General features: G+C 33.3%; 2 protein-coding genes across 2 annotated transcripts; both read left to right on the forward strand.

Moving 5' to 3' along the window:
• Nucleotides 1-24,609: 24,609 nt before the first annotated feature.
• On the forward strand, nucleotides 24,610-40,378 carry Gat (GABA transporter). Its single transcript, XM_068768650.1, has 11 exons — nucleotides 24,610-24,680; nucleotides 24,992-25,263; nucleotides 26,724-26,825; nucleotides 28,581-28,752; nucleotides 31,197-31,387; nucleotides 32,239-32,419; nucleotides 34,292-34,416; nucleotides 34,819-35,063; nucleotides 35,870-36,073; nucleotides 39,336-39,503; nucleotides 40,286-40,378. The coding sequence occupies exons 1-11, from the start codon at nucleotides 24,610-24,612 to the stop codon at nucleotides 40,376-40,378; spliced, it is 1,824 nt and encodes a 607-aa protein (XP_068624751.1).
• Nucleotides 40,379-63,911: 23,533 nt separating this feature from the next.
• Nucleotides 63,912-113,399, forward strand: LOC137925130 (fibrillin-3-like). The gene is made up of 28 exons (XM_068768512.1): nucleotides 63,912-64,127; nucleotides 74,694-74,862; nucleotides 80,211-80,289; nucleotides 85,395-85,526; nucleotides 86,201-86,285; nucleotides 87,135-87,268; nucleotides 88,685-88,808; nucleotides 90,728-90,892; nucleotides 91,759-91,941; nucleotides 94,201-94,350; nucleotides 95,172-95,274; nucleotides 96,194-96,258; nucleotides 97,722-97,850; nucleotides 98,312-98,455; nucleotides 99,259-99,421; nucleotides 99,953-100,758; nucleotides 101,589-101,840; nucleotides 102,177-102,287; nucleotides 102,396-102,572; nucleotides 102,951-103,103; nucleotides 103,762-103,916; nucleotides 105,151-105,246; nucleotides 107,220-107,347; nucleotides 108,495-108,634; nucleotides 109,776-109,920; nucleotides 110,777-110,897; nucleotides 112,256-112,377; nucleotides 113,103-113,399. Exons 1-28 carry the CDS (start codon nucleotides 64,073-64,075, stop codon nucleotides 113,263-113,265), a joined length of 4,449 nt encoding a protein of 1,482 aa, XP_068624613.1. The 5' UTR covers nucleotides 63,912-64,072; the 3' UTR covers nucleotides 113,266-113,399.
• Nucleotides 113,400-116,098: the final 2,699 nt, after the last annotated feature.

Below are 116,098 nucleotides of genomic sequence, written 5' to 3' on the forward strand. Positions count from 1 at the left end.
GTTGGTCGGGCTGAAACCTCACTACTGCCCGCTAGAGGTACTTTTGGTTCCTGGGTTCCCCTCTGGTACGGTTTGCTTCTCCTTAGTGACAGGTTCACTAAGGAGGAGCAAGCTCCAGAATCCTCCGGAAATTCCATATTAATTTCAGGCTTAGTGTGGACGTCCAGTCATCATACACCTCACAGCACCAGGACTCCCGATCTCTGGGTAGCCGGATTACAAGAGTCGCCTCTCTATCGAGCAAAAGAACCCTGAGAGAACTGAGACTTGCCATCGTTGGTCGTGGATTCGTTTCCAGGGATACAATCTTATATAATTCACACCTTGTGCATTAATTATACAGGATTGCCATTACAATAAGGAAGTGGGGGGCAGCGTCCCAATCTTCAACCCGCCTACCAAGCGTGGCGATTTTAGTATATCCTCGCATAGATATCCTTGGGGAAGACCTATGTCTTATAGTAAGCGTATATGGGCTGAAAAAACATATAACTTTATCCACATAAGATCATTTACACCTGACTACGTCATGAGAATAATGCCAGAAAGGCCCATTTCGATTGAAATTAGAATCAGATTTAACTTTTCCAATAACAGCAACCTTCATTTCAAAGCTACGAGGATCATTAAGGTGTCCTGACCTGAAAAGATCCACAACAAATCAGGTTCAGATATTTACAATAAAGGATATTCTACTATTGTATAGTAGAGGGATACATTCCCAAGCTTTGTCGCTTAAAAACTTTAACGCTATTATACGAGTAAGAGCTGCAGGCACCATCTGATGTTACGACCTTATAGACACTTGCCTTTAATTGTCCCCATCACCGTCAGTTGTTCCAGGTGATGTCCGTTATTAGGTCCTCGTAAAGCTCTGGATCCTATTGGAAATCTACGAGGTAGAATTGTGTCAAAGGAAGTCCTCTGATTTTGAGGTTATGTAGAATGTATTTTTGTTATTCGGCCTTTTTCAGTGTTCACGTATTGTGTTAGGATTATTGATCAACATTATTTTTAATATATTTCGGTATTTCATTTTATTCATTTATTTATACTTTGTTTACCAAACATCAATAATATTTTGAAAGGAAATGTATAAAAACAAATAGATTATAACTAAAAATAAAAAACTTATGCGAAGGTACGAGTACAAGAGGCGGTCTTATCGCTCGAGGCGATCTCTACCAGACAACCTTTGGATAGAGATGAGATATATGATTAAAAGGGCAATTTAGGGTTAACATTATAAACATACTTCTAATTTTAGAGTATAATACACTTAGTAATATTTAAAGCAGCTGCGACGTTTTGTATATCTCGCTTAAGCGAGAGTAGCCAGGTGAAGCCTGTGTCTCTTCTGACTAGAGAGCACTCATCGTTTTGCAAATATATATAACACTCGATTCACTACACTATACACCTACACGGGTATAGTCCCTTTTCATACGATTACGATCGTCAAGAGTAAATTTTCAGGCCACGTACCGCTGTTCCATCAGCTCAATTTCGATGAAGCCTCACAAAGCCTATGTAAGCTAACAACCTAACATCAATTACATCAAATGCAATGCGAAAAACTTATTGGGCAACAAGTGGAGCTGGGAAACGGTCGGTAAAGATAACGGCAAGTGCCTAAATGCGAGGAAGAAGAGATTTAAGCGGAAAGAAGAAAGAAGGAAGAAGGTACAGGTGAATTCAAATAAGATCCAAATGTTAAATTTCATATTGTTCGTAAGAGGTAGTTTCTAAATATATATAGTTTCGTATCACATGGGATCGGTCAATCTTTTTCTTTGAGAAATATGTAAAAAAATTAGGCAAGACTGCATCGACGTTCTAACATTAAAACAGAATCAGCAGTGCAATAAAAACAAAATATTACGCCCAATTGTAATTCCAACAATTTTTAAATTATTTTATCTTTAGCAGGATGTACGAAAAAGCGGTATATTATATAGACTATATCACACGGATATATCAAGGAAGTAATGTCATACTAATTTAATAACATTATCAGTGGACAAGTGAACTGAACTAAAAGATTTATTGTACGTATCAATTGTTCACGTGTTATGTAGCCCTAAATTCTAACAGGAACTAGAGGAAGCCGTCCTGTGTATCTCTCAATAATTGCTTCCCCATTCGATAGGTGTGAGCCAACTGTGTGCGTCTCTATACATCGTGTTTTACACATGAGATTTTTATCTGAAGATAGATCTAAAGATATGTTTTCATTTTATTAATATAATCTTGTTGTAATATAGTCTTGTTATAACGTTGGACATGCGACTGACATTCAAATTTGTCACAATGGCACACTTCGGGAAACGCTGCTATAGGCAGAGAAACGTCACCAAAACGTGCTACTATGTCACGCGGCCTCCGGAATCCTTTCTGATATTATTCTGAGTGGTGTATAAATGACAACGTAAAGTTTTCAGAAACAGCCATGCGGTTTAGTTCATACAAGTGTTTTTCATTTCAGTAAGAAAAGGACCAATATTTAGCCACTTCCGCACTCACTCTCTCCCACTCTGTGTTTGGCACTAATCGATGTAACATAACTCCTGAACATGCTCCGTGGAGGGGTGAAACACGTGTTCCGCACATGCATGGTTTATCGGTGGCAGTTGTGTGATTCGCATTTTTTGCCGCATACGCATTTATCAGCGGGCTGGCGGGCGGTGCATTTTGTTGCACGACTATTACTGCATGTGCGGAAGTGGCTAAATATTGGTCCTTTTCTTAATTAGGATGGACTTCCGCAATGTAACGCCTGATTCTATTAAATATTTTTCATTTCAATTAGGATAGAGTCAATCTCTACCCCAAAACTTTCAATTGTGCTCTTCAGGAATTCTACTCTTAACATACAAGTACATTGTATTTGTATGTATTGATCCAAAGTAGATTATATTTATAAAGGGTGATTGGTTATAAATGTAGAAATTTTAGAAGGGTGAATGTAAGACATACCTTTTCGGAAGAATAATGGTTTTGGAAATAATAAATGACGTGATGACGATAAAGTAAGAAAAAGAGTTTTGAAAATTACTGCGTATTAAAATTAATTGATTGTTTTACCAGAAATTATTGGCCCGTTGCATTTAAAGAGAAAAAATATATTAATGTAACATATTTGAATCATTTACTCCTTTATAGCTTTCACATATATCATTATAAAAACCGCGTGTAGTTATATTAATAAGTAAAAATGTTACGTAATTGGATATCCCGAGATCTATCTGCGCGTTAATCGGATGGTGTGTAGCAGCCGCCACCGGATCTCGTCACGTCCGCGAGCTCCCCGCGGATGTCGCGCCTCGATCCCGTGGGACTTCGCCCCGCCTCCACGCTGGGACACTACAATACTAGAGTTGCTAAACTTTGCTCCGAGTAACCTCATTTATTATTGCACAACACTTTCGAAGTTAATAAATTTGAATTAATTTTTCGCTTTGCCAATGTGTTTAATATGAAATAGGACTTTATCGGTCATATTAATATCTCGGCTGCGTTCGCAAACTACTAAACATGTTATCTTCCAATATTAGTCAGTGCCTTAAGACGAAGGCTAATTTGCAAGCTCTCAATCACAGAGCCATGGAGAGGGCTATGCTTGAGGTTTCACTAAGAAGTCAAGTCAGGAATGAGATGGAGATAGATGAACGATAATAATCGACATAGTCCAGTAACAAGTCGAAGCGGTAGCGGACAGGCCACTGCGCCAATAACTGGTGGTAGCTAGGTCTTTAAGGTTCTTAAATGGAGATGACAGACCTTGTAAAGGTCGTCGAATAATGCTAGGTGCAAGTCGCTTCCAATCGATCCCATTGAAAAGACAGGTTATCTGGTGGCAGAATTCTGATTTCAAATTCAAATTAATCCGTGACCCCTAAGCAAAAAAAAACGGGAAAAGAGCAGCGCTAACTTTGTTTTTCTTGAAGTTTTTTTAATCACAATATCGCATTGGGCGAAAAAACAATGCGTGGTCGCAATTGAAACGGGAGATAAAGGAATATGGTATTTACAGTAACGGTATATAGGAAAACCTATTGTCTAGCTGTAGCCATCTTATGTCTAAAAGGTGATGAAGATGTTAAAATTTTTCTCTTACAGTACTTGTATGTGTTTATATAATTATCATATATTTGAAATCTTAGAACCGAATGACATTCTAAAACAGGATTATCCAACTATTTACGCGCCATGGCTGATCTAAGTCTTTCTAAAACTCTAACGCCCCCGTATGTAACGTAAATATTATTTTATTTTAAAGCGAAAGGATTTTTATTGAAACCACGACAATCAAACATGAATTCGTTTTTCAAAACACCAAAAATATTACTGAACATAATACATTATTACTTAAATAAAATAAAAAGAATGAAGTTTACTCCCGAGTGGAGTACTCCCAGGGGTCCAAGTTTTCAAGTTCGTCCTATCGATCCCTTGACCCACTTTCTCAATGCATTCGGCCTTGCGTTAGGGGGGAGTTTTATTAATGTTCAAATCCACTAATTATTTAAGTTAGCTAATAAAAGTTGCTTACAAACGTTAATCGTGAAAATAAGAAATGCTTGAGTTAAAATATTTTTGAAATTATCTCTAATTTATATTTGTAAATATATACGTTATTATAATTTAATTATTTTATTTCATAGCAGATACGTATAATAAAACCATTTTCCTTTACAGATATCATGGCATAGCTTTTATTATCTTAAACATAAAACCAAAGTCTGTTAATTGTTTATATCGAGAAAAAATACTTTGTTTTAATTCTCTTCCCTAAACTACTATTTTATATTTACATTCTTGAAGTTTTTCTCGCATTACAAATTGTTTTTTTCGTACTGTATGAAAAATATTTTGTCTAAAATACTTCAAAATTAATTAAAATACATATTCTCTTATAATATCCACACTGTAAGAATTGTCAATAAACTTACAATAGAAAAATATCTAAATACAACTTTATTGTAAAGCAGCAACGTTGAAATTGATTTAATCATTATCCTTACGCCGTTTTTGCGCTTACCACTTCAGCGAATTAGAATATTTGCGAATCTGTGGCGGTGATTTTACGCGGGAGAGATAAGAGGCAGCCATGTTTAATGTGAAGCTGTCATCAAAATGACATGTTTATGTTTAAAATATTTTACAGCAAGATTTGTTGATTTTTAATAGCGTGCGTAAATAAATTGCGTTGTGAATTTCGACATAAATAAAATCAGGTTTTTAGTGAAGTAAAATGTTCATTAAATAAATCCTTATGAGTATATATACGCATCTATCTAATTCTCACCTATATTTATGAAATTTCATTCATCTTATTTTAAAAGATTCATGTTACTTTGTAGAAGATTTTTATACCGAAAAAAACGCAGAAACTGGAAAAAAATCATATAATATATTAACTATTGAATCATTACGCATATCACAGATCTCTTTAAACCTTGCGTGTTTGACAGTTTATACATTACAAATATATATTGTCATTTAAAAACTGCATTGGTCAATATTTATCGATCACAAATTTTATTTATTTATTACTATTAATAAATAAATAAAGTGATTACAGAAATATTTACTATAATATGTATTATACCTTTATATGTTTTATAACATGTTTTTTATAAATATACATGTATGTTTTGTACACGTTTACTACCCATTATTTATACTTCTACCTTTTCCATACTATAGTTGTCTGTAAGAAATTGCCTCGTGTGATAAGACAGCCCATTGTACTCTTTTCTTTATTATTACGGAACTATTTAAATGTGTCCTAGCGTGTACAATAAAGAATATTAAGTAAATAAACATGGTTAATTTATTTATTTTTTCTATTAGAATGCGACTGGTCAATAATTTTCGCCTGTACGTTGGTAAAACTGGCTTATAGAGATGGATTTCGGTTCTACGAAAAAAAAAAAAATTTTTTAGTTTAAATCCATCGTGCTTTGACGAGCTTAATAAGCACGTCTGTCTACATTACGGGTGGGTGTCGTGCTGCGCATTTAAGTCTGTGGTCTCCTCTTCAAAACCTTAAGACGTCAGCGGCCACCTGTTCTACGCATTACCTGGCCTGCTCTCTGCCACTCCCACATGTCACTTCACTTAGCTATGTCGGTTCCTTTCGTTTATCTACGTCTTCATTCACAATTCTGTCCCGCACAGAAATCCCGAACATAGCATCCCGGTTTGTTATTTTTTTATATTCCATATATTGTATGTGAGCTTGTATTTAGCTTTGAGAATGCGCGGAGAGTTCCTCGAGGGATTTCTCGGTGAAATTGTTAGCGTATTTCTCCAACATAATGAAATTTTTCTTTCCAAGTCAACGTATGGCATTTGGTTGTGTATTTTTAATGTATTTGATTTATAATTGAACGTGTATTTTCCGAAAGATACAATTAATAGAATTATGTTCGAATTCATCATCGCCATCACTTCTTCAATATTTTCAAATTCAGTTGTTCTTTTTTAATTAATTCAATTTCTAAATTCAAATTCTCTGTCTTCCAGCCAGCTCTTAACACTGAAAATTTCAGGCAGTTGCACTTTTAACAAAATCTACAAGATACTTATATTAATATAACAGTGATGTATAAGATCATATATTAGTATTAGTTTATTAATCTTTGTAAAAAAAATTGATAATATGTCATGTGTCATAATTTAGACGTGTGAACTGTCAGAAGAAACTCTAAAGAATTGTCAGAAGAAAGAGATACAGATGAAGATAAAAAACGACGAATGACTAAAGTAACGACTGACCTTCCCTGTGAAAGATAAAATAAAGTACTGAGCAGTCGTACGCTTTTTTATTGTCTGACGACTGCACATAAATGTGTTGTAAATATTAAAGGTAATTTAAATAATATCGCTAATATACATAAATGGATTGATTCTCGAGTTAGTCTTATGTATATTTAACACTTTATGTATTCATTATAGAGGATTGTCATTACTCACAAAAAATTCCATAGGATGCTTATTGCCCACAGCGTTTTCTGAGTACCAAGCCAACCCACCTGCCAAGCCTCGCAATTATGGAATATCCACCATAGATATCTTTGAGGCATGTGCCTTGTAGTGGACGATATAACTATTAGAAAGATATGGAAATATATACAGTGACGTTGATTTATGGGAAACTCTTTAAAGTTAAGAAAATAGCTTCGTACATGCCACCGTTAGTGCCTTCGAACTTGATTTTTGTAGGACCTTATTAGAGCCTCTTTGGTATAACTTCTTAAGTTATAGAATAATATATGTATAATTGTTTAATGTCTTATATACTTAGTAGTAAGTATATATATAAGTTATTGGCATAACAAATAGATAAAATAGAAAAAATGTATCAAAGTATAAAGAAGAAATAAATGACTTATAATATATAAAATATAACTATATCTGTATGTATGTATAGTATAATATGCTATTTATATGAATGTAATAAATATCACCGGCACAGGCTCAGGGGGTAAAGAGCGTAGCGGTCATCATTGTTTTTCGAACAACAGACTCCTTTAGGCTGTATGACAGTGACCATCATGAGGTAGCATATCACATCACACGAACTCTTGCGTGTATCACATGGACGAGACTCGAGATGCGATCGCAAGATTCATAGATGTGGTGAATACGGCAACCACCACACAAATACTGGCGCAAAACCTGGGGCTGGCAATGTGGAGTAGGAACAAGGAACTAGTCGCACGAACTGTAATGTAAAAAACTAGACATTGATATGGCAATGCAAAAAAAAAAAAAAACTAAAATATTTAAAAGCAAAAAAAAAATGAAAATTCAGTTTTAAATAGTTTAAGATTTAAGTTAGAAAAAGTTTAAAAATAGACCCGAGTAACTTAATTAAGTAAGCACTGTGATACGCTAGAACAAGAGCATTAACAAAAAAGAGAAATATTAAGTTTTATTTTAGAAACAATGGCACGGATTTTAATGTCTCTGGTATACAGATTCAATAAAATAATAACTCTATTATTCTTATGTATCCGTATAGAATTAGATCATAAATATATATTTAATTAGCTTTATTGAGATGTAATAAATGTACTTATAATGTAATCTCCTCTTACAATACTTATTTATAAGAGTCTGCAAAAAAATTATGTTAGCTCTCTGATCGAAAATCCTTTTCTAAATCCTCCTTTCGCAAGGATTACGGTGACATAAAATTCTTTTCGCGTATACATTGCGAAAACAAGGAAAAACCTGGAGTTGTTTTGTACAAAAAGTTTCTTTATTGAGATAGAAAAAGAAATAGAAAATCTTGTCTTGAATTGTAACTCTAGAGAAAAGTTTCATGAAGAAAATTTTAGGTACTCTACATTATATGTATATATGTTCAGTTTTATCATACCTTTTTTGTGCCATATCTCATCTTAGCCTTTCTAAAATCTTTACGCCGTCCTATGTAGCATACATAATTTTTATATTAAAACGAAAGGATTAAATTTGCGTAATTTTAATTAAGAAAAAATGAAATATAGAAATAAAATAAATAAAGTAGTACCAAAAATAGTGCAATAAACAGTATAATATAATATAATAATTATAAAGAAAATATGTATTAAATATATGAACAATAATTGTAATGTTGCAAAATAAAATAGTAAGGGAACCTAGAATGTAGTGGTTGAGGATGGATGTATGGCTAATGGAATGAAAGAGAAAGACTAGGAAAATTGTAGAACAAAAGAAACAGTACAACAAATAATATGATACATGAAATAGGAGAATCATAATAATAAAAAATTAATTGAATAAATTATTAGAAATAAAAAGTACCTGTCCCACACGAGATAGGGGAACGAGAGGTCCCCAATAGCTGGGACCATTTAAAATAAAAATAAAACTTGCGTAATGTCCACTTTTGAATTGCCTCCCTCATCAATCAAATTGCCTTATATATATAATACTAGAACAACATTGTACGGCATTGCAATAAAATCCCATGTAATGTCTTTGAGTTGTCATGTATATAAGAAGTTCATTAAATTAAATTATGTAAATAAAGTAATTAAACTATAATAATAAATTGCTCTATTACTGTTTTAAGTGTAATAGTGACGTACACGACTAAATAAATGATAATTTTTGCATAATAATTTAAATAAATTGACATGTTCCCACTGTTGGAATACTAGTATCTTCTCAGAGATATGGTACTGGCCGTCAACACAAAGATTTTTAGCGTTTTGTGGACACCGGAAAACCACCTGTGTACGTATTTCTTTCTTTAGACGCGAATAAAAGAAATTATTATTTATCTGTTGTATATGTCAAACAACAGCAGTGACAGCGACTATCTATCTGTCAGCGTTCGAATTTAAATCGGTGTTCGAATTTGAATTTGAACAAGCAATAATAAAAAGTATTGATGACTGTAGTGGCCAGTATGCTTATAATAAGATAGCTCTCACTAAGCTTTCATTTGTGTATATTATGGTTAAAAATAATCGGACATCAGAATATTGTATTTTAGTTTAAAAAAAGTTTAGTATACATGTACCACCAGTAGAATAGATGACGCAATTTTAAAGGCAACAAGGCGTGAAAGTGTCAGTCACAAAGGTATGTTAGCGGTGAAACAAAAGAGGTAGATAAACGTCAAACTGTCCGTTGTCATATATCTCTTGTGCGTCTGTTCAATTGTTGCAAGCGGCGACTAGCACGCCCGCGCACGCTGTAGTGATATATTAATTTATTAACTCATATTTGTGTATTAAAAATAAATCATATTTTATAGTAAAAAAAACGGGCGATTTTATGCACGACATACCAGGGTTACATGAACTATGCATTAACAATAAATAAATATAACCCAAAAGTAATATCTTTTGTTCATTATAAATCGTTTATAAGTATGACAAGCCACTAAAGGTGTTTATGACGTATGTTATCTCAACACGGTCGGGGAAAATGTGTAAGCGCGTTAAATATTCATGAGATGATTTGAAGGAAAACATAATTTAAATATGTCAACCGTCACATGCTTCGTCAAAAAATACGGTTTATAATTATCATAATCTTTTAGCTGTAGCACATCCACCGCTAGATTTAGGCTACTTACGTCTAGGATTGTTTTTAAGCAACCTGCACCCATTGTATTCCGAGGACCTTAACATGGTCGTATATACACATTATGGGTGGACGTTCTGCGCTGTACAAGTCAGTCTCTACCGTAATCTGTACTTTAGAATTTTAAGACCTCAGTGAGACAACTAACCAGTGGGTATATTATTACTAATTCTCTACTTATCTAAAATATAAATTTCAAAGCACAGTGACATTTGGCGCCATTTGTAAGAATTAAGGTAGGTTTTTTTTCTTAAGGCGGACGATGGTTCGATGTGGTCTCGAACCAGCGTAATAGCACCACGAGGGTTTCGGGGGTAGCGTATCCACGTATACCCCGGGACGGGCTATCGAAAAATAGCACGGCGCGAGGGAAGACCGCGTGGCGATCCCTGACCGGGAGATACCGCAGTTTCCCGTTTAGCGCAGAGGGCGACCACCGGGGGGGGGGGGGTGCGGGAGTTAGTGGGTAGGAATCTCACATACCCCTGTCCTCCCCTCAGCGGCAGGGTATCTTGTATACCGGAAGATTTCCCCCCCCAAAACAAAAAAAAAGTTTTTCATTATGACATTATTTTTGTGCCACCTGTTAGTAGTGGTGTTTTTATCTACTTTTGCAAATTTTATTATTATATATTATCGTACAAGTTTATAAGACATTACTTATTGTGGAGTAGCATTCGTTCCTAAGATTTATGTTGTTTTAAATAATAATAAGGATATACTTAAGTACAATAAGGAAATAACAAGATCATACACGTTTCAGTCATAAATATACAATGCTGGGCATTGTCCTCTCTCATAGATTTTCAATAGGAGCTGTCAAAAGTCACTTGCATACAGCCTCTTGTGATGACCATAACAAGTTAGTCTGTATGTCTGTTCGTAGTTTCCGCAGACCCCTTAGGCCGCAGGACTACATGTTCTTTAACTTGCCACTTTGAAATGTCAAACCGCTGTCGCTTACTTTATAGACCTTCTATTTTTGCTTCGTTCTGCAGAAAAATCCCAAGCATTTCTCATTCCATAGCAGTTAAGTGACTGTTAAACCAACAGTATATATAACAAGTATCAATTGATTTTAATTACACTTGCGTTATAAGGTGTTGTATACATATTTATACGACAACTAGCTGATCCCGCAAACGTTGTTTTGCAAAAAAAATTAAAGTTTTTAATTAACAAATGTAAGATAAGGGTTGATCGTAGAGCGATGAAAATTTAGGTTTGTATGTATTTTTGTCTTTGTATGTCGTTTAGGGGTATGAAAAATAGATAGTAGCCGATTCTCAGACATACTGAATACGCATGTAAAATTTGGTAAAAATCGGTCAAGCCGTTTCGGAGGAGTTCAAGTTCGAACACCGTGACACGAGAATTTTATATATTAGAAGTAAATGCAAAATACCAGTGCATTTCTAGAGGTAAATCTGTACTCAATTTGAGGGAGGCAGGTTAAATTTTGTGGGACGCTTTAAGGGTGGCAGGACGAACATTGCGCATGCCTGATATGAAAATCCCTGCCTCCTGAATATGTTCTTTGTCTACAATCCCACAGGAACTGTTGCCGAGAGCACGTTTTAAGCTCAAATGTTAAGGCGTAGTTTGCGGAAGGCGGGAAAAAACGTGAGTCTATTCAACGATTGACAATTTGATTAGATTTATTTTTCTTTTATTATCTGTGCCAAATTATATTTTAGTTAAACGTCAATAAAAATAACATATGAATCAATATAACAGACATCTTGATTTTTAACCTTTTTTAACTAAATATTAGCATTATTTTTTATATGAATAGATGAAACACAAAAATGTTAGTACACGATTTTAATTATTAAGTTGTTATTCTGATGCCTAGAAAGGTTTGACAAACCTTATCTATCATATGACAATCCTACGCAGAAGTGCGTTTGGTGTTTCCACCTGAAGAATTTAAATTCAACTCCATTCAAATCGAAACACAGTGATTATTACATGCTGATATTTATTGACACCAATATATGTCGATAGTGTGTCAAAGATATATATATTACCGTTTTCGTTTTGTAGTAGATTTTTTATAAAAGATATATTGCGGTATGGAGGAAAACTGAACTTATGTGTGATTTGAGACCTTTTAAACCTTTCTGATGGTTGTCGACATCGATCATACATTTGTCCCTTGGTACTGTACCCATGGACGCCTTGGTGAAGGGTCAAAGGTTGCCTTAGAATACATCTTCGTTATGCCATAGCAACGCAAAACCGTCGTTTTGTTGTCCTTATATAAATGACAAAATTTAACATATTTTTATTCAAGAAATTTTCATGCGCTTTTGATTTTAACATTATAAGTAGTAAGTTACCACAGGTTCCAAACGCTGATCTGTTCAGAAGATCCAGCCAGAAACTCAACAGTTGCTCTTTTAAATGAATTTTAACAATTTTTCATATGTATGTTATGATATTAATCCAGTAAATGTGTCAACTAACCAAGTTCCATATATCACGATCAACTAAAAACTCTTGAATTCTATAGTACGATTTTTTCAATATTATTATTTTAATTTTAGATTTAAAACAAGGGCTGAGATATCTTGTGGAACATATTTATGCTTACACATAGATTCTTGAAGGTTTTTTTATATTTTAGAAGGATTAAATCAAGTTTCACAATTTGCAATATAAAAATAATATATTAAACCTTAATTATTATAAGTATATACATATGTATGTATGTCTAAGTATGTATGTCTATGTATGTTTATGTTCGTTTGTTTGTAAATATGTAATTTTTGTACACGTAAACTACCCATTATTAGTACTTTTACCTTTTCCATACTAGGGTTGTCTGTAAGAGATTGCCTTGTGTGATAAGACCGCCCATTGTACTTTTTTGTATATTATTGTAAAACTTATTAAATGTATCTTAACGTGTACAATAAAGAATATTAAATAAATAAATATAAATTTTTGCTTTAACAAGATTTATTTAAAAGCATTTTTTTAGATTTAAAACTAACAAAGGATGTTCTACGATACCTTGTGAAATTTTATTATATGTACATACACACAGACCTATGAAGGATTTGTTAAAATAGTGAAGACAAAATTTAGGCGTTACGAGTTTATTTTTATTTCTGGTATTTATCATCTGTCACTAATTTTCATATACGATTTTAAAATACGGCGCATAAATAATATGTTAAAAAAAACATGTTGCGAAGCAACGGTTAGAATATCATTTTTTTTAAATATCTCTCAAGTAATATCTAATTTTCGTGTTATAAATAGCCCGTATCTTTTCTGTAAAATAAATATATAAATAACATCATCACCACTGTCCTGTAATAAAATATTGTAAGAGGAAACGCTATGAAAAAGTCAAGCCATATTACCTTCCGTTAATTGCTTTACTTTTTTAATTGCAAGACATCATTAAAGTGATTTAAATTTAACTATGTCGAATATTGATCACTGCATAAAGTTTAACTTACACTGAAAATATAAAAACTACGTATTATTGCAAAAATTATTGTTGTATAAATTCTTGATCTGTATTTTGACAGAAACACTTTCTTTATTGTTATGAATTCCAAGGAAGAAGATCCTTTTTTTTGTTTCATCAAGTATTTGTATCTGATAGAATTTCCCTATTTCACATATTCATACATTTTACATATTCCCTAATTTTGAACGGCAGGGGTGCAAAAGGCGTATATCCGAAACCTTATTTATAAGTTAGAGGTTATCTAGGGCTTCCTCGAGAGCCTCGGCTTGGCCCGCTAGATTATGCTGTAATACCAGATTGGTAGGCCGCTAAGTTCTTAGATTGGTGTTAAATGGCCTGGTGGAAGGGTCTCTGGAGGGTGGGTCCCTGGCGGAAGGGTCCCCCAGAAGGGTCTTGGGCTTGGGATGTCAATCGATACCCGTTTATTATTCCACCTCAAGGGCACCTAAGAAGGCCGAACTTTAATGTAGTTGCTACTGCCTGAATAACATTAGTAGCACTTCTGAAATCGTTAGCACTGGGAGAAGAAGTAGCATATGACACTCTTGCAATGCTTCTATCGAATATGATCTGGGGATATGTATGGTTGACGTGGGCCTAGTGATTTATGAGCGAAACTTGACCTCGTGGCCAGTTTATTTCCAAATGGATTCGAATTGGCTTTTATAGAACTTGTCTTAATGTCGTCCGGAGATACGAGCATATTATTTGTTTTCATTACGGCGCGGTGTTTAAAAGTATCGAATTCGGGAAAAATTCGTGAGAACAATAGCGTGAGGTAATCGACTTCTAGCGCCATCTGTCGGTGATTCGTTGACAAAGATCCTGAACTTAGATATGTATGTTAGATATTCAATATTTTTATAAATTATTTAATACAGATTAAAGTAATATCTTGTTAGGTAGGTCTTACTATAGATTATTTGACTAACTATATGTCTAAATTTCTCCACGAGATATAGATTGAAGAAACTTTGGCAAGTATTATCCTAATGCGAAGGTTTTTGCAATAATCATTGGTATGAATGATTTAGATAAAGTTTCATATATGAGTATTTATATGAGTTTGGAATGATTATCATTATCACCATCATTTCAACCGTACAGCAATAACATTATTGCTAAATATAGGCTTCCTCTTAGATTTTCAATAGGACCGGCTGGAAACAGCTCGCATCTAATGTTTTCCGACTATGTAAATATAGGGGGAATTTTATCCACTCCGTTTTAATAAAGATACATGTCTCATATACTTGATAATAAAGACATCACGCAGTGTAATTATTTTTTTTAAATTTAAAAATAAAATAAAAATGGATTTGGTTACTTTATCTATATTCATACTTAGTATTCTTATTGGTCTAGTATTCTTATCTTCATTGCTAAAGTTCGCGCCCTTCTTGGGAAGCCCTGGTCGAGGATTCGACGAGTTACCCGTGCAGGACTCCTTGACCTGTCTTTCAGAGTGCTTCGGTTGCTGTGAGGTCAGTCACCACCCGCATAAGTTTTTTTTTCTCTCGTACTCCTTCTTTCGTGAGACATCTTTCGTGGGACAGAGACTTTACGGGCAATTTATTTTTTCACACAGTTATTTATTTATATATTCTTTCAATCTATTCTTTCATGCCATATTTCTGCTATCTTTCCCTTTTACTCTCTGACCTTTCATTCCTCCCTCATTACATGTTATATTTTATCTTTATTTCTTTTCGTTTACATTTTTATCACATTTTATATCACATTTTGAGTTACATTTTATCACATTTTTTCTTATTGTCTATTTAAAATTTTTCTTATTTTATTTAATTTTTATTTTTTTATATCACTTTTTTAATTATTTCCTTGCAGTATGAGAGGAATTCTTCCCTAGTATCCTTTTCGCCTATCAGGGAGGCTATTGACTCCTGCCGGATTTTAACGCCAGACCAGCACTCGAATTCGAGCCGGAGTCCCCCGAATGCGGGACACTGGGCCGTAAGGTGGATCACGGTCTGGTCCATGCCCGGTCACAGAAGCACGAGGGGTCCTCCTTGAGCTTGAACCTGTGGAGGTACTCAGAGAACCCCCCGTGCCCCGTGAAGAGCTGGGCCGAGACCGCGTCCACCTCGATACTAGCAGCACGCGGTAGGCTGAAATGGCGACCCGCATAAGTTCGCGCATCGAGCTGGTGATCGCCGTCTTGGTCTCTTTCTTTCGATCTTTCCTAAGACAACCACCTTATCTAAATTCTTTGGTTGTCCCAGAGCTACGTAGAAAAAGTATCCAAGAATCACCTTGTAGTAGATAGTAGCGAGCCTGGTCTTATACGCAGTTGATCTAGAACTAATCTGTTGGTGCTCCTGGTTGTCCACGGTATGCGTAGCATCTTTAACACTTAGTATAGTGGGTATTGAAATCTATTTTTAAAATCGTATGTAGTTGTTCAACGGAAGGTCATCAGATTTTCTGACTATGCTGTATGTAATGTATCTTAAAATGTGTTATTCGCGCTGCCAGGTTTTTTATGAAGTTGCTAAATATTTGGTAATGATTAGTACATTTTGTCCCATAGTGTTCGTATTTAAATACGACGTACAACGTGTGCTATATCAGGCGTAACAACGTCGACCGGGCAAATCGGAGTACCGCAATCGATCCCCTGCCACGCCTTCCGGAGGGTCCAAATTGTCTATCAACCTATTCATAAGCTCATAAATTCTTTCTACGGCTGACAGTTGGTCGATTCACATGTATTTCATACTGCACTAGGTGCCATGAACCAGCATTCTCGTTCAAGCATGTGGCGCGAGAGCACGCGAGCTAAACTGTCAAACCGTCCGCCATATTGCACTCGCGTTTGACGTTGAACACGTTCCTTTTCACGCAGTAACGTTCCGCGCGTGTGTCTGTGACGATGGATTTAGTGTGTTTTGTGCTCTTATTATTGTAGTGTGTGTGGCTGTGCTTGATTTTTTAGTAAGTGTATTTTAACTCACCTTTTAATGTTTATTTTTCTATCGGCTAATATATTTAGTGTAACAAAAACGGCTATAGTTATATTAGCTGTCAAGCCTGTAGACATTTACGTGTAAAGGTATTTACATATGCCTTTTTACAGTTTAACCAGAATATATCTAGAGAACACAGCAAGCGCAGTGTAAAATTTCCGTCCACGAGGTGAACAGATGTTAAGGTCATTGGAAAACGCAGTACGCAGGCAACTTCCAACTAATTCTATTGAAAATCTATAGAACAGGCCTGTGGTCGAGCAGTGAACATCTTTTGACTGAAATTATGGTGATGATGTATTTGTCGTTATCTTGATAAGGTGCCAATCATTTAGTGATAACTGGTCATGTATCGTCTAAAAAATATTGAATGAAAAGACTTATAAAAGAAGTGATGTGTGATATTATATGCTGAAATAGGACATTTGAGATACCGAAGAGTAATACGCGTATTTTACTCTGGGCTTTTGGCAAAAGAAGTTTTTTTAAATCTCTATTTGATAAACACAATAGTTATAAATCTTATATCAATGGTTAGTATATGTAACAAAGTATTAAGGGGGACCGGAAAGTAATGTCGCTTTCTTAAGTTAAATTCACACGACTACATTTTTAACAAGTTTTTATTTCTGATCAAAAATATATTCACCTTCGTTATCAACAACCTTTTGCCATCTAGTGTACAATTTCTTCTAAATACGTAATAAGCTACCAAATGATAATCAAATATCGACATGAGCAGAAACGACATAACTTTCCGGTCCACCTAATATTTAATTAAATAAGTAGATATCGGACTTTTACTTATTTTAGCAGTACTTTGTCGTCTCCAAAGACGCTGACTCAGGATTTACTGCTGAGCGTCGAACAAATCACTTCATGTGTTATTCCATCTTACATCTAATGTGAATTGTAAGCATTACAAATATATATACGTAACCATACCAGCAAAATAGATGTTATAGAAAGTTTACTATCTATGTTATAAATTGAAACCTAATTTAACAGCAGTCGACATATGTATTGATTCTTTATTTTCTCAAATAAGAAGTTTGTATCATTTCAAAAGTCCCGCCTGTAGATTAGATAGTATAATTTTTGAAAAGATATAAAATATTATTGAAAAAGTTATTTCTATAAACGTTTCGGGAATCCATTAATCATTCCTCCGATCCTTATAAATATAATAGAACCTTTAAAACGAAAGCTATTCTCTTTGTCTTAAAAAGGATCGGAATATCTTTTGCAATTTGAAGATATTAACAATGCCATATTGTATTTCTAAGTGAATCATTTATTTTAATGGTTTCCTTGATTTAATCTCTCGAATTAGTTATGTTTTAGATTTCAAGATTACGAATGAAAATGCCTAAGGTGGTTTAATAATAATTTTGTTTTAAAGTATTGTCTATCATTATATTTTTATATCGGTTTCTGATACTTAATTTTTTTTAAACTTATTTATACGTAACAGCTGTTGCTATTATAGTTAAACAGAAATATATACTTATTGAAAAGAATATTTTGAATTGCAGTTTATGGTACAAACATTGTTTCATAAAATTATGATTTATGTTTGTAATTTGTTTATTAATTTTATTTATCTAATACTCTTTCTTGATAACGTAACAAAAATAAAAATATATCATTATATAAATTGAAAAAGTACAATGGGCGGTCTTATCTGAGGTAAATTCTTACAATCACAGTATGGAAACAAAAGAAGAGCAGTTGAATCGACTTGTACAATTTATGAGATTGTTTGGAATATAATAAATATATAATGTACATAAAATATATTTATATACATATAAATACGTTACAATTTACATTTAGTTAACATTGTTTACTCTCTTTTATCTGGGCAGTTTGTACTGCTAGAAGTTATTGGCCTGTAGTATTCCAGCTGAAAAAAAAATATTATATATTTCATACTGAACAGCAGTAGCTCAGCGATAAGGACCGAGACATGTGACCGTAAGTCGCGGGTTCAATTCCCGGTAAATAATCTTATACAATTCACACTGTGAATTAAATATATGGGATTGCCAATGCTCACAAAAGTTTAAACAGGATGGGAAGCAGTGTCCTCTGTGTCTCATATAAGCACACTGCGGTAGTCAACCCAGAGATATTTATGATGGAGGCACATGCCCAGCAGTGGGCGACTATGGGCTGAAACGACGATTTCATAGTGGGTATTTTATTTGTTGATATAAATACTAAACGATGCAATCATTAATCAGGTAATGATAAAATTATAGCGCGAAGTTTAATCGCGTTATAAGACTCGCGCGAATTTCATATCGAACTGTCAAATGCGACTTACAACTGTCTGTATTTTTTGATTATCATTGTTTTATTATTAAAACCTTTTTATAAAGTAATATTAGCTTATATCTAACAGGATATCTGACAGAAGTCGTCCAATCTAATATTATAATATAAACAATTCGGACTTATATGAATAGAGAAAAGTAATCTAAAAAAATATAGTGGTTATTGCCATGATTTTTGATACACATTTGGTACAATTTTTTGTTCTATATTCTGGTGTTTATGTGGTCTATTTATCGACATTCAACAGCACTGAATATCATAAGTTTATTTCCATATATATACGTCTCTTTTAGACTCTTTGTAAAGATAAATACAGTATTAATCTTTTTAACATTGGACCCTTTATTAGGACTATTATCGACTGTCAACTTTTTTAAATCAATTTTATTTTTTGACACTATTCTGCTTCGCGAAGTGTAATATTCATGAAGAAGAAGCAAGAAGAAACTCCACAGCAACTCTTTTCTAACAAACATTTAACAATATCGATATATGTATATACACTTTCTGTCAGATATAGCTTAAATAAAAACAAAATAACCACGCGACATCATTGCCAAGGTTTTTAGTCATTTAACTATTCGTTTATTGAATAATATGCCTTTTCCGTAGTGTATTCGATGGTTTTATAGTTTGTGGTAAATAAACTCAAACATTTCGTGGGAGTTCATAAGCTAATTCAAAGTCAAATGTATTGTCACTTATAAGAAAACACACCACAAATTCATAATTGATTTGTCAACTTTTAGCGTATTTTTAACATTACGCTCATCCTGTATGTCTTATTAAACGTATTGATGTATTAAGTTAATTGATGATAACATATAAAATGTGTTTTAAGATTATTCCGTAATTTTTTCGTTCTTAAATAAATTAGGGAAATAAATATTTTAGGTCTCTAATCATAATTTTTTTATGAGCTCTCCTTTCATTAAGTAGGCTTCTGCATATGTAAATTATATACTTTCTTCTTCTTCTTCTGCTGATAGACGTCCACTACAAAGCCTCTCTCAATGATCGCCACGATGACCGCATTCAGCAATTTTCTTAATTTTGTTGTAAAATTATATATAAGTCTGTTCCTAAATGTTCTAGAGGAAATATATTTTAGAAACTTTCAAAAATTATTGCTTGATTGTAAATAATGACTTTCAACTATCTCTGATGCTCTAAATACGCGTGGGTTTATATATCGATCATTCGTTAAAACTGTCATATGCTATCATCTCAGTTATTTAGCTAACTGGATAAATAGCAAAACGTTGAGTCGGACCCAGATTGATTTAGAGCCATTTATCCTCAATTGGCATAGTGTAGTCATTTATTGTAGTCGTCTTCTGAGTACCAGATCTTTCAAATCTATTTTAGTCACGAAATATTATCTTAACGGTACCGAGAATCGTTGTGGCATATTTTTTTGTTATAATATATTTCATAGTTACACTTATTATGATTTCTCTCTTTATGTAAAGTACATTATATATAAGTACACGCAATTAGCAATTTGCGAGCAAAGATAAACAGCCAAGATTTAAAAGAGATGATGTATTTAAATATATACAATTTGCACGACCCTTTTTTTCTCGTGGTGAAATTCTGCATGAGATACTCCTCCACTGCGGGGGCAACGAAAGAGCAATGCCGGACTCCTTCCGACTAAAGCCCCACGGTCTTCTTGAACGCCTTTTGTTAAAACTACGGGAACGCTTTCGCATACTACAACAGTTTCAACGGCGGTGGTCTAGTGCCTGAACTCCTTATTTGCGACGAATCACCCTGAATCCGTCACTAAGGCCTTGTTAAGGGGGATTGGTGAAAGGCGCAGTATACCAGCCTCTAACGTCCAGGTCTATTGCGGATTGGGACCTCAGATGTTCTTTCTCTCTCTCTCCGCAGCCTCCTTCTGCATCATTACTTTTACGCAGAAGGTTATAACATCGCTCCACGACTTGATGAAGCCTGGTAACAATAGTTTCTCATCGCTTCTCGTCCTTTTGGCTAAGATCAAAGTGTACGATTTACACGCCCTTAACATAACCGCAGCGATCACGCTAATGGCGTTCGAATTCAAATCTGCGTTCGAATTTAGAACGCATAAGAATGATTTTAATTAAAAGTAGTAAGACCCTAGTGGCCAGTAATAAGGAGCGTGAAATGTAAAAAAGTATAAAGTGTTATAATACATTCATGTATTCGTTTTAAGTGTTAAGTCTTTATTGAATATTTTCGATCAGAGGGCTCACGTAATTTGATTACGATAATTATTTATATGGTTAATTAGTTATACATAGTTTAACTTCAAGATAAGAATAGAGGTGACAACTTTAAATTAAGTTATGAAGTCTTACTAAATATTAAAATATCTCATTTGTCAGAAAACCCTGTTGAAAATTGTCAAACGTAATATGTTATATGATTTTTTTTTCTAATAGAATTCAAACATACCAATTGCTCGAAAAAAGTGTATACCTTTTACTAATTAGCCTGAAAATACAAAAAATGGGTTTTTGTAGCTTTGATTCTGACCACTGCAAGGCGTAGGCGTTTCCCAAATAGATCTACAGGGCGACCGCACAGTAGTATTATGGTACGCAGAGGGCGTTGCTGCTCTATTGTCTGGAAACTTGTTTATGAGCAGCAGCATTTCTAAATAATTAATGCACATGTGTGAATTATATAGCACTGCATCTTGAGAATCAAACCCGCTACATACGAGTGCAAGTCTCAGTCCTCCATCACTTGGCTACCACTGATCTATTGACATCATAGTAAATTATTTGCTAAGTTTTTCACGAATAATTTAAACAAGTGATTTACGGGAATAAATGAAAATATTGTATATTTAACAAATGAAATTCGTTTAAAATTTATGTGTTATTTTATCTATTGCGTTCAAGCGTATGTTTTTTTTTTAATTTTATACGATATGCATTCTGCAATATCTATTTTAAGTATTTAAATAATGTATTAATTTTTTTGTATAGTTGTTTTCCTAATATCGAACTTTTACGAATATTTTCAATCGTTTTCAACTAATTTATTACTAACATTTATATTAAAGTTATAATTAGTTTCATATAATAAATATAGTTGATAAAGACAATATTCCAAACGCCTTAGACGAGACAATATTTAGGTATAAATATGACGTCAGAAACATTTAGGTGATAAAAATCTACAGTTTATTGTTAAATATTGTACCGATATTTCTACTCGTTTCTCATTATTTTTTTTATAAATGCTATAAGTTTTGACGTCATTATTGTGCATTTAAAAGTAATTTAATTTCATTATCAATCTTCAACTCTGCTATCTCTCGGGCTATATGAAGTCATGTTCGTTATCTGCTATTTTGTGTATTTCAGATCTCTTCTGATCACCGCATTGGACTACTGGTTTTAGTTTCAATCATATATAGGCATAGACTTAACAACCATAGTCTTTTTAGTCCATAAAGGCTTAGTACAAGGCATTTGCCTCCCTCTAAGATATCTATCTAGGGATATGTCCCATAGCAAGAGTGCCGATCATGTTGTACCTCATTAACATAATGTTTTAACCCAGGGAAGAGCAACCTTTTTTGGTCGGAGGGCCGCAGTTTCAAAAACAGTGGGCCATGAAAAAAAAAGTATATATTCAAGGTTCAAACCACGTTCTAAACGTAATTTATGTTCGTAATCAATCGATTTACAACTAATTAGACACTTTTATTATCTTTAAAGCCTTGATTCTGGAATTTATAAAAAAATACAAAAATAAATTAAAATTTAGGGTCGAGGGTCGCATGCGACCCGCGGGTTGCTTATCCCTGTTTTAACTTATATCTGCTAGCTAACTGGACATTTTTTCTCTATTTATATCAACATCGTCGTTACAGTCCCTAATATATCTACGGGGTATATAGGATAATCACCATGCTTAGACGGCGAGTTGGTGATCGTGTTTTGTTATCATGGTACGCAAAGAACGCTGCTGCCAATCATCTGGAAAGTTCTTAGTGAGCAGAGACAATCCTATATAATAAATGCGCAAAGTGTAAATTATATAAGAATGTGTTCCGAGAATCCAATTCGTGACCCGATTTTTCTACCTTTACTTAACATCGTCATGTTATTTTTAAAAGAAGATGGATTATTTTTTTATGTGAATAGACTTTACGATTATAATTACTCAGCGACAGTGTAGATTAAGTTTAGATTAGTCAATAAACTTTTCAGCACTTAATTAGTCAAGAGTAATCGAGCAATAGTATATATGTAATGTATTACCAGTTATTACTTATAAAACTGTAATGTAGTTTCTCACTTTTACGGTCTGTAGTGCTTGGGCAGCGACATCAAATAAAATAATGTATCAAATAATATATGATTGAGTATTTCAAATTATATTGTTAATATGTATAAATTTTAGCTGTATTTACCCAATATACCATAAATACCAAGAAAACATTGTGTAAGAAAAATTGTAAAAAATTATAAAACGCTCTCGTGCCTCGCAGCTGGGAGAAGAAAGATCCGTATCAAATAGCGGCAACCCTCTCCCAACTGTCTGCATTTAGTTTAAGCGAAAAATAAATATTGTGAAATAAAAAATTAGCGATACCAATTAGAATTAATAATAATAAAAAAAGTTTCTCACTTTGAGCTTCATTGGAAAACTTACAGTCGCTCTACGAGATATGGGCTGTGCACGGAATTTTTAGGAGACAAAAGTGACGGATATTGTCCGAAATGTTGGTCAAATGGAGTTACAATAGTGAAGCCACATGTCCACGCACACAGGTTCTGAATTGGAGACCACAGACTGACAAGCGTTACTCCTACAAGGACAACGACTTTGTCAAGATGGTGGGAATAGGCCTGCTATTCGCTTATGTCCACCTGTGGACATCCTACGGCTGAAATTATGATCATATTTGTAATTACTATAAAGTGTAAAAACGAATTTAATTGCAGAACGTTTTTAAATAAATTCGTATTAATTTCTTGCAGCTCACTTATTCTTAGGGATTATAGATATACACAAAAGATTTTTTTAAAGAGCGATTTTACCATTTAATAATAAATATATATGTATATAAGTATCAGTAATATAAATTGTGTTAAGCCTTGTTTTCATTTTTATTTCCACATCAACATATTTTAGCTAGTTAGCCATTTAAGTATAATTAACTTATTAGTCAAATGTTAGTTTAGTAAGTATTTTATTTGATATCACTCTCGTTAGAGTGAAAGCCTCCTCTTTCACTTTCTAGAATTTCCTTTTTATAGCAAGGGTCAATTCAATTGTACCCTGCTTTACGACAGTATCATCAACCTTTTGTTGGTCCATCGACATTTCTATTTCCTAATGGTCCTTTCCAAAGAGTCACTTTTAGGGTCCACTTATTGTCTTTAATCCTCGAGATAAGTCCGTCCCATAGTAACTTTAACTTTAAAGCCTGTGTTAAGAATCAGTTATAACAGTTACCTTATTTTGTCTATGTTAATTCACATTTAAAAAAGATTCTTGTTTCAGATCGACCTAAAAGGGAAAAAGATCTTCAATCGATATTTCATTAAGAATGCTGTTACTTTAAATATTTTCAACTAATACGCCGAGAGGACACACAGAGTAAAGTAAAGAAAAACGGAGAAGTTTTTTTGGAAAGTGAAAGAAACAAAAGAAGAGAAAATAGAAACGATGGACACGAAAACTGACACACGCGGCGACCAAATCGAACTAAGCGTACAGGGTGTCAACACGAAACCTAGGTAAGTGTTTTATGTTAAAAAATATCTCCATTATGACCTAAAAATGCTTCTTGTTTTTAACAATATTACAATAGTACTAAACATATGGATCGCACAAGTATAAGTTCCGAAAAGACTATGTTTCCGCAAAAATCTATGAAGGAGGCTTTTGTCCATCAATAGGTATCCTATGATTGCAACTATGATGACTAAGATAAACACATAGTATGAGGAAATGAAATTTTATAAATATTTTAATGACCTAGATTGAGTAGTAGGAAAGATATTTTTATGTACGCGATCAAAGGGTTTATATTGCTTATTGTTTTCAGCGATATGGCAACTAAATCTGATCTCCCTGAAAGAGGATCATGGGCCAGTAAACTGGACTTCATTCTCTCCGTTATCGGCTTAGCAATTGGCCTGGGCAACGTCTGGCGGTTCCCGTATCTTTGTTACAAGAATGGCGGCGGAGCTTTCCTCATACCGTACTTCCTCACTTTATTCCTCGCTGGAATACCTATGTTCTTCATGGAGCTGGCGATGGGACAGATGCTTACCATCGGCGGGTTGGGGGTGTTTAAGATTGCACCGATTTTCAAAGGTTAGTTACATTTACATTAACATAATATTTCTTTTCTCGAATTGATTGTTTTAATAACTAAGATAATAAAGTGGTAAGCCAACTATCGCTCATCGAAGTATAGAGACGGCTATTGACAGAATTTCATGATGGTATAAAATAAAAAGTGAAGAGATTCATGAAAAACAAAAGTAACCAACGCCACTCAGCGGCTTGGCAAGTTCAAGTAATAAAGAATAGACCACGTGGTATGCAAAACAGATTCGGATCAGACATGGGATTTAGGGTTGTAGAGTAGAGTGGATGCCGGGTCTTGTTGAAAATCTATGGGGTAGGCCTGTGTAAGCTGTAAATATAAATAAAATAAATATGCTTCAAAAATCTTTTATATATGAATAAAGAAATAATTATAGATTCATTAGAAAAAATCATATTTTTTACGTATTCTACCAATGTGAAATCTTTAAAGAAAGTATATAAAATTTTATAACCTTCATAAAAGGCTTTTGCGAAGACGGGAAACCATAATGAACGCTATCTTAACTTTATAGGCTTCTAGATAGCGAGGATCGATGAGCTACGAGCATGTAATGGAATTCTGATAAATATTACTTACTTATTTTCCAGAATTTTCTACAAGTGAATGAAATATTCTGCGAAATAAGTTTTTTGATTTAGTTTCTTGCAAGGATTCATTACTTTATACAGGTTAATTCAGAGTTCCCCAAACTTTTTTGTGTCGTAGACCCCTTGCCATGTTTTTCCGTGTTGGGTAGACCCCCTACTTACCTAAGCTCTGAGACTGCGACTCTCAGGTTTTTTAAGTTCAAAATGTATTGCGACCACAAAGCGAATACCAACATCCAACAATTTACACAATTTTGTAAACATGTATAATATTTTTTTTACTTCATATGTACTTTTATAAATAATGTAAATGTTTTGATATTATAAGATAATATGATGTAAGTAAAGAGGTACTATCAGTGTATGTATTGAGATCCACTATCGTGGACCCCCATTTTCATTTCATGGACCCTCAAAATTTTTTTCGCTGACGTAGACCCCCTGAAGGTTGTCATAGACCCCTAGGGGTCGATATAGACCACTTTAGAAATCACTAGGTTAATTGATTTTCGGTGTAAAACCTTTAAAGTAATGAATGTGTAGTTAAAAATCATTGTTTTCAGAAATTATAAATAACGTTACATTTAATTTCGGATTACTTCATACAAAACTTATCTTGTTTCTTATCTACTTTGTAATGCCAGAAGTCTACCTGTCGCATTTCAATATAAAAATATATATTAATGTAACACATTTCTAAGCAATCACTTTATATATAGTCAACTATCGACCATTATAGCGACCATTATATTGAGTGATCTGTTCAAAATATTATTGAGACTTATCATATGGTTTGTGTAAGTCATATTGACCCTATTTTCTATGTTTTATTAACCACTTGATCCTCTGTCCAGGTATCGGCTACGCTGCAGCTGTCATGTCCTGCTGGATGAATGTGTACTACATCGTAATCCTGGCCTGGGCCATCTTCTACTTCTTCATGTCTATGAGAGCAGGTGAGATTTTAATTGCTTGAAAATCTACTTTGATGTATTCTGTCTTGTAGTTAAGCCTCTGGTGGTAAGAGATCTCTTTTATTATTAATTATATGGTCTCCGTAATTGGAGACCTCTCTACATCTTGTCTTATTTTTGGGAATAACACGATTTTGTCTTTAATAATTTTTATTCACATTTCATTTTCTAACATATAGCACAAAATCTTACTTCAAAAGAGACTAATATATAGTGTTGTTAATAAAGGTAGTTGTGTTTCGCATTGTTTCCCGCACGCGCATTTATCAGCGGGCTGGCGGGCAGTGTATCAGTGGGCATGACTACTGCTGCATAGCGAAAGTAGCTAGATATTAGTCCCTTTCTTAGTAAGGATTGACTTCTGCGAAGTAACGCCTGAATCTATTAGATACTTAATCTTACATTCTCATTTATTCTTAATTTCCTTCTTTGTATCGTCTGTCATTCTCTCTTTAATTATCACAGTACGGTAAAGGGGGCTTGACTTACAATAATAGGTCACGGGTTTGATTCCAGATATTGTTTGAGTTATATAACATCATCAGTGATCTTACTCGGTAGAGGAAAACGTGCGTTGGGAACTTGAAAGGCTATAAATAAAACAAAATTCCTTCCTCTATGAGAAGAACTTTTATTACATAACACTTTTTTTCCAGTGATCCTTTAACTTTGTTATTTGGTTAGCACGTAAAACAAGAATTATATGTTTCTTAATTTTTATTGGAACCTGGATAACTATGTCCTCACAGCCTCACAGCATTGTATATTCTACACTTACTGTAAGAGAATTGAGATATTGTTTTATTATATGCGTGGTATATATAACTAATCTCTTAAATGTGTATTATAATCTAATCACGTAACCCAGCCGTAAATAGTCAAAACTGTATTATAGACAAGAAAATTATAATATGCACTAAGTAGGTCTTGCAATATTGTGGCTGTTTTGGGTTAATTCATATTTAATGGAATTAGGCGTTACCTCGCGGATGTCCAACCTAAGTAAGAAAAGGACCAATATTTAGCCACTTCCGCACATACAATGGTAGTCGTGCATTGTTTTCTTACTTGGGTTAATTCATTTGTTCTATCTACGTTCGTATTGTGCTTTGAGGACTCAATTTAACTGTCTCTAAATGTGATCTTATGCTAGTATACTAAGGTGCTATATCGGTATTTTTTAACCTTTTATGTGCCATGCCTCACCTTAGTCTTTCTAAAATTCGTTCGCTCCCCTATCTAACATAATATTTTTTATATGAAAGGGAAAAGGTTAAACTCGTGTCCAGTCAACATTTGTATTGCCCCATTTAATAATTAAATTGCCCCCCTGTGGAGCGTGGGCTTCACTTTGGGAAGCACTATGTTGGAGACTGGACACCCATTTAAATCATCATACTGTTGACACGGCCCAATATTGGGATTAACAATATATTTATCTTTCTTACACTACTTCATTAACCCTTTTCTTGATAATGTATCTGCAGAGATACATCAGAGTTAAAAAAATAGTGGCATCAATTTTGAACGCAAAGTAATCATTTGTATGTGAATGTTTAGGTAATTTCTTAATTTTCGAAAGCTTGTTCAGTTTTTTCTGTTGGCATCCTTGGGTCTTAAAAGTCAAATTGTATGAATTGTGCATTTCCAAAAGTCTTACTCCATTAAATACTTTGTTCTCCTGAAAGGTCCTTCATTTATTTAGTATACATAATTTCTTTATTTTTGGGTTTTTAGACGTACCATGGCGGACTTGCGACAACTACTGGAATACGGCCACATGCGTGAATCCTTACGACCGTAAAAATCTCACCTGCTGGTCCTCCTTCGATATGACAACACTCTGCACTCTCAACGGGAAGAACATCAGCAAGGCTGTCCTCTCCGATCCTGTTAAGGAATTCTGGGAGTGAGTTTTTATAATTTGCTATTCTTTGGCTAATGATTATTGGAATTTGATCTTGGATTACTACTTAGCTGTTTATATCTTGTAAAAGAAGACATAAAATTTGACCTGTGTCAGGATCCAAATTTTAATTGATATATATTAGGCATCCAGCAAATGACAAGAAACGTGTACTGGTCAAGATTTGTAACTAATTAAAGAAAGGCAAGCGTCCCAGCGGAGCAAAAATCAGAATTTAGATATCCTAACATCATTTACTGTTTTTTTTATTGGTAGCCTACTTATGTATCACTCTTTTGTCCTAATAAACCTACCTCTCCCTCTTTCCCAGAACCAATCAACTACCTTGAGATCGTAGGTTCATCTCCACCACTCCCTCTTCTCTTATAAGGTCTCCATGTAAAGACTTTATTTTCCTATCTACCATCACCTACACAAAAGATGTTGCCTAACTGCTATCACTTCATTTTTCAAGTGCTACAATATTTTAGTTCGCCATCAAATTTTTTTATAACAGATTTGATTCTTTAGCGAAATGCTAAGCATAGCTTTAGCCATGGCCAGTCACGTCAGATTTAGTTTGTAGATAGATAATAAGGTCAGAATCCATGACTCCGTGCCGTAAGTCAAGGAGTTTGAAATGATCAAACAATTTCTTCTTCAGGCGTTGTTATATACATGAGGTTAGGACTTGACGAAGTTGCTTAAACTATACAGGATGATAGATTATAAAGTTTATCAACAAAAACGCTTCAAAATTTTGATTGATAAAATGATCATTCTACAATGACATTTTTCTTTATTTTTCTGTTTTAATGCGACGGGCCAATAACTTTTGACAATAAAAAGTCGACATGGAAATATAGTAAACAATAATCATTTTTAAAATATTTTAATATTAATTTGCTAAATGGTTTTTATGCATTAAGTTATTTATTATTTACGAAATAATTAATTTTTGGAAATAGAGTAGTTGGGACGATAGGCTCACTCTTTAAAAGCTTTTACAACAATATCTCATCACTCTGTATATATATAAAGTAAATATACATAGACGTAGGCCATTAATCTTGCTTTCGTATGAAATTGACAAGCTTCCAAAATGACTTATCCGTGAGATAAACTAATATTAATTAAACTGGGTTTGGCTTTACTTAAGACGGGTCATTAATCACTCGCAGGGTCTTAAAATCAATGATTAATGATATTGGAACTCTCACTTCATTGACATGACTATTTATGGGATATTTAATATATATTAGTTGCTAATCGCCGAATCCAAGTCGGAAGAGCAGCGTTCGGGAAGCTCTGTAATATTTTCTCGTCCAAAATACCAATTAAGAAAAGGATCAATATATAGCTACTTACGCCATGCAGCAGTAGTTGTGAAATAGAGTGCACCGCCCGCCAGCCCGCCGACACAGACTCTATGTTTGGCAGTAATCGGTGTAACATTACTCCTGAGGATGCCCTGTGGAGGGTTGAAACACGTGTTGAGTGATTTAACGGTGGTAGTTGTGTAATTCGCATTGTTTACCGCATGCGCATTTGTCAGCGGGTTGGCGGGCGGTGCATTTTATTGCACGACTACTACTGCATGGCGGAAGTAGCTATGTATTGGTCCTTTTCTTACTTAGGATGGACTTCCGCAAAATAATGTCTGAATTCATTAGATATTCAAAAATCAATGTTGAATTGTCCCTTTTCAAAGGTTAATGTGGAATATTTATCGCAGGTTACTGTATGTTAGTATCTTTTAAACTATTCAAACTGGCTAGATTGTTTTCATGATTCTTTATGGAATTACAAAGGCCGCTTCTATCTTTCTAATTTAGTAGAATATTTTTAAATTTTAATTAGGTTATATCTACTTAATATATTACTATAAAATAACTTACACTACTATGTTGGGATTATTTTGAAATCTTCTTAGTATTTTCTTATTCTATGTATTGTACAAAAAAAATTAACTCTTAGATCATTTTAATATGGTAATGTAACTCAATTCCCTCTAGCTTTATTTCCCAACATCGAGCCCACGCCCCAAAATGGGACAATTTTATCGTTAAGAGGAGCATTCGAAAGTAGGCTCGACACGAGTTTAATCCTTTCACTTAATATAAAAACTATGTATGTAACATAGGGGAGTGTGAGAATTTTAGAAAGGCTAAAAAAGGGCACAAAAAAGGTTTGAAAATACTACTCCAGCTGTAGTTATATCTAGTAGATACTTATGTACTTCTTACTTAATATATGAAGAAGCTAGGAGAAGATGAAAATTACCGCTGCTATGAACTACTGTCCCTGCCAGTACAAGTTGAGCCGCTTCCTTTTATCTCTATTAGTCTGAATAAAAATGTTTTTAGTTATTATAAACGTAATAGGACAATGAACTTGTTATATTATTATTACTAATAAGTTATTATTGAAGATATGTTTGTCAACAGACGTCGTGCACTTCAAATATCGAGCGGTATTGAAAACATCGGGAACATTCGTTGGGAGCTCGCCGGAACTCTTCTTCTAGTCTGGATCTTATGCTACTTCTGCATCTGGAAAGGTGTTCGTTGGACCGGAAAAGTTGTCTACTTCACGGCCCTTTTCCCCTACTTCTTGTTAACCGTACTCTTAATCAGAGGTAAGATGATTATTTTCTCTTCTACTTTTTTTTTTGTGTATGTAATGTATATTAAAAATTATAACTTTTTTTCTCTAATTATAGCTTTACAGTATTGAAAAGTGTAAAGCACACATCTTAAACGACTTTTTTATAATTTTTAAAACTTGGGTCGTATATGCCCCACGTGGCCTGAAAGGAAAATCTTCAAAAATTGCCGTAACACGGGACGTCTTAAGGAATATGTCCATTTATCATAATTTGTCTAAGTTTTTTTTATAGTTCTCATGGCATGACTGTTATAGAAAGGTTTTAGGCACACAAAGAAGCATTATACGTAAAACATATAATGTTACTCCAAGTGCCTAAAATCCCTCCCAAAATAAATCATAACCGATCTCTTTCCTTTGCTATCTGTATGACCTTTAATAACTATAATACTTGTAAGTATCCTATGTAATTTCAATATTCTTTGTATTGATATGAATGACTATTTCTTAGCGTATCAAAGGCCGCCACAAAAGGTCCACTAAAATATATCTAGTCCTGGTTGATAAAGAAACTATTATACATTTCAATAAGAGACTATGTTTTTTCCTGATACGTTCCTACGGTCATGGTATTGTATGTTATGAAGATATTGGATGCAGTGAAGTCCACGGATGGGCAGGGTAGGGTGTCTACTCGTAAGTTGTACAATGATGGATACAGGCTGTTTCAAACCTACGTCTTACGGCTAAATGATAATTATATTGCATGATAGAGTGTATCTAAATCTTTTTATAATAATACGTGATAGGTTTAATAGTATTATAAATATATAAAGGATGTTGTATTTTTGATTAGTTTTCTTAAAAAAATCTTTTTTGCAGGTATAACTCTCCCCGGCGCGATGGAAGGCATCAAGTTCTACATAATGCCGAACATGTCCAAACTCCTGGAGTCCGAAGTATGGATAGATGCAGTCACACAGATCTTCTTCTCCTATGGTCTCGGTTTGGGCACCTTGGTTGCTCTAGGCAGCTACAATAAATTCACCAACAATGTGTATAAGTGAGTAATCGCTTCATTGAAACTACAAATTTATGTTTAAACGAATGTGTTCTCAAACATATATATTAATATCTATATATACATATATATATTTATGAGATCTAGTAAAGAAATATATGAATCGAAATTGTAAAGTAAAAAAGGTAAGGTATGAAATGTAAAGAAATGATTAGGAATGGAAAATAATGTGACGGATAAAAGAAGAATGAGTAGGAGATATTAAAAGGACGTAAGAAAACGCAAAAAGTAAGAAAGAGAAGAAAGAGGACGTAAGCTTGAGCAAAACTGTCTCTTGAACCCCTGACTTGGGTTCACGACGAGGTCTTTGGTTGTACGAGAGCTCCCCAAATAAAAAAAGAATAATGTATCCAAGAACACTTGATATTTAAACAATTATTTACGGTCTTTGTTGATAAAATCTAAATTGAAAAAAAAATCGTATGAAAAATTGTGACAGACACATGATAAATACCGTCTAAATTTCGACTCAAAATTTTAACAAATTCAACATGAGTCTGGATGTACGTATATATAACAAAGTTGTTTAAAATTTGTTACACTTTTTTTAGTTTGAAATCTAAAATTAAAAGTTTATCGTCAAATTATTTTTTTTATTTAGCATTCAAGAGATCGAAACTTAGTTTGTTGACTGCTTGACATGATTGATCTTATAATGGATACATGAAAAATTATTATTAATTTAAAAGAGCAACTATTGTTAACAGATCAGCTTTCCAAGCTGGTGGTAGTTTATTACTTATAATGTTAAAATAAATATATCCTGAAAGTGAAATAAAGATATCCTGAATTTTAAAATTTTATCGAATCTGTATAGGATGTTATAAGTGATTATTTATAAATATGAGAAGAATACCAGAATTGAGCTCCCGTATAATGGCAGTCTTTAACTTAAAATAAAGCTATGGGAGGTTTCAACGCAACTTGATTGACACTCACGTACAAACTCAAAGGTTTCCTATGTGTGAGAGAAATATTTCTAAGCTTTATTATTACCTAATAAACCGTTTTTTTTTTCCGACGTTAATTAAAAATTTTTAAAACTTAGACATGATTGTTGAGACGTATTTCTAGGAATGTATTTTCTCTGATTGTATGTAGAGTATTTATCATAGAAGAGTTTGCACCAAGGAGTTCCTATTTTAATGGAGATTGGATAAATAGATGGGTTTATTCAGATAATTGGTTTTAATCGCATCTAACTAATGTTATTGAGTTTAATAATAAATAATGCTAATGTTTAAATGTCATTGTATACAAAATATAACATATTCAATTATCTTTTATAGTCGTTCAAGTACTTTGGCCGCAAAAATAATAAATGTTAAATATTAGTGCGTTAATATGATGGAAATTGTATGTATTACATAATTTTTGGATGCATTGTACATTAATAATTTACGTAAAACAGTCAAAGAAAGTCCTAAAACTGATTTCATGTTTATTACTACTAATATATTACACTTGTGAATACGGTTGTTATAAGACAATGAAAATTTTTGAAATAATTTAGTATCAGACGTATAGATGGCGCTGTACTTAATTTATTGTTAATTAGTTATAAATACTAACTAATAAAATACTAAAAGAATTACATAGACATTTCTATATAATATATCGACTTAATATTAATAGTCTTTATTTTATAATATTATTATACATTAATAATTTTATAAATGATTCAAAATAAATTAACTGTATATATAAGGAGGGAGGCAAAAGTACCATATTGTTTCTAACAGTACTACAGTAATATTTAGATAAATAAATTAATATATATAAATATTATTGTTTATAAGTTATAATCTCAACAAATATTTTTTCTTCAATTTTTTTCTTAATTTATATTTCCAGGGACGCCCTGATAGTATGCTCTGTCAACTCCAGTACATCGATGTTCGCCGGTTTCGTCATATTCTCCGTGGTTGGTTTCATGGCACATGAACAGCAACGACCAGTTGCCGAAGTAGCAGCATCAGGTAATAAAAGATCTCCTGACCTCCTTCCTGACCGTATAAATCAGACTATTATTCGTCGTAAACTGTACATCTGTTCCCTGTGGAATGCTTATATTTGATTTCGTTAGATATTTATATTTTTAGGCATACGGTTTAAATAACTTCTTATGAAATGCAGATGTATGAAAATCTTCAAAAAACGGAATTTTTCTCTGTAAACACGACTTCATGATAATTGTAATGAATTATCTAATTTACAAATATGCTATAGATATATGTAAAAATGATTTAAATAAAAATTTTCTTGAAATACCTTATTCTAATCAGACCTATTGACATTCATACTTTTCTCACTACTGTGATATTTTTCAATTAAAATTTAAATAAGTATTAAGTCATTACATTTGTGTATTTATCTTCCAGGTCCTGGACTGGCATTCCTTGCTTACCCATCTGCGGTCCTTCAACTCCCCGGCGCGCCCTTATGGTCTTGCTTATTCTTCTTCATGCTTCTGCTTATCGGTTTGGACAGCCAGTTCTGCACCATGGAAGGCTTTATCACCGCTGTTATTGACGAGTGGCCCAAACTCCTGAGGAGGCGAAAGGAAATATTCATCGCTATTACCTGCGTTATCTCTTATTTGGTCGGACTTTCTTGTATCTCTGAAGTGAGTTTTGGTTACAAAAGTTTTACGATTTTTTAGTTATCTATTACTGTTTATATTACGTCTGTGCCTTCAGTAACCAAACGAGATACTGTAGTACAGGTTAAATATTTATGATGAAAATGTTAAAGAAACCGTTTTCATTTCAAAACATTTTAAACTAGTTTTTATTTATACCATTGCATCATAAAACAAAAAACAAACAAACACTATAATAATGTTAACACTATTCGCTATTTGCCTCGCAGAATATTTCTCTGTTTAATGTGAAGAGTTTAATGGTCTTTTTTATCTTTTCTGTCTAATATGTATATTTTTTTTCTCACTTATTAGTCTGATCAAGTACAATCAATCAACTGGATACTACTATTGCCTCGAGGAAAGGAGAGGGTAGAATAGTATGAAAAGAGCTTCTCATCGATGCCGTCAAGGCGTTTCAAGATAGACACGATCTTCAAAAATCAAGAGATGTTTGCGAGTAGTATTGGAATGCAGTATGACGTCTACGTTAGCGATCAGTTAATATGAACCCTTGTGATTCTGCAAAAATTTTGATTGAAGTAATTTGTAATACAATAGTTTTTAGTTGAATAATTTCTTTTATTCTTATGATAGTAATACTATATAATAAAACATGTAAACATAATCCATGGAACGAGCTTGTTTTATTCAAATCGATAAATTTTGTTCTTTGGGAACGTGCGGGGATTTACCACATACTATATGAATACTAAATTAAAGGTGTACTAAAATGTTGATTTGTACTACAATAGTTTTAAGTATTATAAATAAATTACATTTACTTCTAGGGTGGCATGTACGTGTTCCAAATACTGGATTCCTACGCCGTTTCTGGTTTCTGCCTTTTGTTCCTGATCTTCTTCGAATGCGTCTCCATATCCTGGGCGTTCGGTGTGAATCGCTTCTACGACGGCATCAAGGAAATGATCGGTTACTACCCGACGATCTGGTGGAAGTTTTGCTGGGTCGGCTTCACACCTGCTATTTGCATTGTAAGCGAATATAATTTCCATTACTTAATTAATTTGTACTATTTTATCGTAGGTAACTTAATTAAAGATGGTAATTACAATATTGTTGGTGTTAACTTTGCAGTTTTTTCACATTTGGGATGTAGTTTCCTCTTCCAATATATAAAATTCTCGTGTCACGGTGTGCGTGATTGAACTACTCCGAAACGGCTCGACCAATTTTAGTGAATCTTAGCGTGCGTATCGGCCAGGGTGGAGATTCGGACAACATCTATTTTTTATCCCCCTTAATGTTAAGGATGGTCCACACCTATTTTTTTTTAGATAAAATATTTTGTTTTTATATTTTATGCTACAGCATACAAAAATACATGCAACCTTAAATTTTGACCCCTTTACAATCAACCTTTATTTTTATTTGTTATTAAAAAACTTTAATTTTTTTTGCAAAATAACGTTTATGGGATCAGCTAATATCTCTATAAGAGATAGTCTATGTACTGACTCAATAAGATATCTCTGAAATCATGAGACTTAGACACTTGAAGTTTTAGGTTACTATATTGCTTAATAGATGTAGGCTAAGAACGAACTTAACAAAATACCTCCCACAAGGGGGCCGAGGGGGCGTTGATTAAGTACAGGAAACGGTACAAAGACAGCTAGTAGAGTATATACCAATCATATCTAGTGCTCATAGGAGGAAGTCATTCATTTTTGGGATTGGCAACCCGGGTATAATTTGGTCTTCTGAGAATGTTTGCGATTAGAAGTGGAAATATTATCTTAGTTACTTTTTGCCTCTCTCGTCGACCATCGCTAAAGTCAAGTCAATTACGCAAAACTAAAATGAAATTTAAATTTATTGTATTAGGTGTTTCTATTCATTAGATGATCAAAGTAAAATTTTTTATTAATATTTTATCTCAAATAAAAAACAGGGTACCGATAAACTATCGCTTTCGTTTCCGATATCTTTTATTATTGTTTGTTTTAGACAATTCTATATATAGTCCACCGAATATACATTCAATTTATAGCTAATTAAAACAATTAAATTCTGAAATTTCACTTTTGCACAAACTTTCTGTATTCCTTCGTGGAAATATTACGTCCCAAGAGAGAATGTCTAGCTCTCTTTTAAAAGTGATAATCATACACAAATTTAGATTTTAATAGTTACAAATTGTATATAATATAGTAAACATATGATCAATCTCGTCACACTAAGCGACCCACACACCTTCTCTAATACAGTAATTATTGTCATCATATCAGATATAGATTGAAGGTATTTAGAATTCTTTGGTGGATATTATTTATTAAACAAATATAAAAAACAAACAAAAAAAGTGTTATCTCTGTCGCACGAAATACAATGACCGACAAAACGTCACATAGGTAGTGTGGGAGAGAGATAGTCCTCTACGAAGCCGAAATTAGCCGAATATCTCTTTCCAAAGGTCGATGTGCAATATTTATCGCCGGTTATTGTACATTATCTTGTTTAACACTATTGGATAAATAAACAAGCTTAACAAAGATATGTTAATAGCATATCCAAATGTATAAGCGACATTTGTTGCGCATAACAATCGTGATGGTTTGTTTGCTTGGATATTATCACATGAGCACTTGACGCAATTCATAACGTATTCATGTAAGCTAATGTAACTTAACATTACGTAAGTTCAAATGGTTATCTACAAAGACTTGTTTCGAATTATGAAAGTAAAACTTATTTGGGTATCTCAGTGTCTCGTGGTAAATCTCAAGATAATAATTGCTGTTTGATTAAATTTTTAAATCAATATTTTAAAAAATAATTTTCAGACATTATATTGGTATTATTATGAATCATATTTTTATTTTATACATGATGAATTTATAGTAAAGCTGTATTCACAAATAATAATAGTACTAACAGCCTTTTGTTTTAGGTTAAAAAAAATATAATTAAAAATTGTAACAGTCGATGACGGATCTATCTATATAATAAAAAAAGTCAAATTAGTATTCATTATCTTCATTGTTTATGCCGTATTTCGTTCACTTATCTACAGAAGAGGCATATGCTGTATATAAGCCTTTTCAATAGATTTTAAGTACCTGCTTGTAGCGCTTGGAAACGGCCTGCAACCAGCGTCTTCCGACGAATTTAACAAGGTTATCTAATGAATGGATGTCCCTACGCTACCATTGTCAATCAATGGTCACTATTGCAGAACCTTAAAGGCTTAGCTGCCATCTATAAGTGCGATTGGTCACTGCCACTTGAACTTGCCACTGATTCACCACTACGATATAATCTTGATTTCGTTTCAAAGCTGTCTGCGTGTAGCATCTTCCGACAATATCATCTTATGGTTGGAGGTCCCTACGTTGCCTTTACCAATCAGTGGATTCCATTTCAGAACCTTAAAGATTTAACTGCCATCTCTTTTGCCCGCTTGGCCACTGCTATTTCAACTTGCCACTAATTCACGTCCACTATAAATTCCCTATACTGTTTCGAAGCGGTCTGCATCTAGTGTCTTCCGACAATTTCACTTATATTTGGAGGTCCCTACGTTGCCTTTACAAATCAGTGGTCTCCATTTCAAAACCTTAAAGATGTAACTGCCATCTCTTTTGCCCGCTTGGCTACCGCTACTTCAATTTGCCACTAATTCACGTCCACTATAGATTCCCAATACTGCTCCGAAGCGGTCTGCATTTAGCGTCTTCCGATAATATCATCTTATGGTTAGAGGTCCTTACGTTGCCTTTATAAATCAGTGGTCGCCATTTGAGAACCTTAAAGATTTAACTGCCATCTCTTTTGCCTGCTTGAACACTGCTACTTCAACTTGTAAGTAATTCACGTCCACTATAGATTCCCAATACTGGTTTGAAGCGATCTGCATCTAGCGTCTTCCGACAATCTCATCTTATGGTTGGAGGTCCCTACGTTGCCTTTACCAATCAGTGGACTCCATTTTAGAACCTTAATAGCTTAACTGTCATCTATTTGCGTGGATGACCACTGCTGCTTAAACTTGCAACTAATGTACGTCTACTATAGATTCCCAATACTAGTTAGAAACAGTCTGCGACTCTCTTTCGGTGATTTTAACAAGGTCTGTCTACCTTATAGATGAACGTCCTGTAATTGTCAATCTGTGGTTTCCATTTTATAATCTTAAAAACTTAACTGATATATATTTGCGGACTGTATATGGCTTCTCGTAGAGAAATCATAGCATTATCTATATTAATATTCACATTAACGTTGAATTTTCAGAGCGTGTTCATCTTCAACTTGGTGCAATGGACTCCGATCAAGTATATGAATTACGAATATCCGTGGTGGTCGCATGCCTTCGGTTGGTTCACCGCATTGTCTTCTATGCTCTGCATCCCTGGGTACATGATCTACTTGTGGCGTGTCACTCCTGGAACTAGAATGGAGGTTAGTTATACTTTACTCACTCACACATATTAAATAGGCTGTAATATAGTCTCTTACGATGATAGATCACCATTTTTATTATTTATTCAGTCACACAAGAGCATTGAAAATATGTAAAAAGGGGTGAATGTATAGCTCATTTCCAGTAAGAAAAAGCATTTTAGAAATTTTGATTATTACATTATAAAATTAATTATTATTTACTATCTGTGTGTGCAGATTTTGTACTACCAAAAGTTATTGGCCTATCGTATTCAAATAGGAATAATAAAGATCTGTTATTTCATCAGCGATCACTTCATATTTGCTGAAAAAGGTGTTGTATCTTCCCTCCTTTAACCCTTTTAGTGCCGGGAGCCGATTTATCGGCTCCTGCTACACTGGCGAGAAGTGCTAGAGCTGATATATCATTTTCTAATTCATTTGTAAATAAACAGAATCAAATTTTTAAATATCATGCCGCAAAACATTACAAAATTCAAAAAAATATTCTAAATAAAAATGCTTATTATTCAATAAATCAATATAATAATAATAATACTTAGCAGAGATGACGCTTGATTATTTTGATTTAGATTAGGCTATATCTATAGATAAAGTGTATGTGTATTAAACATTATTAAAAGATGTGTTTTTGCGGAGTTTTTTCCAGCTTCTTTCCACAACTATAACACCTTGCGAAGCATAGAAGAGTAGAAAATAAAGTATATTAATAAGTTGACCAATAATACTTCTGTTAAAAGTTCCATTTTTGAATAAACAAAAGTTATCTTATGTTACAGAAATTCCATACCATCGTACGCATACCTGAAGACGTACCAGCACTACGCACGAAGATGCAAGCTGAAGAACAAGCAAAACACGCCAAGGCTTAAGATCCCAGTCTTTAAGACCTCAGAAGTTTCATGTAAAAGCGCTCCTTGATATCTGAGGTCCATAAAGAGATGGAAGGACGTCTTATAAAACGCACAATTATTCCTATTCTCTGTATCTTTGTGCCAAATATATAATGGTTTAGTTAATTATTTATCGTATTATTAAATAATATTTTCAATGTAATCTTAATTTTTATATTAATTATTAATTAAGTTTATTAATTAAGTTCTTTGCATTTGTAGACTTCGTTCGGTGCGTTGCGACGCGTTCATGTATGTTTAGTATTCGTGCTATATTAATTAATTTAGTTTATAATTTATAATTAATTATTAATTAATATTATATTCTAAAATAATCTAAAGTTAACTATCCGTTATTATTGTCTTCCATGTAGCGAATGCTTTATAAAGTTTAATTTTAGACATAGTCGTATATAGTTTTAGATAGAAAGTATTTATAAAATCTGGCCGTATTTAATTTTCTGGGTACATTTTGCTTCACTACAGTGTTAATTACAATAAACAATATTTTCGGGTAACACAATCAAATGAAAATTTATTTTAATTAAATATTCATGAAGACTTATAATTTAAAATTCTTATTCCACCGGTGTCAAATTAATAATTAAGATATAAGTATGTTTCCTAAAGAATGTTAGTAGCTAGTTTTAAGATATTAAGAATATATCACATACTATATATTGACTGTCATAAAATTTTTTTAACAGACACATATTCAACTAGAAAAGTAATTGTTAAAAAAGTTTTGTAGACCAAATTTACTAGAAATATCTTTTTAAAATATATTAACACGCATCGGGACGCGTAATACTTTTCATATATCTATATGTAGTAATTAATTAATATAACATTAATTGAATGTTTAAAGAACTTATTTACTCATGGTAATAATTATTGATAAAAGAATATTACGTAAAATTAATTATAATTAATTTAGAATATGTTTACCGTTGTAGTCTTAAATATTGGCTGGTTTGAAATATATCCGAGTACAATGTGTGAAATTTTATGAATATATCAAAATAGAGACCATAAAATTTAACTTCAGTGTTCTGTACGAGACCAAAATAACTTAATCATGTTTCGAAGAATTTTTCTAAATCTGTCTAAGATTTTTACATATTTACTGTAGCATTTATAACAGCGAAAAAAAATATAGATAATCTCGGAGCAAATGTAACAAAAAAATCATATTTAAAAAATATTACTCCTATTTATAATCAACGTATAATGTATTTCGAAAGTATTAAAAAATAAATTATTTAAAAAAATATATAACTATCAATTTTTTAATAAAACGTTTAAAAAAATGAGTGAACATTCGTAGTAAGTATCTTTGTAATTTATATAAATCTAGCTATTAAGATATATAACATTTGAATGTACTTCAAGGGAGATTAGAACTATAATAAATTTTTAAGATAATTAATTTAATACATTTTATTCAATGTTTATAATTAAGTGAATATTTATATAATCAAATATATGTACTTCAATATAAATCACTGTAAAAGCGTATATACATAAAATTATTTGTTATAATTTGAAATTGATTAAAATTTATAATTATATTTAAAAAATCAACGAAAAATTATTATAATGTTTATTTAGCATATTCATATTAATTTATATAATATTTGTAGCACAAAATTTTGCTTTACTGCCTAATATTATAAAAGAATCAAATTAAATAAATATATAAACGTAAATTCAAATGTTGGTATTTTTTTATTAACGTCCCAAGGAGAATAACCTTTTCTGTTAGGTTATATATAAGTCGTTTATACACCTAACTTTTCTTTTTTAAGTTATCACTTAACATAAGGCAGCGAATGCGAGAAGAAATCGTTTAAAAGAAAGTAATAAAACAAAATGATCTCTTTTTTAATGGCATGTTTCAATTAAAAACAATTGTGTCAAAGCCAAAAGCAATGTCATAAACAATGCTTAACTTTGAGCCCCATAAAATCAATGCACATTTAACACGTTCACTGCGGCTTGAGGCCGATTCAGCCTCATGGTAGACTTTGCACTGGTGCGGCGCGTAAAACTCGTGTTTTCTCTCTAGTGCGGCGGCTGTTTACACTCAACCGAAACATGAGGCAGAAAGGGTCTCAACCGCACTACTAGGAAGTTCAGCTTGAGGCTGATTCGACCTCAGCCGCACCAGCTGAAAGTTCTTCAAAATTGGGCCCGCAGTGAACGTGTTAATAAAAAATAAATTAAACAATAATCGTTACTTGTAAAGTAATGTATGTATAATTACGTTTTATTACGTTAGGTGTATACTTGATTCGTAAAACTTTGCCGTTGGTAGCTTACTTTGAAAAGAACACAACAGCCGATAACAATATTTTTATTTTCACGTGTACAATTTAAAACGATTCGTATAGTTTATAAATAAAGTATGTACACATTTGTATTTTAGTTTCTGCGTCAATTTTTTTTTATACGATTACTTTTCGTCATTTCATCACCAAGTCGAAAATGATGAAGTCGCAGACTCAGTAGGTAACTATTTTTTATGACCCCGTTCTTATGGGAATCTCGCTTACACTATCGTATTTGAAAACAAGGACTTTATTTAGCAATAATTTTTAAATTGTTACTATTCTATTTTAGTTTTTCTCTCTCATCCTTCATAATTTCTATTGCTATGTTCTTTCCTTCATAACATCAACTTTTGTTCATTTCCTTTCATTAACAATTCTTTTACGTATCACCTCTCTCTTCCTTTGCCACATTCTTCGATATTATTTAGATCACAATTTCAAATGCCTTATTACTGTTCTAATTTTAATTTTTTATTTTACATGTTTTACGTTGTCCATCCGAGTTGGATTGGGCGAGCGATCTCTTTCTCGAATTTGGACTTATAAAGCAAGACGGTTTATCTGCATTAAAGTTACAAGGTACATGAATCAAAATTACCATGTCCTGCTCCATAAATTTATTTCTTAAAGCTACGTGGTGGTCTAATATCAGAAAGGAACTGGAAACCCTTCAACTTGATGCAGAGACAACCCAGGATAGAGTGGCCTGGCGCAAATTGATAAGGAGACCCGACCCCAAATAAAGGGAAAGGGGAAGGAAGAAGAAGAAGAAGAAGATACTTTTATTCATTAACCCTTTATAAAGTATCGGTCATTAACTTTAAATAGTTTCTTAAATTATATTAACATAATACCCTTGTTAAAAATGTTGAACTTGGTAACTTAAAAAGCATTTACTTTGATGTTATGAATATAATGTAATCATAATGCAACAAAAATTTTTTATAGCAACGCATTCTGAATTCAGTAATAGATTCTGTACATCAAAATGTGATCCTGTTGACGTTCAAAATTCCGAGCAGCACTTTGTTTGAGTCCAACGCTTCGACCCATTATCGATATTACAATGTTTCAAGCTCAAACTTATACTTTTCTGTATTTTTTATGTATCCGGTGGACAGATTAATTAAAGTATACGGGTTAAAAAACATAGCAGTTGTAGCTCAGCGGTAGAGTATTGAGACTTGGAATCGTAGATCACGGTTAAACGGGATAAAATATTATATGATAATGGATAAAGCAAATTTAAATAAATGTCGTCGTTTCAGTGTATCGACGCACAATACAAGGCATTGGTCTTCCCCAAAGATATCTATGGTGCGATATATCATAATCTTCACGCTTGGTAGATGGATTGGGGATCGCAGTGTGGTACTATGGTACGCAGAGGACGCTGCTGTCCATCATCTGGAAACTTGTGTCATAAAGTATAATGTAATTAAATATTTTATAAAACATTAAGTTTGCTATCACACAAAATATAAAAAAACGTGAACAAATAAAGAAATAATTTAGATATATATCACCACATATGTACACCCACAGCTGTGGTTCCCACTCATGCCTTGTACGAAATAAAATAGTAAAATAAATGTCAATATAATTCATCGTACATCGTAAATGTTGAATCGCCTTCAAGATGCCCACATGGTAGACAGTCGCCTACCGAAACATAGATTTTATTGCCTAGTAACCTATGCACGGTGTGTGCTTTATTAATTTTGCAATTACCATCAAGGTTGGTTACGTAATACTTACGTAAATGTCTTTGGCCGTTGTTTCGCACGTGAATGCTAAAATATAACGTATATGCGTTGATATGCTAACATTCTAACTCGACGTTTTTTGGTGAAAAAATATAATTAAATAAAGATTTCTCTACGGGATCCAATGATCAACAAAGAGGTACATTAATAAAGGAATGGATTCACATAGCGTAGATTAACGACACCGCAAATATTTAACACAATGTTATGTGTTTAAAAACATTTTAATAAATTTTACTTATAGCACCACAGAGCTGTGGTAGCATAGTGGCAGGGGACAGACCCTTGCGATCGTAGCTCGCAGGTCCATTTTCCGAGATACAACTTTTAATTCATTTTGTGCATTATTTATAAACAATGCGATCGCCAAAATGCCTACCAAGTGTGGCGATTATGGTATATTCCCCCATAGATCTTTAGAGAAAACCAATGCATTGCAGTAGGCGTTTATTGGCTGAAACCACATACCGTCCCATAGATTTGTCCGGAACTGCTTGCACCCACCATCCTAGTACATTGATTATATTGTGGATCCTGCTTGTGAATTTTATATTATAACTAGCTGATCTCGCAAACGTTGTTTTGCAAAAAAAAATTAAAGTTTTTGATTAACAAATAAAAAATAAGGGTTGATCGTAGATGAGTGAAAATTTAGGGTTGTATGTATTTTGGTATGCTGTATCATAATAAAATAAAAACCAAAAAATTTGTTTAAAAAATAAAAATTAAAATTTAGGGGTGGACCACCCTTATCACTTAGGAGCATGGAAAATAGATAGTAGCCGATTCTCATACCTACTGAATACGCATATAAAATTTGGTAAAAATCGGTCAAGCTGTTTCAGAGGAGTTCAAGTTCGAACACCGTGACACGAGAATTTTATATATTAGATGATAAGTATATTTTAAATACAGTCGTCGTTGTTCTATGTTTTAAATACATTGGACCCAAGAATGTCTTTTATTTCACTGTAGTATTATCTATACTACAATGACAAGTAGAGATGTATGCTTCTGTTTATTAATGAACATAGTATTTTATCTATAAAATTTTATGTTATTTTATACACCTATTTTATGTTAAATGTATAACAAATTACCATGTATTATAAGTAATCGGTGATATGTATGATATTATCTATATCTATCACTAGATGATCGGTTGTATTTTTTCTTCACAATCATATCCATTCAATAGTGTTCTGGAAAAAATCGCCATTTGCGATATAGCTGCATTTCGCATATACTTTTTAGTCTATTTATTCTGATTTATTTTTATTTATTATGACAATTAAGAGTGAATATAATCAAAGTAGTTGCATATCTAAAATGGCAGTAAGTTATCCTGGACACATAGCTCGTGTAGTATTGCCGTTGACTTGAAAGGTTCTCTCGTAGCGACCACAAGGCGGTAGACTCTTCGTGGGCAGACCCCTCATAAGGAGGACTGACATGATCAAGGCTGGCTATGGGCAGCGCAAGATGGAGGAGAATTATGCCTAGCAATAGGCGTCTATTAGTTGACATGATTTTCGTTAGTAAGAAAAGGACCAATATTTAGCCACCTCCGCACATGCAGTGGTAGTCGTGCAATAAAATGCACCGCCCGCCAGCCCGCTGATAAATGCTTATGCGGCAAACAATGCGAATCACACAACCGCCACCGCCAAATCACTCAACACGTGTTTCACCCCTCCACGGGGCATCTTCAGGAGTTATGTTACACCGATTAGTGCCAAACACAGAGTAAGGACTCTTTGTGTGTATTTCTTGTGCATGTGCGGAGGTGGCTAAATATTGGTCCTTTTCTTACTTAGTATGGACTTCCGCGAGGTAACGCCTGATTCCATTAAATATTCCATTAAATATGATTTTCGTTGTAAGAAGTAAAATAAATACATAAATCTCTAATAGTACCTAATTTTGCTTTTGATTTATGGAACTCCTAGAGATTACAATCGAACGAAGACACGTATAGTACAAAGGTAATAATAATTTTTATAAGCAATTGGCATGCGAGCCACGAAGGCGACCTTCACCGAAAGATATAAATTCTTACACGTGATTTGACATTAGAAGCCATTAGCATATAGTGCCTAAACTACACGCATGGCAGAAAGCATACTAAACATGGTACAGTATCCCATAAGTAGTAATACTGTATTCAAAACGAAACGCTAGACAATCGAAAATAAAAATAGATGCTAACCATAATGTATGGTATACAGAAATATTCCATCTTGGATTCTCCGATAAAATTTCAAACGACAATTTACTTACAATAGAATATCGTAATTAGTTATATAAAACGTTTCTCTAGCGGATTTGCCTTTAACGAAGGAAAACTTTAAAATAGCGCGAATTTCGGCGTTAGTGAACTCTATGTTTACACGTCTATAACTGTTGAACGCAATATCCAAACTAATCATGCATAGCGTCGTTTTGTAGGTTATGTCAAGACCTTTCAAATTATGTATAGTATTGCCAGATACGAGCTCTGTAGCGCTTTGTACATAGCCGCGAAATTCAAAAGACAAAAAGGCGGAAGGGAGATATTTGACAACCTTTTATCAAAGAGATGATTGCATTTGATAGCCACATTCTAAAATCAAGCCTTACGTAAATTCTAAATACAGCCTTGAAAAAGAAAGCGCAACGAAGTAAACACTATAATTAAGTGCTCTTTTTGTGTCTAAACTCGTAAGTCAAATGTTTCTCTTTTGTGCGATTTTTCTTTTCAATCTTTTTTAATTTGATTGAACCATTATTTATAAGGTAACTTTTAATGTAATTTTAATTTATGTGTACTCCTGGTGTATCTAAATAAATAAATGGTTTATATACAGTAAGAATAAGCGTTTTCAAAATTCTGATCATTATGTATTTAAATCGATTATGGTTTAGAATCTGTCATTGCAGACTTTGTACTGCCAAAACTTAATGACACTATCTTATTCCACTAGAAAATAAATAAAACATATTTCAGAGTGATTATACTTTCTGCTTTCAGATGAGCAATATTTTCACAACTTTAAGGCTTTACGCGTAAAACTAATTAACCGTGATAAGACGTGATGTATTTCAAAAAGGAATTTTCATTCATTTTCATTTCAGCCGTAGGATGATCACTATTGGGCATAAATCGCTTCTATACATTTACAATAGGACCTGTGGGAAGCGGCCTGCGTCCGGATTATTGCGACAACAAGATCATCTGTCCACAATATGGGTGGGTACATATCCCACGCTACGTATAAAATATTTCAACCAACGCGAGTTATTTTCACAGCGTTATGTCAAATGATCGGATTTTCTCTAAATGATATATCTATAGAATAGATCTATAGAAGAATGCAAGTAACCGCTATAGCTTAGCGGAATGGCAGTTTCAAGTGCCAGCGGATAAGTCATATAGTGCGCAAAACAGACGACCGTTGAGAGGTCAAGTATGTAAACAGTCAATGTTCATTTGTGTTGTTTTTCTGATGCGTTATTTACATCTCAAACAATACAAAACAACATACAACTTGGGACGAAAATAAATCCTTTAACAGGTTTATTAAAAAATAAACAAAATTATAGAGGAATTCTGTACGTTGTAATAAAAAATAAACTCAAAATTCCCGGTATTCGGTATCTTTAACTGTCTAGTTTTTTTATGTTTTGTGAGATTCAAATTTAAACCTCTCAGACTTTTATAGTGATGTTGCCAAATTATTTTAATGTGGTACACCCGGTTACATGTAAGTTATTTTCAAAAACAATTTGTTGTTACATTTATTTTCTTTCTAAATCATCATTATTATTTTAGCAGTAGTTGGTTCACTTTTAGACCTTGGCCTCGTAGATTTTTAACGAGATCTGCAAGAAGGCTCTTTCGACCACTTTGACAAGGTTTATCCACCTTGTGGGTAGACAATCTACTCTCCGGTCTGCGGTCTTCACCCAGAAGATTAAGACCACAGTTGCCATCCATACTGCGAGCTATGTGGTATTCGCGCTGCCTACTTGCCAATCCAACTCAAAAACTATAAAGAATTTATTTTTACATCATCATTATCATTATCACTTCAGTAGGACGTTTAGTACTGCTCAATGACCTCTCCCATATATTTACAATAACACCGAACAGCCTGTTTATAGCGGGTTTTATGGACCTTAATATGGTAAACTATTTGTTCCAGAACCTTAAAGTAGCCATCTGTTCTGCGCGCTATATAGCCTGGCCACTGTCACTTGTCATCAGATATTCCACTGAGTCATGTCGTATAGTTTCTTACATCTATGGATCCCCTTAGTGATTCTGTCTCGTAGAGAAATCCCGGGTATAGGCCAAAGTAAAAGACCACGTTTTAATATCATAATTTAATACTATATTATTAAATTACCAGTATTATATTCTTGGACCTAAAGATGTTTCGCATTGATAAAGCCGACCAATAAATACATTTTTTTTTTAAAACACACGGAGAATATTTTTGTAATTCAAAACATATCTTTTATAATATACTAGCTGACCCGGCGAACTTTGTTCCGCCTTAATGGCAATAAATAAGCAGATTGTGTTTTTTTTTTGAAAAAATACAAAAAAAAATTAAATAACTACAATAATCATTCATTATTATTTCTGTATTTTAGTACATAGGTTGCTCTTCACTTAAGTACCTTGTGATACACGTCATTTTTTGTTTTATTATCAGGCGCAAAAACAAACAACGCAGATGGTCTTTCGACCCGTGAACATGCCACGTATAATTGACCATGTGAAAAACATGAATGTTCTAGATTTAAACCACAAACTCTTAAGGATTGGCCTTGTGATTTGTTGATAGTCATGGCAAATGCAAGACGTATCGTAAATTGAAGTCTTTTAAATTCAAACGGCATATCGGTTGGGATCATCGGGATCCTCGGAATGAGAACTTCCTCACCTTTGAATTTTCCTATCATTATCGTAGCGTAAATTACATTGTTCATTAATTTACTAACCACCAAACACGTACCGTTGCACAGTTTTGGTTGGTTTATGTTTCGAAGCATGATTACTACGGAGCCAACCTTTAGGCGTAAATTGTGCGGTGGTAAGCCAGGCACGTCCAAAGAGTTTAAAAATTCAATTGGATAGTTGGTGGCTTCATCTTCATTTGTGACGCAGTCAATAGATTTGAATGAATACATTGTTCCAATGATCTTATTTTGAATTATGTAGTTCAGGTCATCTACATCTTTATTCTTAGCCGCTAAAATTGCTCGCTCACTCAACCATTCATTATTTTTGTAGTTAGAAATAATATTTGGAAATACATTTTTGATAAGTTCGTCTTTTGATGAGACAAAATTACAGAAATTATTTGGAAATGATATTAATCGCTCGATTCATCGACAGGTACTTGACCATTACCGATAGTCAGCAATTGCTCCGAGAAATCTTCAGCAGATGTATCATTAAGCAATGTAACTCTCATGTTTGTTGTTAGCTGCAGTTTCTTCACATAGCGCCATAGATTTGACGATTTGAGGCTAGCGTTTATTTCATCGGCAGCCGTAGATCTTGGAATTACTGGCAGTATTTGGCGGAAATCGCCAGACAGTAAAATCATTGCTCCTCCAAAACATCTCGAGTCATTGCGTAAATCTTTTAATGTTCGGTTAAGTGCTTCTAATGCACGTTTATGCGCCATTGTGCATTCGTCCCAGATGATGATTTTCGATGCCGCTAAAACTTTGGCCATTGCTGAGTGTTTTGTAATATTACACGATGGTTCTTCAATAGTTTTGAAGATTTAACGGTAATTTGAATGCTGAATGAGCCGTACGGCATCCTTCTAACAATGTGGCTGCTATTCCAGAAGAAGCAACTGCAACCGCTATGTTGGATCGCGCCCGAACAGTTGCTAAAACTAATGACATAAGGAATGTCTTGCCAGTTCCACCAGGGGCATCTAGGAAATATAAACCACCATTTTCATCAGCGATTGCCTTCATTAAAGTATCATAAACTTCCTTTTGTTGGTAATTTAACAGGGGTACATTCCTTTGAACTACTAAATCTAATTCCTGGTGATCATATTCACGTTCCCGTTCCAATTCTTGATTAAATGCGTCATTCATTTCACGATTTGGCGCTGGCATTCCTAACCTGATTAATAAATTACCGCACATGAGGTAACACATATCTGCGATCAAGAGTAAAGCACGATTATGTACCTCCTCATTCATCTCAATATCGTGATTTCTGGAACTGACACGACTTTGATGTAAAATATCTTCTGACATACTATCCTTGTATTTGTGCCACAGGTTACATGGGTTTGATGGAAAACATGTCGAAATTATGATAGCGAATAATGTGCGTATCTGACTTGGAGATGCAGAGATAATGGCTTCAGTGATTGTCGTATCCCAATGGGTATCGTTTTCTAATAAGTTCAATTCTTCACATGCAGCACGATATGTTGGGAATATTACACCATTAACAGTTCGTAGTGTCTCAAATGAAGTTGGCCCACGCACATTTACCAGCAACAACCGCAAATAGAAACATTCATCATTCTTTGGATGAACTGTATACATACGACGAAGAGCATCAGTAGAACGCACATCTGGATACCCAGGAACCGCATCACCATGCTTCCGTCTTTGAAAATTCTTGGATGAAGCATTCCAAGTATAATAACGTGGCATCTCCGAGTAAAGTAAAGTTCGTGCAAACTGATCGCTTTGGCAGATTGCAAGAAAACTGGTCAATGTAGTTGCTGGAGGTGTTTCAGCACGTTGCGTAGCATTCGAAGCCGTGAAATATACTCGTTGACCATTCTCCAGATGCACCGCCAAATGTATAACAGTAGGATGACGTTCGTGAATGTGGAAATGCGAATATACGCCAAATCGCTTCGTTACAGTTCACATAACGACCAACTTGATAGCGTGAAATTTCATCGTTGATATTTGAGGATTGCAATCCAAAAACCGCCATATCACTGCCTTTCGTGACATATTTGCAAATATATTTTATGGACTTAACTGAATTGCAGTATTCAACGTTGCAATGTGTCTTGAACGTTTTAGAAATAAGTGGCGAATATGGAACATTCCAACTGTTGTCGACAACGAAATCCATTCTTTTCACTTTCGTTGTGACAGTTCGACCGTTGTCATCTGGTGATCGACGCCGATACAGCGGATACCCATCGTTGCCAGTGACAGTCTCCGCCGTTAATTTCCGTGGATATCGTTTAGAGCACTTTCCATCGACCATGCAAGGTGATTGGGGATTGATGGCACCACACGGTCCATGAATCATATTAGTAGTAACAACATCATGTAGGTCTGGATCGACTTCATGATCAGGAATCTCGGCACATATGATATCATCTATTTGGTCAGGCTGAATTCTTTCCACTAACCAAATAAGAATGTGTGCGTGCGGCAGGCATCGCTTTTTGCCATTCGATTGAATACATCCAGCATCGAGTATCTCCAAAGACGCGTTGTTTAACAATAAAGTTCATCAGGGACCGAATTTTTTGCCTGAATATACGTGCTGTGATGTCGTGTCTATCATTTGATGTTTGTCCGGGAAGCAGCAATTGAGTAATTTCTATCCATTTTGGATTACAGGTAAAAGTAATAAAGAGATCTGGCCGGCCGTAATGACGAATATATATCATTGCATCTTGTGCATATTCATGCATATGACGTGGGCTACCAATGTACGTCGCCGGCAGAATAGTTAATTGACCAATATTAGCTGCATTTCCTTCAGTACTAACTGCATCACGTAAATGGATGTACTCCTCAGAACGGAGTTTGGCTTGGTTCAACCTAATAAATGTTAAACGTTCCGTTTCTATTTTTACATACATGTCAACGCAATACTGCTGAAATAATCGACGAAACCGCAGCAAATAGTTGTCAGCATTTTGACGAACCATCAAACGATATGCATAATAATTCATTGAGCTAACTTTCTTTGTAGTTTCTTCACCTGAAATTCAAAATTTGATAATTAACCATTTCAAAGACAAATAATACAGACATTAACCATTATTAAGATACTAATACTTTACCATTCAATGGATTTATCATTTTAATATTAAAATAATATCCATCTTCTCCTTGCCAAATCATCAGTGGGTATTGCAATGCGTCATATGATCGATGAGTTTCAGATATTTGTTGCAGTTGCCCAGTATCGCGACGTGTAAGCACAATATCGCGTTTTTCCAATTGTTCACCAACAATCAGGATGGCAACTTCGTCTACTGTTGGAGCATTAAATGTGCGTTCGTGTGTTCCAGATGGTCGTTTATCTGCTTTGATGACAACTTTATAGTCATCATTTGGCATTTGCTCTAAAGCACTCTTAAACAACCTGACCAACACATGATGTTCATGAAGCAGACACTGCAAGTCTTGAATAATTGCTCGCTTCATTCCTGCATTGATCCCTAGGCGTCGATCAAGTTGTTCTTCCTTGTTGCCCATGAAATATATTTGTAAAAATTTATTCTGTGTATCTTCGAAAGGTAGTAATGATCCAATTCGATGGTGGATCTGTCCTTGTATCTACAAAATAAAAACCAGACAGTATTAACTGGGTTATAAACACTTTTTCTGTGGGAAAGTAGAGTTCAGTATTAGCAAATATAATACATACCAATAGATAAAGTAAGTTATTCTTTAACTACATTCTATGTAAGTACAAAAATAAATACCTTAAATGTCGGATTAAATCCTCCTTCTTCGATAATGTCTGCCCCAAATGACGTCATTTGGAAACAACTATTGTATTTTCGAGTATTTGCAAGAAAGTGGCGTGATTCTTGTGTTTCGCCACAAAGCAATGAATACAATGGCTCATGTGGCGGAGTCAACACTGGCAATTTCACTTTACCATTAAGGCAGCATAATCCAGGCGTTTCTCCGAAAAAATTTAATGCACCACAATACTCGCAAACAACGTCCATTTGCCCAATGCAAACGCTAGGATGCAAGCTGTAATCATTGCTGCAATCGTATCGAAACGCTGCTCGATTCAAATCAGCTAAATATCTTGTTCTGCGTCGCACATTATCTATTTGTTGCCTTCTGTTGTTCGCTCGACGATTCTGCATTGCCAACCGAGCTGTTTCACGGGCTGCTTCACTTTGCTCTCGTGATTGAGAAGCACGAAGTCGAGCCATACTATCGCGGCGCTGTTCACGTGCAATTTCTTGTTCTTCTTCAGTCCTTTCATTTGCAGTATTTTGTATTCTTCTTGCATTACGGCTTTGTCGGGAAAGAATCGATCGTCTTGGTCGCGGCATTATTAATTAAACTTCACTTCACTTCAATCCACTTGTTAATTATTTATTTAATAGAAATAGTTTTAATATTGATTTCTTACAAATATCAAATTGTCATCCATACGTCAATACATAGCTGTCATTTTACGTCAATTACATAACTGTTATTTGCGTTTTGTTATTCCAAGTCTGATTCTTTTTTGTTTTACCACGTTTTATAGTGACTGACGTTTCATGTCAAGTCACACGGGAACGCTGTCGAACGGGATAAAAAGTATCCTATGTCCATCTCCTGGCTCTAAGCTACCTCCCTACCAATTTTCAGCCGAACCTGTTCTGCCGTTTTTGAGTTATAAGTGGTGTAACTAACACGACTTTCTTTTATATATATAGATAATACAATAATTATTTTATTATCTTAGTGAAATTATTTAACTATTTATCCAACCTTCTATTCAACAAAAATTATTGTAAATACATTATTTTTTTTAAATCAGACCGGATTTTCAAAGTTTCAACATGGAATATACTGTGGTTAAAATCATTTTCGCGTATATCGACGTATATTTTAATGACATTTATTAAAGAAATTAATGTATGTTACATTAATTTCTTTAATAAATTTCAGAGTGATCGCATTATTTTTTGATTAAATGTGAAATAACGAATAAATTTTTTGAAAATAAATACCATCCAACAGAAGTTCATGGCGAAATGCGCAGTTTCAATTGTATCGATATTTTCTAAAAATATTATGATTTCGCAATTTGAGAATCATCTGAAACGCAATTTCATAATTTTCTGAAACCTTACAAAGAGTTATCGGTAAAGTCGTTTTCAAGTTACGGTTTGCCTTATTTATTCTATTTTATGTGAATATATTTTATAACATTTAAATGAGAGAATGATTTTACGTTTGCTAGCTTAAATCGGAACATTTTTTTAAAATGGTATTATATTTAATTCGTCTTTTATTTTAGAGAGTTTGAGAACCTCTAATATAAACGTTGTAAATATTTATTTATATATTCATTTCATCGCTGCACGTCTAGTCTCAACTTCATTTCTGTGACTTGTTTGTTTTATTCCATTAAGCGTTTCTCAGAACCCAAGGCATCCCATATACATCCATCTTAATTGATATTCCTTCTGTCTTTTTATGTTCACTAACGAGTTCCCGCGAAATATCCGTACGAAATTATACCCGTGCGATAACGAGACGAGTCACGCGTTATAGGAATGCTTATTATATTAATATTCACAATAAAAAGTATATACATATGGCGCCTTGTAACTTTAAAACGTGGCCAATGTGAAAAGTCCGAATCATTTCACAAAAATTTTAACGAATTGTAACAAAATATGAATTTATTTTAAGGATATCCAAAAGCAATACTTTTTGGACAGAAGTTATGTATATATATATATGTATATATATATATATATATATCCTCAAGTCATCATGTCACGAAAAATATTATTACGGTGCTGAGAATAAAATAAAGACTTATGTTCAATATTTAAGCTTTTTGGGGACTTTTTGTATTTTATTTCTATCTTATATAAAAGCTTCAAAGCTTTATGCGCGTATGTTAAATCAATTATTTTTTTCTTTTGTGATGCGACAGACAAATTACTTTTGGCAATACAACGTCTGCAAGGACAAAGTAAATGACAACCAAGTTTATTATATAGTACTCTGTATTTTTTCCGATGCCATCGTCTTATATAAAACAAGAGAAAATCTCATAAATATATTATATATATATATATATATATGTATATATATTATTGTACGACATCAAAATTACATATAAATACGTCGTTCTCGAATGTACACAAGGACATTAATCAATTCTGCAAATGTTTCCTTTTGTTTCGCACATCTGCTGTGGTCGAATTTTATCGACGTTCAGTATGTCAAGGTTTTGATGAGGATAAATATAGCTTATAAATAAAGTTCAGATGACTTGTGTATTAAAATGTACAATATAAGGGCCTCGGGCTTATTCTTAACATATCCTTCTATTTACATATTAAGAGATAAGAGAAAAGCGACAAATTAGTTTACGAAAATGTGTACAAATATAGGTGTAATATATATATATATATATATATATATATATATATATATATATATATATATATATATATATATATATATATATATATATATTACATATGTATTTTAAATTAGTAACATAAGTGACTCTTATGTGGGCAACTGTGTACGGTGTTACACACTCCTTTGTATTATTTATAAATTTTCATAAATTTAAGAAGTTCACTGAACAATACATTGTAAATAAATGCTTTTATAGTGCGAAGGATTTTCAAGTGCTAATAAATTATGAAGATAAATTATTTTACTACTATAGTAAAGATATTGTAAAAATGACCTGTGTTCTCAGATCATACCGCGTACGGAACCCTAGAATCTTATATTTGAAGGATTCCGTACGTATCAATTGATATTAGTTCCTATCAAATTGGGCTCTTCTGGTATATTTCTTATAAGGTATACCAGTGATCATTCTAAGTAGTATGATGTCTACATCATACATAATGATGTGAATAAATAAATAAACACTATCCCCAACCCTTTGATTCGTTAAATGCATACGAAGAGTTATTCATTTCTAGTGTATTATTCTGAATTGTTTCGATATTCTTGATTAATTTCTGATTCGCTTCACTAAACCGGAAACAGTTTAGCTGTCCAAATAAATCAGATACGTCAAGTATTCTGGTATATAGAAATTTAAATATAGTGATTGATTTTTTTACAACCAAAATTAGGCAGATTATGAACGTAAAAAATTACAATATTTTATTGATAATTTCCAGACAGAATAATCCCTACTGAACATAGGCCTTCCGCGTAGATTTCGTATAAGACCAGTCTTAAGTAGTCTGTATTTAACGTCATCCAACGACCATAAAATTCAAAAAATAATGTACGTCCATAGTGTATTTACTAATGTTTCGACTGCAAAAAGTCTGTAATTGATTTGTAATAAACAGAATTGATTTTTTTTAAATAAAATTCCAAGAAACACTATCGGATTACCATTTACAAAATTCAAAACGCATATTAAAAGTAAATTGACGTAATAGGCTTATTATTCTATATTCAAAAATTTAAATGACAAGAATCCTTGGAAATCATGTCGTTCGATTATTTTGATATCATTTAGGCTATATCTGATTAAGTGTATATATATAAATCTGTATTGTTGTACTACTAAAAGATGTGTTGCTGTGGAGTTTCTTCTTGCTTCTTCTCCACAACTAACATCTTGCGAAAGGGAATAGTCATAAAAAAGTAAGTTGAAGATCAACAACGATTCTGTTTAAAGTTCCAATGTTGATAAATAGAATTTTATTTTCATCTTATATTATTTTAATAAGGTCTAACCACCTTAGTGGACGTCTAACGCTGTGCTTGTCGGTTTATAGTTTCAACTACAGAAACTTAAGTTCCCAGCAGCAATCCGTTTTGCGCGCCTTCACAATTTTCCAATCTGCATGATGAGGAAGGCTTTTGTCTAGCAGTGCTCGTCTTATAGATGAGAAGAAGGACCCCTCGTGCTACTGCGAACCGGGCGTGGACCAGACCGTGGTCCACCTTGTGGCTCTCGCACATGCAAGAATGCGCAGTGCCCTGAAAACGGAGGTAAAGTAAAAGATAGATTTAGAGAGCATCGCCGTAAGCAAACGATAGGAATAATGGGCGAAGACAACCTTCGCCCATTATTCCTATCGTTTGCTCGTAGGGTGGTGAGTGACACTGTTAATAGAAACAAAACAGTATAGATAAGTAGGTACCTAATAAACTGCACATAAAATAACTAGTCAATTAATAATAGGAAAAAAGAATAAGAAAAGTGTAGTAATGTATTAAGAAAGCACAACCCAAAGAAAATGTGATAAAAAAATAGAATATGTAAATAATAAAATAAAGAATAAAAAAAAATGTACCTAGCCACCTAAGAGTAATAAGATGATGGAAGGAAGGCGATGAAAGCAAGAAGGAATGAAAGAACAAAATGAAAGATATTGTGATGGAAATATGGTAAGAATAAAAGAAATTGAGAAGTATGACAGTGAGTGAAGAATAAAGATGAAAAAATCTGAAAAACTTTGTAAACAAAGACCCTGATACTAGTTAGGGGTCCGAGAGGCCTCCAATAGGGGCCACAAAAAAAATATAGCTGTGATGATGATGAATCTAGTTTAGCTTTCCTAAAACGACGCAAGCAACGAGTCTTATAGACAAATGTTACAGGAGATTTTAGGACAAGGCTTGCGTAAAAAAAAGAAGTGATATCATTAGGCTGATATAGAACTGTAACTTAAGTCGCAGGTTTAATTCCAGTAAGGCTAGATATTTTATATGCTCACTGTGAAAGTAAAACGCCATGTCTTAGAATCGAAACAAATGTCATTGGGCCCGCGTAGTGAATTAAGATCTCTGTATTAGCTTTTTGAAATTAGAATTATATTTGTGATCTGGGAGCATTATGCACAAGAAAAGTGAAGAGAAAATAAAAAATAACACGAGAAAATTTTACTTGCTGTTTTATAAATTTTGATATAACAATTAGTTATGTTAGTGTTAATATATTTTAATTTCTTTAACATATATAGGGTTAGCATTTCACCTCTATGTCGACTGATATAAAGCTATATTATACATTTATTTTGTCAAAAACTTATCAATAAGTCATACTATAATGTAAAGGATTGTTTAGTGATATCTTGGGAATGACTAACTTTAAATGGTATGGTAAGAAGTATATTTGTGACAGTAACAAAAAAAAAACACATTTTAAAGGTATTTTAACGAGTGAATTTTCAGAGTCCAATTTAGTTCTTTTTATGGCTTCCATTTTTGGTGACTTCTATTACTCTCTGCCATGTGTGGGGCCGGGATATAACAACTCGAGTAAACTATTTTTTTAATTTGGTTAATTTAACTTTCTCCTTTAATCTTTTACAATCTCTTATATTACAAATTACCTTCTGTCTCCCCTGTCTATCTATCTTTCTTCACATTCACATTGTTTCCCGTGTATCAACTTTCTTCCTTCGTCTTCTTTCCTAGACAACAGTATACATAGTACATTATCACAGTTTTGACCCGATTTTTTTATTTTATTTACATTTTACTATTATTTGCAATTTCTATTTCTTGTTCTTTTCTATTGTATATTTATTACTTTTTTTAGAGAATTCCAGGATATCGTATAATTTGGTTAAAATTTTCAAATTAAATACATCTTTTCTAGCACAAGAAAAGATTCAAAGTTGAAAAAAATATGAACAAGTAATTTTTTTTTTAAAAATGTCTTAACGCTTAGATATTATTCTTAAAGAGCATTGCATAGAGAAAAAAGGATTACTTTTGCTAAAAAATTACTTTTATTTCCAGTTTTTTTGCATAAAAAACTGGATTTAAAAATTATTGTTTAAAGTCACTACTACATTGAACACACATATAGATTAGTTAAATATTTTAAATAAAAAGTTAGTTAAAAGTTTAAATATTTTCTGTACAATTATTTTGCATGAAGTCTATTTTTTAATAACTATTGCATTCTTAAAATACTATTTTAAAGGCTACAGGATGGTATAAGGTTAATAAAAAGGTCATGCAATTTAAAGAATTTAAATTAAAAAAAGGAAGATTTACGTTATCCTATTGGTCTGTTGCCAAGATGGTATGATATTGATGCCAGAATACAAAACAAATAGCTCCTTTGCAATAAATACTTAGAGGAATAACTTAAGGTTATTCCTTTAAGTATAAACATATACATAACCTTTCTCGATTCAAATATAATTTCAATTTATATGCGTGATCGAAATATTACTGTATTAACACAGAGTTTGTTTGACTCTGTGTTTGGCACTAATCGGTGTAACATAACTCCTGAAGATACCTCGTGGAGGGATGAAACACGTGTTAAGTGATTTAACGGTGGTAGTTGTGTCATTCGCATTGTTTGCCGCATGCGCATTTATCAGCGGGCTGGCGGGCGGTGCACTTTGTTGCACGACTACCACTGCATGTGCGAAAGTGGCTAAATATTGGTCCTTTCTTCCGCAAAATAATGCCTGATTCCATTAAATATAAAGTTATTTATTTATATCAGTCATAGGCTGTCCACTTCTTAACTTTGACCTTTCTCGTATTAAATATGTCTTAGTTAGAAATTTTCTGCATCCAGTATTTTTGTATCTATCTCCTCGTGCTGCGGATTCGTGGTCGTCTACAGAATTTTAAGGCACCAGCGGTCATTAGCTCTGCGCGTTATATGGCCTAATATTGGCACTTAAATTTGTCCAAGGATTTTCTCATGTCTTGTTTGATCTCATAGAGAAATACCATAGCTATCTCTATGTCTCGTAGAGCGCATTCAAGTAAGGTTACTCACTTCATAAGAGACATTTACACGTGTACCATCTTTATAGGTGACCAGAATATCGCTTATGAATAAAGTAAATAACTTACTTTTGCAATAAATAACTTGTAATACTAAGTTATGAAATTTTCAAATTAAGGTTTAAGTGCTCTCTAGCTTTTTGTTAATCGATTTAAAACATCATTTAAATGACTCTATTATTATTATATAAAGCATAGCGTATTTCAATAAGTTTAAAACCGAAATCGTTTGTGGTAATAGATCAACGAAATGATCTAATATGAATAAGATATCTAGACTTCTAGAAGAAGATCGAGGTACGTGGAAGTTCTACCAGCTTACTTCGACTGACCATCGTCTTCACGACGGTCTTAAGGAATACACCTGTGTTCCTTGATATTGTATCAATCATTTTAGTTTTCCGAGATTCTTTGACTTTTTTGTATATTGTTTTTAAAGTTAGTATATTAGATGAACAGCGACCACGAAGCCGCAACTCCATATGCTGATCCGTGTGGGTCCGATACCACAGTAGCCGAAGACCAGCACAGATGGAGTAAGATACCGCTCGATAACATTTTCAAAAAGGACTTTTATCACCACCCAAGCGAAAGTCATTTTAGATATAAATCAAGATCCGTCATAACGTCATTAGTTTTGTTATTGTAAAACATAATTGGATTTCGAATCGGCTAGTACGTTTAATATCCTTAGGCATCCTGTGCATGCCTTGTATTGCGGGCTTTATGGAAGGGAGAAGTCGAGATGAACAACGCAGACGTGGCAAACTGTGGTTTACTTTTTTGCCTAATTTATGCTCGATTGTCTTATTTGATTTAGTACCTTTGTGATATTAGCTATACTTTTTTTTATGACCCCCGCTATTGGGGGCCTCTCATACCCCTATCTTTGGAGGAACAGCGACTTTACGGGGAATTTATTTTTTCACATAGTTATTTATTATTTCCATTCTCTCCTTTCGTTCTTCACATATTCTTTCAATCTATTCTTTCATGCCACATTTCTGCTATCTTTCCCTTTTACTCTGTGACCTTTCATTCCTCCCTCATTACATGTTACTTTTTATCTTTATTTCTTTTCGTTTACATTTTTATCACATTTTATATCACATTTTGAGTTACATTTTATCACATTTTTTCTTATTGTCTATTTAAAATTTTTCTTATTTTCCTTAATTTTTATTTTTTTGTATCACTTTTTTAATTATTGTGCAGTATGAGAGGAATTCTTCCCTAGTATCCTTTCCGCCTATCAGGGAGGCTATTGACTCCTCCCTGATTTTAACGCCAGAATTAGCTATACGTTACCACAGTATAGAACATGTGGGTCATGTATAATTTCTCTATAACTTGCTAAGGAATTGAAGCTTGCCAATAGTGAATATCGGCTCATCTCTGGAACAGGCGTCCAAAGCAATTCTAGTCATTTGAAATTAGAGTTCATCTAGGATTCCTTTTGAACCGGTTCATCAGCTCCCGAGCACCATATCTAGTCTACTTTCCACAAGGCACTTTCACAGTGAATCTGTAGAATTATGACAACAAAATTTTTATCTATAATTATATGATCTGCTCTATAGAGATTTACCTCGTAAATAATTAAATGTTGATTTTTATTGCTCCTTTTTAGAAATAAATAGTTCATACAGTTAACGAGTATTTTATTTCTTTCCCTTTTTTTTATTTATTTATTATTACTTATATAATGCATGTATAGCGGCGAACTTAATATCTAAGTTACTTAATATTACTGCGTTCTAAACTAACTTAAAGTTATAAAATATAAATTGTATAACATATTGGTTTATTTCTCAATACTATTGACTTGAAAGAGGTTTTTGATACAACTTTTTTATCAATAATTTTAAGTAATTTATACGTGGTTTCAACAGGACGTCAAGTGTCGCCTGACTATCGATAATTAATTATTGCAAACAAAATTATCACATCGTATAATTTCACGAAATTCGTCAGCTAATTAGGTCAATCATGTGATATAACACTTCTTAATTATATTTTAGGGAGCTAAATTAAACATAGTGTTTATAAAACTAAATGAATTGATTGCGGCTTTATAATTAAATGTTTAACTGACCAAAAAGATTCGATGTTTTACCTGAATACATTAAAAATTTAATAAAAGAAACAATAACTGTGTAGGTCTCACTAGAACAGTGGCAGCTTAGTGGTAAAGGACTGAGACTTGCGATTGTACTTGGTTCGATCCTACGATACAATCTTATCTAATTCATACAATGCCCATTAAGTATATAGGATTGTTACTGCTCACAAATAATTCCAGAGGATGGGCAGCAGAGTATCACAATGCTATACTGTGATCGCCAATCTGCCTACTAAACGTGGCGATTATAGTACGTATATCCCCCCATAGATATCTTTGCCTATGTCTTGATGTGGGCGTCTATGTACTGGAACGATGATAGATAGTCATAGTGGATATTGGTTTTAAATCATATTTTTATTGGTTTCAAATAAAATGAATAACTAAGTTATTGTACCAAAAAAAACGTTATCCAACATCTCAGGCGAATGTATAAAATATGTCAGACTAGTGTATTGTCCGTCAAGAAGTGGGTGGTACGAGTGGGAGCGGCATTGGGCCAGTGATCGTGAATAGTTCATGAGATAAATAGTAAATCAAGTTTAAATGTTAGAGTTATGTTTATACAAAAATACGAGTGGGCAGTTAAGATAAAGTCTCTTTTAGTGTTTGACCATGATTTCTAAAGTTATTCTATGATATATATATATATATATATATATATATATATATATATATATATACATATTACAGAATTGCCACTACTCACAAACAAGTTGCTAGAGGATAGGCAGCAGTATTCTCTGCGTACCTTAATATTAAGGTCACACAACACAAAGTACACACAATCGCCTGCCAAGCATGGCGATTGTGTGGTATATCCCCCTATGGATATCCTTGGAGGGAGCCTACAACTTGCAATGTGCGTTTATTGGTTGCAAGGACGATCACAATAACTTGTAGTGGGGATTATTTGTTTAAATTTATTTTCAATATTTATATATAGATAAATAAACCAAGCCTTTATGTAAAATATACTTATAGATTTAAAATTAGTCACTAACGTTCCTTTAGACGACTAAAAATCGATTTTAAGAAATTCTAATTTCAAGAGGGTTAAGGGTGCATTCCATTAAAACATATAAATGCATATTTTTAATGAAAAATTTTTAAGAACGAATTTAATAAAATTATATACGGCAAAGGCGGTGCGGGTAGGGTACGGTTTGAACAGTATTTAACAATACATTTATATAGATAATGTGTTGTTGTTTTGTTTTGTGTGCGCAGAATAAATGACAGCTGAGACCTTAAGGTTTGGACGTGAATCGGCAAATGTAACTCAACCGGTTCTATTATGAATCTATAGTGGAAGGCTATGTGTGTGGCTGCAAATCTTTGGTAACAGATGATGAACTTTGAATTCAAAATTAATATTTTTTTTAAATAAATTTTATCATAGTGTCTTATTAGGTTGAAAATGTAAAGAATGTTAAAAGTGGAGACGTTTGAAAGAAAATGTCAAGTCTTTATTACTTAATCTTTGGCGAGACAGAGACGGGTGCATCGAAAGGCGACCGAAATAGATCGAGTTGCGCATACGCATGCCACACTCCTGTCCCCACAGCGCGCTTCGAATTAAGGATAAATGGATTTTTTAAATCAATTTGCGAAACCGAAATAGAATATTAATCGATATGAATCGATAGATTAGTGTTGTATTTATATGTGATTTATCGACATTTATATTTAATCGTTTGTATTTTGTATAGTGATAATGTGGTGGTTTATAACGTGTGCCGTCTTTGTGTGCTTACACAAGGGAGCTTTTGGTAAGTTTAATTTGCGAGATAACTTCGGAAATAACTTAACTATCTTGTAGACTCCGTAAAATTTTTTTTAATCTTTTATAAAATATCTTGTTTCTTAATGATTTATTTATATTGGATTAAAACGATTCTCATATTCCATTTTTTACAGTTTAAAAAATAATATTAGGCCTTTTTAATAGTTATATAGTCAATACTATTATTAACTTGGTGTTATAATTTTTTTAATTTACTATTAATTTTTATAAGCGGTATTAATAATTTGTAGTATTTTTTGGATAAACAATACAATATTAATTCAAATTAATTTTTTATTAAATATAAGATTATTATTTATTAATAAGTTTTCGTGTAATTTTAAATTATTAAATACACGTAGTATTTTTTCTTTGAGAGGGACGTGATTTGCAATCCGATGAAAAAAAAAAAGAAAAATTTAGTTATATAATAATTTATATTTGAAAACGTAATTTTAAATTAAGTTTACATTTGTTTTCATAATTAATTTTAGACCTATAGGAAAAAAAAAACTCACATGTTATAAAATTCTTCATTATTTATAAATTTTAAATAATTATTTATTTAATTTTTCGGAATATATTTTATCTTATACTTTTAGGTAACAATAAAATTTATTAAAAGAATCCAGACGAAATAAATAATATTGTAATTACAGTATTTAAGCTGTTGTACTGGCAAATCGGTGTAGAATTTCAAATAGGCTGTGGTTTTTTAATTATCGACAACAGTTTATCTCCGAGGCATACTGTTTATATAGAATTCCATGTTCTTTTACTACGAACATAGTTCTCTAAACGTGATTTGAATATACATTGCTTCGTTTCGTTAGTATCTTAGCAGCAAATAGTTCTGTTAATAAGCAATGAAGAGCAAACAATACCGAATTTTCCTCTTGAGCGAAATTATAAATTATGTGTGTAATATTTGATGTATGCAATGATGGAAACATTAAATTTGTGATAATTTTTGAATTACTACGTATTCCTAGTACATCATGGTATCTCTTTAAGAGGTGTGTGATTAAACGTATTCTTCTCCTATCCATTGGTGTTTTCATTTGAATTATTTGTTAACCAATTTATAAAACGTATATATGATGGTAAATGTATTGTACGTAATGTCGATGAGTCGTATCTGGTATCGTGACTTTATCACTTAATAAACACAGCTGCGATGAGTTTCTTAGTGCATTATTATTTCTTATCGAATTATATAGTTTTAGAATGTACTCTACTGCTATTTGGTAAATGGATCAATATATCTTATTTTCAATATTCTCTGGTAAGTAAAAGATTAAGTTATTCAAGATGTCCGTTGGCGATCGAAATTAACCAATATATTCCAAAGTGCCAGTTGAACTTTTCAAGGTTGAAGTGACAGTGGATAGGCTATATACCGCGCAGAACAGATGGCCTCTGGGACCTTAAGGTTCTGGAATAGAGACCACGGATTACCAAGCGGAGGATGTCTACCCACAAGAAGGCCAGGCGATTTTTTTTTGCTAAAAGCAGATCTCTTGTTAATGTATCGAGGAGGTCTATCTCCAGCAGTAGCTGTATGAGGTCCTGAAGCTAAAATGATGACGATGATGATCTAGAAGATTCGTTTGACTATTTAGTAGAGATTTTTGAATATAAATATTTTTAAGTGAAAATGTCTCTAATTCTAAACTTTTTAAGAAATGATTTTTTTATTTTATTTAAAGTGGTCCCGTTAACAATCCATGAACTATAGAATACTGTAAACCACTGTAAAAACCAATGGCTCCACTCATCGTTTGGGATCTTTTACACAGATTTTTCAAATAAAATTACCACATCTTCGGCATCATGAAATCGTATTCCAAGAAGTTCTTCTCTTTGGGAATAAATGAAAGTTACATATACGAGGTTGGAAGGAAAATGACCTTTCAATACCACACCTACTGTATACTCGCTTTTTCATTTGGCTGATTCCATTGACGAACTGTACTCATGAATGAGGACTTCACTGCATCGTCGTGTTTCTTCATCTTTCACTATAACAACATTAAAAAAAATAGTGTAGTACACAACTGTTACTGTTTTCTTTAAGTAAATCAAAGTCTAAATGTATATCTCCAGCGCTTATATCAAAACCTGCACTTACCTGAAATATCTCCTTTCTTGTGTCCCATAAATAAACGTCGGTTCCGGTTCGTGGCCGCTTGAGAACCTTTCGGTTCCAACAGCCATCGGTTGCACGATGATGTACCTACACTGCCACTTAGAGCTACATTGACCTTTGTTTCTCTGTGGATCTTCTTATTCCTAACTCAATCTCGTAGCGAAAATCCAAATACAGCCGTCTTCATTGGTCTCTGGATCTTGAGCCTTCCTATGAGGTCTATTGTAAGCTACCGCGTCTCAGATCCGTAAGTCATCACTGACAACACACTTTAGTCAAAGACTTTCGACTTCTAAAGTATTTCGCATGATAAGATGTGTCGAAGCTTCTCGAACGCTGTCCATCCAAGTGTGATTCGACTAGTGATCTCTTTCTTTAAGTTGCACTTGGACCAAGCTGGACCGTTTGTTCCACGGTGTGTGGGTAGCCTTCCACTTGGTGGACTGAAGATATAGTTAAGATCGTAAGAAGTAATTGAATGGAGACAAGGTAAGACAAGTTGTGGCGATCTTCAAGGCAGGCTATTGCCTTTCAGTTGCTGCATATCGACTGTAAACAAGAAAATGACATCATAAAATTGTATGAATAAAAAGTTTATCACTTTTTATAAATCCTCGATGACATTTGATGTCACTTGCAAACATTTCACGGTGCAGTTATTTTCAACACGGTGTATTATCGCAAAAATATATTGTTTTTAATAAGGCCATTACAATTTAAATGTTTCTCTGTCGTTTACAGAAGGGTTACTCACTGAAAAGCTTTAACTGAATTTTTTTTATTAACGAGTTGTATGTATTTATAGAGAAATGTATGTATTTCTTTATTTATACTTCTTAGACAATTATATATATATTATAATAATATATTGACGTAATTATCTTAATTTACTTGTTATATTATGAGGTTTACTAGCTGTGCCCGCGACTTCGTTCGACTGGAATTTACCAAAAAAAATTCAGTTTAGTTTTTTTTTGTTTTAATAATTTTTCTGAAATAAAATATACCTATGTTACTCCTTATTACACACCTGCTAGTATAAGTCGTGTCATATCGGTGTAGCTATTTCAGAGATTTGTCGGAACAAACAGACAGACATACATGTATGTTATTATATTAATGAAATGTATATATATATATATGTATATATACTTATGCACATATATGCATGTGTGTACATGTAATTTATGTATATATCTCTCCTATTTAAGTATACTTATATTGTTATATGTACCGTATATTCACATGTACCTAATAAAATCTGTTATTTGAATTTTAAAAACAGACACTTTAATTTATAAATATATATGTATACACACACACACACACATATATATATATATATATGTATATATATATATAATTTATGCATATATCTCTCCTCTTTAAGTATACTTTTATTAGTAATAAAAATAAGTATTCTGCTGTTCATGAATATATGGTTTTTGCTAGAGAACGCTTCATTTATTTCGCCTTGTTCAATACCCGGCGATGAATATTGCACATCAACCTTTGGAAAGAGACAATTGGCTAATTTTGGCTTCGTATATGACGGTCCAAACGTCACATAGGTAGTGTACTGTTATCGCCGGGTACTGTACAATATATAAAAAGTGTAAATAATAAAAAACAACAACGATTCGTGTGCGTGTAAACAAATCTTAACTTCTCTATGACTGAATAATAAATATAGTATATTCTGGAATAATCTGCGATAAATGCATTTCGTAAATTACCACCATAGTATTAAGATACACTTATTCATTTATTTTCATATACTATTTATTTAATGTTCTTTATTGTACACGCAAGGATACATTTAAATAGATTCATAATATACAAAAAAGTAACAAGCGGTCTTATCACACAAGGCAATCTTTTACAGACAACCCATGTATACAGTCATTTACATAAATTGTAATTTTAGTGTAATATATATGTCTAATACCTTTTTTAAGAATTGCTAGTTTTGCTGCCGGCTTATTGGTGTTATATTAAACTGTTTTTAGGTTCATTAATATGGCAGACAGTAATAGTCAGTTTATCATAAACTTGCTCGTTTTAAATAACATAAAAGTACTTTATTTTATTCAGTATTGAAAAATTGTGTATTTATGAATGTTTGTATTTCTGTCTAAAATGTCAAAGTGTTTTTAGCAGCATTCTAGAACTATTTATCGCAGATGTTTTTTTGATTATTTTTATATGACAGTAGAACGAATCATACAAAGTGCTCTAATCAATTCCAAAAATACTCGACCTAATTTAATGTCCCGATTCTATGACATTGATTCACCATTCTCAAACACGCAGACGGTGGTGTCTATTTTAAAAGTTCTTATTTAATTTGTTTAGAATTTAAAATCAACTTTAATTTATTATGTTTTGTTAGCTTTTCTTCTGACGTGTAATTTATTCTCCTTGTCATATCTCAAAACATGTATTAAAATTCGGGTCAATTTTTTTTTGATTTTCATTTGACGTAAGATTTTACGTATCTTTATTGTAGCAATATCATTAATTACTGATAAATCTAGTCAGTAATATTTAATGGAATCAGGCGTTACCTTGCGGAAGTCCATCCTAAGTAAGAAAAGGACCAATATTTAGCCCGCCAGCCCTCTGATAAATGCGCAACACAGAGTCCTGTATTTGGCACTAATCGGTGTAATATAACTCCTGAAGATGCCCCGAGGAGGGGTGAAACACGTATTGAGTGATTTGACGGTGGCAGTTGTGTAGTTCGCATTGTTTGCCGCATGCGCGGTGCACTTTGTTGCACGACTATCACTGCATGTGCGGAAGTGGCTAAATATTGTCCCTTTCTTACCTAGTCAGTAATGTATGCACATTACTGCTTCTTATTAGCAGGCGCAGTCACACTAATATGTTTAAGATATATGTTTTAACTTACTCGTAATTTTTAGATAACCTGACATTTATCTGTCTATATATATCCGTCGTCGGCCCATAGATGCCCACTGCAGGGCATAGGTTTTTTCTAAAGGTATGTATGGGGGGATATATCATATTTGCTACGCTTGTTATGTGAATTGGCGATCACAGTGTGGTATTATGGTACGCAGGGGACGCTACTGCCCATCCTCTTGAAATTTGTTTGTGGGCTGTGGCAATTCTATATAATTAATGAATAAAGTGTGACTTACATAAGATTGTATCACGAGACTCGAACATGTAATTTACTATCACAAGTCTTAGTCCATTACCGCTGGCCTATGACAGTTCTTTTGTTTTTATTTATGTGTGTACGTATTTAACTAGCTATATATAATCAATACGAAATTTAACAAAATATTAAAACCTTATTGTTTAACATCTCACCTCTTACTCGACATTCTTAGTTCAATATTCCAGTGCTTAAATAAATAATTTTAATATTTTTTCATAAAAAAAAAGAATTTTTAAGATTGATGCTACAAACACTCACGACTACATTTGCTTTATAAACGCAAGCCGCATTGAAAATTATTATAAATAAAAACATTTTATTAGGTATTAGAAAACTACAGAAAAGACGAATAAAATTAGTGAAGTCATTTTTAAGTTCAAGTCTTAGCAAAATAGAAATTCAATTTTATACCACCAATACCTCACTTTGCGTCGTGGTTACGTTCCAAAAAAATACGACGCAAATTGAAACGCCGCAAAGTGAATTAAGATTTTCTATAGCAATCCATGTAAAGATCGAAGATAGGTTCCAGGGTTACGAAAATACAACTTCCTAAAAAGAAAATTGAACAACGTAAACATTTAAAAAATAAAAATAATATAACTCTGCTAATAAATAAATTGGAAAAATATATACCTTTTTTGTAAACAGAAACAACACCTTAAAATTTATATAAATTAATTATTCTCTTTTCAAAAAAACACAACACACTAAGTAATTGAAACTGAACTCCAAAATTAGCAAAACAAAGTGAAAATAAAACTGTATTAAATTTGGGTTGATTTTTAGTTAGAAAGGGAATTCCCGAGTTTTGATAGCATGGCGCAGTTAGAAACAAAAGTGTTGCCATCTTTTGGAAAAAAAAAGAAAATTTCAAAAAAAAATTAAAGACTCGAACCCCAAAACAACGCAACCTCGAAAATCTAATGACGCACAGTAAAAATTAGTACTAATTAAGCAGCGCAACTTCGAAAAAAACGCAAAACGAAACGACGCATAGCGAGGTATTGGTGTATTCTAGTATTAGTAACGCACAGGCCGGCCTCCCACTAGTGGGACCGAAGACACAATAAAGATCGCAGGAAGTCGCTGGATGTGGCCAGCGTTGGACTGGTCACCGAGGAGTTTCTTTTGGCTGAAAAGAAGAAGAAAGAAAAAAGAAAGAAAGAATACTTGTATATTGTGATACAGATGCTAAGCCCTAAATAAATTATCCAGAAGCGCAGTTGGAGTTTCTTCATCCACTTCTACCAGCACTAATGCTTTCCGAAGTAGTAATGTAAGACAGGCGACGAGATGAAGTTCTCTGATTCCCTTCTGTCAGAACCCTACACGGGTAATGAACTTAAATCAAGTTCCCACCACGTGGACCCGTCAGGAGTGCCCGCTTAAGTGATCTAAGATTTCTGCGGCTGCCTTATAAAGAAACAAAGAATGTTGCGACTAAAGCCTAGGCTACAAAAGAGGAAGTTCTGCCCTGCTCCCTTGAACCCCGAAAATCGCATTTATCTCTTGTCCACCAGTGTGATCCAGTCCTAAAAAAATCCATCGCCTATGCCATCGAACCTATTATGCACTATATTATGAAATATTGAATTAAAATTTCATACACATTAGTAATATTAAATAATTTATTTGTTGAAACATAAGTGGATATAGGTCTCAAATAAAATAGTAAAAGCGCGCTGTGTTATCATGAGGAGATATATATATATATATATATATATATATAATAGTGAATTTATAAAGTTACCCAATTTTATATTAAGCTAGCTGTACCCCGCGACTTTGTCTGCGTGGCAGAAAAAAATATTTTGTGTAGACTTTTTTTTTCGGTTTTATTTTAATTATGTGACCTGGACATGAATTTCACAATTTACATAAATTTTTATGTCAACCACAACTTGATATGTCAATATTATTTCGCTGTTTACGTTTCAATTCAAATTTAAATTTAAAATCGTGGGCTCATACGCAACAAATTTGCTAAAGACCATCAAATGATCAAATGCATAGTTTATGAATCTATAAAGTTCATACAGACAAACGTTTATTTATACACATATATACGATGATAACATATAGCAAATATAACAAAGATAAAGGCGAGGGCAAAAATGACATTATTTAAAATCGTTGCTAAACTAATACGTTAATTAACTAGTTTAACTATTGTGTAATAGTAAAACGTAAACTATCTAAATTCGTAATAAAAATTAAAACATATGGTAATCATTAGAGGAGAAATAAAAATATTTATTTTACAAAAACCATTGAGATATGCAATCTACAGGCAAGCACGTAAAGATTGCCATTAGTGATACTAACGTGAATTGCATTATAATCACTCAGTATTATGAAGTACAATCGAGCATTGATAGTTCAACGGTAGAGTATTGAGACTTGCGATCGGAGGTTACGGATTCGATGCTCGAGATACAATCTTATACATAATTCTCTTATTCATAATTCTTATACACATTGTGAATTAATTATATGGGATAGTCGCTGCTAACAAACAAGTTTCCAGAGTATAGGCACCTGCGTCTCCTGCGTACCATGATATCACACTGCGATCGCCAACCTACCTGCCAAACGTAGCGATTATGGTATATCTAACCATAGATATCTTTGGGGATGACTAAGGCTTTGCATGTATTGGCTGAAACAAAATCAGAATGTAACTTATGTTTATACGTCTTGTCTTACGCCTTCGCTATTTTTATGTAACTGACATAACAATAAATAATAGTACACTTAAATTTAAATTAGACAATGACGAATAATATAAAACATATTTATTTGAAAGTTTCTTTATTATACACCCTGTTTGGTTTTATGTATAAACGCTTTACAGGAGTGAATGTATAGTTCGTTTACTGTTAAATAATATATAGTTCATCCTTTACAAGAATTGATGGTATAAGAGTTAAAAATGTGACGATGAAATAATAAAAATCATTTTAAAAATTTAAATTACTACATATTAAAATTAATTATTTTTTACTATCTGTTCCTGCAAAATATACTACGAGAAGCTGTTACAACCGTATTTAAATATAATAATAATGTATAATATTTTATTGTAAATCACTTTATACGGAATGATTGGGAATAGGCGTAAAAGGTTTAGGCCTTTTGAGGATGTGTCATTAGCAGTTGTAAATGACACTCTGTCTCTCTTAACCCAGTTCATGCACATTGGATTATATTTCCTCTAGAGCTGCGTTTACGCCAATAAACCGACCACGACTGCCTCGTTTAAAAACATTTGTGCAGAAATGCCTGCTATCCATCCTTATATATTATACATATTTTATTTTATAAGGTCTGTATTTTTTTTCTGTGTGTTTTTAAATTCCGCGCTACTTAATAAATTTTTTCACATAAATATATACAGAGTGGGTCATATTTATTTGAATATGTACAAATGAACACACATTAAATATTGTTGTATATATTTTCATAGCATATTTATTTACAGATGGACACAAATTGCATAAATTATAACTCAACTGTAAATTGTTGGTCGACGACTACCATGTATTAATTTTAAAAAATTGAAGATGTTTGTTTTAAAAATAAACACAACAAAAAAAAACAACCAAGTTAGTTGTGTGATCTTCTCAAAATAAGATGCGGGAGTTCCCACTTCGAAATTCTATTTGAAATTATTTAAAAATTTGATGTGAACGTCAGTTCATCATCATTTATTTATTCTTATGATATTATTTCTTCACTACTTGAGAATAGTAGTGACCAATATTTAGACACTTCCGCACATGCAGTGGTAGTCGTGCAATAGAGTGCACCGCCCGCCAGCCCTGCCCCGTGGAGGGGTGAAACACGTGTTGAGTAATTTGACGGTGGCAGTTGTGTAATTTGCATTGTTTGCCGCATACGCATTTATTAGCGGATTGGCAAGCGGTGCACTTTGTTGCACGACTATCACTGCATGTGCGGAAGTGGCTAAATATTGGTCATTTTCTTACTTAGGATGGACTTCCGCAAGGTAACGCCTGATTCCATTAAATAATAGTGGTGATGTTTTATAGAGAAGTTACTTCTCAGCATACTATAAAATCACCGTGCGATTAGTGTGCGATTAGTGTGCTCGGGGCTGACGAGCCGCATAACAGGTATAATGCGGCTTTCTTACAACGTTCTGGCTTCACATTTAATGACCAGGCTTCTCCTCCTAGCTAATAAAATTGTACATTATTCTACCAATGTTTACTTGGAAGCTCGTTCTAGAAGTTAGCTAATGTTTACTCTTGACGGCCCTTATTACTCAAACAGATTACAGAGAGATTTCGTTGTTACATCTCTCGACCAAACCTTACCGCAAATATATCCACTATGAATTTAATCCTACTTATTTCATTTACTAGCTTTAACACTTATTTATCTCAATTGTATAGTTTTAGGTATATAATTCATATATAGAATCAATGTACATGACAGCGTAGCAATAATATGTCGTTTTATTTTGACTTATATTAATATTAGTTTTACACAATTCTCTGTACAAGTATATACTGCATTGAAATCATAAGGTCTTTTATTTATGTAAATATAATTATAAGGTCTTTTATATTAGAAGTCTTTTTGTACAAGATCATGCCTATGATCCGGACAAATACTTCGATAGTTAGAAAGCGACTAATATATAGCTACTTCTGCTATGTAGCATGAGTCGTTTAGTGCCAAACACCGTGTTGGCACTAATCGGTGTAACATTACTCCTGAGGATGCCCCGTGGAGGGGTGAAATACGTGTTGAGCGATTTAACGGTGGTAGTTGTGTAATTCGCATTGTTTGCCGCACGCGCATTTATCAGCGGACTGGCGGGCGGTGCACTTTATTGCACGACTACTGCTACATAACGCAAGTAGCTATATTAGTCCTTTTCTTACTTAGGATGGACTTCCGCAAAGTAACGCCTGAATCCATTAGATACTTTGATAGTTACCTGATATTTCGTTGTTATACCAATCCTAACACCATCGCATATAAATTCTTACAAGCTAACCGTCAGCATTCTCTATTGTTTTCTTAAAAGCCTTGAGGTGAATTTTAAAAAATATAATAGACTCTTTTATCACTTACTGAAATTTCTTCTATAAAAACATAAGAGGAATATTTATTTTTAATATGTTTTTAAAGTCTATAGCGATGCCAGTTTTACCAATTATTTGTAATATTTTCCCTAGGCTCCTTGGCTGATAAAATGGTAGAGACTAAGCAGTTGTGCTGCAATCGGGGCACGGCGTACGCCAGGAATCACACCTCCCAAGACTGTTCCTCATCAGTGGACGTGCTGTCCAGCTTCAGTTCGTCGTGTATCTTCGCAATGAACGAGTGCTGCAAAGAATATTTCCAGTAAGTAAATATTTATTGTAGATACATTATAATTTTTTACTGTTCTATGAAAAATCTATCATAAATGTAATTCCTAGTAATAGCGATGACAAAAATGATATCAAATTCAAAAAAATTAAGGAAACCAAGAAAAGTTCTCAGGAATATTAAAATATAAAATAGTGTATTATTTTTAATCATTTAAACCAATAGATGCATACTGTAAAGCTCATATCTTTAGGTTAGATCTATACCTAACCTAAAGATATGGGGGAATAATCACCACGCTTTAAAGGCGAGTTGGCAGTCGCAGTGAGGTATTATGATACTCATCCTCTGGAAACTTGTTTGTGAGCAGTAGCAATCTTATATAATTAATGCACAAAGTATGAATTATATTAGATTGTCTCCTGGAATCGAACCCGCGACCTATATATATCTCAGTAAGTCATGCATGACTACCACTACTCTATTAGTATTATGTGCTATCAATTAAGAGTTCTCCCTTTACTTGACGTTTTACATAAACCAACTCAGTAAAGTGTGATACCGGATCCCGAAGGTGAGCGTCGACAGGGGAATTTAGTAGAGATGTACATTTTCATTCGACTTGCGTTTGTATTTCTCAGTCTACCTCATGGATATCACTGCTCATTTATATATATTAATATAAAACCATTAAAAACATATAAAGTCTTTCTGAGTGATTTGGAGTTCCTAAAACAATCCATACGATTGTCAATGAGAAATTTTGCCGTAAAGAGAGTGCATGCTGCTATTGATAACTGGTCTGTGTTTAAACCACTGTAGTGTCACCAATGCATACTACTTCAAATAAACTGTAATATATTTAACTTGAACACTGTAATAATAATTAATATTAAGTACAATAAGAAATGTTGTTATTTTGTAATATTTATGGCAAGACCAAGTATATATCTACTATGTATTGCCACAATTTTTTATGTAGGTAAACTTTTTTATATAAGATAATATACATATTTCTGTCAAAATATCAAAGGTTTTATGATAAGTTATTTTAAATTTCATTTTGTGTGTGATTCATCGGTTGGCAATATCTCTGTATTATAATTTTTATTTTCCAATTATGTAAACATTGGATTTTATTTATTTTTTTTGGTTTGTCCAAGACTGATATATGCAATTACAATAAAACAATTTATACCTTAAATATTAATTATTTACAGTTTTAAATACAGGTTTTATCCCCTATTACGGATAAAGTAGGAAATAAATGTTGAGTGTACATTGCACTTGTCTTCTATAGATTAGGTAAATTTTGAAGTTTTTTTTGGCCTCTTCACAATTCAGGGCGCAATTAGAAGTAGTCTCTCTCTTTCTCTCACTCTCTAGTCATATTAAATGATGCGCCTTGGATTAGGGGCAATTGAGGAATTTAATTCGAGTTTTCATCTAAAAGGGTCTTTTATAATGAAACGAATGAATTTATAAATGATCAAAAGTTAATAATAATATGAACTATGTCCACCGAGTCCTCACGCCATAGCTAGGTTGGTATCAGAAAAAATGTACAATGTATACTTAAGTAGCGTTAACCTTATGCTTTAAATTTCTGGCCACTAAAGCCATAATAATTTTTTTTTCTTTGCACATTCGGATTGAAATTCGAACGCAGATTTGAATTCTGTTGCTATCAGCGATGTGACTGCATTGCATTTGGTTTGATTTTGCGGAACAAATACACGGATGAGTGGTTGTTTACCTTCGGTAATCTAGTCTTTAAGAAGTGACAGATAAGAGTTTTGGCGGTAAATCATCTCCACCCGCTAATCGCTATAATCACGTCACAACACACACCAAAAATAGTTCCAATTTTGAACAATGATAAAATCGAATGACATACATCACGCGGCTTATCTAATATTTTTATAACAAAATCTAGACTTTTTCTTTTTAGGTCGCGAGTTACAAGTTTATTACTATGTAATAAATCAGTCAGATCATTTTAAGATTAACCTTGTACAGTATAAGCACAGTCTTGTTTAAGTGATTACTTTATGGGCATGTTCATAGTTTAATATATGATTAAGATATAAAGACTAGAATTAAGTTATCCTGTAATATATGTAACAGCGTGTTCTTGTAAAGAAACTAATCCAATTTTATTTCCCAACTTTGCCTGTAAACTAGGGTTCTGAGCAGTGTTCAAAACAAACTAAGAAAAGTTTTCTTTTCATTAACATTAACAAATATCTTTAATAAAACAATACCCCGTGAAGTTTTTTATCATTTTATAACACATGAAATTTTGGTTACCGTCGTTTTAGCCAATCTAAATTCGTCAAACAATGTGGTGTGATTTTTTGGTATGACTTTTAGAATTGTATCAAAAATAAAATCATTCATTGCCAGTCACCTACGTTATAGTAAAACAACTATACTTGATACTTGAGTTATATTTAGATGATATTTCTCCATTAGACATATGTACGAGGGTGAATCAAAAAATTCTTGGAATCAATATTAAAAAATGCAAAGATTTAAATAATAATATTTTATTTTTCTACATAATCTCACTCCAATGCAATGCATTTAGAATAACGCGTTTCTAACTTCCTTATTTCTTGTGAAAAAAAAATATTTTCTTAACTCTCGAAAAAGTCCTCTACGGCAGCTATAACGGCGTCATTATCGTGAAATTTTGTTCCACGAATTTCCTCTTTTAATTTTGGAAATAAGTGAAAATCACTTGGGGCTAAGTCCGGAGTATATGGTGGGTGGTCAAGGAGATTGAAGCCAGCACAGCGGATTGCGTTGAGCGCAACTTCCGATTGATGAGCAGGAGCGTTATCTTGAAGGAACAACACGCCCAACGACAGTTTTCAACGACGTTTTTCTTTAATCGCTTCACGCACTTTCGGGATTAAATTTGCATAATAGGATCCAGTAATCGTCTGGCCTTTTGGCATGTAATCAATAAAAAGGATTCCTTCACTATCCCAGAACACAGAGGCCATAACTTTGCCAGCGGTAGGAGCAACTCGAAATTCTTAATGGATGGAGAGGATGGTCGTTTCCAAGACATGCTTTGTCTTTTAGTTTCAGGATCAAAATGGTGGACCCACGTTTCATCCATGGTGACAAGACGACGGCAAAAATTATCCGAATCACGCTGGAATATTTCGAGATTACGCTTGGAAATTTCCATACGTCGCTTTTTGTTTTCGTCGGTTAACATTCGTGGCACCCATCTTGCAGACCATTTTTTTTAACCCCAGTGAATCAATTAAAATGGATTGAACGCTACCAAAAGATATCTTTAGGATCTCAGCTATATGTTTTATAGTCATTCTTCTGTCTTCCAAAACCAGATTCTCAACCTTTTTGACATTTTCTTCTGTAACGGAGGTTGAAGGCCGCCCAGAACGCGGGTCATCTTTACAGCTTGATCTACCTCTTTTAAATTCAGCCACCCAGTACGCAACCGTAGAATAGGGTACAGCATCACCCCCTAATGTCTGCTGAATGTCCAAAAAAATTTCCTTCGTAGACATTTTTTTCAAACTGAGCTATTTTATCACCGCACGTAACTCACTTTTATCCATAATTTTGACTTTTTAGCAACTCGTTGCACAAAAAAATTTATTACATGCGAACGAACTGACAAAAACAAGTGACAGTCTGCATAAATATAGTGTGATAGACACTCTTTAATTTGAATATCGAACTTGATCCAAAAAGATTTCATATATATGCACTTCTAAGAACTTTTTGATTCACCCTGGTATATCCAGCTTATCGGTTTTTTATAGAATGGACTTTGTAGAGTGCTCGAAGGCTCTTTTCGAACTGATTGAGCCATCTCCATTCCTTTATCGGCAGCGACAACTAAGCGCAGGCAAAAGCTTCATCCATACGTTGTTGATACACCCAAAAGTGGAACTAAACGGTTTGACAGCTCGTTTTTGTTGAGAGTCGCCAAGATTTGAAACGACCTGCCCAGGTATATTTTTTTTGATAACTTGAACTCTGGAGCATTTAAGAGTGGAGAGAACAGGTTTTTGGATAGGCGTGTACCATCTTCGTCTTCATCTACACTTTCCATCAGGTGAGATGGAAGACAAACGCCTATTCCATTACAACTATATAAAAAAGACAAACACTTGATAGTTTGTAACCCTTTGCCAGACAAGTACTTATCGTAGCTGTAAGTTTGAGCGCGGGGATGTATATAAGAGATTCTTCTTCTATTTTTCAGCTGATGGACGCTCGTTGCAAGATATGGGTCTCTCCCAAAGATCATCATGTTCCACGCATCTAGTGACTTCCCAGTCTACCAGTTCGCAGTCACTATTCGGGAACTTTTTGGCCTCAGCTGCCATCAGTTGCATGAGCGATGAGCTCTACCCACAACCACTTCAGGGGAGCAATTCTTCGAGCACTTCTGTGATCTTGATTGTTTTGCAGATCATTTCTGTCTCTCTCTCTCTCTCTTTATGAGGTCCGTCGCAAGTGGCCACGTCTCGGATTATATATCAAAGGTTGTCACTATGATAAGTATCTGGCAATAGACGATGTGATTTTTAATAATAATAACCACTCAATCGAAAGATGTCATTTTTTAACATAGGCCTCCCCAATATATTTGAGATGGGATCGAGTTGGCATTCTTACAATTCTAACAAGATTGTTTGAATGGACCACTTTTTCTTTAATGGTCTCCGTTTTTACGGCCTCTCGTGTTGCTCCTGTCTTATGTACACAGGGCCTGTTTTTAAATGTTTTTTTTTTTAACATATTATTTGCGTTCTCATATTTTTTCCTTTAATTCCACATTTTGACAACTTCTTTTATTCCTTCCTTTCTTTCGTCACATCACTTTCGTCGCCTTCCGTTGAGAATACTACACGTTTAGATTTTGCTCTATTTTTATTTGTTTATTTGCTTTTTCTCTTACATTTATATTCCTTACTAATTTTATTTTTAATATACTACTTTTGTCAAGACTAGACTAGTTTTATACTCTTCTGTTTTTTTTGCCTACTTTTTCGTTTTAATGGTCTCTCCTATGACCTTTCTGCAGTACTCCAGAAAGGTCCTGTGACTTTCCTTGAAGTCCATAAGTGATGCGATGCACCGTTCTTAGACCCCTTGGTTCCGTGGTATTCCATTCTGTGTTTTTATGGCCTGACCACTGACATTTGCACTTGTCAATCTACTGGCCTATACTGGTGGCCAAACAGAAATTAGAAAAAAATATATACTAAGAACTGAAACGATATCTGAACCTATACTATGTTCAATTTATATACATGCTGGTTCACGACATGTAGATAAAACGCAACGTATAAATATATAAGCTTTTAATATTTTGTTTTTCATTCCAGAAAGAAAGAGGACTGCGAAAGTGGAATAGAATTTGCGAAGAATATGAAGTCATGTACTTTATCTAATGACTCGTCAAGGGTAAGAATAATGTCATAATTTTTAAATGTTTAATCAATAACAGAATTTTTGCGGTATGATATTTTGTTCTTTATTTATTCTTAATTTATTTAGAATCAGTTATAGTAATTACCTATGTACGTTACAAGTCAAGAATTCCAAAAGATACCAAATTGATACAAATTAGAATCAAATTTAGCTCCTCTGTAATAAAATCCTTCAACTTAACCCTTAATAGCCTGATTTACGAAAGTTATTTTTTTTAATATTACTGTTTGCTTGAGGGTCTAGATAAATAGATAGTCTAATAAAATAGTTTTTTTTTTTAAATTTCGTTGGAAAGAATATTATACAACAGTAAAATACGTACAGCCAACCTATAAAAAAACTAATAGTAATGTGAATATTCGGTTTAAAAGATTGGTATCAAAATTGAAACTGTAGGCAATTAAGGGTTAAAGTTTCGAAGGTTCTAAGCGTGTAATGATTTAAAAAGAGCCTGCAACAAATATCAGATGTGTATTTTATGATCATTCATATTCATCATCATCATATATTTTTTGATCATTTTCACAATTACCTAACGTAAAGCATTTTATTTCCAAAACTTGAAAATCACCTCAATTTTTAATTTTAAAGTAGAATCTTTCTATAAGTCTCATTAGCCTGACCGATACCAATTGGGCTGGCCAATTTGCTAGGCTATATCTTTTCAAATCAGTTTAGTAGAAAAATACCACGTAGTACAATTAATAGGAACATTAATTTTATATTAGAAAGTATTTTAAATTAGTTTTTTAGCGGTATTATAACTACTTCTTTAATTTTATATGCATTGGTTCCGTTTGTTGAACCACCAAACACGTTGCATCAGCTTTTTCTTTGATTACTCTCTTTTGTAAAGTAATAAATACTTGCAACTTTGCAAGAGTTCATATTAAATATTTAAGAAGAGAAAGTTTATAAGTGGTTTAAGATCAACTTTTACAATTTATCGATAACTTTGAATTAAAATTCATGGCACGATCATTTATTGAACAAAATTTTGACAAGTAATGAACTGGAAAAACTAGTTAAAAAACCGTAAGGTGTAATGAAAGCTTTAAAGAAGTGAATATGATACTCAACTGTCAACAAAAGGCTTTACAGCTTTATAACCTATTTTTCATCACCCTTTATATAGTGATCACTCCGAAAATTGTTACATAAATTTCTTTTTTATATCTAAATTGCTACAGATCAAAAACTTCTAGCAGTTAATAATAATTAATTTTAATATGTAGTAATACTAATTTTTAAAATGCTTTTTCTTTCTAGATTATCATTACGTTGTTTATCGGTATACTATGTATTAATTGACAGCAATTGAGCGATAAATTGAACCCGTTAAATCTTTGTACAATCGTTAAATAAAGCGTTTGCTGGGTAGAAACAAATCTATTGTAAATCAGGTTTCGGATGAGAAAACTTTATGCCTTATACTATCCATCTTTGCTATCGTCATCTGTGGTCATAAAATATCATCCATAATTATTGGCATATTTATTAAGTATAAACTGGAGTAATATGAAAATTTTAGTAAGGTTACCTGATAAAATACATATATATTGAAGAGTAATAAGGAACACAGCCATCCGCAAAAAAAACCTGTATAACAGATGCAATTATTCCCTCTAAAGAAAGCTGGAGTTGGACTGATCACGTGACGAGATTCGCTGATAACAGGTGGACACAAAGGGTTATAAAATGAACAGGACCACAAGGTACCAGAGGCAGACGTAGAGAAAAATGGAAAGCTTTGGAGGAGGCTTTTACCCTAAGGGTGTCCATATAAAAATAAAACAAAATCATCAAACTATTATATTATATTTGTATGGAATAAAAATGAAGCTTAAACACACAATTTTATATATATATATATATATATATATGTATATGTATATGTATATATATATATATATATATATATATACATATATGTGTGTGTGTATGTGTGTATAAGATTTAGTAGGAATGTCTCTTTTGCCAAATAGAGATCGGCTAAGAACAGATTTTACAAAATTCTATAGCAGAACAGTTAATATTTTATAACATTCGCACGTATCAAGGCGATAATTTACGACGGTTTTATATGATGATATTTGTACATTTATTAATATTACAATTAACTAGATAACCATACAGTCTTAGTAACGAAAAATTGTGCCAGTAGAAATTGATCTCGGTGGCTCACAAAAATTATTTATATATAAATTAAACATACAAATGTATACATTTCATGTTGAATGAATGTATTCAACTCTCACCGGCGACCGGATTCTGTGTTTCCGGTGTTTTATCTAGTACTTGTTTTATTCTCCATAGATCTAGAATATTATAGTTTATCTATCCCGAATTTTAGAACTATTTTTCTCTTATCAGATATTTGTCCTAACGTGTTATTTTTAGGCTTTTCATAGTCGTATATGAACATAAGCGTTCACAAACATAAGAAGTACTTCTCGACGACTTATTGTTCAGATTATTTATAACAAAAGCTTATCTATATTCTATGGTAGCTCTGATTGGACAGGTTTTTAAAATAATGTAGAATCCCTGATAATATCTCTGTGACGTGTCCTAGACCGGACTAATACCTATTTTGTAAAACACTAAAATGTGTAGTACTAATATAGTTTACTGTTTAATGGTAAATATGCCCAAAAACCAAATAACTAAGTTGAAAAAGTACTATAAGGTAGTAAACATTTTGAATGCGGTGAAGGTAGGAGAGATAGGTATAACAGCAACCTTTTGATGGATCTAAATCCTGGGAATATAGGCTATATATTTTAAACGGACTTTTGAAGTATCATTAGTAGGATCTTTAAAATTTTTATTACGTGAAAAGAAAAGTCTGGTAGGTGTACATGCAAATGCAATGTCTTTCAAAACCTCCTATGAGGGTCGTCAGCCCCGAGAACTGTACATAGCCTTACTTCCTACACGACGATGGACTTGACAATCGCACGTTTAATCCGTGTAATGTCAAGTAACTTCTCTATTTGTGCAAATGTAAATGATGTAAATTCTCTCTTTCTCTCATTTATAAGTCGAGATTTGAGAAAGATCACTCTCTCTAACATCCTCGCCTATATTTCTTCTACTTTTTACGTTATCAAGACTTTATTAAAAAGATAGTGCCATGATGTAGTTTTGACAGTTTTTTTTATATAGTTGTAATGAAATAGGAGTTTGTCTTCCATCTCACCTGATGGAATAGTAGATGAAGATGAAGGTGGTACACTATCCAAAAGAAATCTGTTCACTCTATTTTTAAAGACTACAGAGTTCAAGTTATCAGGAAAAATAGACCCAGGTAGGTTGTTCTAAATTTTACGAACGAATTTTACAGTTCCGCGAAGTTGACATTTTTGTTTTATAGCAATATATATATATATATATATTTTGCTCGCATATACGTAGCTTCATGTTACCTTGTACGTACAATGTATCATCTAAGCAAACACTTTGTAACTAGGTAATTAGGAATCTCTTATCAAATGTGGAGTTGATAACAGCTTAGAGATAGCACGTCTTTGGTTAACAGAGTTGAATTGTTTACGATAGCTATCTTGGTAAATATCAATATATTATTACGTATTTCCGTACTCTCCCTAACTTTGTAACACTTTTATTAATTGTAAATAGTAATGGCGTCTTATTTAAATACAAAGCAGTTAATAATTTAAATACATTTATGAATAAACAGAAAAGATTTAACATGTAAGTATACCAAAAAAAAATTGAAAATGAAGTTCAATGGGTGATTTTATTGCAAAATCCTATTTCTTGCAGCCCACCATTACCATTATGCCAATATAATTTAAAAACGAATAATTATTTTACAAATTAATTAAAACAAACTAAAATCGATAGGATAAATTATACAATGTCTTCATGTACGAGTATGTTTGTACACACAATTGCTCTTACACGGTTTTATAAACGATTTTTAAAAATAGCAGATTCTCAATAAGAATAAATACACTTTTTACATGATTTGTTTTAGCGAGAATCTCTTCAATTATTTTTATTTTAATTTTGACCATGCTCACAGAAACTTAATGATAGAAATACAAAATACAATTTTAAGAATACGAAGTTCTTTCAATTCAACTGACCTACTAACAATAGTATATTTGTTCCAGGTATAATAAACGCTCACGTTTATTATCAAGTAGCGATAATTAGTTTAAAAAAAATTCCGTATTTATATTTGATTTTTTTTTATGATTTGTACCTGATGATTCTATTTTTTCAATACATTAATTTAATTAATAAATTTTGTAATATATACGGTATTTTGTAGATATATTTACAGATTAAAAAAATCATTTCAGATAAAATTTTCATGATTATTTAGTCACGGAATACGTTCCCAATATTACCATGTATTACATGTATTTTTGAAATTTTTACAATGAAACTTATTTGTCTTCTTAAGTAAATAATACGTTTGTGATATTCTAAACTATTTCAAACAATGCATACTACCAGCTACTTCATATATTTAGATAGTTCACTATGTATTTGATTTTGTTCTTCATGTAGTGAACGAATGAATGAAACTAATATGAAGAAAATAACAAGCTTAGCTCGTTACAACTAATCGATATGATTAACTGCGCATTATATTCGAAGTCTATTTCGATGTTTCAATTTATTAGATGCTTTCAGTATTTGATTTTCATCCTGTAGTGCATTGAAAGAAAAGGCGCTTAATTTAACTATATTTTTAATGTCCATTGAGTTCCATCATCATTCAATAAGGTAATTAAAAGTGAAGTTCAAGTGATCACCTGTATGAATTATTATAATGTCAGGAGAACCCAGTTTTATTGAAATTGCAATCAGATATTATTCTGTTATGGTACTAAAGATACAAAGGTTCCAAACACACTCTGATCTCATAAGAGCAGGCAACAAAGACAGATATAGATCAGTCGCACACGGAACACAATCGACGCCATTGTCCGATGTATCATATTTAAGACTTTTTTCAAGATCTTTTTAAACTAATGTCATCATATTTAGTAGTGTCTGGGACAATAATTTGTGACGTCATTTAATATTTTTCACAACAGAAATGCTGCAACGAGTGCATGAAAGGAGCTGGTGCTGGTGCTGCAAGAGGCGTCAGCAAGTGCGTGGTGAATCCAAGAGGGAACAGTGCAGAGGAATTGTTAGCTGCGGATGCATTTAATCAATGTTGTCTGGTAATTTTTTTATTTATGGATAATCAACATATAATTTGTATTATCTCAGTTTTAGGTCTACATCTGTTGGACAAAAGCCTACACCACAAATTTCCAGAAAGACCAGTTTTAAATACCTTAAGAAGATTGTCTATCCTTTCAAAAGTTTAAACAGTTCCTTAAAGTTTCTAGAAGTTTCTTTGTCGTATTATCTGGCATGTCTAATGCCACTACTAGTTGCCAATCTACTGGGCTATAGCTGATTCGATCTCGTATAGAAACCCTGAGTAAAGCAAACTCTGATGCCCAGATTGACAGACAACGTTTCAATTCCTTAGGTCATCTATGATAACAAATATTGCTTGTGGATGTCTACATATATGAACATATACACAAAAAGGAGATTTCCATCTATGTATTGACCCATGTCTCTGGAACCGGAAGGATTAAAGGTTTGAAATTTGGTAGTAATCCGCAACGGAGGATTAAGAGGACATATATTTAGTAACAATGTGTGAAAAATATCAATGACAACATTTTGTATTTATGTACACACATGTGTTTGTCTATGTGTGCACAAGTTCGCTTGTATGTGTGTAGGGAAGTTAGATCAGTAATATATATCTATATTTATTTTTGTATAAATTATTCAAGATGTCTCTATTAAGTTTTTAATGTATTATATGTTATTATAGAAATCAGCAAATAAACCAAAACACACTAGATCTGTTTCGCTTCTACCTGGAGATGCAATAGTGACTAGCAGACCATTGGATGATGGTAAGATGAGATTTTTTTTTAATTTAATAGAGTTATAAAAGCAACCAAAAAATAAGCTCGCGTTATGTTAAATAAGTCGTTCTTTTAGCCCATAAATACCTTTCTGTAAGGCATGGATCCTTAATTGTGATTTCAATTATATTTATCCAATAATTAAAGATTGTTTTTAATTCGTGGTAGGATTTTTGTTATTAAATTTTGTCTTATTTTTACATGCCAAATTATGATTCATGAAGTGGACTGCTTTACTGTTCCATATGGAACGCTATTACGAAATGTTTGTACTAAGTTACATGGCCATTTAATAACCTGCGGGAATAATATCACGATGAATTCTAACATTCCCGTGGCGTATGTGTGGCTTATTGTGGCGCCTTGTGGCACTTTACGCGTTACTCGTCTGTCAACAAAACGATTACTTTTGGCGTATAGTATAGCATCAATCGGGATTTGCGTATTAGTTATTTGTCCATCACGTATATATCTTCAAATGTGGCAGCTATTAGTTTGAAATCATTCTTTGAATATTCTTCTCCTTTTTAGCCGATGGATGCCCACTTTAAGGCCATAGTCTTTCACAAAGATCGCGACCATGACCGGTATTACGTTGCCCACATTTAGCAACTTCTCGCGACCGTAACTATGTATTCGGTCCACCCAGTGGGAATCCTACCAAGAAAGCTTTTGAATGACGCTCTTTGGCACCAACTGCTGTCGGTTGCATGAGCAATGTGCCCCGTCCACAACCACTTCTTACAGGCAATTCTTCAAGCTACATGGGTCGCCCCCAGATTTTTCATACAAAACTCCGAGCATAACTCTATCCTTAATAATAAATTATTGTTGCAGAACTTATGTCAGTATGCGATGAATTTGCACCGAACGAACTTTGCGCCCATCACTGTATACCCATACCGAATTCATACAGATGCGAATGTAACCCTGGCTTCATGTTGATGGCTGATGGAAAAAACTGTATGGAGGTAAGCTCTCTTCTCAGACCATAACATTGTATTTATCTTATCAAGCTTTTCTATAATTCTTCTCTTAGCGCGTACATATTCGCTACGAACAAAGTGGTAAATAACGTAAATAAATTCATAAAAATAAATAAAAATTTGTAAAATACCGCTTGTCCTCTAAAATAGGATATTGTGTAGCATCTCTTAAGTATTCATATTTATAAAGTACCTTTTCTACGTAAATATTTTATATATATATATATATATATATATATATATATATATATATATATATATATATAAGCATGTGTGTGTATATATATATTAGTATTCTTGTATGTATATATAGTAATGTATGTATTTGTATATACGTACACCCATAAACTGCTTTCTCCTTCATGTCTCTCATCTCCATCCAAAAGTTGTCTGGTAGCGATCGCCTTGAGCGATAAGACCGCCTCTTGTACCATTTTTTTTCTTTATTTATTGTATATGGTGTACGATAAAGTGTAAATAAATAAATAAATTAATAAGTAATATTATTTTTCACTGTTTTCTATTAATAAAACTAATATTGTTTGTTGATAACTTTGCACGATTTCTCAACAACATTTAACTTGAAATTTCTCTGAATAATTTTGTTATAAATTAAAAAAGAAAAATAATAAGTATAAACTTCTATTATAGCTATGACTGAAGTAAAAGTGTAGTTAAAGTGTTCAAAAGAAAAATCCGTCTAAGTCCGTTGTAAGCTTTTTTCAAATCAGAAAGCGTTAGGAACACTTGTAGATTTACTTTAAGTTGTAAGATGCTTTTATGCGTTACTTGATTTGATTCTAGTTTAGCAATATTATTTTACATAAATAATATAAATAAACTTATTATCATTATTATCTATTATAATAATGTCTCATTATCAAAATCCATATTGGCATTTGACGTTATAAATGCTTTGACTCATTTTCTCTTAGGAAAACTCTGTACTCAAGATTTTCAGTATAAATTTCCTGGCTGGATTTTCTTTGTAAGAAAAGGACCAATATTTAGCCACTTCCGCACATGCAGTGGTAGTCGTGCAACAAAGTGCACCGTCCGCCAGCCCGCTGATAAATGCGTATGCGGCAAACAATGCGAATTACACAACTGCCACCGTTAAACCACTCAACACGTGTTTCACCCCTCCACGAGGCATCCTCAGGAGTTATGTTACACCGATTAGTACCAAACACAGAGTCCGTGTATTTTCTTTGTACTTTGAAAGAAACCCGTAGTGTTTTTTTTAAACAACTGTACCCTTTGTTTCTTTTCTTATTGGTTGTTTCTCTTCCATTCGACGATTATGGCTTAGACATCTCTAGATTTTGTAACAGTTAAAAATTAGGTAAATCATGATTGATGCGTTTCAAAATGATGAAGTGGGTAATCTCATTCTTTCAGGTAACAAAGAACAGATGCAAGCCACACAACCCTTGTCAACACAAATGCAATGATAACGGTATTGCAGTAAAATGCTCTTGCAGGCGGGGATATCAGCTCAAGTCGGATGGCAAGTCTTGTGAAGGTGAGTGATGTGGATGATAAAATAATTATTATCATGTCAGCTGATAAGCGCCAACTGCGAGGCCTATTGTGATGGAAATAAGGTAAGAATAAAAGAAATTGAGAAGTATGACAGTGAGTGAAGAATAAAGATGAAAAATCTAAAAAAATTATTTGTAAATAAAGTCCCAACTAATTACTAATCCCAACTAATTACGGGTACGAGAGGTCTCCAATAGCGGGGGCCATAAAAAAAACTACGAGGCTTTCTGTAAAGCGCTTTCAGGGACCTCCATTTACAGACATTTTCTTTTCCGTGGAGGTTTTACTCATGCCGCATGTACCGGCTTGTGGTCGCCACCTGTACCTTTCGATCCCAATGACTAACACCAAGAGTCGTCGTTTCCGCCCATAGACGCCCACTGTAAGGCTTGCCCCTATTGACGGTATATATCATAAACGCCACGCTTGACAAGTGGGTTGGTGATAGTAACGTGGTATGGTACGCAGAGGACGCTTCTGCTCATCCTATAAAAACTTGTTTGTGAGCAAGGGTAATCCTATATAATTATTGTACAAAGTGTGACTTATATAACATTGTATTCCGGTATCGAACCCGCGACCTATGATTGCAATTCTGTCTTCTACCGCTGGGTTACCACTCAATATGCTCTGTGACATCTTAATAAATAAATAAAACTTCATATAGCATCTTTATTGGTCCTATGTGGTAAATTGACAGATGCAATACATTTTTAAGTAAATGTAGTAAGGAAAAGCGTTTTTGAAATTCGAATAACTGCATATTAAAATTAATTATTGTTTACTATCTGAACCTGACTTTGTACTGTCAAAAGATATTAGCTTGTGGCATTTCATAAAAAAAATAAGATTAGAAATAGGTGTAAAAACTTCAAGCTTTTAGCTAGTCATATATTCACGTCTAAATCTTTTAAACCTATAATTGTTGTCATCCATGTATCGGTGCGGTCAAAATTGAATTTAACCACAAAATATGAAAATATATTGCAGTATAACAATATTAACGAATAGAATATAAGACAAGTCTAGCAATGTATTAAAAAGTTCAAATCCAAACAAATCTGTGATATTAAAAAAAATAAAGATAAAGATTGGAAAATAAAGATGTACCTAGCCACCTATGAGTAAAAACGACGAGGAAAGGAAGGCGATGAAAGCAAGAAGGAATGAAAGAACAAAAATTGCAAGATATTGTGATAAAAGGAAAGAATAAAAAGAAATTAAGAAGTATGAAAGTGAGTGTCGAATAAAAATAAAACTCTGAAAAAATTATGTGTAAAGAAAGTCCTTGTCCCAAACTAGATAGGGGGTACAAGAGGCTCCCAATAGCGAGAGCCATAATAAAAAAATATATTAACGAATGAATAAGATAAGCGTCTGTTAAGAGTGGCACTATGATTTTGGGTTTTATCAAGATGTTTTCAATTGTAAGTTGTTTAGATGGTTGGTTACTTATACTAATTGTGTGCATTTGCAAACACAACTAGAACTCACATCGTTTTTCAAAAGAATATAAATAAATAAATCGTTACTTTACCACTACTCTAACAATCCCAACTTAGAGAACATTATAATTGAACTTCTGTGAATGTAGGAGCAATGGAACTAAACAACAATCAGTTTACGTGAAAAATACTTTCTTTGTTTAGTTGCTAAACTAAACTGTTCTTAACATCAGTAACTAACAATTTCTAAAGTTATATGTCCTGGAGAATGAGGAGGTCGTCGCATAAACCGTAGGCTTAAATACTGAACATTTTTAGGGCGTCGATAAAAAACTTACTTTGTTTTTTTAAACTTATACACTAACATGTAAAGACGTGAATGTAAAATAAAGGCACCGATGCTAACGTTAGTGGAACATCCATCCATAATAATAAAAAATTGTTATATGTCCAGATATCGACGAATGTGTTCTTGATCCACCCGTATGTCTACCGAACACCCAGTGTGTGAACATACAGGGATCGTACAAATGCATTCCTATGAAGAAGAACCTTCACACGGACAAGGGCAAGTGTCCACCGGGCTTCACACGGAATTTACTCAGCAATGTTTGTGATGGTAAGTGGAATAGTAAACACTACATAATAATTCCGTTATCCACATTGAAGAAAACAAAAATAGGTCCATACAATTTATTTGTGGTTTCAGGGGCGGCTCTAGCTTATGTAGCGCCTGTGTGCAATGAAACCCTGGCGCCCCCTAGGCCAACCCCCCCCCCGCGGCTATAGCTATTAATTTTGCCGTAGTAACAAGAAAGTTTTTTTTCATATTCCGACAAGCTATTTCATAAGTATATATTTTGAGAAGTATTATATAAGCTACCCATAGGGCGCTCGCGTTTGACAACTGCCGCCACCGCGCTGGCTGGCCACTTCTGTCATATCATTGTTGTAACATGATGGTCCAAGACGATGCTCTTAGCTGTCTCGGGGAGCACTATAAGTTAAGCCGCTCCTGGTCATATTGAGTTCGTTTAAAACGTCTGCTTCGGTAGGATGTTGTTTAGATGACGGTAGTTGTCAGGAAGATCCTACATATGCCACCTTGTTCACAAGAGTAAGTATGAGGTATCCTATTGTAGCAAGCGTCTAAAATCAATGATGGTGGTAACGTAAAATGGCCTTGAATTGTCAAGATGTATACACAAGATGCCTGATGATATTTAAAAAAAAAGTGCAACAGTTTTTACATATGTTAGTACTAATTTAATTAAGTCCTTTCTTAAAATAAAATGTAACATCAATTTTAAACTGAAGTAAAATGTATTTTTTGTGTTTTTTATATAACTTTAGTAATCCTGTGTTTTTTACGAGTTTGCCTAACAGTACTTTATTTTAGCAAGGACATCCTGTCTTTACTCCTAAGGCTTACTTAAAATTTGATATCAAAAACTTTAGCTTCTATGTTATTATACATGATTACAGACGTAAACGAATGCAAGCTGCCACAGCCACCGTGTCCATCGTATTTATGCGAGAACACAGTGGGAGCTTATAGATGTGGAGGAATTACTGGGGATCCAGCAAACTTGTCACCAAAACTACGAACCACGTCCGAGGATCGTTGTCCACCAGGATTTAAAAAAGGAATCAATGAAGAATGCGTGGGTAAGGTTGCAGTTTTGACAATTTTAGTTTGAGTCTCTTGTTATCGACAAGTCTTTTACATGAGCTGTGCTGGTTATTTAAAATTTAATTCTTGATGAACTTTTGATGTTGATAACATATTCTATAGCTTGTTCTGTTGGTTCTTTTAAGTTATAGGTACTAAAATTTTGTTGTATAAATTAATAATCCATACTTTGGTGTTTAGTATTAAAACTGACTTGAACTTTTTGATTATAAATTAATCTGTGATTTTTTAGTTCTCCTCATAGCTAAAAATCATGTCCATAAAAGTTTCTCTCCTAGCGCTATAAAAAAAGAAATTCTCTCTTCGATTCGATCATAGTAAAGAGTCACGAAGCAGTAGATGCGGCATGCGTGTGTCGCCCAGTAGGTGGATGTACGAGATTTTTAAGGTGCAGAAGTCGTTGGATACGAGCAGCCTAGGTCATCTTTGCGAGCTCAAGCTAGGTGCTTTCGGACGTTTCTCACGATTTACCCGCCTTCTTTATTGTTACATTTTTAAGGTGCAGAAGTCGTTGGATACGAGCAGTTGGATCGATCTTTGCGAGCTCAGCGTTAGGATCTTTCCGACGTGTCTCATGACTTTCTCGCCTCCCTTATTGTTGACTTGCAATTAAGTTCGATACCTTGCACTCCGGTGCAAGGAATTCCTGCGATCAGCGTTTGGAAGTGCGAAAGTGTCCTAGAAATTTCCTGTCTCCCTTAGTTGCTAACGTAGTTTCGTTTTCTTGTATCCCGGTGAAATAAAACCCTGCGATCAGCGTTTGGAGTGTCGGAAGTGTCTTCAAACTTCCTCGCCTCCATTAGTAGCTAACGCAGATCATTGTTTCTAACAATAGAGAACGTTTAAAGTCGTTCCTGGTCGAACCGGCAATAAATGCACGTTCAGTTTGTGAACGGCCGCAGACTGCGCTGTTCCTGTCGCTTCGGTTCGGATGGCTCCTCCGTCGTGCCAAGTCAAGAAGTAAGCCGCACCCGAGCTACACACTCTGTTAACATCCGTCGGCCTGCTTGCTTTCCGCTTGTTCGCGTTTCGACAACAGCCGCGCGTCGACGCCGTTTCTCTCGCCCTGGGGCGGGGCCTTTTTCCGCGTGTGGCTAGGCAGTCTTCCCTCACGGCTCCTCCGCGTGGGTTGTTTTTAGGGAACTAGATAGGTGGGCCTATGAATACTAGGCGATTTTTACCTACGCCGGGTGACGCCGCGTCCGTACGACCGATTAGGGTTCAGTCTTCACCGAGCTTAGTTAGATTTACTGACGCGTTATGACGCTCAGTAACACGGGCCAACCTTTCCCCGGACACGGCTGTACGGCACACGGGTACCCAGAGTATCCGCTTAGGTCACTTAGGACACAATCAGACATTCATCAGCTGAAAGGTACATTGTTATTCAGAAATTTATGGGGGTCTATGTCTAGTAGTGAACGAACTATGTCTGAAAGGATGGTGATGAATTAGGGAAACATTTATTTTTTAATTCCCATTTACCTACTGTTGTTACTTTATTTTGTTCTTACTTGATTGGGTCAGCTTATTTAGATGTACATAGTATTTTATTTTAATAACTGCTCATTACACTGTTCTGTACCGAGATATAATGGCATAGGGAATGTAGCAATAATGCAAAGATTTTTATGACAGGCGTTCATAGTGCCCCATTGAGTTATTAATGAAATTGTCCGAGTATCGTTCAATTCAATTTCATTTATTTCTATTATCCACATAGAATCATTAACAGTGACCATTAGCCTACGTGATTTACTGACTTACTGAGCTATACCCATTGGTAGAGGATCGAGACTTCCGATTGTAAGTCGTGACTTCGGTGCCCGAGATAAAAATCTTATATAATTCACATTACGCATTTATTATATAGGATTGTTACTCCTAACAAACATCTTTCTAGACGATGGGCAGCAGCGATCTTTATCGTTTACCACACTGCTATCGCCAAATTGAACCCTGTGTGGGACATGTTCCCAAATTTACTACCTATCGGATGTGTAAAAAAAGAGATGGGTGTAGTTTTAAATTTACTGCATGAAAATAGTCCTCAGATAGGAGTGTGATGTAATATCGGCTTTTTGCCAAAAATAGTTTTTTAATCTACAAAGTCTTGTAAAAGACTTTCAAGTTTTAACATGACAATAGTAAAATAAGTAGACCCTCGGTAAATATAGTTAACTGTACTTTTAATAATTTGTCCGATATCTATTATCTTATGATAATTATTTTAGACGTTGACGAATGTGCTACACACAAAGATGATTGCAACTCAATCTCTCAGTTTTGCATCAACACTAAAGGTTCCTTCTACTGCCAAGATAAGGTTTCGAAATACTGTCCACCGGGTTTCAAACTCGATCCCAGCAACAATAAATGTGAAGGTAAAAATACCTTATTCATAGACAATTAGAATTCAAATAATGAAATTGGTTAATAAACGACATTTCGAAAAGCTATGGAAGTATAAATATTTATGTTACTTCATTACTTTAGACATATACAGGGTGATTAGTTAAAGGTTATCACTCTAAAAATAGTAAATTATTTTTTGACAAAGTTCGTAGGTACAGATAGCAAACAATATTTATTTTAATTCCGATCATAATTCAGATTACTACACATTCGAATTTTGAAAATGTTTTTTCTTACTCTACCGTTGATTTTCGAAAACACATACCATACGATAATTAAAAACAAATGAACTATATATTCAACTTCTTATGGCTTTTAAACCGGTAACCAGTCTTTTGATTAATTATAATACATGAGAAAATTTTATTATTTTTTAAAAATAAAATCATTATCTTTAAATATGAAAAAACTAGCATTTTTTGAATAGATTTAAATAATTTAACAGTTGATTTTAGAAAAATATATTTCTTGTAATATCATATGTAGGTAAATTTTTCATTAAATCAAAAATTATAGGTAATTAAATGCCTAAAAACAGGTTAACAAAAATAATAGATGTAAATGCAAATTGAAATGGCTAAGTATCGCGTAAAATATATGGCATCAATTGCGTTTAGGTTCTGGGGAACACGCACCGTTAAGCGCAATGTAAGACGTCCACCCTACAAGTGGTCAGGTGACATTTTAAAAGGTCATGTTGAATACAAGCTTCCAACCGACCTTATTGGAAATTTATGGGGGAAGATAGTAATGTCTGGAACCATGAGTATATATATATAATTTCTTACAGATATAAACGAGTGTGAAGAAGAAGGTATATGTAGACCGAATCAAATGTGTGTCAATCTGCCTGGAGAGTATAACTGCAGGCCAATTTTAGAGAGAGCTTCTAGGTAAGTCAAATGCAATTAGTATCTAATGATGTTGTATAGAATATATATATTCATTTTAGAAGAATGTTGAAGGTAACAGACTCATTACCAATAGCCTTAACTATCAAAGAGTAACAACAGATGATTTAAATTATTTATTCAATTTTTATAATATTTTTATTAAATTAAGCAAGAGTTTGTCATAAATATACATAAAAATTTATAATAAACATGTCATACTGTGAAATGAATAGTAACGATAGATTGTATTTGCCAAAATGGATAATGCAAACAATTTTAAATGACTTTCTCATGTTATCTATGTCAACCATTTTGAAATGACCTTATACTTGATAATTGATTAAATTTTATATCTATTGGTAAAATAATATCTTTTATAGCAGTTATGAAATTGCCATCAACATTGAAAAAAATATATCTAAAGAGTGTACCTTTCGTTCTAAATTCAAATTTTTTAATCTGATAGTTCTCAGTAAAAAAAAAATAAAGATAAAAAGAGTAGACTATTCCTAATTAAATTAACAATAGAAATTTTAGAGCAACAAATATTAATTTTAAATTAAATAAGCGCTTTAATTTGATTCAAATATAAATTAATATTATGGTGCAGAGACCACGGAACAGCAAACGCAGCATAAGACATCCACCCATGGTGACAGGTGAACTTGTCGGAAAACGTTGGATGCAGCCCGTTTCCAATTAGTGCTATTGAAAATTTGTGGGGGACGCCTTTCCCAGCTGTGAATGTCTTATATCTGAAATGATAGTGATGATATGATCTATAATTTTAATATCAATTTTTAAAATACCTTTCGATCTCTTGTGAAGTTCTTTAGTTTAAATTATGATTTAAATTTTAGAAGGGTGTTTTATTCAAGGTTTTCGCAATATTATAATATGTCTTCAAATAAATTTTCAGTGTGAACGTTAACCGCAAATGTGCTGATGGTTTACGGTACAGCTCCCGATACAATGGTTGTGTAGGTAAATTGATTTACTTATATTTTATTAATTAAATCACAAAATTATTTATGTATGATGCAAACACACTTGAAGTTGAAGTAATGGCTTAGTATTGTATTGTTTCTGTGATGTTTTTGCTGTTAGTCCTAAGGCCAGAACCAAAGGGTCCGCGGATTATATTAAAAAACTAAAGCATTTGGTTTTCCGAACCTACATTAGACACTCTGATGGATGATGGTAGACGAGGTTTTCCTGGTTGAATCTGTGTCGTTGTTTGTACATTGAGTGTGAATAAAAGATATGAGGGCAACGTGGACCTATCGGCAATTTAAAAAAAGATGCTAATCCTGAATGGCTTAGTATGAAAGTACATTTGTATTGAAAAATTCCATTAGGTTTATGGCTTGTTTACAGGTTATTGATATTGGTGTATAAGCTTTAAAGGTACTGAATCAAAACCTTATTTGTCAACAAAAACATAACCTGTAATAATACTTTTTTAAAACACCCCGTTTTGTGGGTCTCACGTTCTCCCACCATGTGTTTTAAGGCGGGGCATTACATATATCAAGTTAAAAAGTTTTTTTTAACTATTTACATATATTTCTTCTCTCATACCTAATGATCTTTGATTCTCTCTTCTGTCATCTGTCACAAATTCTATCATTCTTTTATTTTTATTTTGTATCTATTTCTTACATATTTTTTTTATTCTTTGTCTCTAATCTATTATAATAGTATCTTTATTATTATTATAAGTACTTTTTAATATTATTATTTTTCATATACATCTATCCCCCGATTTACACGGTATTTATTACGTTACATATTTCTAATACTATTATTATAATTTTATTATTATTTAATTTTTTTAATAATTATATGTATAAATATATATATATATATATATTTATTTCCTTTTCGTATTATTTTTCACATTCAGTCTTATGCTAGACTTTATCAAATATAGTTTTATGAATTATAATATTAAATTTGTGCCGGATTTCCATATTTAATAATAATATATTAATTAATATACACTTTACAATACACACTTACAATAAGTCAGTATAAAGTGATCATTCTAAAATATCTATTTCGTCTTTTGGACTGCGAAAGGCCAATAACATCTGATAGTACTAAGTCTGTAGGGACATATATATCATCATTAAGCTATTAGCTCTAAAACTCGCTATTTAAGTATTTGGTGGGGGTAGTATGGCTTTCATTGTATCAGCTACACGTTCTTCATGACTGTTAATTATAATGATTATAAATTTAGTATTGATTGTAAGGATTTTTCATTTAAATATTAAAAATCGTTCTTGTCTATTTACACATCTATATTTTAATTGTTTATGTAATTATTTTATACTATAAATCTAGTATGTACATGTAACCGTTTATGTATCTAAAAATCACAGTTGCACACCACACATTTACTTGGTCTATCTGTGTAATACGTATATGTTCAAATGTTTCAGATATAGACGAATGCGCTGAAGGTACACATATCTGCGACCAATACCAGACTTGCCTGAATACATTTGGAAGCCACGAATGCAACTGTAAGCCCGGTTTTGACTTGGATCCTACCACTGGCGCCTGTGTTGGTAAGTTCTAGAAACATTCTACAAATTGTTTCTTTTTTAAAGGAATTTTTTGATTTATTTATTTCATCTTTTTTTAATTGTAGTAAATTCTAATTATAAGGTATATTAAAAGACATTGTTTCATCGTGTTTGTTTTTTGAGATCGAATCTGAAATAAGGAGAGAAAGAGTCAAGATTGGTTGTCAGGAGTAGCAGTGATCATAGCTTGTAAAGCCGACTGTCGTTGAGGGCGAAAGGTTCTCGAGTAGCGATGTTAAATCAGTACGAGTATACGTGGCGTGGATAGGTCCTCCACTAGATGCACCGATGACATAATTAATGTCGTGTGAACTCGCTCGATGAAGGCAGCGCTACACCGGATCTTTGGAACAGGCCTATGCACAGCAGTGCGTGTCTGTCTGTTGATAATTTCATTTTGAAGTATATTCTAATATATTCATTAATCATTGATCTTTTTTTAGATATAAACGAATGCGCCACTGATCAGAACGATTGTATTGCTGAGTCCCAGCGTTGCGATAATACAGTGGGATCGTACTTGTGCATTAGATTTATTTCTTGCGGCACTGGATATATTCTCCACTATTCGACAGGAAAATGTGAAGGTTTGTATATTTTAAAAAATTATTTTGATCATAGAAAAAAATGTTTACTAAATTAAAATTCGCTCCAAATTAATAAATGATAGTCACCGTCATGATTTTTATCGGGTTTTAAAATGTTTATTATTTACGAGTTTCAATATACATTGTCAATTTTTTTTGCATAATTTTTTGTCAAAAATGACGAAGATAGGTTGAAAGTGATCTGTTTCTAAATAAACAAGGTATAGTACTGACAAAAATAAAAATGTACGCAAAGCAAATTCAATTCAAATTCAACGACTGGTCGGTATAAAATTAGCTTATAAATTATGCAAAGTTAATATAATTTGTTAGTTAGTATAATTTTTAGTGTATCAATTTTTGATACATAACCAAATTTCGTCTCCTCTGAAAATTTATCTGATTTATCATTTTATTCCGTGGGGCAGGGATATGTACTCTTAATGTATAGCATTTGTCATCTAATGAGTTATACATTCATCCTTTTAAAGGTTTTACACCTATTTTCAATCACTATATATAAAGTGATCATTCTGAAATATATCATAATAAAATTATGATTAATTTTTTTTTATTTGAATACTGATAACTTACGGCACTAAAAAAGCCTGCAGGAATTAATGGTAAATGATAATAAATTTTAATATGTAGCAATCCAAATTTTTTATTGTATTACCATTATATTGTTTAACATTTCTGAACTAATTGATTTTTGGATAGGATATACCATACATTTATTGATAGAAAATAAGCTTTTACATCCCCCTTTTACATCTGTACCAATTACCCTGTCATACTTTTAGATATCGATGAATGCGCATTAGGAACGCACAACTGCGCCCGAGCGGGACCAGATTACCAATGTCACAATATACCAGGCTCTTTTCGCTGCCACAGACGTAAAACTACCACCACCACCACAACCACGCCTGCATCGGATTATGAATATGAATATTATGATTCTGAGTAAGTGTTGTCAGGTTTATGTCGTTTGTCGACATCAGTCCGGGTACTGAACCAGAGCGCAATGGCAACCCAGTTGCAGAGTGTTGTTAAACAAGAAGACATGATCTCTCCGGAACTCTACACCGCTGCACTGGATATCTTCAAGTTCATAGACAAGAGGGATTAATATTAACATAGCAGTGAACACATAACTCATCTTCAGTTTGCTTATGACATAGTCATAATGGCTTAAACCATGGAAGATCTGGGTATATTACTCGATGATCTCAGTATAGACTCCGGAGAAGTAGTCCATAAAATAAATATGGACAAAATTATGTTGTTGATTCTCTAAAATCGTCGATTAGTTAAAATCTCGATTTATTCGAATGGTGAAAGCGAGATTATGGACTATTAGCGCCATCTATCGGAGCTATCTAAAGTAAAAACGTTTCGATATATCTGAAAATTACATACTAAAAAATACTAAATACGAAATAAAATACACTAGAAATTTTATTCTTTATATTTTATAATAATCTTTAATTTCAGAGAAGAAATAACAGATAACAACACAAACAGTGCAAAGGAAATTTCAAATGGTGAAAAAATTTCAGAAACAGTGTCAACGACTACCACCACACCCAAACCTACAACTACCAGCGAACCTCCTAAACCAACAACAATCATTAAACCTTCTGAATCGCCAACTACACCGCCTCAAGAAATTGTTACAGAGAGATTTGATGAACCAACAGTAAAAATTCCTGGGGAAACTGACGATAGTAAAAACATTTATTCGGTATATCATAACGAAGGTAACAAAATCTTACCCGATACTACCCCTGTCGTTACATCTACTGAAGATAAAAATGTCTGGAGAAAGTCATCAATACCATCAACGTCTGAAGTGGAAAATAATATTGATTATTTACCCACAGAATCAATAAAATCAAAAGATACTTTTACGCCTGTACCAACAGAGTCACCAAAACCTACAGAGGCTGAAGAATATGAAATATCGTATGTTACAGATGTAGAAAAGCAAGACGGTAATAATAATAGAGAAAGTACAGAACAACCAGGGCCTAAATATGACTTTGATTCAGGTAATCACGATGCAGTTGAACCACAAGTAAATGAGACAAGATTTACAGATACCGACAAAAATCCAAATGAAACTCCTGATACAGTTAACGTCGTTGTAAATAAAGAAACCGATGCAGCTGTGCAGACTCCTGATGATACGGTCTTTATAGATGAAAAGGATGCGTCGAAAAACGAGTGGACAAAGATAAATGCTAAACCGATAAATTGTCAAATTGGTTTCGAAATGGATGAGTATGGAGCGTGCTTTGGTAAGCAGAAATTTTGTAGGTTCCTATTTTTAATATCAGTAGTTAATAATGACATAACGTAAGTGCCTTAGGAAGTAAATAACTTTGAAATATTCCTGAAGGGATAATAAATCACTTGTTTATAATTATCCTCATATCAGCCGCGGGATATCCATTGCTGAACACACGTCTCCCCTTCTCGATTTTAAAGGACCGGTTAAATGCAGCTTGCATTCGACGTCTTCAAACATGATCATCTGTCTACCTTGTTGTAATTGTTAATAAATAAAATCAATTGTTTATTTTAAGTTTCGACGTGTCAAAATTTAGCTTAGGTGTACCCTCGTGTCCTCCCTGGTAGCGTCCATTGTTACTAGACCTTCGCTATCGCACCAATGTCGGAAGGCATTTTCTTATTCCACATCTATCAGCTCTCTATAACTAATTGTCTATAAAAGTAAATACTTTTTAGATAATTACCATAATCCCTTGTCTTCATACAAAAAAATGTTTTAGAACTTGTGACGATAAATAAATAACACGTTAATAAACAATACAACATAAATTACTTTTGATTTATTGTTAACGTGATAATTTTTACATAAAATTCTTTTTATTTGTTATTTTAATGCCTGTTGTAGTTGACTGTCATTAAAACTGCATTCCATTATAAATAAAATAAAACATCCCTATTCATGACCTGATACCGTGTCGTGTGCACCGATCTCGTGAATCTCAAATAGAATTTGAGTTTGAGTTTAAAAGTGACAAATGAGAAAAACATGATTCTAATGTATATCCGTAGCACTAGTGTCTCGTTCTTTTAGATTGAAAGTTATAACGTTTTCCAGATATTGATGAATGTGCAACAAATCGTCATAGCTGTTCAGGCCTAACAGAAGTTTGTCACAATACTATGGGTGGATATGTCTGTGACTGCGCTGAAGGTTTCCGAAGGGACTTTGCGTCTGGAGCGTGTGCGCTTATCACATCATCATCGACAACATCCACTACAACATCCACTACAACATCTACTACAACATCTACGACAACTACAACTACACCACCACCACCACCACCACCTCCATCGTCTACTAAACGCAGTAAGTTGTAGTACAAAGTATCCATAAATAATAAATACTGAAATCATATTGAACCCGAAATTATAACGTCCTTACCCCGCACAAAGCAGGGGTAACAATAAGCTCTCAAAAATGAAAGCAATAAAAATGTATTACAGTTAGGCTTTTTTACTTTATTGTACCATTAATGTTTTCCATTAAATCAAGATGTTCAAAAAATATCTTAAGAAGAAAATTCTAACTTTGTAATTTTAAAATTTACCTTAATTTAAGTTACAAAGGAATTTTAAAACTTTCTAATTTCTTGGAACAATAATGAGATAAGTTTCAATTAAAATATATATATCTGTTTTTAAGCATTTTTCTGGGGATATCCTGATTATCGAACGTTCACATCGAGACCTTTCAGACCGAGAAATATATGCGACGTTGGTTTTCATTATAACTCAATTAGTGCTAAATGTGAAGGTAATTAATTTTTTATTTACTTTTCTTAAATTGATACGTGTATCTTAACGAATAAGTATCTATCGTGAGCTTCTTTTTCTTTGTTTTTAAATTAATTTCCGGTTATAGATGTAGATGAATGTACAAATGGTCAAGCAAATTGTGCAGAGGTTGAGATTTGTGTGAACACAGAAGGAGGATACCGTTGTGAATGTCCATCTAACTGGAGACTAGATGAAGTGAGACACCGCTGTGTTCCTCTCAGAGATACTGAACAGTTCCCGCGAGGATATGGAAATGAACCTGGTAGGTGTTACATTCTACCTAAATCAATGTTGTTTATTTATATAGAGTTTAAAAAATTTAAACTACTGTTTTTTTCATCTACATGACTATGTGCCTTTCGGAAAAGGCTTCCCCAATTTTCCTCCTCATGTTCTTCTTATCCATCTTATCATGTTTCAAGTCCTCCTAGTCATCTTTACTTGAACTGTCTACTTTTTTTCCTTTTATGACCTATTGGGCACCAAGTCATAAGGATTTTACTTCATTTTTCAGGCTCTCATTGTTAGTCACGCCAATTTTCACTTTAATTATTTTGTCTTGAATGTCACGTCTGCCTCTCTGTGTCAAGCTGAATTGAATTCTACAGTTATTGAAATATGAATTATAATTTGATTGTAGATTACCTCCCAGTTGATCCAAATGAAATCGTCAATCATGGTACAAAAGGTAACAGAGTTGTCGATCCGTACGACGTTACTCAAATCGAAGATCGTGGACCTGTGATCAAATGCCCATGGGGCTATCGGCTTGGCGTTGACAATTCTTGTGAAGGTAAGATTAATCGGAGAACATAGGACAGAATTAAAACTTTTACTCCCTAATGATAGGCAATTCAAATAGTTATCTATTCAAATCAACGAAAAAGGCAACGTTCAGAAAATTTTCTGCCCTACTTTTAAAAAGAAGTCTAGATAGCAGTGAGCTGATATTTCTTTTATTAGACAATAATGTTACGGAAACGAAAACAAAAAGTTCAGCAAAAATTTTAACTGCGTTCAAGAGACATTAATATTGTGAGGATTTTCCTCTGTTTTGGGGAAATTATGTATCGTCAGAATTTTGCTGATTACATATGAATATAGAAATGAATGTATTCTGTTTATGCATTAGAATAAGGATAGTAAAGCTAGTAGTTGTTTGAGTGTAACAATATGCATGGAAATTTTTAGACGATTCAAAAAATCAATATTGTTTTTTAAGAAACGTATTTATGGAATAATCTTATCAAAGATGTGCCTGGAAATTCACTTTCTTCATCACTGTGATGCAATTCAGTATGTAAATAATATAGAACACCTTTTTTCTTTCCCAAGGATTGTTCCTCTTAGTCAAAAAGATATGTTTTCATAGGCATGGTCTAAGGATTTACCCTTACATGCTTTAAAAGAAGGTCGGACGTGATAGAGAAATATGAAAATAAAATTTACAGATGTAGATGAATGTCAGACCGGCGAAGCAAAATGTGGATTTATGCAGATATGCACCAACTTGCCTGGAGGCTACACCTGCAGCTGTCCACGTGGATACAGGCTGGTGGGAGACCACGAGTGTGAGGATGTCAACGAATGCGCAATATCTGGTATTGTTAGTATCCGAAAAACGATTCTATTTATTAACAGACTAAAAAGTCACATTAAGATCGTTGCGTGTGTTTCTTCTTTTGTCTATTTCAGGTGATTTATTTTCTTTTCCTTTGCCCTGATGTATTAGTTCTTTTAGTACATCTAGTCTTGGTAGCATGAGATATATAGAATAACAGACACACTTACCATTACATAAAAAGCATCCTAGTTTGAGGTTGCCTGATTATTGACAAATAAATTGTTAAAGTAATTACAAAATTAAGACGCTGACTGTACTCCGTCTACTCTCAATTCGTCCTTTTATTTATACACTGCTGAGGTATGCGCAATCATTTTGTTTGCGCACATACGGTCATTGAACAGTCTCATGCGATACCAGAAATTTTCCGTAACTTTCCTTGCCGCTCTTGCTACCCTATCGTATCGGGGACCAGAGTAGGGGCCCAAAGACGTACTACTTTGTACCACTCTACACTACACCCGTGCCCAGTACTGAATTCAGGATTTACGGCTCCGTTTACCACTTGCCCAGCATTGGACCAGAGATTGCGGGAAGTACCACGCCCGAGAAGAAACAGACCGCCTTCATTTCCCAAATGACCATCAATCGTCTTTGTCTCGATTACCCAAATAGGGAAGGAGGAGGATAAATATGTTTGATGACTTAGCCTCTCATTTAGACGTTCAACGTAACACTGGGAGTCGCCTTCTGTTACTAAAGTTTAGCAGTGAGATAATAAAACGGGTTAGAAAGGGTCTGGTAAGACTGGAAAAAATAGAATTTAAAATTGTATATAGTATGTTTGGGACCTAAAAGTAATGAAGAATATTAAAATAAAAAGGTAACATTAAAATCTGTCCAGTCTAATTATGGTATATTATTATTAAATGAATAAAACAGCACAAGTCTAATTTCAAATTCAGAATCCTCTCGTACTTCTTTGAGAAGGAAAGGGTCGTTTATTTTCTTTATTGAGTTTTTCACGCTCTTTTTTTATTCTTTCTCTTTATTCATTCATCACATAATCTATATTTTTCCTTCTTTCATTCCACAATTTTCATATTTTCTACTCGACTACTATATTTTAGGTATCTTTATTTTTTATTTTCTTTAAATATAAGTTTTATACAGCTCTATTATGATTTAACATTCTATTGTTTGCATATATTTATCACAGTTTTTACTAGGTTACATTGAACATTACATGTTACTGAAATAAATTTTATTTTCGTAGCCAGTTTGTTCGCAAAACGCAGACTGTGTCAACACGCCGGGTTCATATGAATGCCGCTGCCACAATGGATTCAGAGCCGCTGCTGTAAATGAGAAGGTGAGTTAATTATTAATCAGGACATTAAATTTTAAATGAATTGATTATTTGCATTGGTTTGAATGTTATTACTAGAATACCAAGTGTTTGATAGCGTTTGCCTTAACGACTGTATTGATCGCCCGTAATTAATTTGAATGCTATTGTAATATAAATGAAATAAAAAAAAAATTGTAAAGCCTAATTTCAAGATTGAATTCTACTAAGCTATACATGATAGTGCGGACATGTGTTTGTTGTAGAGTAAAAGTGTGGTGTATGTGTATGGGCAGAAGAGTGTGTGTATATATAATTATGGGTGTTACGATATTTATTTTGTTTTGATTATCCTGTTGCGAACTTGACTGCTCGTTTAAGTTTTCTGTTAAGAATTTCAAATGATTATTTTGAGATTAAAAAATACTTCTTTATTTAATTTTATTCTAAGGTCCTTCACAGCTGAAAGGTACATAAATAACAAAATATAAACATTAATAGATAAACTACGCCAATTATGAAGCACACGTAATTAAAATTAAAAATCTAATGGATTCAGGCGTTATTTTACGGAAGTCCATCCTAGTCGTGCAACAAAGTGCACCGCCCGCCAGTCCGCTGATAAATGCGCATGCGGCAAACAATGCAAATTACACGACCACTACCGTTAAATCACTCAACACGTGTTTCACAACTCCACAGGGCATCCTCAGGAGTAACGTTACACTGATTAGTGTCGAATTAAAAATTACGAAAGTAATCATTAAATGAGAAGACAAACTAAACAGAGGATAGTGTATTATATTGACAGCGTGTAAGGAGTGTTTATGTTAAGTGCGTTAAAGCGAATGCCACCCCAAAGATATCTATGGGGGACATGCCATAATCGCCACGCTTTGCAGGCGGGTTGGTAATCGCATTGTGGCATTATGATATGCAGGGAGCGCTGCTGACAATTAACTGGAAACTTGTTAGCAAGCAGTAACAATTCTATATAATTAAGGCGCGAAATTTGAATCATATAAGTTTGTATTCCGAGAATCGAACCTGCGACTTACTATCGCAAGTCTCAGTCCTTACCGCTGTGCTACTACTCCTCGGCTACAGTACATATCATAAAGTATATGTAGTATATAACTTAAAGATGGTAGACCAATACCTCACTTTGCATCGTGGTTACGTTCCAAAAAAACACGACGCAAATTGAAACGCCGCAAAGTGAATTAAGATTTTCTATAGAAAACAATGTAAAGATCGAAGATAGGTTCCAGGGTCACGAAAATAGTACTTTTTAAAAAGAAAAGTGAACAAAGTAAACATTAAAAAATAATATAACTCTGCCAAAGAATAAATTGCAATAATATTTACCTTTTTTGTAACCAGAAACAACACTTAAAAATTTATATAAATTTATTATTCTCTTTTAAAAAAAGCACAACACACTACGTAATTGAAACTGAACTCTGAAATTAGCTAAACAAAGTGAAAATAAAATTGTACTCAAATTGCGTTGCTTTTAGTAAGAAAGGAAATCCCCGAGTTTTGATGGCACGCAACTTCGAAAATCTAACAATACACAGTGAAAATTAGTACTAATTAAGCAGCGACGCGACTTCGAAAAAAAAAAGACAAAACGAAACGACGCAAAGCGAGGTATTGGTGTATGTAAAAAATAAATTTAATTTATTTATTACAATTTTAGGAACCTTACAGACAAATAATTAATAATAAACATTTAATTTAAAGGTTACTACATGTTTGCTGATAACAAGCTTCCCCTTATTCTTATTTATATAAGCAAGTACTCGCAGAAACAGTGGATACTATAGCTTTAGTTGTTTTGTATAGATATATTGTGTGTATATTACTTTGTATCTAAGTATATAACGTACAGCTGGTCTTCTTACATAATCTGTGTGGACTACTAATTGTTTAAAATTAAAAAAAAAAAACATTTTTTTAACTAAATTTATGGAATTATTTTTTCTGTTTCACAGGTCTGTGTTGACGTCAATGAGTGTGTAGAGAATAGAGCTGGTACTCTATGTCAGCAGAGGTGTAACAACATCTGGGGAAGTTACCGCTGCTCCTGCCACAGAGGATATCGTCTCAATTCCGATAACAGGTCAGCATTTTGCATAAGGTGATGGAGTGAAGACCAAGGATCAGAGAGCGCTGCGTTGGACAAGAGACCGTGTCGTGGTCGTCGGAATACGCTTGATGTGGGCTGTTCAAATTCGGTTCTATTTGAAATTTATGGAGGAGACTTATGTCCAGCGGTGGGCGTTTTACAACTACCTTGATACCAACTGATTATCTAACAAAAATATCTTGAATTTAATAAATATAACGCGATATTTAGATTATTTTTCAACATGTTGAATTTCTTAGACTTCGAAAAAATCTCATGTCTGAAACATAGGTATAGCTAACTATTTAGCGCATGGTGCAGTCGCCTTCTCTTAGTCTTATTCGAAATCCACTGGGAAGCCTTATGTTCAGCAGTGGATGTCTTGCGACATAAATAATGATATAAAACAGTTATATGATAAAATAGATTGAACTTATGTATTAAATAACTTTTTAATTCATTGATCGAATACTTTGTAGCTGATTTTTCAACATTTTCTCAAGTCATCAAAATCAGATAAGACATAACACTCAGCATACCACACAATCTGTATTGAGTAGCCGCCTGTCGCTCTGCCGTCTAGCTGCGAAAAGCGTGGAGGGAACGAAACCAAGTGACGATCCATATCCTACCTTGGTTTCCCGAGTAGCTCACGCTGTCACCCCAAGCCGCAAACACATCAGTATACACCTCTACTCGGGTAGAGTCGTCTCCAACTTGCAAATGTCATCGTGCATCTGGAATACGACTGCCCAAACAAAATATTTTTGATAACTTCACGAAACTGAAAGATCCGTCGAAGCTGAAAAGCCCCCGGGCTAATAGCATCAACATAAACAGAAACAAAGCAGTGTAGCCAAACATCAGCAAATCCCATATCATCATCATTATATTGTCAGTCGATAGATGCTCTCTTTAAGCCATAGGCCTCTTCCAAAAGTCATCACGATGACAGATCTTGTACTCATCCGGTGACCTTCCGTGACCTTGGCTACGTTATCAGTCCATATAGTGGATTGGCTACTATATGACTTGTGATATTTTATCTTCTCAATTTAATGATTCTTTGTTAGATGCCAAAAGGTCTCTGATAGATGTAATAAAGCTATGAATTAAAATATAAACGTGAATATTCTTTTAGTACATGCTCCGATGTCGACGAGTGCACTGAGTACAAGTCAAAGAACCTCTGCATTGGGATGTGCTTGAATGAACCAGGAAGCTACAGATGCTCTTGTCCCCGTGGATACAGACTCTCAGAAGATAAAAGAAGCTGCATTGGTAAGATCTTAAATTGAATAATTTTAATTAAGGATAATGATACATCTTGTCTATTTGCCTTCATAGATTTGGATATTTAATCATCTCAATAAAAATAGTCCAACAAACATTACATTTTCAATTCAATTTTATTTTCTATTCCAATTCCAACAGTTACAATGTTACTTTCTAATTACAACAGTTACAATGTTACTTTCTAATTCCAATAGTTACAATGCTACTTTCTAATTCCAACAGTTACAATGTTTCTTTATAATTCCAATAGTTACAATGTTACTTTCTAATTCCAACAGTTACAATGTTACTTTCTAATTCCAACAGTTACAATGTTTGTTTCTAATTCCAATAGTTACAATGTTACTTTCTAATTCCAACAGTTACAATGTTATTTTCTAATTCCAACAGTTACAATGTTACTTTCTAATTCCAACAGTTCGGAAGGGTGACGTGACAGTAAAAATTTGTCATAAATTCTAAAAGAGCATCTATTAATATTTTTAACATATTTTCGTAGTTTGAATTTTCTGTACGGAATGACTGTGAAGACTGAGCGGTAATAGGTGTAAAAGATTTAAAGAGGTCATTTACCAGCTAAAACCTTTAAAGCATTTTCCCTTATTTCCAAACGCCATGCATCACGATCACTCTGAAATATGTTACATCATTTTTTTTCTATTGGAACGCTATAGGTCTTTTACTTCTGGCAGTATAGCTTCGATAGGGACAGATAAATAAATTGTTATTGTAATATTTTCTAATTTTGAAATCATTTTTTCTTGCGATGATAATCCTTAGCCAGAGAAGTCGATGTAAAAATTGTTTCTTGCTGATCTATGGGCCCATAGATACGGGTTTAGGAAACGCTGTTCTAGATTAAACGTAAAACTTCACCGTAGACTTTTCTGAGTTGAATAATTTAATTCAGACTATTAAATAGACGGCTTGGAAATGTGTTCTCATACTCTAAGCCTCCCTGGCCGCTACGGCCTTAAGGTTTTGGAATGGAGACCATGGACCAGTAAGCACAGCGTGGGATGTCACAAGGTGGTCGTGGGAAGACACTGAATGCAAGCTGCTTCGCAAATCTCTGGGAAATACGATGATGATGAAAATGATGATAATGATGATATTGGTTGAACAGATATTGACGAGTGCGAGACGGGAGAGGCACCTTGTGCTAAAGGCGGTACATTTGGGGGTACGAGCGACGTCTGCGTCAACATCCGAGGTGGATATCGTTGTCACCGTATCACCTGTCCTCCAGGATACCAGTTGGAGAGTAAACAGTATGTATTTAATATATTTTTATTCAACAGTTGGAACAGATTATCCCTAGGACCTAAAGATTTGGGAACGACAGATGACCTTGTTAAAAACGTTGAAAGACCCTGGCTATTTTCAACGGTCCAATTGAAAATCTGCGGGGAAGCCTATACCCAATAGTGGACGATTTGCTGCTGAAATGATGATTGATCAAAATAATTTTTAATTCAATTTTATTATGATTTGTTTGCTACTTCTTCGTCATTACTGGTGTTCATTAGTGATGACATATGGCACTGAAACGTGGTCTCAAACTTCGAGCCTTGGCGATCTCTCTCTTTTCTCCCTCCTTCACGATTTCTCTTGGTGATCGAACGAATTAACGAGATACGTAGACAAACGAAAGTAACTAATTTAACCCAGTGGATAAGCAATATGAGGCAGGGTACATGGCACGTAAAACACATGACGATTGGGGTCTTTATAATCTGGAGTGAAGACTATGGACTGGCAGGGCTGGACGTCCATCTAAAAGGTGACCTTGTCAAGGTTGTCGGAAGACGCTAGATGCAGACTCTCGTATTGAAAATTTGTAAGGTGAGGTCTACCTCTAGGTATGGTCATCCTAGTGATGAAATGATGATGATATACGTCAAATACTTGTGGAATATAGGTTACATAGTAGGAAGGCTCTCCACTAGAGTGACGACAACAGTTAAGGAAGTCGCTTGGAAGAGGCTTTTGGAGGGCCTTGCAGTAGGCGTCAATCGGCTAAAAAGAAGAAGGAAAAGATAGGTTAGATTATAAATGCCATTGGTTTCTTAGTAAAATAAAAATATAATAGTGAGAATATAATCCAAACAATTGTTCTGTTTCCAGCCGCTGCACAAAGATCGAAAGCATATGTTCATCATCAGATTGGAACTGCGCGCATCAACCTTCCACTTACTCATATAATTTCATCACTTTCTCCTCAAAGTTATACATTCCAGAATCAAAGGTGATGACTATGATAAAATAATATATGATTTTTGTATGCTGAAACTCCAAATTTCTTCATTTTGTTATTCGTTTCTAGTTTGCTGTTATTTATAAAATTACAATAAGGAACTTTGAAAAGTAACTTTCTTTTATATGTATTTATTATTCACTTAGGTTTACTATAGGGACTTGAGCCCCTTGATTTTTGCACATAATATAGAAGTAGAACCAGTGGCGTACCTAGAACTTTTGCCGCCCGGGGCGATCTCCAGTTTGCCGCCCGGGGCGATCTCCAGTTTGCCGCCCGGGGCGATCTCCAGTTTACCGCCCGGGATGATCTCCAGTTTGCCGCCCTTTCTATTATATGTCAATCAAATAGTGGTTCTTGATTTAAAAAAATATTGATATATCACTTCAAAGTAATCATATAAACTTTTCAAAAGAAATGACATTTATAAACTGACATCAAAAAAATTTAGTTAGGAAAAATTGCCGAACAAAGTCGTAAAGATCCTTTTACGAATTCAACGAATTTTAATGAATACAATAAAATAAAATTATTATCTTGTTCTTGAATTAGAATCCAAAATTTAATAATATTCGGAATCATAAATTTAATCATAATTTATATAAATCAAATATTAAACTTATAATAATCATTTATTATTCAAGAAAGAAAATAAATTTGAAATGAAAAAGTTGCTTTTTACAACTATAAGTAAATATAAATAATGCCGCCCCTAGCTAAGTGCCGCCCGGTGCGGACCGCACCTACCGCCCCCCCCTAGGTACGCCACTGAGTAGAACAATTAATTTCCTACTTCATCATCGCTTAAAAATCCATCATAGAAAATAAATATAAAAGGACGTTTTTTAAATTTCTGTAATTTAAATTCAGTGATATTACGTAATGTACTGTAAAACCGTACAAAGTACTTTTTACTTGACAAAATTTTAAATTAAAAATCAATTAAAATTAAAAAATCATTTATCCTTGTAAACAAAGTCCCTATTCCACATGCAAAGGTGAACGGGAGGATAATTCTTATATATATATATATATATATATATATATATATATATATATATATATATATATATATATATATATAAGAATATATATATATATAATTATATATATAGGGATTATTTATACGTACGTATTGTTCGTACACTTCCTTTACAATGTTCTTGTATTTTATTTTATTAAATGAATCGTGACACACTATTATGGTTAATTACTGTTCCTAGTCTTTAAATCTTTTTTCTTTTATCTCCAACACTTATATTATATATATATTTGTATATTTTACTTGATCAGGAAGCGGAATATGGAATATGAAGTGAATAAATAAAACCGTCATTTTTGGTTTTAAGGTGGACTTGTTCACAATGAGAGGACCTGCATGGCCTTACGCGAAGATGAGATTCGAGCTGAGATTGAAAGAAGTCAATGCTCCACCAACTGTCAAGGATCGAGCCGATATTAAAGCATTCCTGTAAGTATAAAACCACAGTAAAATTATTTCAGCTAAAGGACGTTCAATGCTGAACATATATCGCTTCCATAGATTTATAAGAAGAACTGCTGCTAGCGAACTGTATTCAGCATATTTTGACAAACTAATCAAGGTCGTTTTTCCGCTGGGCTTGCCGGCTTGCAGTCTCCATTTCTCAGAATCTTTCACAGAGGAAATGTCTATGTGCAGGCTATATTATCCACTGTCTGCTGTGCCAATTTGCTGGACTACGTCGGTTATTAAAGTTCCTTTACCAACCTCCTCATTCTCGACTGGACCTCGTAAAGAAATTTTTATCTCTATCTTGCATATAATCGACCATGGTGATGTTTACTACTATGACCTGAATGCAGATCTACTCAAAAAACTTGACCGCCTTTTCATTAATTGTATTCGATTGGTTTTTATCCTTCGCAAGTATGATCATGTGTCTTCTTAGAGAGCAACTCAAATTGTTACTGATTGGACAACAACGAGAGATGAGACCACTAACTACTATATTCTCTATTCTATTTACTCCTACTTCGCCTCCGTCTCCTTCATTGTCCTCCTCACCGTACTGACTTTCTACACTCTTCTTTTTTTGTGAAATCTAATCTTCTATTGAATAAACTGCCTTTGGAAATCAGGATGGCAAAAAGCCGTCATGCGTCAAGGTTATTTGTCTTCGGAAAAATTAAAAATGATTAAAATTTCGTTTACAGATTGGTGCAGAAAGGTAATCAAGGAGTGGTGTCTCTGGTGAGATCACTTGAAGGACCGCAGAGTATAGAAATCGAATTGTCTATGGAGCTGCACAATAGAGAACAATTTGGAGGGATAGCTGTCGCGAAACTATATCTATATGTGTCGGAGTACGAATTCTAAATTAAATAGAGTATATTGAAGATATACAAATTGTAATTCTAAATGAGTTAATTACATGTATTATTATTTTAACATCGTAATTTTATATATAGCGCTACCGAAACAACAGTACCGCGCCTTAGGTAAGTACAGTAAGGTGGGGGGAAAGCAGAGTAACGGAACTGAGCGGCCGATAAGCATCTCTATCTCTAATACCGGTACCGCGGTTTCGGTAGCACTAAAACATGAGTCTGTTTTAATAATAACGTATACTAAAACCTGTTTTTGTGCCGTTTTTTTTGTGCGATATGAAAATTTCAAATAAGTTGTAACGATTTTAATAAAGATACTTTCTTGGGTATGTGGCTAACGAGATATATAAAAGCGTCGTCATAAAAACTAATCACCGAATAGATTATAAATGAATACAAGTCTTAAACGACTGCGAAATAGCTTCTTCGAGTGATGAAAGCTATTTTGAAGTAGTTTAACAAAATAATGTTTGAGTATCAGACTACGAAATATAATTAATAGGTTTTAGCTATTCCTTATTATTTTTAAAGGTTTTTAGTTATTTTCCAATTGAGAATTTTTATATGCGGTTTTTAATAATATTGTAACATATATTTTTGGAAACTACATATGAAACTATAATGTCGTTTTTTACTTAGTCCCTATCTTACGCACAAAAATAGGTTTAAATGTAATTGATACGTCTTGTATAGACGCAGTAGAAAAATGTATCACATGTATTTTTAAGTTATAATATTTATGTAAATTTAGTATTAGGTATACATTAGCTATTAGAATCTAAGTTAGTATTATGTTTTGAATAGTTAATATTTGAAATTGGAATGTCAGTTTTGATGAGCTACATTTCTTTTGATTATAATAATGGTGCTATCAACAATACTTTCGCTTTGTTTATCGTTTTTCTAAATGTGATGTGTTCTTCTCATTTATTAATTTTAGACACTTGATTTTAAGTGACTACTCGTGTACGTCGTGATTAGAACGTCCGAAGAGCATAATCAGGCTATGAGTGTTCGAAACGTACCCTGATCTAAGAGCCCACAATAAACTCAGTCGGGTTTTTTTGTGGTCACTATTTCAATAATATTGTAATTAAAGCAATTCATTCCCAAGCTCTGTTATCACTTAAAAAATCTTTAACAGTACAATAAGATTAATAAACACGTTTTTGTTTTATTAACTTCTTAAATTTATTAGGAGAATTATTATAAAAAAGGTTTTCGATTTCTGATATATTTTATATTAAATGTAATACAAGATCTATAAGACCGAGTAAAACTGAATAAATAATTTTAAACAGTTTGCTAACAAAGTGTCACAAGATTTTGACAGATTTTGATTATGATTTTTTTTAGTGTTATTCACACACACACACATATATATATACACATATATAACAGTTTAAACAGATAGCCGTGAAGCTAGAAGTAAATCATTAATCTATTAAAGATATACAATTAAATATCTTGTATGTAGATTATAAGTATTGTGCTCTATTTTTATATCGTACACATAAATATACACAGATATTTTTGTAAATATTTATTTTGTAAGCTCAATAAAATATACGAATATATTTTGTTATATCATTTATTTTTACTACAGCAATTATTTCATAAACACAGTCTGCGTAATTAATGAAACATTTTACTTTTATTATTTATAAGTTAAAGATACAAATCAAATACCCCTTTCTCTGAACTGCAAATTTGGGCGACGCCAACAGATGTCGCTAGTTGTTGATGTTATAAAGTTTTGTGCAAAAAGTCGCATGAAAGCATCGCGCGGTTGAGTCTACAGTAGAAATGCCACCGATCATATTAGATAGAAGCGTTGTTGGATTTTTTTTCTCACATCTTCTAGCGCCGGCAATTTACGAAGCGGTAGTAATGTTAGTCATGTGATAGCAAATGATCAAGCCGACGTTCGAATCTTAAGCGTACTTACGCTAGATCACTATAGAGGATGTGACTAAGTGATCAAGCCATTCGACAGGAACTTCATTCTATAATACGGTAGTATAAAGCAGCCTACGGTGAGGGTAATGTCATCCTTGTGCCCTTCAGCGTCACAACCTTAAAAGAGGTTTAGCTTAAATGCCACTTGATCTTGCCCACTAGAAGTCACGAAATCTGCAAATGCCTTTTGGAACACCAATCTAGTTTAGACAAAAAAAATGTCGGATATAAATAGTAAGCAAAAACCCAATTATATTACTACTCTAGATTGTTCTAGATATTTCAGTGATTGCAATAATGTATATTGAAATCTATTTTTCTTACTCATAATTATATAAAAAGAATCATCAGAAAATAAAACCCATCTATAGCAACCGTTTCCTTATCACAGAATAGTTTAATAGCAACACTGAACAAATTGCATTCTAAACATTTTGAATTATTTGTTATTTAATCTAATATTTTTATTTCTTTAATAATTTATTCAAGTTGGTTTTAATAATAGTATTTTGTACTTCTTATTCTCCTTCCTCTGTTGCTTGTGTCAACAAGAAGATTGTTGAGAAAGCCATTTCTCAACAATCTTCTTCCAACTGTCGCGAATCTCTTTCTTTCTTACATCTTGTTCAACTACGTTTATATTTATTAATATGTGCACTACTATCATTTTCTTAAACTACGCAACTAACTTCTTATATTGAATATTAGACGTGTAAAACACTACCTATTTTCAAGAAAATCTTTAAAAACTATTTACTAGACCTATGATTATCTATCTGTTAATTAATTCATTTTTATTTTACTGTTTCTTTATACTTTCTGAGGGGAGAGCGATCGAAATCAGTTTGATGTTTTTATTTATT

Source organism: Battus philenor, unplaced genomic scaffold (genome assembly GCF_028537555.1).
Source record: "Battus philenor isolate CCGP_79_NKW_IND1 unplaced genomic scaffold, ilBatPhil1.0.hap1 SCAF_26, whole genome shotgun sequence".
Lineage (NCBI taxonomy): Eukaryota > Metazoa > Arthropoda > Insecta > Lepidoptera > Papilionidae > Battus > Battus philenor.

What these genes read in the sequence shown, in the direction of transcription:
- LOC137925130 (XM_068768512.1), top strand. Translation starts at nt 64,073, where the DNA reads ATGTGGTGGTTTATAACGTGTGCCGTCTTTGTGTGCTTACACAAGGGA. An exon ending in AATCAATGAAGAATGCGTGG is followed by an intron (nt 91,942 to 94,200) that starts GTAAGGTTGCAG and finishes TAATTATTTTAG; the next exon opens with ACGTTGACGAATGTGCTACA. An exon ending in AATGCGCAATATCTGGTATT is followed by an intron (nt 103,917 to 105,150) that starts GTTAGTATCCGA and finishes TTATTTTCGTAG; the next exon opens with CCAGTTTGTTCGCAAAACGC.
- Gat (XM_068768650.1), top strand. Translation starts at nt 24,610, where the DNA reads ATGGACACGAAAACTGACACACGCGGCGACCAAATCGAACTAAGCGTA. An exon ending in CTTCATGTCTATGAGAGCAG is followed by an intron (nt 26,826 to 28,580) that starts GTGAGATTTTAA and finishes TTGGGTTTTTAG; the next exon opens with ACGTACCATGGCGGACTTGC. An exon ending in CTCCTGGAACTAGAATGGAG is followed by an intron (nt 39,504 to 40,285) that starts GTTAGTTATACT and finishes CTTATGTTACAG; the next exon opens with AAATTCCATACCATCGTACG.